Source organism: Giraffa tippelskirchi, chromosome 14, assembly GCF_054371585.1.
Source record: "Giraffa tippelskirchi isolate mGirTip1 chromosome 14, T2T-mGirTip1v1.2.pri, whole genome shotgun sequence".
In the NCBI taxonomy this organism is placed as follows: domain Eukaryota; kingdom Metazoa; phylum Chordata; class Mammalia; order Artiodactyla; family Giraffidae; genus Giraffa; species Giraffa tippelskirchi.
In genome coordinates, this window is record NC_137288.1 from 19,914,544 (window position 1) to 20,058,156 (window position 143,613).

The 143,613-nt window shown below is 38.3% G+C and overlaps 1 long non-coding RNA gene across 1 annotated transcript; it reads right to left on the bottom strand.

Moving 5' to 3' along the window:
• Positions 1–36,554: 36,554 nt before the first annotated feature.
• Positions 36,555–108,562, bottom strand: LOC145534454 (uncharacterized). The gene is made up of 3 exons (XR_014074638.1): positions 108,323–108,562; positions 71,003–71,075; positions 36,555–36,656 (listed from the first exon to the last, which is right to left on the bottom strand). It is a non-coding gene; the product is annotated as an uncharacterized LOC145534454 (long non-coding RNA).
• Between the last annotated feature and the right edge of the window lie 35,051 nt (positions 108,563–143,613).

Sequence of the window (143,613 nt, forward strand, 5' to 3'; positions counted from 1 at the left end):
ATACATGATCTCAACTGTGAGTCATTTACAATTTATTTCTGTATGCCATATCATAGAGCTAATCACTTCTAGGAACTTAGTGCCAGGAATGAAAAAGGCATAATGGAGCTTTATCCACAGCTATTTAGGAATCAAGGATTATGTCTCCATGAGGGATGTTTTCAGAAAGGGAAATATGGCTCCCTTTTCACTACTCTTTCCTTATTTCAAGTTTAATGCATGTTTATCTTAAAATTATGACTTATAAAAGAAAACTAAATGAATAAAATTAAGATATTATCTATTCTAACATTCTGCCAGAAATTTTACCCTCTTAATGCATAATCCTTCTTACTATCTCATGTCCTTTGCCTCAAAAAGATTCATATGAACTTTGGAATTCATATGCATGGGATGTATGAAAAATTATCTTCTGCAACTTGGCAATTTAATGGGCCATAAATAGCAAAACCATCTTGAAGAATAGAGATGAAAGATTTCTAATTACTATTAAGGAATGCGGTGGCTTCCCAGGCTTCCCAGGTGGCTCAGTGGTAAAGCATCCTCCTGCCAGTGCAGGAGATGTGGGTTCAATCCCTGGATCAGGAAGATCCTCTGGAAAAGTAAAAGGCAACCCACTCCAGTATTCTTGCCTGGAGAATCCCATGGACAGAGGAACCTGCAGGGGCTACAGTTCACAGGGTCACAAAAGAGTCAGACACAACTTAGCAACTAGACAACAACAACAGAGTGACAATAATTAAGACCATGAACTAATGGCATTTAGAAAGACAAATGGACCAGTTGATAATCCAGAGATACACCTGTGCATACATACATGGTTACCTGATTTACAAAAGCTGGTGCTATGTAACTCAGGGGGAAGAAATACATCCTATTCAATAAATGATGCTGAAGCTATTGTATATGCATATTAGATATCTCAAAGCCCACACTAATTTGAGGGAGATCATAATCATAAATGTGCAAGTGCAAATTACAACGCTCTTATAAGAAGACATGAACTGATATCTCCATGAATTTGGGTAGACAATAGTCTGTTAAACAGGACACAAAAATAAGTAACAGAAAAAGTTTATACATTTAAGTTCATTAAAATTTACAATTAAAAAATTTAGAGAAAAACCTTATCAAGTAAAAGATACTTACAGGTAACTGAGAAGGAAATTTGCATACTGGGGCATCATTTTGTACACAAGGCGTTCCCAAGGGGTGGTCTGCTGATCCCTTGGGGTTCTCGAGACACTTTCAGGATGTCTGTGAGACTGAAACTATTTTCAGAACAATTTTGAGGATATTTACCCTTTTCACTGTGTTGACACTTAACACTGATATTGCAAAAGCCATGGCGAGTGAATCATTGGAACATTAGCCTGAACAAGTGAGTGGTGACGAACGGTACTTCTGTCATTTTATTTCTCCACAGCAACACTCACAGGGGAAGGAAAAAGGCCAATTTTTACATAAGAACACACTTAGTGAGGCAGTGTGTGCTGCGTGAACAAATCTTGACCCCGGTGTCTTTATAGCACACGAAATGGGCAGTATCCCAAAGCAAACCTGCTTCATAAGGCAGTTCCACCATTGCCTTTGGAAGAGCATCTACGTGGTTCTTTGAGTTTTAAGCAGCCACTTGTTTGCTGGACACCATTTTCATTTGAAGGAATGACTGTCAGACAGACTATGTTTTTCTTCAGTCTTGAGTACTTGGCAGACATTTTCTCAAAAATGAACCAAGAGAGCTTGCTACTTCTTCAAGAAGCATTTGTTACAAATGATAAAATCCCAACTTTCACAAGTAAATTAAAATTATGGAAAATTTATATGTTTCACTGTGTGGTGGACAGCCCTCCAGGACATGAAATATTTTCCATCCTAGGACCGAATTACCCATCACAACTGCTGCATACAACGGTGGCAACCATGCTCTCAATGTTGAATTTACTGTTCACGCACACTGATTAGTGATGTGTGAATTTCCTTTCTTCCTTTAATTCAGTGACTAAAGTATGATCGCAGTAATTATTCTTTCAGGCTAATTATTATAACTGGTCTTTTCAAATACCCTGTTTCAAAGGGGTCTTTGGAAGTGTATATTTCTGTATATAATTTGTTGTTGTTCAGTCACTAAGTTATGTCTGACTCTTTGCAACCCCATGGACTGCAGGACACCAGGCTCCCTTGTCCTTCACTACCCCCTAGAGATTGCTCAAATTCATGTCCATTGAGTCAGTGATGTTATCCTACCATCTCATCCTCTGTTGTCCCCTTCTCCTTCTGCCCTCAATCTTCCCCAACATCAGGGTCTTTTCCAGTGAGTCGGCTCTTCACATCATGTGGCCAAAATAGTGGAGCTGCAGCTTCAGCATCAGTCCTTCCAATGAATATTCAGCTTTAGAATTGACTAGTGTGATCTCTTTGTAGTCCAAGGAACTCTCTATATAATAGAACAAGTTTAAAGTAAGCAGATGAGCAAGCTTGGGAAAGAAAATATTAAGGTTAAAAAAATAGGATAAAACCATTTGTAAGTTTAGCATCCAAATGGCCTATAGAAATTTACACTTAGTTTCTTAGAAGCCAGTGAAGGCATTAAACAATCCAGCTGCCTAATTCATTGCAAGAGCTGAACTATCATAAGAGAAGATTGGCCAGGAGAAGCACACCTATTTCTGTCACTGAAATCCAAAAGAAAATATTCCCATGAGTTCACATCAAGAGGAATCTTAATGATCTGTAAATAACATCATAAATAATAACTTTTACCCTTACTTGAAAAAAAGTAATGTGTGCCTTAGAATTTTTTTTTTTCTTAGAATCTTCCTCTTTGTGAACTGACAGAAAAATGCCAGAGCATGGCTTGGCAGGTGTCAAAATAATATGATCCTCTTGTAAAATTCTCCAGACAAAATATCTTGATATAATGTATCCTATTATGATATGTACAGGTGGCTCAGTGGTAAAGCATTTGCTTGCTAATGCAAGAGGCACAGGCGATGTGGGTTTGATCCCTGGGTCAGGAAGATTCCCTGGAGTAAGAAATGGTAACCCACTCCAGTATTCTCGCCTGAAAAATCCCTCGGACAGAGGAGTTTGGCGGGCTACAGTCCAGGGGGTCTCAAAGAGTCAGACACAATTGAGTGATTGTATGCGTTCACACACACACACACTCATATTATCCTATTGGTTCTGTTTTGCCGGAGAACTTTGATTAATAACCTCCCCACTGGAATCCATTTATTTCCATAAAAATCCACTTCATTCTGGGGAAGGCTGCAGCTACTTTTCAGGCTAATTGCAATGCTGTAATTATCATGCCTGACAAATCTATGATGTGCAGTTAATTTAAAATTTTACTTGCTGTTCTTCATACAATTCAGAATGGCTTGTGTAATTCTTGTTTCTATATATATTCATGTTTTTGTTTTGCATTGTGTGCTAGCTCTGTCGTATCCAACTCTATGTGACCCCACAACTGTACCCCGCCAGGCTCCTCTGTCCACGGTATTTCCCAGGCAAGAATACTGGAATGGGTTGCCATTTACTCCTCCAAGGGATCTTCCCAACACGGGGATCGAACCCACGTCTCCTGCAGTGACAGGTGGATTCTTTACCACTGAACCGCCAGGGAAGCCCTCACACATCCCAGAAAATACAGTTTTCCAGTGTTATTATTTTTCATTATCTCTCCCACCCCTATAGAAGTATAGACACTGCACCCAGAATGTATTTCCTCCTCAGAGTTGTAAGCTTGGAGCTCAAACTGCAGAGTGCCTGGCATAGTAGACGCTCAGGTGTGTGCAGATTAACTGAATACAATCTAAATACAAACAGATCTATGACAGGTACCATCCATTTGTGGTTAGCAACAAAGGTTGTCTCCTAAAAATGGAGAGTTTAAGATGTAGCTTTCCCGGCAGTAAGAGCATTATTTTGCAATTTTGTAGAGAAATACAGTTTATACTTTAAGCTATTCCTTCAGATGTGATACTTAAACTCATTCACTGTAGGTGAAACAATCATAACACTTGAGATAGAAGTCTGAATGATTAATATTCAGTTTTCTTGAATTTTGAATATATGTGGAGATTATCTAGACATAGGTAAAATGTGTGATTTAGAAATGAGTAGCTAGTTTCTTCACCTCATCATTTACGAAGAGCATATGAATATAAAACATCCTACAGGGCAATGCCTTACACCAATTAATATAATTTCCTAACAGATGGTAGAAAAAAATGGTGCTTCTGTTAACATTTTGAAATACCACAAACATAAATACTCAAGTAAAATTTTATTCCAACAATAGTAGGAAAGGGTTTGATTGTATTTTATTAAACAAATTCATTAAAATTGAATTTAATAAATTTTAATGAATTCCAACTGTAAAAGAACACAATACGAAGGTAGAAATTGCTCTTATCTATTCTTCACATGCCCAGGATCCAGGTCTTGGCTTCTGGCTGGCCTCTGTAAAGAGTGAAGTGTACCTAATTTCAAATCCTTAGTGCTGCTATTGATTCTGCAGACACAGAGAACGGACTGTGGACACAGAGGGGGAAGGGGTGGGTGGAATGAACTGAGAGAATAGCATTAACGTGTATACACTACCACGTGTAAAATAGCCAACTAGTGGAGACCTGTTGCATAACCCAGGGAGTTCAGCCTGCTGCTCTGTGACGGCCTAGGGGGATGGGACGGTGGGGGCGTGGGAGGCTCAAGAGGAAGGGGGTACATGTACACTTAACGGCTGATTCACACTGCTATACAGCAGAAATCAACATGACATTATAAAACAATAATCCTCCAATTAAAAATACATTTTAAAGATCCTTTAGTGCTTTTATATTTATACATGCATATGTACACATATTTTTATATCATCTTTTATGAGTGGGATTAAATATGCTGTTGTGTTTTCTTTTAGCAATTAGAGAGTTTCCATGTATGTATATATTCATTAATATATTTTAACCTATTCATTTTATAGCCACTTTGTATTTTTAACATGATATGTGTGCTTAGTCGCTCAGTTTTGTCTGACTCTTTGTAACTGCATAGACTGTAGCCCGCCAGGCTCCTCTGTCCATGGAATTCTCCAGGCAAGAATACTGGAGTGGGTTGCCATGCCCTCCTTCAAGGGATAGTCCCAACCTAGGGATCGAACCCAGGTCTCCCACATTGTGGGAGGATTCTTTACCATCTGAGCCACCAGAGAAGCCCATAGCATGATATACTACAATATATTTAGCCTTTGCTCAATGACAAATATTCAGTTTTCAGATTATTACTTAACATAATACTTTAAAGAATATCTTAAACAAAAATGTTTTTGTTGTTCAGTTGCTAAGTTGTGCCCGACTCTTTGTGACCCCATGGACTGCAGCATGCCAGGCTTCCTTGTCCCTCACTATCTCCCAACAGTTTGCTCAAACTCATGTCTATTGAGTCAGTGATGCCATCCAACCATCTCATCCTCTGTCGACCCCTTTCCCTCCTGCCCTCAGTCTTTCCCAGCATCAGGGTGAAAAGTGAAAGTGAAAGTGAAAGTGAAGTTGCTCAGTCCTGTCCGACTCTTTAGGACCCCATGGACTGTAGCCTACCAGGCTCCTCAGTCCATGGGATTTTCCAGGCAAGAATACTGGAGTGGGCTGCCATTTCCTTCTCCAGGGGATCTTCCTGACCCAGGGATTGAACCCTGGTCTCCCACATTGTAGGCAGACGCTTTACTGTCTGAGCTACCAGGGAAGCCCTCAGGGTACATCTGTACAAATAAAGTGGATTCACTGATGGTTCTGCCAAGACATGTAGCTTTCACTGCACAAAAAATCCAATTAGCTAACAGTGACTTGTGAGCTTTGAGAGATTTGGATAATTCTTTCTCTGCTATTGTAAATATGGAAGGAAGACAGGCAAAACTACAGAAGATTCAATGTCTCTCTTGAGAATATTTAAATTCTCTAGTGCTCTGCTGTCACCAGTGAGATAAGATTTAGTTATGATTCGTCATTCAAGCAATTTAATTTATTACATTGGTGATATCATAGCAAAAGCCAAAGGATTTGTGAGAACTGCTCTAGGGCGTATTACTAGGTGGGGTCGGTTTATTTGTTCAGATAATATATAGGGTCAGCCTAATCAGTTAAATTCTTGGACGTAACTTGAGTTAAAGAGCCAAGACACATTCCACAGACAGCACAGGATAAATGTTTGTCTTTGCTAAATCCTACCAATAAGAAAGATGTGCAATGCCTTATGAGATTATCTGGTTTTGAAGGACACATGTGCCTCACTTGGGTTTTTTGTTAGCTATTATAGATAAAGTGACCAAAAATAAATATGAATTTAAATGAAAGCCAATATAGAAAAATTCTTGCTGAAGGCTATAGCTCAAGAGGTACTATTAAGAATATATAGTTTCCATAAAAACAAATAATGTGAAGCATTTTTTTTCTACACTCATTCACCATTTACATATCTTCTTTGATGAAAGGTTGTTTCATATCCTTGGCTCATTCATTGACTGGGTTCTTCTTTCATATTATTGGCTTTTGAGATTTTTTTATGCATCTGGATTCAAGTCTTTTATCAGATATGTGGTTTTCAAAGATTTTTCTTGCGATAGAAGGCTTCTATTTCTAAACTCTTACCAGTAGTTTTTTTTTTTAAACAAAGTTTTGCATTTGGGGCAGCCCTATTTATCAATTTGCTTTTTTAGGTTCTTGATTTCCTGATTTTAGTTTTATATATAAAAATGCATCACCAAACCCAAGGTCCCACAGATTTTCTTCTTATTACCAGAAGTTTTATAGTTTTATGTTTTATATTCTGGTTTATAATCCATTTAAATTTAGATTTTGTGGCAGCAGGTCTGAGGTATGTGCCTATTTTATTTTTATTTTTGCAAACGGATGTATAATTTTTCTAGTATCATTTGTTGAAGGGATTGTCCTTTCTGTAATAAGTTACCTTTGAGCACATGTCAGTATTAGTTGAAAATGCTTTAGAGGTCTATTTCTGGGATTTATATTCTTTTCCATTTATGTACATGCAACTATCCTCAACACTTTTCTGCCCTTTTATATAGTATGTCTTGAAATTATGCATTGTGAGCATGCCAAATTTGTTCTTTTTCACTATTATTTTGGTTTTTCTTGTTCATTTGCCTTTAGAGTATATTTTAAAATCAGCTCATTAATGTTTACAAAAAGAAACTTTTTGAGATTTTTTTCTTTTCCCTTGGGAGAGTGATAAGTCCATAGATTAAGTGGTTAGAGTAAATTTCCTAACAAATATCGGGTCTTCCTTTCCATAGACATGGCCTAGCTCTCCTGTTATGTAGGTAGTTGTTTATTTCTTCTGTCAGTAAGAGAAAAGCAGTTTGCTGCCAATATGCTGCAATCACCTGATCATTGTGCTGTGGGTGATCTACTCTGCTTTCTCTATCTGAAGTTTAGTAAGGCTGGGCTAAGGGTTTTTATTTATTTGGGCTGGTGAGTGAGATAGTGGTGATGATAGAGATATTTCATTCCCCCTGTTAGTCATAAAAAACCTGTTACTGAGAATTCAGCAAGTCTCCTGAAGACAGAGATTCTTACTAAATTATACTTGCAGCACTTTTCTTATCTGTCAGTGCCTCCCTTTTCCCACTTTCTCCTTCCCATTCTTGTTTTCTCAGCTATATAACATCCTGCTGAAAATGACTGGAAAATAGAGCATCTGAAAGTTTATGGAGGAAAAATTCTCAAATGTGTCTGAGAAGCATCAGAAGGGTCCGTGTGACTTCTCAGAATGACTAATGACCCTTACAACATAAATATAGCCCACTCCTCCCCCTTTTCATAAGTATACTGCAAGATTCTGATAAACAAATCCTTCCATGCTTGTCTGCGAACTACCTGCTATAATTTAAATTTGAGAAAGTCCACTCCTCTTCTAACCTGAGTTAAATCTACTTAGGTAGTGCGAGCAAGAGTGGACAGTGCACATTTCAGCATTGATCATTCTGGGATATTTCCAATGATAGGATGAAATAAGTGTTCACAAAAGAGCTGCTTCTGCATTTCACAAGTATAACATAATTTAGCTGATAACGTGCTGCAGGGCTTACAGTGTCTGATGAAACAATTATCTGCTCATTTCAATCACTTATGATTACCCAGCAAATCTAAGACAATTAGAGTGATTTTTTGACTCTCTAAAAATACAGGTATAGATGTGTACATTCATACTTACACATGCATGCATGAATGCACATATATGTAACATCATTTATAAATTGTACTGTGTGCATGCATGTGTACCATTAAACTTGTTATGTAATAAATCTGTTTAAAAATCATATGCTGGCAGTATCTTTGCCTCGTTTTCTTTTTAATTCTTTTTCTTAGAGATCACTTAATCTAAATCATCTTAGAGGAAGCCTAAACACAGTACCAAAAATCTAGAAAATGGTTCTTTAAGAAAATACAAGAGCAGGCTTTTGCATGGACTATTGATTGGATATCAATTCAAAGCATTCAATAAGTATTTAGTAACGTAAGAATATATGTTATATATGGTGACCTACATTGGATGCATGAAAGACATTGCTTAAAATGTGTAAGCCAATGTCTCAGATTTTAGGTCTAATGTGTAACATAAGTGAGTAAAAATAACAGAGTCCTAAAATGCTTAGCCAATATATTCATATGAGCTCAGACAAGAACGACATGATACCTTTTGTTGTTGTTCAGTTGCTAAGTTGTGTGAGACTCTTTACAACCCCACGGACCGTAGCCCGCCAGGCTCCTCTGTCCATGGGGTTCTCCTGGCAAGAATACTGGAATGGATTGCCATTTCCTTTTCAAGATACCTTTTGGGGGATAGTTAAGAAAGGGGCCAGGAAGGAAGGGTTGCACAAATGAATTTTCGGTATGCTTTGACACTAATTCTTATTATTAAGTTATTACTATAATGATGATGAACAAGACCAGCAAGGGCACGGGAATTTGTCATGAGAGGGGAGATCAGCCTTGGCAGGAGGCTAGAGGCAAGGAAAGCAACTCTGGCCATTTGGACTATTGGTAACACATGCATAAGTCATGTAGGGGGAAGTGGAAGAGAAAGCTAGAATCTAGAAAACACAATATTTTGTGGATTTAATTAAGCACTGTAGGCTGCTATAGACTTTCATTTTAGGTGTTTCCCTGGTGTCTCAGATGGTAAAGAATTCTTTCCTAGAGAATCCCATGGACAGAGGAGCCTGGTAGGCTACAGTCCATAGGGTCAAAAAGAGTCAGACACGACTGAGCACGCATGCACCTCACAGAGAGTATAGGGCATCCAAGAGGAAGAATGTGAAGGTTGAAGATGTGAACTCTGCTTTAATGATTTATTATCCTAGTTTTTCAACAATCAAGTTCATATCTATAATTTATTCAACATTTGTGGTTAAGCTGCTTTTAATGCTAAATTATACATTTCTCAAGGTTTCGCATTTCAGCAGATAATATGAAACTAAAATATAACAGCTCTTGTCCTGAGGAGAATCTCATTTGCTATCATAGAAAGGCTATCTAATCAGCCCAGAAATGCTTGTATTTGTGGTCAGTTTTGAAATAGAAATCAATGAATTTGGCACAGTTAATCCCTCTTTTACTTTCTTTTTCATTTGTCAGCATTAGAAAAAATTACTGCTGGTTACTACAACCTTCAGAATTGGTATCTTGATCAAATCTATCCTAGCAACGTAACCTTGAGAGTTATTAGTCATTGGTATTTCTGCAAGAATGTGTCTACTGGGAAATGTTATAAGCAGGATTTAAAAGATTATGTTCAAGAGAAGCAGAATTACTGCCAGTTTAAATTAGGAAAGATTATGAGAAATAAAGAAAGAAAGTAAAGACTGTATAAATGGTTTGTTGCCGGCATCTTGGTCACTTAATTTTAATTTTGTATGAAAAGTGCCATTTTGTAAGACATTTAAAGAACAAGCTTCAGGATTAACTTCAGTTTTCACAAAGAAAATTAATAAAGGCCTGCGGTAGCATACACAATATTAGAATCACACTAAGATGTTCTGCAAAGTTTCAGAAGTCATATTTGAAGGTTGGAAGAAATTAAATACAAAATGCCTAAGAATTATTCAGTCTTGAATACCTCCATTAAAGAGATTTCAGTGTAATTACAAAATCTTGACTAAAATGCTTTCATTATGTGGGCATATAATTTGAAGCTCTAAGTTAAATTCACTTTATTTGTGCTAAAATCTCTCAGCTCTCATGAGTGTAGCAAATTAAGATACTTGTCCTGGGCTTTATAGCATAACAGATTTGATTCCTGTAGAGCCTGTTAACAGGGCAGTGACTCCAGGAGACAGCTGGTAGGAGAAATGAAGGTAGCTGCACCATTTGGTGCCAAACAAATCCACGTGGCTTATAAATTCATCACAGTCAGCTTAGAAAGTAACAGTGTAAGACAGCTACCCTCTTGATTTGAAAAATGAGGCAGAACATAGTTATACATGCACAAAACATTGTATGTCCTTTCATTCATTCTTTCAAAAAGTATTTATTGAACGCTAAAATTCCAAGTTAGTACTAATGTCAAAAGCCAAAAAGAGGACATTAATAACATTGAGGGGAAGGTGAGCAAAAGAGTAATAAAATTCAAAGTGAGTGATGGGCAGCTTTTTTTCTTTTTTAATGGGTTGTTTGAGTACGGTTATAAACAAAGAAAGCTAAACTGAATGAAAAGAACATACATTTCATTTGGGAATAATTGTATACACAACATCTTGGAAGAAGAAATTATCCAGTTTTGTATAAAATCAGTGTTTGTTTTGAGTGAAGATTTTGCATTTATAAAAACACTTTCCATGTTATTCAAATGGGGTTATACTCTTAACCACCTTAGTGATTATTCACAGTGGAATTTGTTTTCTTGGCAAAAAAGGAAAAAGTTACTTAAGGGTTTATAAATTTACGCTTTTCCTCATAAGTTTTCTATTAAAAAAAAATGTTCATGCTAACATTGCAATTGTTTTAGGAAAACTTGTTAGTTGCTAATGATCCTCCATAAATAGTCTGTGAGAGCCTATTGAATAGATCATCACTTGGAGTGGGGGATTCCTAATGGAAATGAAAAGGTAGAGTATTTTGAAAGAAAGAAATTGAGGATTAAAAAAAAAAAGAATTACTAGCCAAAGGAAAGCAGATAATTATGTTGCATTTCTGCACAGAGCTGATTAATTCTTGATTTCTTTTTTTTTTTTTTTTTGAATATTGCTCAGTCATGTCCGACTCTTTGAGACCCCATGGACTATACAGTTCATGGAATTCTCCAGCCCAGAATACTGGAGTGGGTAACTTTTCTCTTCTGCAGGGGATCTTCCCAACCCAGGAATCAAATTGGGGTCTCCTGCATTGCTGGTGGATTCTTTATCAACTGAGCTATCAGGGATGCATTAAGTAAACCTATTTTCCAGTCAGGAATGAGACGCTGAAGTAGAGCATGAGCTTGTGGACAAGGTGAGAAGGAGAGGGTGGGATGAACTGAGAGAGTGGCATTGACAAACACGACCATGTGTTTAATAGACAGCTAGCGGGAAGCCACTGTATCACACAGGGGGCTCAGCTCAGTGCTCTGTGATGACCTAGAGGGGTGGGATTCGGAGGGTGGGAGGGAGGCCCAAGACGGAGGGGATATATGTGTAGATACAGCTGACTCACGGGGTTGTACAGCAGAAAGTAACAACACTGTAAAGCAATTATATTTCCATAATAATGAAATTTTAAAAGTCAATGTCCCAATCTACTCAATTCCCATGCTGTCAGTTCGTCTGACTCTTTGGCATCCCATGGACTGCAGCACTTCAGGCTTCCCTGTCCATCACGATTTCCTGGAGCTTACTCAAACTCACGTCCATCGAGTCAGTGACGCCATCCAACCATCTCATTCTCTGTCGTCCCCTTCTCCTCCCAACTTCAATCTTTCCCAGCATCAGGGTCTTTTCCAATGAGTCAATTCTTACCATGAGGTGGACAAAGTATTGGAGTTTCAGCTTTCATTCACCTTCCAATGAATATTCAGGGCTGATTTCCTTTAGGATGGACTGGTTGGCTCTTCTTTAAGTCCAAGAGACTCTCATGAGTCTTCTCCAACACTATAGTTCAAAAGCATCAAGTCTTGGGCACTCAGCTTTCTTTATAGTCCAGCTCTCACATCCATACATGACTACTGGAAAAACCATAGCTTTAACTAGACAGACCTTTGTCAGCAAAGTAATGTCTCTGCTTTTTAAGATGCTGTCTGGGTTGGTCATAGCTTTTCTTCCAAGGAGCAAGTGTCTTTTAATTTCATGGCTGCAGTCACCATCTGCAGTGATTTTCAAGCCCAAGAAAATAAAGTGTGACACTGTTTCCATTGTTTCCCCATCTATTTGCCATGAAGTGATGGGACAAGATGCCATGATCTTAGTTTTCTGAATGTTGAGTTTTAAGCCAACTTTTTCACGCTCCTCTTTCACTTCATCGAGAGGCTCTTTAGTTCTTCATGTTCTGCCATAAGGGTGGTGCCATCTGCATATCTGAGGTTACTGATATTTCTTCCAGCAATCTTGATTCCAGCTTGTGCTTCATCCAGCCTGGCATTTCACATGATGTGCTCTGCATATAAGTTAAATAAGTAGGATGACAATATACAGCCTTGACGTACTCCTTTCCTGATTTGGAACCAGTCTGTTGTTCCATATCCAGTTCTAACTGTTGCTTCTTGACCTGCATACAGATTTCTCAGGAGGCATGTCAGGTGGTCTGGTATTTCCATTCTTGAAGAATTTTCCACAGTTTATTGTGACCCACACAGTCAAAGTGTTTGGTGTAGTAAATAAAGCAGGAGTAGATGTTTTTCTAGAACTCTCTTGCTTTTTCGATGATCCAGTGAATGTTGGCAATTTGATCTCTGGTTCATCTGCCTTTTCTAAATCCAGCTCGAACACCTGGAACCTCATGGTTCACATACTGTTGAAGCCTGGCTTGGAGAATTTTGAGCATTATTTTGCTAGTGTGTGAGAAGAGTGCATTTGTGTGGTAGTGTGAACATTCTTTGGCATTGCCTTTCTTTTGGATTGGAATGAAAAGTGACATTTGCCAGTCCTGTGACCATTGTTGAGTTTTCCAGATTTGCTGGCATATTGAGTGCAGCACTTTCACAGCATCATCTTTGAGGATTTGAAATAGCTCAACTGGAATTCCATCACCTCCACTAGCTTTGTTCATAGTGATGCTTCCTAAGGCCCACTTGACTTCACATTCCAGGATGTCCAGGATGTCCCATGCTGTAAATGTAGACAAATGACCAGCTCTATGATATCATTATTAACAGCTCTTATTTTAAATAGCTTAGTTATTTATGATATGATTTATAATGTAAGTGAAATGATTAAATATAAAAGCAAACTAATCTCAGATTAGTATCTTATTCCAAAAATATGAAATGCTATAAAATTAATGATATTCAACTATAATGAAAATTTCAAACAAAGAAAAATTGTTTAACCTCTTTCAAATTTTCTATGGAGTCCACTCTGGTGAAAGAACATCTATTTTTGTAATAGGTTCATACACAGACATATACACATATTCACATAAAAATATCAATACAGAATATGGATGCATTGATTTATATCCTACTTAATAGATGCTTAGTCTGAAGAACATTCCTATAACAGAAGTATTCAGACTTTAGTGCTAACATAGAATTTAATAGGAATTAATTTTAGCTTTGCTGCAAAGATAGAACTCAATTATATATGTGTGTGTGTGTATATATATAACTCAGTATTGCGAGGGCACTCATTTTATGATTTTGTAAGGAAGGTCACATTTTTCTGTTTGGTTTTCTAGGCTATCTTTTGTCTTGCTACTTCTGTTCCATTTAAGCATGAGGCTCATCTAAGGTATGACCCCTTTAGAAATAAAAATTATCTGCACTGGGCCTGCCCAAGCCTGTCGTTTTTCTCTTTTCTCTCCTTAGAAGCGAGAACTGTCTTCTGTTTCTTAAAATTCAAGAAAAAAACAGAATCTTTCCCACAAGAAATGTCCTAGATGGTCCTGCTTCCCCAGTGAAAACCAAACCAATCTGGGCCATTATTTCTTGTGCTCTAAAACTAAATTGAGAAGGGCAGCCTGACCTTAAGGTTTACAGTTTGGAAAACTGAAGCACTGGAAAAGAAAGGACACTGCTCCCACCAGCGTGAGCCCCTCCATGAGAGTCCAGCTTCCTTGGGCTTTTGTTACCAACTTTCCGTGTCCATTTCTGAACCTTCCGTGTTTTGTTTTATCTTAGGAACCAACCAGAAGAGATGGCAGACAAGTCACTTGCAGGAGTAGTGGCCTCCAAAAAAAGGATTTCCTCCTGGTGAGTGAGTCTTAGAAATGATTGAGATGGTGAAGATGATGGGCTGAGGGGGAAATTAAGGCAGAAGGAGAGGAGGAGAGGGAGAGAGAGAGAAGACTAGGGAAGGAGGGTGAAGAAAGGAAGGAAGGGGAGGGGGAGGGAGAAGGGTAGAGGGAAGAAGGGAAGGAGGTGGTGGTGGTTTCTTTGCTAAGTGCTGTCCGACTCTTGCAACCCCATGGACTGTAGCCCGCCAGGCTCCTCTGTCCATGGGATTCTCCAGGCAAGACTCCTGGAGTGAGTTGCCATTCCCTTCTTCAAGGGATCTTCCAGACCCAGGGATTGAACCCAGGTCTCCTGCATTGCAGGCAGATTCTTTACGGACTGAACCAGGAGGAAAGTCCCACAGCTTTTTTTTTTTTTTTTTTTTTTGATCCTCTTGCCGCTACAGTCAATGTATCATAAATACCCTTATATATGGGTTCTAATTTCGGTCAAAATAAACTCCTGTATCTAACAACATTTCAAGACCAAAAGATCTGTGCATTTGAAATGTCAATATACACAGTGAGGTTCTTTTCTGAAAGTGTAGCATTTTATTCTCCTAACAACAAGCATCAATCTAGTTTTCTTCCTAACACAGGGTAGACCCTGAAACAGAGTGGGACTAAACTCCCTGGGTTCAAATGTCAGCTCCTCTGCTTACTCGATGGTACTTCGGTTAAGTTTTCTAAGCTCTGGGTCTAAACTATCTCACGTGTGACCTGGGGACGCTAATAGTATCTCATCCTCAGAATTTTATGAGGATTAATGCAGTAATATTGATGAAGGGCCTACGTTGTGCCTGCATCGTCTGAGAGTTCTCTGTTTGTTAAAGAAATTGTAAAACTGTAAATGTGAAATTTTGCCGTCTAATTACTTTTCAAATATGTGTGCTCCTGTGCTCAGTCGATTCACCCGTGCCCAACTCTTTGCGATCCCATGGATGGTAGCTCAAGGCTCCTCTGTCCATGGGGTTCTCCAGGCAAGGTTGCCATTTCCTCCTCCAGGGGAGCTTCCCGACCCAGGGATCGAACCCCCATCTCCTGCACTGCAGGTGATTCTTTACCGCTGAGCTACTGGGCAAGCCTATGTTTCCTTAACACCTAGTAGATTGAGCCATTTCCTATTTTGATAGAACATCTGTATTTTTTTCTTATTCTTCTTATTCTGTTCTTACCTCAGTTTACAGGAAGCAGCTGTTTTGGCTCCTATTCACATCAGATCGTATTTCTTTCTTAATCTTTTGACAGTTGTATGCTACCTTTACATTCAGGTTTTATCAATTGTGGCTTATACTTTTTAAGCGCTGTTAGTTCTTTGTTCCACATTTTATCTGCATAGTTCATGAACAAATATCTGTGGTAAATTTAATAAAAACAGAATGATCTAAGTGTAACAATTTGACCCTTATCTTCAAATAATCAGAGGACTGTCTTCATTCTTTCTGATTAATTGCAAAGTCAGGATCTTAACCTGTTGTGTTCACTGAAGTATCCCCAGTGCATAGAAGAATGCCTGGCCACGTAGTCATCTTAAATGAATGTTTGCTGAATGCATCTTCGGATTGTTCTCTTTTTTTCCAAAGTCATTTTCAATGTAATAGTAAAAAAAAAATCAACAAAGCAGAAACAAGTTCTAAACCAAATCATGCTTTGAGGCTGATTGGCTCAGATTATTTTTCTGATTATTCACATTATGTGTGCAAATCTACCAGTCTTTGAGGTCTGAATGCAGGCACTGGACTTAGTCCAGCCTTGGCATAAAAATCCTTCCAACCCCTGTGGGCACCATAGTCTCAGCTGCTGCCTTTGTTTGTTTCTCCATTTCTGTTTATTTTAATTACCTTGGCCTCTTCTTCTGTATTTTGCTAGGAGAGGAGCATAAAAAAGACAATGCAAAGGACATTATGCAATGAAATGAGGGCAAAGATTACTTGGATTCAAGAAGATTGCTGAACAAAGAACATCAACCAAAAAGCTGAATTTGTATTCTGACACAAATAGGTTAAAACGCTTTAAAAAATTTAAATTGCTTATGCTTTTTATGAAATGTTTATCTTTTAAAGTTGGGAAGCAATAGATATTGTCAGACCAAAAATATGGAGAAAAATTTGTAGAGGACAATATGCTTTGTTTTTTTTAATTAGTTAATTTCTTTAACTTTATCTAAGTAATATATGCCTGAGTAAAAGTATAGAATTTATGATCAAAATGTTAGTCGCTCAGTTGTGTCCTATTCTTTGCGACCCCACGGACTGTAGCCCACCAGGCTCCTCTGTCCATGTGATTTCCCAGGCAAGAATATTGGAGTGGGTTGTCATTTCCTTCTCCAGGGGATCTTCCTGACCCAGGGATTGAACTCGCATCTCTTATGCCTCCTAAGTAGGTAGGCAGATTCTTTACCACCGAGACACAATCTCCTAATTACTTTCACATATATTTTATTATTGTATGCATTTCTACTCTAAGCTGCTTGTTGGAAATTAACTGGATTTACAACTATACCTTCTGCTTTAAATAAATTATGAAATTATTGAATGATCCCCAAACTAGACACATTCAAATACTCTAAAATTAATTTTTCAGGGTGATAGATATTATTTCTAACAGAGTTCAGTTCCTTAAGATGTCCTAGGAAGTCAAAGTACTTGTATTACAATGATAAACAATTTTCTGCTTTATATCATTAAGCATTCATTAATAAATCATATGTCTGACATGAAGTTTTCCTCTCTGGTAAATCATTTATTTACTCAATTTGCAATAGTGTCTGTAGACTCTGCATCCTTTAACATTTGTGTTTCTTTTGGCTGGTTTTCAGATTGGATTGTTTCCTTCAGAACAGCTCTAGGGGAGAAAACAGTCTTTCTCTTGATCGCAGACAGCTTCAAGGGAGGTAGAAAATAAGGCTTCTTTTACCTGACTTTTCAAAATTCTGTCCTTAAAAGTATAAATATTGGAAATTCTTGCATTATATTTTGGCCACCTCTGAACTGTGATGACTTACATGTTTAAATATTTGGCCAGCCTTGTCAATTTCATGCATGATCCTATTATGGTTAGTTCTTATACTGGGTGAATGAATATTGAGTAAGACACTTGGGTCTTACTCGGAGGACTTTGTTTTAAAACTGAAAGGTGGAAATGGAAACCACTTTGTAACCACTCATTACATATTCTCTATTGAAATGATTTCCAATGTTCATAACACAGTCAATAATCAAACTTAAACACATACAGCCTTACAGACCTCTATTTATGATTATTATATGCAGATTAATTAAAAATAATTATCTATTCAATTATCTAATAACTAAAGTATGAAATAAATGCCTCCACATAGTTTCTGGAAATTTAAAGATAATTAACAAAACCACCATTCTTAAGAATGTTGTGAAAGCAAGAAATAGAATTTAACATTTTATAATGCAAAGTGGCTATTAGAGTAAACGATTATAGACATTCTATTTGTCCATCAACTCAATATTGCTTATCTTATCAAAATAATAATGATATTATCGATATCTTTTTAAGCATGAATGCTCTTTATATTTTTAATTATAATTTTAAGCTGTCATTTCTTAATCTATGTACTGCAGTGATTCTATTCACCGCAGTAGAGGTGAAATATTATTAATACAATTTAACATTAAGACATGTCCAATGCCATTTCTCTAACTGTACAGTATGTCCCTGTTTTTCTGAACTTTTAAAATTCCTTGAGTGAGAATTTCCCTCTCCTGATTTTCAACAGGCAGTTCTTTTCTCCAGGAACACACATTCCTTTTACATTAGGAAGTTTTTACCCTTCTCTGGTCCTTCAGTTACTCTTGTTAGCTTCACCTGCTACTGTTGTCTTTTTTGACACATTTCAGTTACGTTTGATGCCTCTGCTGTAAAATTTTATATCATCCTATATGTCTGTGTTGAGGCTGGCAGGCTACAGTCCATAGGGGCACAGAGTCGGACACAACTGAGCGACTAAGCACAGCACAGCACATACTACTGGGTTATGGTACTTATCATTCTGAACTGTAACACCTTGTTGACTTTCTTCCCATCCCCACTGTAAACTCTGTGATGATGGGGGTCACTATCTGGTCGATCACTGAGGTGTTTATGTCTTATAATGATGCTGGGAATGTAGCAAGCCTTGTATCAGTAATGAAATCGGATACATGGTTAAGCAGGTAAACTACACGATAATATTGTGAGTGCTCACTATGAGCAAATTAGTGCTGAGTAATTTATATGCTTTGGTCTTATTTAATCTTCTGAAAGTCTCATTACCATGGTGCTGGAGAAGACCCTTGAGGGAAGTCTCGTGTGCTGCAGTCCAAGAGTCAGACATGACTTAGCAACTGAACAAGAGCAACAAGGGAATTTAACTATAATCCTTTAACAGGTCCGGCAACTTTCTCAAAGGTCAAGGGGCACAGTTCAGTTCAGTCACTAGGTCGTGTCTGACTCTTTGCAACCCCATGGACTGCAGCACACCAGGCCTCCCCGTCCATCACCAACTCCCGAAGCTCACTCAAACTCATGTCCATCGAGTCGGTGATGCCATCCAACCATCTCATCCTCTGTCGTCCCCTTCTCCTCCCATCTTCAATCTTTCCCAGGATCAGGGTCTTTTTCAATGAGATGGTTCTTCACATCAGGTGGACAAAGTATTGGAGTTTCAGCCTCAGCATCAATCCTTCCAATGAATATTCAGGACTGATCTCCTTTAGGATGGACTGGTTGGATCTCCTTGCAGTCCAAGGGACTCTCAAGAGTCTTCAACACCACAGTTCAAAAGCATCAATTCTTTGGCGCTCAGATTTCTTTATATGGCACCCCACTCCAGTACTCTTGTCTGGAAAATCCCATGGATGGAGGAGCCTGGTAGGCTGCAGTCCATGGGGTCGCTGAGTCGGACACGACTTCACTTTCACCTTTCACTTTCATGCATTGGAGAAGGAAATGGCAACCCACTCCAGTGTTCTTGCCTGGAGAATCCCAGGGATGGTGGAGCCTGGTGAGCTGCCACCTATGGGGTCGCACAGAGTCAGACACGACTGAGGTGACTTAGCAGCAGCTTTCTTTATAGTCCAACTGTCACATCCATACACGACTACTGGAAAAACCATAGCTTTGACTAGGTGGACCTTTGTTGGCAAAGTAATGTCTCTGCTTTTTAAGATACTGTCTAGGTTGGTCATAGCTTTTCCTCCAAGGAGCAAGCGTCTTTTAATTTCATGGCTGCAGTTACCATCTATAGTGATTTTGAAACCACCCAGAATAGTCTCTCTCTATTTCCATTGTTTCCCCATCTATTTCCCATGAAGTGATGGGACCAGATGCCATGATCTTAGTTTTCTGAATGTCGAATTTTAAACCAAATTTTTCACTCTCCTCTTTCACTTTCATCAAGAGGTTCTTTAGTTCTTCACTTTTGTCATATGGGTGGTGTCATCTGCATATCTGAGGTTATTGATATTTCTCCTGGCAATCTTGATTCCAGCTTGTGCTTCATCCAGCCAGGCATTTCACATGATGTACTCTGCATATAAGTTAAATAAGCCTTGAGGTACTCCTTTCCCGATTTGGAACCAGTCTGTTGTTCCATGTCCAGTTCTAACTATTGCTTCTTGACCTGCATACAGATTTCTCAGGAGGCAGGTCAGGTGGTCTAGTATTCCCATCTCTTGAAGAATTTCCCACAGTTTGTTGTAATCCACACAGTGACGTCACAGTCACACGGCACAGCCAGAATCAAAACTCTGTAGTCTGTCTGACATTAAATCAACACATTTGTATGCAATGATTATGCTAATTTATGATACTTAGGAGAATATTTAGTACTAGGTTCTAGCTTTCATTTGACCTTTGTGGTTATCTAGTGTCAATAATTAATTATGTCCTTTTATGAGTTTCCATAATGTTTTGGGGGCTTCCTGGGTGGCACTGATAGTAAAGAACCTGTCTGTCAATGCAGGAATGTAAGAGACACAGGTTCCATCCCTTACAGTTCCTTGTCAGGCAAGTGTCATAACAACAGTTATATAACGTGATTCCTCTAAAATCTCTTTGGTGTCTGGTTTCTACTCCTGTGCTCTCCTGAAATGCCAACCAATGCTGCAAATGCCAGTTGCAGTTCCAAGTACCACCTGCCACATCTTTTGATGAAAGGGTCGATTTTACTATGCATTTGGACTGAAAAATGGAAATCTTCAGAAGTCATTTTGAATGAAAGTTTCCAGTTCTGCATAAATAACATGATTCCCTGGGGAAGGAAGTTGGATTTTGTGATCACTGGGCATGTTTTTCTCTAACTTGCTGCTGCTGCTAAGTCGCATCAGTCGTGTCCGACTCTGTACAACCCCATAGATGGCAGCTTACCAGGCTCCGTCGTCCCTGGGATTCTCTAGGCAAGAACACTGGAGTGGGTTGCCATTTTCTTCTCCATGAGCTATAACTTAGCTCATCATAATATTAACATTTCTTAAAAAGCAGAGATATCATTTTGCCAACAAAGGTCCATATAGTCAAAGCTAGGGTATTTCCAGTAGTCATGTACAGGTATGAGAGTTGGACCAAAAGACGGCTGAGGACCAAGGAATTGATGCTTCTGAATTAAGGTGCTGAAGAAGACTCTTGAAAGTCTTTTGGACCACAAGGAGATCCAACCAGTCAATCCTAAAGGAAATCAACCCTGAATATTCATTGGAAAGGAATGATGCTGAAGATGAAACGCCAAAACTTTGACTGTCTGATGCGAAGAGTCAACTCATTTGAAAAGTCCCTGGTGTTGGGAACAATTGAGGGCAGGAGGAGAAGGGTGCAACAGAGGATGAGATGGTTGGATGGCATCACCAAGTCAGTGGACATGAGTTTGAGCAAACTCCAGGAGATAGTGAAGGACAGGTAAGCCTGGCATGCTGCAGTCCATGGGGTGGCAAAGAGTCAGACACGACTGAACGATTGAACAACAAAATAAAAATGAATAAAACCGGTCTCACATTATATTATGCCTTCAATGATGCAGATCAATTTCAACTCTCCTTGTAGCATTTATAGAAGTAAACATTACAATCATGCCCTTAAGGATCTGTGTAAATCACTCATGAAAATCTTTTATTTCTAAACTATAATCAATTGTTCCTGATTCACAGATAAGTTATCAGCTTCAGGTTCCAGCTATTTCATTGGATGTCTGCTCATTCAGTAGCTTGTTCTCATCGTATGTGTCTAGGTCATTGTCTATTTGAACATATTTGACTGTTAGGTGTTTCGAGCACATGTGAAGTTTGATCTTGTGAGTTTGGACAAATAACTCCCCATTGACTCCCCTTAACTCTCCCAGAAGCAGAGAAAGCAGCAATTTTCTTTAACAGTTTACTAGAGCCAGAGAAATTATGTCCATTTTTTACCCTTAGTTTTTAAAAATCTGCGCAAAGATTCCTTCCCTTTTTTCTCCCTCTTTCCTAACTTTTCTTACTTCTGTTTCTTCTCTTTATTGTTATTGAGGAAATTACATTGATATTCAGCAGTTAGATCACTTGCACACTGATGCCACACTCTGAAATTTTCATTTATTTCAAAGAAGCATCTCTAATAAACACATATTCATAGACGGAGGGTGTGAATCATTCAAAGGAAAAAAATGACATAACTAAGAGGTTCACAAATATTCACTGGATTCTCTGCAAAATAATATATTTTCTTTTAAATTACAAACCTTATTACACATACTAATTTTTGATTAAAAAGTCTGCCTATTTTTTTAGGTTTGAAAACAAAACATTAATACCCCCCTGATTTTTAATTAATAACATCCCATCACTGTAATAGAAAATGAGCTTATCCATGAACCCAGGGACCTGTGGTACCTCCGTGTCCCAGCAATACAGTTTATCTCCCCTTTGCTGGATGGAACATGTACAATAGAGTCATGATCGTCTGAGCACAATTCAACCAGTAAATTGCTTACGAATGGCAGACAGCAGCAGAAGCTAACTTTCTTTTCTTTTCTGTCCCTGTGCTGTGACGGCCTTGGAGTAACCACACAGCTCAACGTAAATGTGGTGTCCTAAACCAGGGTGATTTTACTTAGAATGACCAAGTTTTTTTTCAGACCCATGGTTATGTGGGCAAAGCCTAAGCTATAGAACTATTCAAGTAAAAATCTTACTGATTTAGAAAAAAATCACTATAATTGTGAGGAAAATTACACCACATGTTGATAAAACCTGGAATGTAGAAGTAGTCATTCTAAATCCCATAAAACATACTACTGCAAGGTAAGTGGAAAAATTGCATTTCTCCTCTGCTCTTAACTTCTATATTCAGATTTTCCTTCTGCTAGAAGAAAAAAAAAAGCAGGAAAAGGATTTAACTAAAATTTCTCAAAACTTGTATTTACTCATGGAGCCTGCAATGTTTCCAGAGGGAATAATGGAAAATTTCTTCACTAAAACCCAGCTTTATACATTCAGCCACATTCCCTGGGAACAAAGAATGCTACATCTAATCAAATTACACCCAAATCCCTCTTCTGTCTCTACCCAAGATAATGTCAAAACTATACTAATATGTCAAGACTAGATTAGGTCAGAAAAATGCAAATTTGAAATGTGAGGTTGAAACTGTGTCAGTCTCTCTTGAATTTCTTCCAGTTAGGTGTTGTATCATTTTAATTTTATTTTTAATTGTGTGTATTCTTTCAGCCATTCTTCTAAGGCATTTTTCAAGCCTTTCAGCAAATTAGCATCAATTTGGGGGCTTTAGGGTCTTCCCATGGGGTGCTAGTGGTAAAAAACCCACCAGCCAATGCAGGAGATGCGAGTTCAATCCCTGGGTTGGGAAGATGGAACCCACTCCAGTATTCTTGCCTGGAGAATTCCATGGACAGAGGAGCCTCTCAGGCTACAGTCTATGGGGTCTCAAAGAGCTGCACGTGACTGAAGCAACTTGGCACAATGAGGGCTGTAACAGAAACACCGATTCCTCAGCCTGACATCCAAAGACTGATTTAACTGAGGGGAGATAGGTTCAAAGCTCCTGAGGAGATGCTAATGCCTAGTCAAGGCCAAGAACCATTAAGTACCTTTGTCTTTGCCCATTATTGTCCATGGTTTGCAGTGAAGTCACTGATGGATTCTTACTGGAAACCCTTCACTGGAGAGATGCCTGACACCTCCCTGGGCATGGCCTCCCCTTCTGTCTTCTTTCCTTCTTTCTCTCCTCATTCCTCCCATGCTTCCTTCCTTTCTACCCTCTTCCTTTTCTTTTTTCTTTCTTAAATGTTATTGACAAAATTAAGTAATCTTCAGCAGGTGAGTCACTTTATACCAATTCCTCTCTCTGCAATTTTAATTTCATTTAAGAAGTATCTATAATAGATCCTTGTCATTCACAGAGATAGGGTGTGAATCATTCAAGGAAAAGAAAAAAAAGGTCACAAGTAAGAAGTTTAGAAAATATTTCCTTGAGATGTTTCAGCTTTATTTCTAATTTATTTTAGAAATGGCAGGCTCCACTTTCCACTTCCTCTCTTGTCACACAGTTGTGTGGTTTATATACTAACATTAGATTTTCCATCTCTATTCTCCAGCTTCTCTGGAATATTAGGAGGAAAATCACATAGCTATTAGTTTATGTGAAATATGGAGTTACAAGACAGTTAAGCTTCCTACAGAAGTTGTTTTTCTAAAGAAATGTCTTCTCTTCCTGAATTTCTTTATTTAACTTTTTAATTATGAAATATTTCATATATTCAAAAGAATATTTAAAATATGTATTGATGTTTATTTTTAAAATACTTTAAAATAAATGTGTAGCTAACAGTTAGATTAATCAACAAAACATGGTCGATGATTTTATTTTATTGACATTTCTTCCATTAGTAGTGAGGCTGAGCATGAAGTTCTATAATCTCTGGCCCTTTGTACATCTTTTTTTGGGAAATACCTGATGAAGAAATACTTTTGGCCCCAGGTTCTAGTTGATATCCAAAGTTGCCTTCAACTCCTGAACTAAATATTCCCACATCATTTCTTTAAAATTTGAGCTTATGATTAAATCACAAATGTGTGACCTTGAAAGAGGTATTCATCATGAGCATTTTAGCTCAAGTAGGATTTTCAGAATGGTTAACATTCTAACAGTAAGGTGGGACACATATCAATTTATTGAGATGGAAGTATACATTTTGTGTATATCATAATTTTACTCAAGATTCGACTTTGTCCCATGATTCAAACTAAGAATTACATCGATTGCAAGTGAAATTAGCCAACTTCTTGGTATCTGTGTATGTTTTGGGAGCATGCTGCTAATATTTTTAAAGCTTTGTGCTTTCAAGACATTCATCATTCGCCCATACCCCTATGTGTCAGACACTAAGGTAGACATGAGAAGGGAGAGAAAAAGACTTCAACATCCTCTAGACAAAGCTTAAAACCCTAGAGAAATTCAGATGGAAAACAAATTTAAAAGAGTAAAGAGGGCAAGTACTTTCTGTATAAAACCTGAAAAATAATCTATATCTAAATATAGTGATTCTTGTTATCCACTATCCTATTCTATGAAGTCACCTTAAACACTGAATTAGTGAATATTGAACCATTGTTCCTCAAGGAGAAAGAATTAGGTTTCCTTCAGCCTCCGGTCACAATATTTTTTTTTACAACCAATCAATACAATACATAACCTTGCTTTATGCGTGCTTCTGTTTAAAGATACCTCATTTAGTACTTATTGTTGATTCATGAACACTGAATTCTCGGACAACAGAATGGTAACTCATGCCCAGAGGGAGCTTAACTAATCCAAATCCAAGTGTTTTCTCTCTAAGGTTCATCATATTTTTCTTGTGTTATGAATCCTACACAACACTTCATCAGGACATTCATGGGCCACTTAAAATCATGAAATCTCCAACAGAAACCACAAAAGACATGAAGGACACCAAGAAAAGGACATGTACAGTATGAGCTGAAACGCGAAGTGGGAAAGATCATGTGGGACTACTCAAATCTTTTACCCCTCTGCACATGTCTGCAAATGATCTGAAAAGTGGCACACACGTTGTTTGAGGTTAAAATGCATTTTGTCGACAGGCAGGTTGGTAAATAATCACTGAATCCATGAATAATGACTATAACTGTATTTTCATAGGTTTGAAGCACAAATGTGTCTTGATATAAAAGTTTAACTGACCACAAGCTGCTTCCTAACTATTGGCCTGCATAGGTGTGCTAAAAATCTACAAGTAGCAAAAATAATATCACCAGAGCAGTGAAACTGGATATATTTTACTGGGCGTAAAAGAACAGTTTATGAATCGAGAGCTCTAGAACCCAACCTGCTATGAAGTTCAGAGGCAGAATGTCATGAAAGTGAAAGTTGCTCGGTTGTGTCTGACTCTTTGCTACCCCATGGACTATACAGTCCATGGAATTCTCCAGGCCAGAATACTGACTGGAGTGGGTAGCCTTTCCCTTCTCCAGGGCATCTCCCCAACCCAGGGACTGAACCCAGGTTTCCCACATTTCAGGCAGATTCTTTATCAGCTGAGACACAAGGGAAGCCCACAAGGGAAGAATGTCACAAGATGAATTATAAAGTGAAAATGAGGAGGCTGTTTAGTATCTACCATGATTGGTTATTCCAATGCGGGCTTCCAGCTGGAAGGGGGTTGGTTAAAAGTGGTGATTTTATTCCATTTTATGAAGATGACTTACATTTCTTTTCTGATGATCAGAGGCATTTAAGAAATAATGTTAAGTTCATGAATCAAGCTAGATTGAGTTTTGCTTACATAGCTTGAATGGTTTTGTCTGCTCAGGGAGTTCTCAAGTATGGTCTCCATTTTGTATTTTACTTTAAGAGGGACTTCCCTTGTGGCTCAACTGGTAAAGAATCTGCCTGCAATGCGGGAGACCTGGGTTTGATCCCTGGGTTGGGAAGATCCCCTGGAGAAGGGAAAGGCTACCCACTCCAGTATTCTAGCCTGGAGAATTCCATGGACTATGCAGTCCATGGGGTCGCAAAGAGTCGGACACGGCTGAGTGGCTTTCACTTTCACTTTGAGAGGGGAGACAATGTGAAAAAATCATATAACCAATGTGACAACAATTGATAGAAGAATGTTATAACAGATAGCATTCTCCTATTGTTTTGTGGGGTGGAATTATCACTATCAGCCTTGAATTTCAGAGTCTGTTAGTCAAATGTCCAGATTCAGATGCATTTTCTGTGTGTTTTCTTTGGCTTTCCAAATATTCTTCAAGGAACTAATTGACTTTAATTTTTTATCTTTTGTTAATTTAATCATTCATACTATTATCCTACTGTTGAATTGCAATCACAGAATTCCCACTTTAAAATAACACTATTGAATCCACAGCTTTTCATATGCATTTCTACCTTCTTCTTGACAGAGTGGTCATGGCACAGAATTGACTTCCAATACATTGAAAATTTGAGAAATAGATAAACACTTTGATCATCAAACAGTCTAAACTTAAGTCTATATTTTTCCATCATCACTTGAGAGCTGAGTCAAACCGAAACAGAATCAGGAAGTGATCATTTCTAGGGACCGTGGCATTATTATTCAATCTGAAGTTTTTAAAGCTTTCAAAGACTTGTGCTCAAATGACAAAAAATAAAAACATACCACTCAATTATGGGTACCATTTTTTTCTTTTCGTCAGTATAAGAAGTGAGTTGAGATCAAGCAGAAAAGTTAATTTCAAAATATGTATATGTATTTTATTTTTGTTTTATTTGGAGATATGTGTGTACTTAGATGTTATTACAGACCATATAAATTTTACATTCTGTTCTGTGGAAGAAAATTTACTGACTAGCACAGGATATGTGTTTGTTTTTAATTGCTTAATTATTTTCCCCCATCTTTCAGGTCATCAATTCATAAACAAAGACTACAATACTCACTGTGTGATGCTGGCAGTTTTTCCTAGTAGTCTACAACTGAACCAATTTGTTATCTTCCACAATTATTTCTTATTAGCTATGACTACAGATTATATGCAAGCACAGCAGTATTTAATATTATACATTATTTCAGAGATGGTGTTCAATAATTCAAAAAATAGTATTTGCTAATTATCAAGCTATCAGGGAACATGACATACATTGAGGAATTTAAAATCTTGCAAGCCCAGTTGTAAGATCAGCTGGCAGGCATTCTGCCACAGAAATGAAAACTGAGATATTGCAACCTGACTATGAAATAGTGGGGTTGGCTCTAGGGAGCAAAGAGTTTTTGTTTGTACAGGAAAATTGCTTGGTAGTGACAGAGATTCATTAAACCTTTCATGAAATTTTGTATGATTTCCCAAGAGATGTCTCTGGGGGTCAGAGAAGAATGGAGAACACAAACATAGCCCTTCTATTCTGGCTGGAAGGGAACAAAATTAACACAGGGGGATTTGAGCAGTGTCCATTCCACTCATGAAAACAAGTGCTTGTATTAGGAATTGTTTGTCGGTGAGACCCTTTCATTTCCACCCACTTTTATTGCCCGGTTTCACTGTGTCACTCTGACATAGAAACTGATTGCGTCAATCATAACATTAACATGGTCTTTGGGTTCTTCTCATAACACCAACATGTGTCTGATTAATGGAGGAAATCAACAGTGCTGCGAGCACCTTCCTCAATGCCAGGCACCAGGTAATAGTCAAATGATATTTGGTAAAATTTGAATAACTTTTAATGTACGCTTTTTGTAAGCATAGGGCTTCCCTCATGGCTGAGAGGTAAAGAATCTGCTTGCCAATGCAAGAGATGTATGTTTGGTCCCTGGATAGGGAAGATCCCCTGGAAAAGGAAATGGCAACCGACTCCAGTATTCTTGCCTGAGAAATAACATGGACAGGGGAGCCTGGCGGGCTACTGTCCATGGGGTTGCAAAAGAGTTGGACATGACTGAGTGACTGAGCAACAACGATGAGTTAATGCAGATCGTAATTTAATAGTTGTTTGAAGGAGAGAAGTGTAATATACAAAAACTATTAGCAAGGAGACTCATGTCTAGTGGTGAAAAGATAACATAATAGAGCTTCCATGGGAAGGGAATTTGAAGAGACTCAGTACAATTAAAATATAAATTCTTTCACTCGGAAATGCCATTTCGAAGAATCTATTTTTTGAATGTTTGTTGAGGCATTCTTTAAAATATTAAAGATTAGGAGTGGTATAAATATCTAAATGTCTCATAAAAACGACTTAAGTGAATTATGATGCTTTGATAAAATGCCACGCAGCTGCTAAAAATTCTCAGCTTCATGCATATTCTCTCATAGAATTTCTAAAATATACTGATAATTAAACAAGTGAGACACAGAATTATGTACAGTTTGCTATCAGTGTCGGTGTTAGTCACTCAGTTGTTTGCTATAATTTGTGAAAAATAACAGAAGTGTGTGTGTCCATGTATTTATACATATTCATACAAGTACATTTAGATTTGTGTACAAAGTCAATACTCAAGATATCCAAGGTCCTTGGAAAGATAACTGAATGTCAAATGTCTGTGGAAGGAGGTGAGAAGGCGATTTCCTATCTAATTTTGTGCCACTAGAATGTACTATTTTATCAAAATAATTAAAATTTATTTTTAAATTATTGCAAGAGCAAAAAAATACAAATTAAACAATGAAGTAAAGATTTTTCATGTACTTTTGTTGTATCAATTTTGTTGTTAAATGTATAGACATCACTTCAGTGTTCACAACTTTTTCTATTTGAAATTTTCAGAAACTATCAGGACTTTGTACCATTAATTTGGAAAACTCAAATTCAGGAAGTTCATTGTTGAAAATAACAGAGATAACTCAGCGGGTGAGATGTCCCTATAAATAAATTTAAACACAACAAGCAATTAACTGAACATTTTGAATTGTTTAAGTAATGTTTGTCCGAATTTTAGCAGCTCATCATTCACAATCCTTTTAAAGGATCTGTTTGTCTGAGTAAGTCTGTTTAAAATTTTCCCTTAAATTACTATACACAGCCAGTAATTTGTGATTTTTTTTAAAAAAACTGAGTCCCCTGAGTCACACTGTCAAGTACCTCATGGTCACTTCAGTGGGGAGATTTCAAGTAAAATCACTTGGAGTACTGAAAAACCTTACTCTTTGTTCTGGAACAATAAAAAGCATGGTTATTCAGAATAGAATGCAATTTAGATTATTCATGAAATTAATGTCCCATGAAAAAAAGAGAAGGGGAGAAAAAGAAAACAATTCTCTGTAAAAATACTTTCAGCTATTTAATGTAGAAGTAAAGATAGATTAGAAAAATCATCCTAGGACCACCAATACAAAAACTGATTCTGGTGAAAACCATCAACAGATACTAAAAAACAGGAAGAGAGAAGGTTGAAAAAGTTATTCAAGTTGGACCCATTTACCTATAAGGTTTTACTCATTAATAACAAAGGGAAACATTTACCTGTACTTGGGGAGAGCCTGTGATCACCATGGTAACCAAGTGAGCAAACTTGACATGGCCAACATTTTCCAGATGATAGACTTCTTTATGTACTACTTAAAAAGAGCAAACAATCACCCAGTATTGTTGAGGAATCCTTGTTGGTTTGAAACCCATTCCTGAGAGACATAAACACACCCAGAACACTAGAATAAAATTAACAATTTAGAATGACCTTGACTTTCGAAATATATTGTCAGGAAAAACATTGGGTGAATTTTGTAGATTAAGACTCACTAAATGGCCAAACATAAAAACCAAATTCAGCATAAAAACCTTTATTATATCTTAGATCAAGTCACTGTTCAGTTCAGTTCAGTTGCTCAATTGTGACTCTTGCGACCCCATAGACTGCAGCATGCCAGGCTTCACTGTCCTTCATTGACTCCTGGAGCTTGCTCAAACTCATGTGCATCGAGTTGGTGATGTCATCCAACCATCTCATCCTCTGTCGTCCCCTTCTCCTGCCTTAATCTTTCCCAGCATCAGGGTCTTTTCCTGTGATGTTGAAGCTGAAACTCCAATACTTTGTCCACCTGATGTGAAGAATCGACTCATTGGAAAAGACCCTGATGCTGGGAAAGATTGAAGATGGGAGGAGAAGGGGATGACAGAAGATGAGATGGTTGGATGGCATCATCGATGTGATGGACATGAGTTTGAGTAGACTCTGGGAGTTGGTGATGGCCAGGGAAGCCTGGTGTGCTGCAGTCCATGAGGTCACAAAGAGTCAGACACGACCGAGGGACTGAACTGAACTGGGCTGAGCTAACCTTCTGTGCCTTAATCTATATCCCAGGATAGTGATCTCTAGAGACTGTATCATTGAAATTCTTTGCTTTAAAATTTTTAAAGGCTGGTTTACATCATAATATGAGGCACATTTATTTTATCCTTTCTGGACAGCAGAGTCTTGACTGTACTTATAATTGTGTTAGCTAAATTATGAACAGAGTAATGTACTGAGCCCTGGGCTAAGTGTTCTGTGTATGTATGATACATTGTGCTTATGTGCTTAGCTGCTCAGCCATGTCTGACTCTTTGTGACCCCAGGGACTGCAGCCCATCAAGCTCCTCCTCCCATGGGATTCTCCAGGCAAGAATACTGGAAGGGGTTGCCCTGCCCTCCTCCAGGGAATCTTCCCAATCCAGTGATCAAACCCAAGTCTTCTACATCGCAGGCAGATTCTTTGCCTTCTGAACCACCAGGAAAGCTCTAATTCACTAATAATAAGTGTTTATATATGACAAGAGCTAAAGGTGTTCTGTGGACTTTCCTGGTGGCTCACCAGTAAAGAATCTACCTGTCAGTGCAGGAGATGCAGTTTCCTTCCTTGGGTTGGGAAGATCCCCTGGAGAAGGAAATGGCAACCCACTCCAGTATTCTTGCCTGGGAAATCCCATGGACAGGAGAGCCTGATGGGCTCCAGTCGATGGGGTCGCAGAAGAGTGGGACACAACTTAGCGACCAAACAACATCAAAGGTGTCCTGTAGCTACACATTTTCTGGAGACTTTTTAAGCATTTGTTAAAAATGGATTAACTTCCGTGATAAAATATAAAGCATCTGCATTTTGCTTTACGTTAACATGAATGTAAGTAGTGTGCTCAGTCTGAATAAAATTATCTCATTAGTATTGAGATAATTTTAAGAGAAAAATATGTTACGTGTCTTATTAGACATTCTGATGATATCTGTATTTGAAACAATCTACTGCAATAGTGAGTGCTATGCAAATAGGTTTTTAGTAATGATACTCAAATACTCAATACTCAAACACTAGTTCCAACAGTTAACATATTTTAAAGACTTTACTGTAACAAAATAACCCTCACCCTTGAGTTCATTTACTTCAGGAAGGAAAACCATTTAAACCACTAATTAACAAAAAGGTTAACACACAATGAGTAAATCATCTTCTGACATAGAAACATATTCTCAGTCCATCTGTTGTATTAAAACGTTTTGGGCCTTCAAACATTGTTCCAAAAGTATCTTTTTAATCTAAGTGAAAATTTTTGTTAATTTCTAGAATGTGTTGCCAGAAGGTTACATCTGGATATCAAATAACTCTAAATTCCTAACAGCTGACATTTGTGAAGCTAATCATGCTTGGGAAAAATAAAATCACTAGATGTCTTATTTTGAAGCCTAGCAAAAGCAAACTTAGCCTGTTGCCATCTAGAACAGATTACTTTGACTACCTTCTGCTCTGTATGACAAACTTATTTTGGTAATGATCATAAAATGTTTTCACGAATTTCAAAGAGCTACAGGTGTTGCTTCAATTATCTCCACTTTTGCCCTATTAATTAATTCAATTCCACTAGATCGATATTTTCCATGTTGACAAGGGCCTCTCACTTGAAATTCTTATTGAATTCAGAATAATAAGAAGCTAGTGGCTGCTTTCACTGAGATCACTGCAAGTTTCTCCAAATTCCTGCAGGATAAGAAGCATGCCTTTCTATTCAACAGTTTCTATCTGCCTAGACTTTTGAACTTTGATTCTTTGGGTTCTTGGAGCTATTACACTGCTTTACATACTTAAATGGCAACTAACTCCTTGATTCTTGAGGCAGCATTGCTTTTCTATTTAGACTTGAGTTCTGCCCTTGAATCCTAACCGGATGACTGGTCTCAAATTCTCTTGGCCTTTATTCCTTGATCCACTTGTCAGTTCTGTTGTTTGACCTCCTTATGGTTGCCCATGAAGCCAGAGGGATTGAAGGGGACGTGCATATTTGATGAAGAAGAACTCATGCCTTGACGGTCATATTTTATTAAATTCTGGTTATCTGAGATACTGCAATGCTGAAATAACAACCAAAATATTTACATTTGGATAGGAATGGGTTACTTTATCAAGGAATAGAAGGACAGGTTACCAGTCTTTGGGCTTTCCTAGTGGCTCAGTGGTAAAGAATCTGCCTGTAATACCAGAGACACAGGTCTGATCCCTGGGTCAGGAAGGTCCCCTGAAGAAGAAAATGGCAACCCACTCCAGTACTCTTGCCTGGGAAATCCCAAGGACAGAGGAGCCTGGTGGGCAGCAGTCCAAGAGTCAGACGTGACTTAGTGACAAAAACAACAGACAAATACTAACAGCAAAACATTGGCAAAAGTTATACATTTGACATCTAATAGGTTGTTCCGTTAATGTTTATGTTTTGAGTCATTCATTTGTTTTAAAGACAGCGACTCAAAATTAAACTAGAAAAATAAATGTCAAGTTTGAAAATATTCAAAGATTGTACATAATTTGTACAAAGTAGAAATCATTACACCTCACACTTCACACTCTTTAAAATTTTAAACTCAAATGAAAAAATGTGGTAATACAGATTTGAACTCTTAAAGACAACAAGCCCTGTTCTTATCTGGACTTGGTATCAATTCTTACCACATCACACCTATGATACACTAAGGGACATAGGCACTTATGATGCTGTATCTTTGGAAACAAGGAGAAAGATTTTAAATTAGTGATATTTATTTCAAGATGAGAACTGGTTGATATTCCGCAGTGAGGTTTCTCCCAATTGCCTCCTATAATACATGTAAAAAAAAAAAATGAAAGGAAGGAAATACATTATAATATCAAAAATTACATTAATAATAAGACATAGAATTTATAAAGACTTCATCCCGATTTTTTTAGATGCTGGAGAAGACTATGAGAGTCCCTTGTACAGCAAGGAGATCAAACCAGACAATCCTAAAGGAAATCAACCCTGAATATTCATCAGAAGGACTGATGCTGAAGCTGAAGCTCTAGTACTTTGACCACGTGATGCAAAGAGCCCACTCGTTGGAAAGACCTTGATGCTGGGAAAGACTGAGGGCAAGAGGAGAAGGGATGACAGAGGATGAGATGGTTGGATGGCATCACTGACTCAATGAACATGAGTTTGAGCAAACTCTGGGAGATAGTGAAGGACAGGGAAGCCTGGCATGCTGCAGTCCATGGGTTTGCAAAGAGTTGGACATGACTTAGTGACTGAACAACAGCATCCTAATTTTAAAGTAAGTGGAATGGAATGAGAAATTTAGAGTAAGATAACTTTAATATTCTTGATTTATTTAAAAGGAGAGTAAAGAGGAAAGGATATATATATCCATATATATATATATATATATATATACATATATACATGGAGAGGATATGTATATATATAATTATGACAGATTTGTGTTATATGGCAGAAACCAACACAATATTGTGAAATGATTTTCCTCCAATTAAAAAATAAATTTATAAAAGGAGAGTAGAAATAATGAATCATTTTAGCCCTCAATAATTTAAGCATGCATAGCAAAATTTCAAGATTAAGTCCATTAAGAATCAAGGTAGAATTTATAAGTTACAAGCATTGTTGGGAAACATAAAAAAGTATATAAAACATTATGAGGGAAAAATGAGAAATTGATGAACTAATGAAAATAAAGATATCAATGACAAAAATACATAGAGGTATCATTGTATCAAAATACAGAGAGCTATCATCTCCGTAAGGAGAGATTGACAAATTCACCATTATTGTAGATAATTTTTTAAATTGGCAAAAAGTACTTAAGGTTAAAGGATATTTAAACAACATGCAACTTGATTGTATATTGCCTAGTTAGAGGATGTAAATTTTTCCCAAGCATGAAATGACAGAAATTGTATACCCAATAGGCCACAAATCTTAAGCTGTTTTTTAAAATAAGCATCACACAAGAAGTTAGCTTCTTTGATTAGAGTGCAATTGGCCAGAAATCAATAACTGAAAGATAAAGTTACACTTGAACTCCAAAAGAAAACCAAACTTCAGACTGTCTCACAAGATAAGTAAGAAATAACAATGAAATTACAGGGTGTTATAAACTCTGCCCAAACCCAACTAGATACCAGACTGGAAAGAATTTTCCAGCCTAGATCCTGAGTCCTTGCAAATTTTCTTCCTTAATTTCCTCAATATGAGACACTATTTGGATTCTGTCAAGTAGTGTTCTCTCTTACTGCAACAAATCTAATAAGCTCAGCTTTTCTTGATTAACATGTTTTTGAAGGCTTCTGGGGAGTCAGCATTTGACAGAAGGCATTTCCTCTGGAATTACATTAAGGCATCTTAATAGATGAGCATTAGCTAAGACCTGGATTTCTGTGTTTTCGCTGAATTGGGCTGAATAAGTGCCACAGCTAACATTTACCTGCTTACTTACAAGACAAGGAGCTCAAACCTTTCTTCCACAAGATAGCACTGAAAGGTAACAGAAATGTTACCAATCAAAACTTCAGTGATGTAGTTCAAGAAGATACTGTGGAAATTTAGAGTTTTAGGTGTATATGTTAAATAAATAATCACTCAAGTTTAAAAATTATTATGCAAACATCTAAATGAAGAAGTCAGGGAAAGACGCAAAAGATACAGAATATGCTCATAAGAAATGAAGTAAATGACAAAAAAGAAATGCATTAGAAATTAAGATATAATAGAGATGCTCAAGAGTTGACCCTTTGCAAGAAAAAATGTCTTAGAAGTAGACAGTTTTACTTTTTACAAGGAAACATTAGTTGCTAACTCATGTCTGACTCTTTGCAACCCCATGGATTTTAGTCCGTCAGGCTCCTCTGTCCATGGGATTCTCCAGGCTAGAATACTGGAGTGGTTCAGTTCAGTTCGGTTCATTCGCTCAGTCGTGTCTGACTCTTTGCGACCCCATGAATCACAGCACGGCAGGCCTCCCTGTCCACCACCAACTCCCAGACTTTACCCAAACCCATGTCCATCGAGTCGGTGATGCCATCCAACCATCTTATCCTCTCTCGTCCCCTTCTCATCCTGCCCCCAATCTTTCCCAGCCTCAGGGTCTTTTCCAATGAGTCAACTCTTTGCATGAGGTGGCCAAAGTATTGGAGTTTCAGCTTCAACATCAGTCCTTCCAATGAACACCCAGGACTGATCTCCTTGAGGATGGACTGGTTGGATCTCCTTGCAGTTCAAGGGACTCTCAAGAGTCTTCTCCAACACCACAGTTCAAAAGCCTGAATTCTTCGGCGCTCAGCTTTCTTCATCGTCCAACTCTCACATCCATACATGACCAGTGGAAAAACCATAGCCTTGACTAGATGGACTTTTGTTGGCAAAGTAATGTCTCTGCTTTTAAATATGCTATATAGGTTGGTCATAACCTTCCTTCCAAGGAGTAAGCGTCTTTTAATTTCATGGCTGCAATCACCCTTTGCAACCCCATGGATTTTAGTCCGTCAGGCTCCTCTGTCTGTGGGATTCTCCAGGCTAGAATATTGGAGTGGTTAGCCATTCCCTTCTCCAGGGGATTTTCCTGACCCAGGAATTGAACCCTGCTCTCCCGCAGTGCAGGCAGATTCTTTACTGTCTGAGCCACCTGGGGGCTGAAGCCAGTGAGCCTGGTGTGACACTTTTAGATAAGTTTAATCGTCCTTAAATGGCAGCCTTTCTAAGACATTTTTAAAATGCAAAATTGAATTTCTCTTCTTAAAGAATGGGGTCAGTCTTTACTGGGCAAAATAAGAGAGGGCAGAAAGAATAATTTTCTTCTTTTTCCATTTTTTTTTTCTCTTTTTGAACTGAAAGGAAACACAAAATTCGTATTGGCAAAGCTTCTTCTTTTTTTTTTTTTGGCAAAGCTTCTATGATGCCTTGTTTATCACTAGATCTTTTCCTGGTTTCATTAGCTCTTTTTCCTGATTCCAACTGCTAATTCTGTTAACAGAAAGAATGAAAAGAAATTGATTATTTGATTCAAAGATAGTTCATTTCAGGTTTAATTTTATCACCCACAGGCATGCATGTGGGAGGGGCATATTTATCTGTCTAATGATATCTATTTGTCATCATAACCATCTATTTTTGTTATTTAAATCTAAGGATGTACACATTACGGAAATAAATAACAAAAGAAGCTCTTCAATACCAGCTGCTCAGAGTTAACAATGAAACAAGATGTTTTCAACCTCAACTTCTCTTATTGGTAATCTACATTTGCTATCATAGCATTTTAGTCTCTTGAACAAACTCAGCTTTATTCTTCTCTGTGCTTTCCATTGTTACAGGGACTAAAACTGAAGTCTTGAGATTGATACTGCCTGAATTTTCTATTCATCTGAACATTTTCTATAGCACCCAAATTTTATTCTCAGATTATGCAAACTAGAATTTTCATTTAAATATTCGTGACTTGCTCCCCTAGTATCTAAATAGCCTTCAATTCACATATCAAATGTGGCAATATTCAGTGTCCTTTCATTGTGAAATAATACTCCACCTGGGCAAAAGAGCAAGAAAGAAAAGGTTTGGTCTTATACAACCACCCTGAAATTACTTCTGCTCTTTAAAAACTATGTGGATACACTTAAGAACGTCTTTGTAGCAAAATGCAGTCTTTGATTTTGATATGCATTTCTTAGATTATGAATGGTTTTCAGTATTTTCCCTATATTTTCTGGTGATTTCCATTTTTTTTCTATCTTCCGTGAAATAATTGCTTGTATCCTTTACAAAATTTTTTACTTTGTATATTTTCTTTTATCTTTTTGTGAACTTTTTTGTAAAGTAAGGATATAAACCCTTTGTCTTACTTGTTTTTAAAACCTCTCTCAGTGTCTTGTTTCATTTTGTTTTAGCTATTTTAACTTTCTTTATATAAGATTTAATTGATATGGAGACAATTTTATCTTTTTATGGATTTCATGTCTTCTTAGGAAAGTCATGGGCACTTCAGAACTAGAAATAAATTTATCTAAGTTACTTCTTGTATGTTGAAGATTTCCTTTTGTTTAATTTTAGCCATTTGATGTGAACATTATTTTGCTGTGAATCTTTATACTTATTTGTGAACAAGGAGCTTCTTCTTTTTTTTTCTGTAGCTAGACACACTGGTTATGGTATACCTTTCTTCTACACTGATCTCAAACTATCAAATTGGTCACACATGTCTGTGACAGACTTTATGTTTCAATGGTAACAAAACCAATATAATCCCATTCTGTAATATCTTCTTTCTACATGGCAGTGACTGTCCTCCATTGAGAGATGGGTCTGTGTTCCCTTCCCTCCAAACTGGGAACACCTGTGTATCCAACGTGGCTGGTAAAATATGGCAGGAGTGATGCTGGGTGACTTCTGAGGCTCAGTCGCAATATACAATATATACAATATATAGCTTCTTCCTGGGCTAATGTACCTTGGAAGTCATGAACTCCAAGCCAACCATCCTACACCCATCAGTAGAGAAGGTAAGTGGTGAGATCACAGGCAAAGAGAGAGAAATATGTGAGGGCACTCAGGTGTTCCAGCCCCCAGCAGTGTGAGTCTTCCCAGTCCGAGGCCAGGCACTGAGTAGGGACATGTTTAGGTGGCTCCAGCCACCAGGCTAGTCACATCCCCAGGACACCAGAAGGAGCAGAGAGAAGGCAGCTGCCCCTCGGAGCCCTGCCCCAGTTGCAAATTTGTTACTGGAACTTTGGAGGTGGAGTGTATTACAGCGATAAATAAATGGAATAATTCCCACATAGCTCTCATTTCATCTATGCTGCTATGATCCACTTTTTTTTTAAATTTTTTTTAAATTTTATTATTTGTTTTTATTTTATTTTATTTTATTTTTACTTTACAATATTGTATTGGTTTTGCCATACATTGACATGAATCTGCCATGGGTGTACATGTGTTCTCCATCCTGAACCCCCCTCCCACCTCCCTCCCCATCCACTATTTTTTATCCCTCCACACTTATCAGCTTTTAAAAGTCATTGACTGTTGTCTGATCCTGTCCAACTCTTTTGTGACTCCACTGACTGTAGCCCCAGCCAGCTCCTCTGTCCATGGGACTTCCCAGGTAAGAATACTGGAGTGGGTTACCATTTCCTTCTCCAGGGATTTTCCCCACCCAGGGATTGAACCTGCATTGCAGGCGAACTCTTTACTGCTGAGCCAACAGGGAAGCCCTTTTTAAAGTTACCCTACCTTTTAAAAATAAAACATGGTAGAAAAAAAAGTTTCTCTGTTACTGAAAACTTCTTGAACTTTTTCTGTCTATCCTCATTTGTTCTTTCTTCCAGAAAAGCGAATTAATTTGATACCCTCAAGAAAAAGAAAAATGAACAACAACAACAAAACAAACAAACCCTGTTTAGTTAAATTGTTATCCTATTAAATGTTAAGCACAATTAGGAGATAATTGTTAGTTTCATTTCATCAGCTCCAAGAGCAAGCTATGCTTTAAAATTTATTTACATCTTTATTTTGATTCAAACAAAAGGTTTTAAAATTTTATTTGTGTAAGTTGTTTTGATATAGACTATTTCCTGGTGATGAGTGCTCAGTAAATTTAGCTAATGTGGTAGTTTTGTGGGTTTTTTATTTTTTCATTTTGTAAGACAATCTTGATTTTCTTTACTGTTGTAAGTGGGATTTGTAATTTAATTATATTTTAAATGGCTGTTTCATGTTTAGTATTGATTTTTGCATATTAATTTTATTACTAATTACCTCATTACATTTACTTTCCATTTTCAAGATTTTACATGATGCTCTCTAAGGTTTTCAGTTTTTCAGTGAAGACATATAAGCCAATAAGCTGCTCTGACTCTGAGGGAGAAGGTGAGGGTGGGACGTTCTGGGAGAATAGCATTGAAACATGTATATTATCATATGTGAAACAGAACACCATTCCATGTTCGATGCATGTGACAAGGGCTCAGGGCCGGGGCAATGGGATGATCCAGAAGGATGGGATGGGGAGGGAGGTGGGTGGGGGGTCCAGGAAGGGGAACACATGTAAACCCATGGCTGATTCATGTCAATGTATGGCAAAAACTATTACAATATTGTAAAGTAATTAGCCCCCAACTAAAATAAATAAATTTATTTAAAATATATATATATATATATATATAATTATCCACACTTTCCTGATGGTCTAGTAGTTAAAACTCCATTCTTCCAATGCAAGAGACCCAGGTTTGATCCCTGGTTGGGTAACTAAGATCCCATATGCTGTGTGGTGCGCCCCCAATTTTTTTTTTAAGTATCTGTTCCTATCCCACAGTAATATTTTTATTCTCATGACTATCTTAACCTCTCGGCAGTAACGCAGGGCAGGAAGATTATTCATGCAGCAGGACTCGCTAGAACCACAAGGATCTCAACCTTCACAATAACAGTGAGATGGAGTGATGCTTTTGGTGGCCCTGAAATTTCCAGGGAGGGGCAGGAGGAGCCTGCCAAGATTCAGGATGCCCAGGACACAGGTGTGGCGCACTCCTGGACGAACCCATCAGCTGCCCACAGCGCTCTTCTTGGTCCGTTGAAACAGCCGCTCACAAAATGTGCCAAGCCTCCCGCCAGGTGAAGTTAGAAGGTGCGGACCTTCCGTAGCACCAGCAAACTGCTCCGTCTCCTCGCTTGTGCGGCTTCTCACGCTGTTGTTGTTTGTTGTTTTTTCTTTTTTTTTTTTTTGCGACTTTCTGGACTGTAGCCCGTCAGCTTCCTCTGTCCATGGGATTTCCCAGGCAAGAATACTGGAGCGGGTTGCCATTTCCTTCTGCAGAGGATCTTCCCCACCCAGGGATCGAACCCTGCTCTCTCGCACTGCAGGCAGATTCTGAGCCACCAGGGGCCTGAAGTCAGAGAGCCTGACGTGACACTTTTAGATAAGTTTAATCACCCTTCAGTGACAGCCTTTCTGAGACATTTTTAAAATGCAAAATTGAATTTCTCTTTTTAAAGAATGGGGTCAGTCTTTACTGGGAGAAATAAGAGAGGGCAGAAAGGTTTCTTCTTTTTACATTTTTTTCTCTTTTTGTACTGAAAGCAAACACAAAATTCATATTGGCAAAGCTTCTATGGTGCCTTGTTTATCACTAGTTCTTTTCCTGGTTTAATTAGATCTTTTTCCTGATTCCAAGTGCTAATTCTGTTAACAGAAAGAATGAAAAGAAATTGATTATTTGATCCAAAGATAGTTCATTTCAGGTTTAATTTTATCACCCACAGACATGTGTGTGTGAGAGGCATATCTATCTAATGATTTCTATCTATCTGTCATCAGGAAAGTCAGGAGTTAAGAAGGTCTTCGTTTGAATGAAATTCTGCTGTTTACTCTTTGATTTTCAGAATGCTGCATTAACAATTCGAGCCTCTGATTCCTCATCTAGTAAATGGAATAATAATATTTACTATAGGGAGAAAGGACATTTTGACTCATTTTACTAATAGATGCTTCTATTACCCGATCCTGGTTGTCTTCCAATAGAACATAATTTAAAATTCTTACTTGATTATTTAGCGCTGAAGATAATGTTTTGGAATAATTACTGGTGGCTGATGTCATTCTGTCCTAAAAACCCAAATTCATCTTCCTTCTTTCTTCCTAGTTTCAGGGGCAGTCAGACCCAGGCAGAGTCAACAAGCTTGGGGAATCCAAATACGTTAGCCCTTAACTATTACAGGTTCTCTGTAGCTGGATGGATGTGTAGACTCCAGGTTCCACTTGGAATTTCTCTTTCTCTGTATCTTTCTCTCTCTCACAATTACTCTTTCACTGAATACATGGGGTCAGGCTCCCTGTTACTAATGGGGAGATGTATGTTTACAAAAATGTTTTACTTAAGCACAGTGATTGCTTGCTGTAATGGGAAGATTTAAGTCAACATTATCAATATTCAGAGGTATTTGTCATTTCATAGAGTATCTGTGTAAATTCTGACACTCTCAGAAACCAGCTTAGCTCATATTTAATTCTATCAAATCACCAATATTTTTGTCTGCTTCATACAGACAATCTAGAGCAGAGATTTGAAAGTGCCCAAAATTAGATTTGGCTGCAATTTAGAAATGCTGTCACCCATGAAAAGTCATATCCTAATTATTACATTTATATTGTCTTTTTTTTTTCCTGATTATGTCTAGTGGAAGTTGTTTTATTTCATTCTAATGTTGCTTTTGTATTTTGACAGTCTCAATCCTTTTTCTGTAAGAAAGAATTGGACTTGATTTTTAACTGTTAAGATGAGACTTAGATATGCACAAAAACTTTCTTTTAATTGTCATCTGATATTATTCAAATATTTCCATGGCACAAGTCTATGTAAGTTACTCAGTTTTGAAAAATTCATGATGAGTTTCGAGTAAATCTCAAACTATATTCATATAAGATTCAAAACATAAAATGACATAGAGTTGAATGTTTAATGCCTTCCATATTTATTCCCCATACCATAGCTTGCAGGCATTTCCATATCCCATACTCTGTGACTAGTAGCATAGATATAGGTAAAGCAATTGAAGAGTTAAGAGCAATCCCCTCAAGATGTCTTTATTGTGCCGTGTGCCACTGATTGTGAATGCAGACCTCAAAAACACAGGTGTTGGGCTGTCAGCAGTTATGCATTTTTGATTGATTACTACATTACCATGCTATTGTATAAGAAATATCTCCAGACAGGCAATTGCCTTGTGAGATTGATCTAGACTCAGAGGTGAATATAGCTTTTAAAAGGATGGCCTGGCTGTAATTCTTTACATGCTGGAATTGTCATCCTCACAATTTCTTCAAGGATTATTGGCTACTCCATAGTCGGTGGTTTCTGTCCTGAAAAGTATATTGATGTCCAGTTATAGCTCCCTCCCAAGTTAAAATAGAGTGGCTGCATCCTTGAAAATTGCACATTGATCACCTAATTTTCCTCCACCCCTAAAGCGTTTTGTGCTTGTGCTTCATCTGGAGTGCTGTTTTCCTTCATCAGAAGCATGGGCTTCAGCTTGGATGTTTCCTGAAGATAACTGATGGATCGGGCAAAACTTCCATGTCTAACTTGTCAGGGTTCAGTCCCCCTGACTGCACAGACTTGCTTCCTGCTTGTTCAATCATACTTGTATCACTTACAACTTGACTGACCATGAATATGCACTGAGGCCACGCCTGCTGCCTCACTGATTCCTCCCTGCCATATTCTGAGTTCTCTACTCTTAAATGCTCCCTCTCAATGTTATACCTCCCTTCATCCCTTCTTTAGAGTTTCCCTGGTGACTCAGATGTTAAAGAATCTGCCTTAAATGCAGAAGACCCAGAGTTTACCCTTGGATTGGGAAGATCCCCCGGAGAAGACAAGGCTGCCCACTCCAGTATTCTTGTCTGGAGAACCCCATGGACAGAGGAGCCTGGCAGGCTACAGTCCATGACAGAACTGAGTGACTAATATCCCTTCTTAAATGATGGTCCCTTTGCAGGTGTTTTGGAAATCCACATTGTGAGATAAATGTCTTACCTTTTCTCAAAGTCTAAACTACTAGAGAAAATCACCTCTGACATGTAATTCTTAGCAGGACAGAAATCCAGGTGGTTCTTACTCAAATTTCCTATCTCTTATCAGCTTTCTTAGGAGTCTCTTTCTTCCAACCTCACATTCTCCACATTGTGCAAACATTCACTCCACAATGCAAACATACCTCATTAAAGTGAGGTACATTCTACTTTAAAAAGAATTTTTTTTGAACGTGGACCATTTTTAAAGTCTTCATTCAATTTGTGACAATGTTGTTCCTGTTTTATGTTTTGGCTTATTGGCCCCAAGGTATGTGTGATCTTAGCTCCCTGACCAGGGATGGAAACCACACTCCCTGCCTTGGAAGGAGGAGGCTTAACCACTGACCACCAGGGGAGTTCCCGAGCTGCTCTCCATTTAATGCTTCAGTTCCTTTCAGATCAGTCGCTCAGTCGTGTCCGACTCTTTGTGACCCCATGAATCGCAGCATGCCAGGCCTCTCTGTCCATCACCAACTCCCGGAGTCTACCCAAACCCATGTCCATCGAGTCAGTGATGCCATCCAACCATCTCATCCTCTGTCGTCCCTTTCTCCTCCTGCCCCTAATCCTTCCCAGCATCAGGGTCTTTTCCAATGAGTCAACTCTTCGCATGAGGTAGCCAAAGTATTGGAGTTTCAGCTTCAACATCAGACCTTCCAATGAACATCCAGGACTGATCTCCTTTAGGATGGACTGGTTGGATCTCCTTGCAGTCCAAGGGACTCTCAAGAGTCTTCTCCAATACCACAGTTCAAAAGCATCAATTCTTAGGTGCTCAGCTTTCTTCACCGTCCAACTCTCATATCCATACATGACCACTGGAAAAACCATAGCCTTGACTAGATGGACTTTTGTTGGCAAAGTAATGTCTCTGCTTTTAAATATGCTATCTAGGTTGGCCATAACCTTCCTTCCAAGGAGTAAGCGTCTTTTAATTTCATGGTTGCAATCACCATCTGCAGTGATTTTGGAGCCCCCCAAAATAAAATCAGCCACTGTTTCCACTGTTTTGCCATCTATTTCCCATGAAGTGATGGGACCAGATGCCATGATCTTAGTTTTCTGAATGTTGAGCTTTAAGCCAACTTTTTCACTCTCCTCTTTCACTTTCATCAAGAAGCTTTTTAGTTCCTCTTCACTTTCTGCCATAAGGGTGGTGTCATCTGCATATCTGAGGTTATTGAGATTTCTCCTGGCAATCTTGATTCCAGCTTGTGTTTCTTCCAGCCCAGCGTTTCTCATGATGTACTCTGTATATAAGTTAAATAAGCAGGGTGACAATATGCAGCCTTGACATACCCCTTTTCCTATTTGGAACCAGTCTGTTGTTCCATGTCCAGTTCTAACTGTTGCTTCCTGACCTGCATACAGGTTTCTCAAGAGACAGGTCAGATGGTCTGGTATTCCCATCTCTTTCAGAATTTTCCACAGTTTATTGTGATCCACACAGTCAAAGGCTTTGGCATAGTCAATAAAACAGAAATAGATGTTTTTCTGGAACTCTCTTGCTTTTTCAATGATCCGGTGGATATTGGCAATTTGATCTCTGGTTCCTCTGCCTTTTCTAAAGCCAGCTTGAACATCTGGAAGTTCACAGTTCACATATTGCTGAAGCCTGGCTTGGAGAATTTTGAGCATTACTTTACTAGTGTGTGAGATGAGTGCAATTGTGCGGTAGTTTGAGCATTCTTTGGCATTGCCTTTCTTTGGGACTAGAATGAAAACTGACATTTTCCAGTCCTGTGGCCACTGCTGAGTTTTCCAGATTTGCTGGCATATTGAGTGCAGCACTTTCACAGCATCATCCTTGAAGATTTGAAATAGCTCAACTGGAATTCCATCACCTCCACTAGCTTTGTTTGTAGTGATGCTTTCTAAGGCCCACTTGACTTCACATTCCAGGATATCTGGCTCTAGGTGAGTGATCACACCATCGTGATTATCTGGGTCGTGAAGATCTTTTTTGTACAGTTCTTCTGTGTATTCTTGCCACCTTTTCTTAATATCTTCTGCTTCTGTTAGGTCCATACCATTTCTGTCCTTTATCGAGCCTATCTTTGCATGAAATGTTCCTTTGGTATCTCTAATTTTCTTGAAGAGATCTCTAGTCTATCCCAATCTGTTGTTTTCCTCTATTTCTTTGCACTGATCGCTGAGGAAGGCTTTCTTATCTCTCCTTGCTATTCTTTAGAACTCTGCATTCAGATAGGAATATCTTTCCTTTTCTCCTTTGCTTTTCGCTTCTCTTCTCTTCCCAGCTATCTGTAAGGCCTCCTCAGACAGCCATTTCGCTTTTTTGCATTTCTTTTGCATGGAGATTGTCTTGATCCCTGTCTCCTGTACAATGTCACGAACCTCTGTCCATAGTTCATCGGGCACTCTGTCTATCAGATCTAACATATATAATTTTCAATTAATTTCTTTTCATATTTTCCACATTATGTTTAATTCCATAAATTCCAAATTTGCCTATACTTTTGACACTCAAACTAGGATTATTTCAGCCATAGGTACATGATACTATGATAGGTTTGGTTACATTGTGATTAATAAAATCTCAGCCTTTATACGGAGAAGGCAATGGCACCCCACTCCAGTACTCTTGCCTGGAAAATCCTATGGACAGAGGAGCCTGCTAGGCTGCCGTCCATGGGGGTCGCGAAGAGTCAGATACAACTGAGCGACTTCACTTTCACTTTTCACTTTCATGCATTGGAGAAGGAAATGGCTACCCACTCCAGTGTTCTTTCCAGGAGAATCCCAGTGAATGGGGCACCTGGTGGGCTGGCGTCTATGGGGTCGCACCGAGTCAGACACGACTGAAGCAACTTAGCAGCAACAGCAGCAGCCTTTATAATGAGAACTTATTTCTTGCTCAAGCTTGAAATCCATAAACATCATTCTTTCCTCTTTTATGTATAATCCTCCTTGATAAGATTTATACAATATATTCTAGGTGTAAAGTAATGTGTTTAAAAGCGTGTGCATATGTGTGTATATAATCTATAGATTCTAAGAGTTGGGGAATTAATAGGGAATCTTAGTTTGCTTTCTTTCTGAATCTAGAACATATTTTTGAACAAATTATCTCAACCCATCCTTTTTGAAACATTGTTAAGAAAGGTTTTGATTTCTTAGTGAAAAAGCTTTAATGTAAATAAGTTCAGTTATTTATATTGACCATGGTCAATGAGGCTGAGAAAAGTAAAGAAAATAAACATAGATGCCTTGTAAGCATATAGATTTTGCTGTAGAGCATATTTACCAATGGCTAAGTGAAGTGTTTTAACTTTGTATCCTTAACGCTTTGGTTGTTGCATTGAATATTTATATTTTGACAGTTTTATGTCCTCGGAGAGAATGTTGCACTGTTTCTTTCTTTAGATCAGTTATAATTATCTCTTAAATGTACCCATCAGGAAAAGTCAAGTTTTCCTGATTTTCATGATTAAATTGAGTCCTCATATTCTGAGCTTCCCTGGTGGCTTAGATGGTTAAGAGTCTGCCTTCAGCGTGGGAGACCTGGGTTTGATCCCCAAGTCAGGAAGATCCTTGGAGAAGGAAATGGCAACCCACTCCAGTATTCTTGCCTGGAAAAATCCCATGAACAGAGGAGCCTGGTGAGCTACAGTCCATGGGGCCACAGACAGTCGTACATGACTGAGGGACTTCACTTCACTTAAATGTACCCATCAGGACAAATCAAGTTTTCCTAAGTTTCATGATTAGATTAAATCCTAATATCTTAAACATAGTTGTAGTTTTCATGAACACATATCATGATTTTATTCATCTACTTTACTTTACATGATTTTGTTCCATCTACCAAACTATAAAATATGTAAGGGTAAAAGACATATGAATACTTGACTGTCAGTGTACTTGTATTAGTGAAGCCTCAACACAGTAGCCTCTTGACCAACATTTCTCATTAAATGGATCAATGCGACATATTTTTGAAGGCGTTATTTTGTAGATATCAATCTTGTAAAGGGCAGATAGTATGATTGAAGTGTATTTAACCTCTAAGGCAGAGAACATTTCCAATAATCTGTGAAGAATTAAAATAAATGATTTCCCATTTAAGCTTTTCAAATTGTGCCCTTCTTGTGAGATTAATTTTGACTCCTTTGTACATTAATAAAAAGACTAGCACACGTATTTACATAGAGCCGTGCGATAAAAGCCAAGACCTTTCAATTGCAAATGATGGCCAGTCTTGCTCAAACAGGATAGACTGACTCATGAAACCAAGCAATACAAAGATAAGGTTGACTTAATAAGACCTGAACAAGGAGATGCAATGTACAATGTTATGAAAATTTAGTATCTATCTGTCACTTATCTATCTATCTGTCTACCTACCATCTATTATCTATCTATCTATACTCTGGGCTTCCCAGGTAGGACTAGTGCTAATGAATCTGCCTGCCAATGCAGGCGACACAAGCGAATTGGGTTGGATCCCTGGATCAGGAAGATCTCCTGGTGTAGGAAACAGCAGCCCACTCTGGTATTCTTGCCTAGAAAACCCCATGGAGAGAGGAGCCTGGTGGTCTACAGTCCATGGGTGGGTCACAAAGAGTTGGACATGTCCGAGCACACATACACACACACATCTGTCATCTGTTATCTATCCTCTGTCATCTATGTATCATCCATCACCTATCTATCCATCTACGTATCTCTCTCCTGTCTTTTCTCTCTCAGCTACTCGCCCACTCTCCCACGCTCCCTTCCTCCCCCTCCTCCCCTCTCCTTCCTCCCCCTCCTCCCCTCTCCTTCCTCCCCCTCCTCCCCTCTCCTTCCTCCCCCTCCTCCCCTCTCCTACCTCCCCCTCCTCCCCTCTCCTTCCTCCCCCTCCTCCCCTCGTCCTTCCTCCCCCTCCTTCCCTCTCCTTCCTCCCCCTCCTCCTTCCTTCTCTCACTCTCATAAGAACTGCATTTTATTCTCAGACAGGTTCCTTCAGAGTGATGGAAAATCGGCCACTGGCTGTTCCCATCTTACCGCCTTCTCATTTAGCAATAGAGAATCAAGAAAGCATCTCTTTCTAAACAGCAGTTGCAAAATTCCCTTATAAAATTCTCTTTGATCTATAAGGTATCACTTGCCAACTGCTGATCCAATCACTGAAGTGATTGAGCTCAGCCTTGGGACTTGGGGAGTAAGAACAGACCCATCTAAACAAGGATTCAGAATAGGAGAGAAGGGGCTTCCAAAATGGTTTTGAAGGGAGCAAAAGGATGCTGCTGTGGCATGGGTGGTGAAGAGGGGTTTCATTTCTGGCTCTGAGTGATTTCATTCCTGATCCTGAAGTGTGACATAACAGCGTCTTGTCTTTTACACACTTAGTGGGGAAAAATACCCTATTGAATGACTCATTTTACTTGTGCCTGTCTTTTGAGATGTTTTTATTTTAAAATATCTTTGTTCCTCTTTCAGCCACAGATTCACATATATCTGCTGCTTAAAATCCTCTGAATTCAAAGGTCAAGGTTTGGAGAGGAGTTTTCCGTGAGGCGCACTGTTGATGTAGGGCCTTTATCTCTGCTTCTCTGTGTACCTTCACCTGCATTGCTTACTTTGTGTATGTCCTTTTCTTACCTAGAATTGATATCAACTTAACCTACTGATTGGCTCTAGCATCCAAATATCATACTCCTCCTCCCCTTCTTATAAAAATAGAGCATAAATTGGAACAAATTTTAATGTACCTATAACTATTGCTCTTCGTTAACTATTGATTTACTTTTATTAATTGATTTGTATATGTGTGCTCAGTCGCTCAGTTGTGTCTGGCTCTTTGCAGCCCCATGGACTGCAGCCTACCAGGCTCCTCTGTTCATGGAGTTTTCCAAGCAAGAATACTGGAGTGTGGTGCCATTTCCCTCTCCAGGGGACCTTCCCCACCCAGGGATTGAACCCTCCTCTCTTGTGTCTCCTGCACTGGCAAGTGAATTCTTTACCACTAGTACCACCTGGGAAGCTCCAATTAATTTGTATCTGTATTACAATATCAAACATGTGAAAACAGGTGTTATGAGGGATATAAGGAAATACAGTCATCTTTGCCTTTTTAGGAACGTGCGATTTAGTTGAGGGGATAGTCATGGCACGGTTGTCGATGAACAGTGCTTCCAGTCTGAACCGGAGGGAGATACATTTACAGGGGTTTAGATCATTGTGCGAGGATGTTTGCTGGGGTGGCCACTCAAGGTAGGACTTCTAAGTGTGGATCGCAGTTTAGAAGTTATTGGAAAGCAGGAGAAAAAGTGTTATGATTTTGCACCTTTCTCATCCAAATGGAAAATTTGTTGCCACAGAAAGATTTATCTTCATGTGAGACAGTGGTGCGGTTGACTTGATGTTTTGCTGGATGATTGTTTTGTGGTTTGTTTGCTCCTTTTTGCAGGTCACCAAGTGGAGCTCATGTCCAGGGCTGGGGTCCAATAACACATACGTATTTAAGTAAATTAATTACTGCCTGTATTTTAGAGCTATGTAGACACTGATAAGCTACATTTGTTTTTATAATTTATTCAACTCTATTAACAATACTGTTTAGGTTATAACTGTTAATAAATATAATGATGATGTTAAGAATAATGGATAATAATTTAATATGATGGTCATTGTTTTTACCCTTTTACTTATATTAATTTACTTAATTATTTCAAACTGCTATTACCTTTACTTTAAAGCTAAGAAAACTGGTAACATTTTCACCAGATTATTATTCTAATGTTATGCCATCCTTCAAGTTTTCATTTTTGTTGTGTAACTTTGATCATTAAACATACTTCCACACCTACTTTATTTTTCTATACTTTAGCTCTAGCATAGAAGCTGCTCCACTTTAAAAATGCAATAAAATAAAATGAAATAAATCTTTCTTTTAACCTTGGTTTTGAAAGATTGTCTTTCATTTCCTAACTGACTTGGGCAAACTGTGAGTTGTTAACTTTTTGTTTTAACTTTCATTTGGTTTCATTTTCATTTTCACTTAGTCATTTCACAAGAGGAGTAGAATCACATTTCAATGAGATTTTATTATGGCTATTTCCACAGTTAAGTGGGATTGTATAAACTAATATGTGCCATATAAACTTGAAGAAACAATACATTTGGTATTTATAAGTTTCTTAAAGATCTTGTTGTAGAATTTATCAGGTAAAATTCAGTTGTTTTGTAAAATTCAATTTACAGTAAAAAATGCTTTGTGTATTCTAACCAAATGCATTAGCTTACTGTCATCCATTAGTGTTTTTAATTTCATAATTTTCAAATGAAATAACCTGTCTTTGTATCAATTTCATTGAAAAGAGACAAATCAATAAAATCATATTAAAGTATTTATTGCTATAAAGAATGCATATTTTTGTTCTGTATGGAGGGACTTCTTAGTATCTTAGGCTCCTGTTAATTAATCATACTTTGTCTCTTTGAAAACAGCACAAGGAAATTATACAATCTGTGTGTTCATTAGATGAATTACATTTGTAAATGTGTTTGTATAAATGACTCATTTTCCTGAAAGTGATATAAATGATTGTAATTACCCCACTGGCATTATCATTTATGTGGCATGATTTTTACAAGTTATGTTTTCTCACTGACTAACATGTATCATTATTTCATGCTATGACATGGCACTTAAAAGTAACCTACTGTATTTTTTAATGAGGATTAGATAAAATTATACATGTTTGGTGCATGCCTCTACTCTCTATGCTTAGACATTGGTTTTACAATCTTCAGTAGTACCTGTAGTAATTACATTGTATATTTTCATTTACTTGTTTGATAGGGATTGTAATTGGACTATGAATAATTTTTACAAGGTCATATATTTTCAGGTAATGAAAGAAAATCATGACTTCTTTATATGTGTTTGATTTGTAAATGAACCAATAATACCACATGAATCTTGAATCCAGGGTTTTCTTTGGAAATTTACTATGGAAATATTCGTTAAACCTCATACCATTTAGGATGTTAGAACTGGTGAGATCATAGCTTAAATCAAAATAATGTCTTATTATCCATGAAATAATTTGTTTTGTATATATTTGTTAGATAATTTATAATGTTATTTTCCTACAAATGCTTTTTAAAGATATTTCTAACACACTATCTCATAAATTTTATGCAACTTTGTCCATTAATGCCAAGAAATAAAATCTTTAACTACATTACCTCTGGAAAAGATATTATAGGATAGTCTTTGAAGACAAATTCAAGGAGCGTGACTACCAATTAAGGAAAAATATGAAAATAAAGGAATAACTGTCATAAATGCTTTTGCATCAGCTATTCTTATAACCTGGGGTATTTCCAGCTCCATTGACAACATGGACAAAATTTGAGAAGTAGGTTGATGTGATACTCAGTTTGTCCTGGAACAAGTATATACACAGTCTCCCACCCCTTCCCCACCAACACACCCATACTTAACTTCCCATCTCTCCATCAACACCCAAGCCTCTATGTTTTTTTCAGCTTCACTAGGCAAGTTTCTTCTGGAGAAGGAAATGACAACCCACTCCAGTATTCTTACCTGGGACATCCCACGGACAGAGGAGCCTGGTGGGCTACAGTCCATGGGGTCAGAAAAAGTCAGACACGACTGAGTGGCTCACATTTTCACCGTCACTTTCTTTATTCTAAGACCCAGACCTCCCTTTCCCGAGAGTGTTTACTTTAGATAACTTTTAAATTTTCTCTGCCTCTTTGAGATATAAATCTATTAAAGAAAATCTTTTGGCAGTTTCAAGACCCAGGGAATGCCTGTCACAGTGACCTGGGATCCACTCCAGGAGGTGTAATCCTCAGGAAGGAAGACCCCACCTCCATCTCAGTCTCCGTGGGATGGGGCATGTCTGCTCTAACAGGCATCACTTGCTAACTTATAAACCTATCTTCTGTGATGGAGTGACGGGAAAGTTTGCTTTGCCTTTGGGCAGGAAACACAGATGGCCTAAGAGTCCCACCTTCCAATCCTAGCTCTTAAAAATTCTCCAGCCCTTTCCTTTTTCAGTAAATTTGAGCTCAGACTGAGTTCTCTCTTCTCTATTGCAGTAACCACGAATAAGGTCTTCCTTGCTTCTTTAAATCTACTCTGTGCAATGTTTGCTTTGACGATATTCATGCATCTCCTCTTTGCCTCTTTTTCCCTTTCTGTCTCTGTAGCCAACTACACTTCCGTTTATATTGACATCTATCTTTGGGCATACTGAATAGCAGTACTGAAAATGTGTGCCTTCTGTTAAGATATTTGGTCAACTGGGTAATCTAAACAGGTAGAAAGTAGCCTATAATTTACATGCTCAAAGGAGATCTGCCTGTTTCCTCATTAGTGCTTTTGTATAGTCTTTAAAATTTTTTTTTATTCTGTATTGCGGTATATCTGATTAATAATGTTGTGATAGTTTCAAGTGAACAGTGAAGGGACTTAGCCATACTTACACATATATCCATTCTCCCCCAAACCTCCCTCCCATCCAGGCTGCACATAACATTGAGCAGAGTTCCTGATGCTCTACAGCAGGTCCTTGGGAGTCATTCATTTTCAATATAGCAGTGTGCACATGTCCATCCAAAACTCCCTAGCTATCCCTTCTCCAAATTCTTCCCTCCTGGCAACGATAAGTTAGTTCTCTAAGTCTGTGAGTCTGTTTCTCTTTTGTAAATAGGTTTATTTCTATCATTTCTTTTCAGTAGATTCCTTTTCTCAAAGGAAACTTTTGATCATCTGATGAACTAGTGTGAACACTCTTATGCTTGGGGAAAGAGCCCATTTCTCACACACAGAGATGTGTACATATGTTTATCTGTAGCCTTGAAATTAGTTAAAGTGTTAGAAAACATATGCTCGTAAAAGAGCAATTAGCTGGACAATTTCTGCTTCTTGCTTTCTAGTTTTGTTCTCTGGCCGTATAAACAAAAGTTGTACACTTTGGTTAAAGTTGGTAAAAAAAAAAAATAATAATTACCCAGTTGACCAAATATCTTAACAGAAGGCACACATTTTCAGTACTGCTATTCAGTATGCCCAAAGATAGATGTCAATATAAACGGAAGTGTAGTTGGCTACAGAGACAGAAAGGGAAAAAGAGGCAAAGAGGAGATGCATGAATATCGTCAAAGCAAACATTGCACAGAGTAGATTTAAAGAAGCAGACTCTAATATTGTGAAAACAATATTAGATACAGCAGTTACATGCTATGAATATGTATACATGAAGATCAATATTGTTGGTAAAAAAATTGTTACTGTTTATTAAAGTAGTAAATTCAGTGACCCTCACTCACATTTAACATGCAAAGGTCTAAAAACCACCCAAGTATAATATAAAAAATCTACTAGATGACACTTTGACTTTGAACTTTAGCTCAAAATATTAACTCTAATTTAACTATAGTCAAAGCTATGTTTTTTCCAGTAGTCATGGACAGATGTGAGAGTTGGACCGTAAAGAAGGCCGAGAGTCAAAGAATTGATGCTTTCAAAGTGTGGTACTGGAGAAGACTCTTGAGAGTCCCTTGGACTGCAAGGAGATCAAACCAGTCAATTCTAAAGGAAATCAACCCTGAATATTCATTGGAAGGAGTGATGCTGAAGCTGAAACTCCAATACTTTGACCACCTGATGCAAAGTGCCGACTCATTGGAAAAGACTCTGATGCTGGGAAAGACTGAGGGCAGGAGGAGAAGGGGACGACAGAGGATGAGATGGCTGGATGGCATCACCGACTCAATGGACATGAGTTTGAGCAAGCTCCGGGAGATGGTGAAGGACAGGGAAGACTAGCATGCTACAGTCCATGGGGTCACAAAGAGTCGAACACGACTGAGCAACTGAACAACAGCAAGGTCTAAGCACACATGTGTGAAGTATATTAAAACATTGGAGGCTAAGAGGGTCTCATCAAGATACCCTTCAGGACACCATTCTTTTCCTTGCTAGCACGTAATAAATTCTGCCCATTTCCAGCAGTAACCCAACCTGCAAGATCCACTTCAAAACCACCCAGACCGAGTCCCCAAGTCACATGAATTCTTTCTCCAAATTTACTTGTATTGAAAAAATGCTAAGGCTGTCAAGGTACTATTCTCTCATATTGCAATAACTCTAAAAACTAGATTCAACTGCTCAGCAATTTTACCCAATCTCGTAAATTCAGTAGTTAGCACCATCCATAATAATTCAAACAATTTAAATTATACAGAGGATAATTTTTATGGAAGCTACTAAATAAAAATTTCCAGAAGATAATAGTAGTTTGAAATCCAAGCTTTGTTTGATTTTAACCTTAATAATATCTTCATGACATTTTTAGTATACCATATATTAAACTAGTTTAAAGAGCTATTTCTCACTGAGAAAATATTTCATATGAAAAAAATAAAAGTTACCTTTCCTGCTTGAAAATATCCTTTAAAAAATATAATGTGACTTCTCTCTTATTGACAGATTAGCTGTGAATGTAAGAGTTTTTACTTTTTCTTCTTGAAAAGACTGAACCAAAAGCTAGGTCATTCAGCAGTGCATCTGCCATGTGTCAGGAGTGTGACAGAATGAGAACACTTATAGCCCAAATTAAAATGTCTTTTGGTATCTCCCAAGTGATTCTAAAATGGAAAAAATAAAAGCCAAGGTCAGAAAAATGTCACCATTTGAACAAGCTGTCAAGTAGCCTCCAAGGAAATATGTTCAGATGACTTCTATATACATAGAGTAAGTTAGTTAAGTGAGAGAATACAATTCAAATGTGCCTTCATTAAGCCTATCAGGGATTGAAAGAAAGACATCTTTCTCTATTTCCTCTGGGAAGAAAGGGCTTGCTTTTGTTTCTCCCTTTAATTCTCTCTGCATGCTCACTCACTCAGTAGTGTTCAACTCTTTGTGACCCCATGGACCAAGGCCCATCCTCTACAATGGGATTTTTCAGGCAAGAATATTGGAGTGGGTTGCCATTTCCTCTTTCAGGGGATCTTCCCCACTCAGGGATCGAACCCATGTCTCCACATCTCTTGCATTGGAAAGTGGATTCTTTACTACTGAGCCACCTGGGAAGTCCTTAATTCTGTCTACTCCTCCAAAATTCGGGGGTGGGGATCAAGAAATTGCCTCTGTATTATGGTGTCAAAAAGGGTTCCCTTTGGCATGGGGTGTCAGGGGAAGAAGGTCACTAACAAATAAACTTGCTAGGTCTTTGCATCAGGAACTGCGAGACTGTTAGAAACTGCTTACATACACCGACTCCCTCACCGGCAGACTCTAGTACCCGCCTGTCCACCTCTATGTCAGTTTCACATATCTGCTCATGTTTTGGTGTTAACAGGTGTATTAATATAAACTATTGATTCCCCAAATTGTCAAGGATTGTAATCACAAAGTTTTACTATTTGTCTTAAATATGGAATTCCATAATCTTATAGTTGATTGTTTAAACATTTATAAGAAAATGAAAAAAAATAAGGTTTCTACTGTTATGAAGAAAATGAGTGGTATAAATGAATCATTTACTGGTAAGAGATGCAGGAGTAGGAAATTGTTCTTGCTGCTCAGCTCACTGGGATGGAAACTGAAAAGAAAGTGAAGCTCTGTTGGCAGAACAGAGTCAAAGAGATGCGGACACATCATGGGCCATTACTCTATGACATGCATGTGTGTGTGTGTGTGTGTGTGTGTGTGTGTGTGTGTGTATTCAGTCTTTCAGTCATGTCCAACTCTTTGTGACCTCATGGACTGTAGCCCACCAGGATCCTCTTGTCCGTGGAATTTTTCAGGCAAGGATACTGGAGTGGGATGCCATTTTCCCCTCCCAGTACGTCTTCCTGACCCAGAGATCAAACTTGCATCTCTCATGTCTCCTGCATTGACAAGCAGAGTCTTTACCACTATCATCACCTGGGAAGCCCACTCTATAACACAGGTCCCCTAAACTCTTTTCCTACATACAGCTAAAACCTCATGTCTGGGCTACACTGGCTTGGTGCCTCAACAATAGTGCCTTAATTGAGCTGCCGTGGACAGCTGTGTCCTTGTCTCTTATCAAAGATTATTTTAAGGAATAGCCACATGGAGAAAATTGTCTTATCTTCAGCAAAATTGCAGATGGACACTACCCAGAAGAGTAGTTAGTGTCTCTTAAGATTTTATGCCATACTTTTTTTTAACATTGAATACCATATATCTACTTAGTATGCTGCATATGTATGTATACATATACACATATGTATACTCATATGTATGTATCACACACAGTCCTGCTGTCATGTTTCTTTTTTGAATGAAATCTACCCAAAATCATGTTTCAGTTTTATCTTCTTGGGAAAGCAAAATTAAACTGATTTTGTTGTCCTCTTTGGTTCCTAAGACTGTTTTCTCCTTCATTCCCATCATTTTATGTATTTCTATTTTATGACTTTTATTTGTTCAGTTCCGTATGTCTCTTTTAAACATATGTAAAGTTTTGGAAGTTTTCAGGGAATCAATAAATGTTCAGAGAATTGTTTTGAATCTATAATAGTAATGTATACACATCACAGATTTACTTATAGATGAGGCAACTGAACATCAGAGATGTTAATGAACTCGGTCATTTCCACAATTGGCTGATAGTACAGGGAGGTTTGACTGAGCAGACTCAGAGGTGCTCATTTTGTGCCGCGCTTATTATTCTTAGAGAGTTCAAGCACCTTGCTTTCAGTTCCCTCCGCACAGCCTCTCTCAGCGCCTGAAAGTCAATTTCCTTTAGTTATGCTCATGTGGGTCTTGGAGGCTTTCTCTGTCTTAAATGTCACCTTCAGTCTTTGTAGGCAGGTATGGTGCAAGAAACTAGCTTTCAAAGAGGGGACTCCAGGAGGACAGAGGTATTGAGAGATATGTGAATACAAAATGTAAATCCACTTAAAAAAGACTATTTCTAGTTGTCATCATTTAGTGTGGTTCAAACCACAAAACAGGTCAATAAATTCTGGACATTATTTTTGATGTCTATGATATTAATGCCATCATAAGACTTACTTTTAAATAACTCTTCATAAAAAGAAAATAGAAAAAGTCTAGGTGGAAGCAATCAATCTAGAAGAAGCATCAATTGGAAAGGAAAAAAATTGTTAAGGACTAAAAGACTAATGATGGTGAAATGATTCTGAGACAACTGGCAGTGATGAGTCTCATCTCATACTGAAATATTCAATTTTGTTATGCAGTTTTTCGGGGAATTTAGAGGCTTCCCAGGTGGCTCAGTGGTAAAGAATATGCCTGTAATGCAGGAGACGCAGGTTCCATCCCTGGGTGAGAAAGATCCCCTGGAGGAGGAAATAACAATCCAGTCCAGTATTCTTTCCTGGGAAATCCCATGGACAGAAGGACCTGGTGGACTATAGTCCATGGGGTCGCAAAAGTCTGACATGACTTAGCGACTAAACAACAACAAAAGAGATTTCACCGTAGTTTGATCTGGTCTACACAAAATAGAATAGATTAAACATACACCCTTCTGGCACTTCCCAGGTGGTCCAGTGGTTAAAACTCCATGCTCGCACTGTGGGGGTGCGGGTTCAATCCCTGGTCAGAGAGTACCATCTCGCGTGCCAGGTGGTGCAGCCAAAACAAACGAAAGACAAGAAGGGGGCACAGGCCTTTTTAATTTAGCATTTCTTGAAGTTTTGTGTTACTTGCAACATTAGAAAAAGAGACAATGAATTTTAGGGTTCATGGTAAAGGGTAGTAGAGCCAACTTCCTGGGAAATGGAAGATAGCTGGCTGTGTTACATTCAGTTCAGTTCAGTTGCTCAGTCGTGTCCGACTCTTTGCGACCCCATGAATTGCAGCACGCCAGGCCTCTCTGTCCATCACCAACTCCCAGAGTCTACCCAAACCCATGTTCATCGAGTCGGTGATGCCATCCAACCATCTCATCCTCTGTCGTCCCCTTCTCCTCCTGCCCCCAATCCTACCCAGCGTTAGGGTCTTTTCCAATGAGTCAACTCTTTGCATGAGGTGGCCAAAGTATTGGAGTTTCAGCTTCAACATCAGTCCTTCCAATGAACACCCAGGATTGACCTCCTTTAGGATGGATTGATTGGATCTCCTTGAGGCTCCCATGGTAAAGGCAGTCAACAAGTCATGACAATATTTTTTAAATGTGTAAAATTTGAGAAGGAATAAAAATAAGGGCAGTAAACACAATGAAGACATAATATGATAAGTATGAAATGAGACGGTGTTCAGACCATTCCAGAAGAAAGGAAAATATGTCACCAGATTTGGTCTACTGCTTCAACAAGGAAAGAGTGTATTTTCAGCCTGATGCACAGAAAACACTACTAGATTTGGAATTATGCATGGAGGAGATATAATGTTGTAAAATTCAAGTGAATTAACTTTGGGGAGAAATAAGCAAGGCTATTGAAAAAAGCCCAAATTCAATTGATATAACTTTTAATTTAGAAGAGAAAATCTGGAGAATAAAAAACATACATGTATTCAGACTCATTGAAAAAGACCCTCATGCTGGAAATACTGAAGGCAGGAGGAGAAGGGCACAACAGAGGATGACATGGTTGGATGGCATCACCAACTCAATGGACATGAGTTTGAGCAAACTCTGGGAGATAGTGAAGGTCAGGGAAGCCTGGCATGCTACAGTCCAAGCAGAGAGTCAGACAAAAGTTGGTCTCAAAGAGTCGGACACAGCTGAGTGAGTGAACAACAGCACTATAGAGATCTACCTATCTATCATCTCCTCACACAGATGAAACTATGTATTTAAGAAAATCTGTTATGTTTTGTGCTCCCATCTTACTAAAGCACAGTAATTTGGAGAAACAGGTTGAAGAAAAAGGGAAACCATGCTGCATTTCAACTGGAAAGTGCAGTTGGAATATGCAAGTCCTCTAAAGGAATGTGTGTGCTAGGTAGCTACTGCTGCATAACAAATAGCCCAAAGCTTAGTTTCTGAAAACAACACCCAATTGTTACCTCAGGTTATGGCTTGGCTGGTTGCATTTCTCAGGCTCTCACAGGGATGCAGTCACTAACACCATCATTTCCCCTGTTCTGCTTTCCTGCTTAGCACTTTTCAGTGTCTAAGTCTTGTGTTGTTTCCTCATACATTTTCATTGTCTTCCCTACCAGTGGAATATACACTCTGTGACGCCTTGTCTGTTTTGCTCACTGCTGTAGTACCCAGTATAATATAGCTTTTGGTATATAGACTTTGGCATTTTACTTGGCAGGGGTGTTTTATTCCTGTGAGTCACAGAGGGCGTGTGGTCCTGGTGTGGGAGGAATTTTCCACACCAAATGATGCTGGTGATCACTCGTCAGGTGGGACCACAGGACCAGCTCTGCAGCACAACAGCCTCAACCACGTGGCACTTCCTTAAAGGTTAAAAACATGAAGGGGGAAGGATGCGGCAGCCTTCTATTAACCAAAGTGCTCCATGTTAAAATAAGCACTGGGCATTCCCAGCGGATATTTTAAGTGACTGTAACCAACTATTATGTGCAACTGTGTTCAGTTAAACCAGTTCTACTTCGCTTAAGATTTGAAGAGAATGAGTAGCTTCAGCAGCATTGCTTATCCTTTTTAAAAAACTTTTTAGCATACTTCAGAAATCATCATACAAAGTAGGACAGTTGGAAAGATGCCTTTGTTTTTATCTCATAATTGTTAATATTTCTGTTTGTCACAAAAACTGAAGATCATAGTATTTACAGGTTATGTGAGCATGGATATGCCTATAGAATAATTTTGACCCATTTTAAGTGATATTATTATTATCTTTTAAATTTTTAATTGGAGTATAGTTGATTAACAATGTGGTATTAGTTTCAGGGGTATAGAAAACTGAATCAGTTATATATATATATATATATATATACATATATATATATATATATATACATACACATCCACTCTATTTTAAGATCCTTTTCCCATATAGGTCATCACAGCGTATTGGGTATCTCCCTGTGCTTTAGAGTACATCCTTATTAGTGATCTATTTTATATAAAAATGTAGTAGTGTGTATATATCAACTCCAAACTCCGAATTTATCCCTCCCTCCTCCCTTATTCCCTGGTGACCGTAAGTTTGTTTTCTACATTTGTGACTTTATTTCTGTTTTGTAAATAAATTCATTTGTACCCCTTTTTTAAGATTCTATAAATAAGTGATATCATATGATATTTGTCTTTCTCTGCCTGACTTATTCACTCAGTATGACTACCTATATCTTTATATTTTTGTTCTGTGATCCTTTAAATTAATCTGGAATGCTTTTTAATGACATGATGAGTGACTTTAATCTTACATTTTGCCTATGAACAGATAATTGCATAAATGCCATTATTTACAGTGTTCCCTGTTGATTTGAAGAAGACCCTGATGCTGGGAAAGATTGAAGGCAAAAGTAAAAGGGGGCAGCAGAGGATGAGATGGTTACAGAGCTTTACCCACTCATGGGCATAAATCTGAGCAAACTCTGGTACAGGGCAGTCTGGTGTGCTACAGTCCATGGGGGTCAAAGAGTTGAACACGACTTAGTGACTGAACAAAAAGTTTGCCAAAGTGTTGACCCCACAAAATCCAGCTAAGACCTCCTTCTCGCTTGGCTTCATTTTAGGGTAAATGTTGGGAGGCTTATGCATGCACTTACCTGGATTCCTTTGCCGATAGAGGTAGTCATGGGATTTAGTTCTTAAACTTATTTTGAAGAAAAAGAGAAAAGATTTTTTTCTAAGGCAAGAGCATAGCCCTTATAGAGGTGGGAATTTACCTAAAGAAGATGTCTGACTAAGTATTTACCTTTGAGAATTTGAGAAGGTGAAGCCCTTCTGGGGTTTGGGTTAGATTTTTGCTTGATGACATAATTTACTGTTACATAATGTGAGGTTACCTATGTGCACCCAAATTTTAAGGTATCATTCTACAAGGAGGAGATGAGAGACAAATCAAGATGTGGCAAGTATGTGTCTTGGAGACGATCGCAGTAAAAAGAATGTCACATGGCCAAGCAACTTCAGAAAATCTGATATATAGCATTCAACTTTGTTTTACATAAACTTTATTTTTTAGGAGAATTTTAGATTTTCCACAGAAATATTTAGTGGAAAGTGCAGAGATTTCCCATATATTCCCTCTCCTCAGTCTTCCCCATTATCAGCATCCCCCCTCCCACCAGAGTTGCATACTTGTTATGATTGCTGAATCTATGCCAACACATCATTATTACTCAGAGTTCATGGTTTTCATCAAATTTCAGTCTTGGTCTTACAGATTCTATGGGTTTGGGCAAATGTATAACATGTATCCACCATATTAGAAACATCAAGAATAGTTTCATTGTTCCTAAATTACTTTGTCATATACCTATTCATATTTTCTCCCTCCAGCTCCTGGAAAACACTTATTTTTATTTACTTTTTTATTTTATATTTTATAATTTTGCCTTTTCCAGAACTTCATCTAGTTAGAATCATACAGAATGTAGCCTTTTCAGATTGTCTTCTTTTACTTAGTAATAAGTATTTAAAGCTCCTCCGTATCTTTTCATGGCTGGATAACTTATTTCTTCTTAGCCCTGAAAAATATTCCATTGTCTGACTGTACCACCATTTATTTATCCATTTACCTACTGAAGGGCGTCTTGATGGTTTCCATGTTTTGACTGTCATGAATAAAGCTGCTATAAACATCCATGTGCAGTTTTTTGGACATAAATTTTTAGCTCCTTTGGGTGAATACCAAGGAGCATGATTATTTGGATCATATAGTAAAAGTATGCTTAGTTTTGTAAAGAAACTGCCAAACTGCCTTCCAAAGTAGCTTCCAAAATGGTACTATTTTGCATACCCACCAGCAACAAAGCTTTCTGTTTTAACTTTCTTTTCTCTACTGGCTTGTACTGTAAAATACCCCTATTAATTTAGCCATCAGTAAACATCTGTTCCTTATAATCTGTTAGTTTTGGTTTTGTGGAATACAGGAAGGGAGGCAGTGATTAGCATGATTCATAGTGGTACAAAGAGAAAATGACATCCATGGCAGACAAAAAACGAAGAAGGTGGTGGTTCCCTGAAAGAAAGAAATAAGAGTTAATGGGTTCCCAGGGAAACATAAACCCCTTGGGAACAGGCAGAGCTATTGTATGTAAGAATGATCCTTGAATTCCTGTATTATGCTGGATGTGAACTCAAATAATCTTGGTTGAATTTTAAAGTAAAATTTAAAGACGTGTAGATGCTCCCACATTTCTTATATTTTTCAGGTACCTCTCCAATGTGGGACACATGCGCAATGAGATTTGAATAATCAGTGAAAGCTTTTCTACATAACTTATCTTTGTATGTTTTCTTTTGTTGTGAATTTCTCATGTATCTTCAAAAGAACGTGGGCCAAGACTTTCTCACACACCGTATTTATATCATGTTTCTCTCTTGTTACACATATAGCAAGTTTGAAAACTCATTGAGAACTTTCCCCAGAGCTCCTGCTTTTGTAAACCTTCTCCCTAGTATGTGTTCTTACAGGTACTCTAAGTCTGTAGGAACAGCTAGTTTTCCCACTTTCCACACTTTCATAAGGCTTCTCTCCACTGGGAGTTTCCACAGGTTTGGCAATGGATGAGGGACTTTTACAGTGTGACCTCTGGCATGTGCCCTAAGGCTGATGAACAACCGTATTCCGCAATTTATAAGGTCGTCTCCATTTATTCCCATTTATAAGGTCATCTCCATCTTGGATTCTTAAGATTTGATTGTGTTAGACATTTAGTCATGTCTGACTCTTTGTGACTCCACGGACTGTAGCACCTCAGGCTCTTCCATCCATGGAATCCTCCAGGCAAGAATACCGGAGTGGGTAGCCATTCCCTTCCCAGGGAATCTTCCTGACCCAGGGATTGAACCCAGGTCTCCTGCATTGCAGGCAGATTCCTTACCATCTGAGCCACCAGGGAAGCCCAGGTTCTCAAAGAAGTCCTCAAATATGAGTGATTCTTGTAGGCTTGTCCACATTCCTTATACCAATAGAAATTGTGTCCAGGTGGGATCTGCTACAATCCCACCTTCATCTCTACGGGATGAAGGATCCATGAGAGCATTTTTCACAACATTCATATGGTTTTATCCCTGTAGGACTTTCTTTCAGCATAATAAGGTTTAAAATCTGAATGAAAGTTGCCCTGCATTGATGACCTTTACTTTCATAGAGGCCACCCATCAGATGACTTCTCAGATGCCTCTTTGTTCATGTGATGAACTTCAGTGCCATAGTATTCCAAGTTCCTCTTCAGTGGAGGACTAGGAATTATTCTTTGTGATTTTTTCCCTATTTTCTCTTCATTGGAATTTTTTGTCTATGAATATGGTGCTGAGCAATCAGTTCATTGGTTATAAGTTGAGTCTCACAAGGTTTTGGTGCCAGGTTCCTGGAATTTTCAAAAATTACATCCCAGCAGAGATGACTTTGATTAGGATCCAGCACAGCCCACTCCCGGGGGATGTTCACAGCCACATCCTGAAGGACCACAGCATCCACAAACAAGGCAGATGGAGAAACTCCTGGACCATCTGCGAGCAGTGCTAAGATTCAGCACCAGGGATGCAAGAACGTGGGCTGAGAGAAAAGATATCCACAATAAAGTCTCCCAAGAGGAAACTCATCCCAAAGACATGCTTCTGGGATATTGATCCCTGAGGAAGAGGCGACTTCTGGTTCATATACTTAGAAGTCTCTGTTCAAATCAGCAATACCATCCAAGAAGCAATTTAAAGAGAGCTAAAGGGGGTAGAAGCAGGACTGTCTCGGGAAATTTGCACTTGGTTGAAAAGAGCTTGGACTACAAAAGCAGGCAGGAAAGGTGACATGTTTGATTTTTTTTTTTTCCCCTACTGATCCCTGATGTTTTCTTAGATTGTTCATTCAACTCTTATTCTTGTTACAGGTGAAACCAGGATAATAAGTTACATGAAAATAGAATGTTAGACCAGAGAACCTGAAAGAACCTTAAACAAGCAATTTGAACATATACTAGCTTCCACCATTTAAAGGGCAGTTGGGAAATCTCTTAATATGGGTAAATGTCTGAATCTGAGCCTGTGTCTCCCAGACCAGAGTAAGTGCTGATGCAGACAGAAATTGACACTTGGTCGAACAACATCTCAACAGGACGACACATTTCAGAGCTTTTGTCATCACTTCTGATTGCTGAGCTCCACAGTGACGGCCTGGAGAAAAACCATTTCTGACGATGCCGTGTTCTCTTAAATTTCTGGAAAGAACTTTCTTTAGACAGGCTTTTCTGTGACTATTTCCACTTAACTTGTGGTCTAGTAAAAAATAGAAGTTAGAAACTCCTGCTCTGGGATCACTGTCATCTTCTGTGGCCTTGAAGAGTTTCTTTGTTTCTCTGTGAAATAATCATCTCTTCGCTTTGCACCTGCTGCTGTGTTTCTCAACACCAATCTTAATATACAGTGGAAGAGAAATACGTAAATAAACCCTACATTTTGGGATACTAGTTTCAGACAGTAAGTCAGGAAGCAGTTAAGGAATATTAAAAATATTTTGAGGACTTCCCTGGTGGTCCAGTGGCAAAGACTCCAACCTCCTGATGCTGGGGCCCCGAGTTCAATCCCCGGTCAGGGAACTAGATCCGGAGTGCCTCAACTAAGACCCTGAGCAGCCAAAATAAATAAATAGGTCTTTAAAAATATTTTGAAATTCTCTTCTTAGGTTAATTTCTTCCTTAACATTTATTTTTATCTTTTTTGGCTGTGCTGGGTCTTCACTGCTCACGGGTTTTTCTCTCGTTGGAGCGAGTGGGTGCCATCCTGTAGTTGAGGTGCACACACTTCTCACTGTGGTTGCTCCTGTGGTTGCCAAGCACGAGCTCTGAGCACACGCCCAACAGTTGTAGCACACGGGCTTAGTTGCTCTGCCACATATGGGATCTTCCTGGCTGCTGCTGCTGGTAAGTCGCTTCAGTCCTGTCTGACTCTGTGCGACCCCATAGACGGCAGCCCACCAGGCGCCCCCGTCCCTGGGATTCTCCAGGCAAGAACACTGGAGTGGGTTGCCATTTCCTTTTCCAATGCATGAAAGTGAAAAGTGAAAGTGAAGTCGCTGAGTTGTGTCTGACTCTAGCTACCCCATGGACTGCAGCCTACCAGGCTCCTCCGTCCATGGGATTTTCCAGGCAAGAGTACTGGAGGGAGTGGAGTGCCATTAAACAGGGATCAAACTCATGTCTCCTGCATTGGCACTAATTTTCAGAATTTATGGTTATCTATAGCTATACATTTATATATATATACCTTGATCTATTTAGTCTATGAAGTTGACAGGAAGTCTCCAATTATTTTTGGAGAAATGAGAAAACCTAAAGAATAAACACTTTTTAAAGAATAATGTATAAGCACAGAAACTATATTCTTGGTTATTGTTTTCACCTGTTGTACAGATTTTGAGCTATAATGTATATTAGAAGTCCTTAGAAAAAATACTTTGTCATTCATTCAAACTTTTTCTATCCAGGATCAGAAAGGAAGTAGATTAAAACAGAAGTCAGAAGAATATACTAAAAAGTGTTTTTTACCTTGCTCCGTTTTATTTCAGTTCCCTAAATATACCAACTTTAGGGAGAATGGGTAAAATGACCCAAGATCACTGGATAATCAAATTAATCTACTGTTCTACCAAGAATATTGGAAGAGAACTCTGGATACAAAATCTGCAGTGTACTGTACTGCTGAAGATAAAATTAACTTCCATATAGATGTTTTTGAGTACTTCAAATTTTATAAAGCATGGTATTGAGATTAGGAGTTTTGTTACATGAATCCAAAATAAATTATATAGATTTAAGTGAAATAAAGCAATCGGTATAGAAAAATCAACAAGACTTCTAAAAGAAGTGAAGAAATTTATGTTCCAATTTACATTGAATTTTTACAATTTTGTTTTTATTGTTGCCTAAAACATAGCTGGGTTTTCTGGGAGTGGTGGTTTTGTGTTTATATGCATATCTGTTCCCTAAGAATAGAAAAATAGACACATTTTCTTTACAAAATTGAAAAATGGCAATGATATTTGTACGATTAATGTTGAACATAATGTTATACCTAAAATGATTTCAGAAAAGTTTTGTAACACTTGAATAATTTTTATTGTGTAGCTTATTGTTAAATGTCATGTGTAAGAAATTTCTAAGTACTCAGTCTTACTTCAAACAATTTAAAAGTGAATCACCTAAGCACAAAATTAATAATATCTTTGGAATATTAACAAAAGCATTTAAAAATAATAACATAGAGAGAATAATTGAAAACAAAATGCTCTAAGGGTCTAGCATGGTTAAAAATGATTAAGTAAGAATTTATATCAGATGTTTAATTCAGAAACGAATTTGTGGTAAATCAAGAATATAATAGTGCTGGTTTAAAGTAGGATGCAAAATGTAGGTTAATTTAATGAATTACAGAAAAAACTATGCATAAGTGTACATATTTATATACAAAGAACAAAAACAAATTAATAAATTATTAATAATAAAATTAACATATAAATATGCAAACAAAGACTATTTAAAGTGTTCTGTACAGCACCAGAGATGTTCAAAGCAACACAATTTGGGAAGCAATGCAATTTCTATAGCTATTGAGTAACATTTTCATATCAGATAACTACATTAAAATGAATTTTATATTTTGCCACACTAATCAATGTAACAGATATCACAAAACCCTTAGGCAAATTAAACATAAAAAAGGCTCCAAAGAGCAAAGAAAAGCAAAATGATAATTAGGAAAATCAATCTAGCAGAAATCCAGAAGTAGAGATAATGGAATATAAAATTGGTTGATCAAGCATTGGTTGATCAGCTTTGAAGTGTATTTGATTCTTGCTAACTCTTTTTTTTTTAATCCTAGATCCTTCTCTCATTGAAACAGTACCAAAGGATGAGTTTCTAGACTTAATGTACCAGGGAAGGAATGATGGGAACAAAGTTAAAAAGCCAATTTGCTAATTTAAGGTTTTAATACATGTTATCAAATTTATGGAACAAACAGGACTTTGATTTTAAATAATCATGTAGTTTTAACTTTGATGGATTTAATGCAGAATGTTTTTGCAACAAAAAAATTGATAACAAAAACACTTGATCACATAGAATGATTTTCTTTTCTCTACCAAAGACAATAATGTTTTTCCAAGGGAGGAAGGAGAAGAGAAATGCTCCATTTACTTCTTTTGTCCCCCCTTTAGAACAGGAATGTCTGTAGTGTTTCTCCTCTGGTTGTTCCACAGCTGGATTTGGGGAGCAGGTAATTTGTCTTTTTAGTCTCACCATCCCAGAGTTGGAGAGGAAGTAACTTCCAGAAGCTGCGGTGAATGGATTATACACAGGAGTCTCATCTACACCTGCACCTGATTTAGGTTTGGATTTTGAGTTGATGAGATTTACATAAAATTTTGCACTTCCTATTAATGAAATGGGCCTTCCCTTGTGACTCAGCTGGTAAAGAAACTGCCAGGAATGCTGGAGACCTGGGTTTGATCGCTGGGTTGGGAAGGTCTCCTGGAGAAGGGAAAGGCTACCCACTCCAGTATTCTGGCCTGGAGAATTCCGTGGACTGTAGAGTCCATGGGGTCACAAAGAGTCAGACACGACTGAGCAACTTTCACTTTCACTCTACATAGAGGTTAAATAAACAGGGAGTCAATGTACAGCCTTTATGTAGTCCTTTTCCAATTTTGAACCAATCCATTGTTCTCTGTCCAGTTATAACTGTTGCTTATTGACCTGAATACAGGTTTCTCAGGAGGCAGGTAAGGTGGTCTGGTATATCCACCTCTTCAAGAATTTTCCACTGTTTGTTGTGGTCCACATAAAGGCCTTAGAGTGGTCAATGAAGGCTTCAGTCTAGATTTTCATTTCCAATTGCTGAGTCTATCTCATAGAATTTGGATTTCTCAGTGCAATAGAAAAAACATTTTTTTTATGGATGGTGTTAACTATCTCACTTCATGTTTTGGGGCACCTCTATATGTTTCATTCCTCAATTACATTATAGCTTCTCTCTTTCTTTTTCTTTCTCTCTGACCCGTGCTTTCTAAAAGATTCTATTTAGCCTCTACATTTGTGAACAGCTGGAAACAGAATGGAATTCAGTTCACTTTATGGAGTGCTTTGAACTGTCTCTCTTTGGCTGGATTTGTAAAACATAATAGAGGGTGTCATGGAGGGAACTTATTGTGGAAATCCAGAACTCATTTGCATCCATATTGTATTTTTGTGTCAAGGATTTAAGAAGGTCAAACACTCTCACTGAGTTCATAGAACAGATAGAGGTCATTCTTCCCTGCAGACAGAAACCCTTGATGATATTTATTCATGAACCAGGACAATCTCAACAGTAAAATAATTCATTGCCCAAAATATCTTTGCTGGAAAATTCAAATAGCCAGCTGGTGGTGGTGCAGCCTCATATCCTTTCAAAATATGCTGTAGTCAACAGATTACAAGTCAGTGAAAGAAAGAGGAGTTGATATTCAGTGTAAATGTAATACAATCATAACCATATATCTCCTGTAGGCAGAGAGGATACGAGGGCACAAGAAAGTAGTATTTTCCTTAGTACAGGTCATAATATTTTGTGCTGAAAACAAATACACTTGACTTTGACTCTTACTCGATAACTGTGTAAGAAAGTTCAGGACATCTGGTCTCATTAAAAAGGTAATTGCTAGAATGTATACAAAGATATGACAAAGACCTTTCTATATCATAAACTTCAATAGTTTAACTCTCAATTGCTATTTAACATTAAATGCAAATCTATCAAGTCTCTCCCCCTATTTTACCGTTAATAATTAGGATTAAATGTTACTTCCAACTGAAGAACTCCAAATAACCGCTACCTAGCTCCTGACGTGTGCTCAGTCACTCAGTCTTGTCCCACTCTTTGTAGACCCATGGACTGTAGCCCACCAGGCTCCTCTGCCCGTGGAATTTCCTAGGCAAGAATTGAGTGGGCTGCCATGCCCTCCTCCAGGGGATCTTTCTGACACAAGGATCCAACCCACGTCTCTTATGTCTCCTGCATTGGTAGGTGAATTCTTTACCACTAGTGCCACCTGGGAAGACCCAGCTCCTGATGCAATGTTGACTAATTATAAGGGGCTTCCTAATGCCATTTTTGCTGCTCATGTGGAACAGAATTGGATCTTAGGAATATTCTGGCCTTAACATTGAGATGTATGATGTTAATGGTTGTAGTATCTGATAAATACAATTATCCACAACAGGCTGCTTTCTTTCTTTAAAATTTTTGACAGAGGGGGCAGAGAGCTTTATGTGTTTGAGAAATATGGTAAATGAGAATCATCATTTTAGCTGGATGACTGGTTGCACAAAACTTGAACTAAAGAAGTGAACATATAGGGACTTGACTAGTGGCCCAGTGGTTAGGACTCCCAAGTTCTCACTGCCAAGGGCTCAGGTTGACTATCTAGGTGGGGAACAAAGATCCTACAAGCTTCATTGTTAATTGTTGTTTAGTCAGTAAATTATGCCCGACTCATGGACTAAAGCACACCAGGCTCTTCTGCCCACAGAATTTCTCAAGGAAGAATACTGGAGTGGGTTGCCATTTCCTTCTCCAGGGAATCTTCCCAACCCAGGGATCAAACCCACATCTCCTGCACTGGCAGGGGGATTCTTTAACACTGAGCCACCAGGGAAGCCAACAACCACAAGCCATAGCTGGAAAAAGAGAAGAAACAGTCATGTTAAAGACCAATGTATCATTGTAGAGCAAATGCATTTTGTTCTACAATTTGCATAAGTTAAAACACTCTGTTTGTCAAGGTACAATAATATTCAGGTTGAGAATATTTGTGTCTTTGCTCCATCATGCTTCAGGGCCTTTGTCTATGTTTTTCTCTTTTTAGAATGTGCTCCCTCCCTCCTTAGCCCAACCTCCTGTCACTCATTTCTGCATCTGTTAGCTTTGCCTCAAGCTTCAGCCATCAACTCAAAGGTAAATTTCTTTGGGAGGCCTTACTTTTTCTGCCCATACTGACTTATGTCCTCTGTTTTCATTTGAATCTTTCTTATTTTCATTAACTGTAAATGAAACTTATTATTATTGATATAATTAGCTGATTGGTGTCAGGCTCCTATTTTAAGTCGTGTTGTCTGTAAAGGCAGGTACTATGTTTGTTTTTTATTATTAGAATATATTCATAGCCAGGCAAGATTATTGGAGCAGGTTGCCATTTCCTCTTCCAGGGAAAGGGAATCTTCCATACCCAGGAACTGAACCCAAGTCTCCTGCATCTCCTGCATTGTCAGGCAGATTCTTTATCACAAGGATTCTTTACCTGGGGATCCCCTTGATCTATATCTCCTAAAGTCTCCTTAAATCTCATCAGCTTGATAGTCTTTCATTCACCTGCCCACTCAGTTTTCCACCTGGAGATTACAAATACTCCAAACTTTCCTTTTTCCCAACTCCTCTCAATACTTGCTCAACCAAAATGTTCTTTAAAAGACATATCATTTTATGATGCTTCACTGAAACATTTTGATGCTTTCATATCCTAAAATAAATTCCAACATCTTTTGCGCATTTCTCAAGTCCCATGTGAGTTGGCTGTATCTGTCTCTCCTTGTCAAGAACCCTTATCTTTTATACTGAAGAGTAAGCATAGCTACCTTTTGCTCCAATGGGAGACACTGCCTCTGTCTTCAAGGGCCTTTGCTGTACAAGCATCTCTGAAAAGACAATCTGGAAAAGAAGGTATCCTGTAAGCACAGACATGCAGAAACATGAGATTCCACTAAACAACTGAATCTCTTCACATCAAGCAATTCTCATTTTAGACCAACTCTTATCATATAAAACATTTTTTACTTTTTCAGTTTTGCTGCTGCTGCTGCTAAGTCGCTTCAGTCGTGTCCGACTCTGTGCGACCCCATAGACGGCAGCCCACCAGGCTCCGCCATCCCTGGGATTCTCCAGGCAAGAATACTGGAGTGGGTTGCCATTTCCTTCTCCAGTGCATGAAAGTGAAAAATGAAAGTGAAGAAGCTCAGTCGTGTCCGACTCTTAGCGACCCCACGGACTGCAGCCTACCAGGCTCCTCCGTCCATGGGATTTTCCAGGCAAGAGTACTGGAGTGGGGTGCCATTGCCTTCTCCATTTTCAGTTTTACCATGCTTCTTTTTGGTTCTCACATTTCAATTTCTTCTGATTGGTACACCCTTGCCTGGTTGACCCCTGTGTCTTCTTGGATCTTGAATTGTTGAATCAGGGTCAAGGGCTCTTTTATTTTCTAATTGTAGCAACATTTCTGAAATATAATAACTTCTTAATGTTTCTTTTATTAAGTAAGTGGATAAAGCCCACCTTGAGACCCATTATTAAGGGAAACATACAGCAGCTAGATGAAAATTGGTGAAACCACATCTAAGGGACCTCCTTGCATCTCCAGGATTTCGTGGATGGTGATATATAATTGCTACCCATCACATATTTTCTGAAGCATGATAGAACCGTTTGGAGAAAGAGCAGAGGAAGTCTTAAAGGAAGGGACTGTGGAAAAGAGAATGTAAAGAAACGTTAAATGCACTGACACTAATAAAAAGAAACATAAAGATACTTTTCAGGCAAATAAATTTAAGAGAATTCAGTACCACCAAACCAGCTTTACAATAAATATTAAATGGACTTCTATAGTCAAGAAATACAACAGAAGAAAAAAGATCTACAAAATCAACCCCAAACAATTAGAAAATGGCAATAAGAACGTATATATCAATAATTACTTTAAATGTAAATGGATTAAATGTTCCAACCAAAAGACACAGACTGGCTGAATGGATACAAAAACAAGACCCGTATATAGGCTGTCTACAAGAAACCCACTTCAGACTTCAAGACACATATAGACTGAAAGTGAGAGGATGGAAAAATATATTCCATGCAAATGAGAAGCAAAAGAAAGTTGGAGTAGTAATCCTCATATCAGACAAAATAGACCTTAAAATAAAGAAGATTACAAGAGATAAGGAAGGACACTACATAATGATCAAGGGATCAATCCAAGAAGAAGACATAGCAATTGTAAATATCTATGCACCCAACATAGGAGCATCTCAATACATAAGACAAACACCAACAGACATAACAGGAGAAATTGACAGTAACACAATAATAATAGGAGACCTTAACACCCTACTCACATCAATGGACAGATCATCAAAACAGAAAATTAATAAGGGAACACAAGTCTTAAATGATTCATTAGATGAGATGGATCTCATTGATATCTTCAGGACATTCCATCCAAATGCAGAAGAATAAACCTTCTTTTCAAGTGCACATGGAACATTCTCCATGATAGACCACATCTTGGATAACAAATCAAGCCTCAGTAAACTTAACAAAATTGAATCATATCAAGCATCTTCTCTGACCACAACGCTATGAGACTAGATTATCAATTACAAGAAAAAACCTGTAAGAAACACAAACACATGGAGATTAAACAGCACAACAGGTTTCTAAATAACCAACAGGTTATTTCTAAATAACCAACAGGTTTCTGAAGAAAAGGGGGAGGCAAAAGATTTCTAGAAACAAATGACAATGAAAACATGACAACTCAAAACCTATGGGATGCAGCAAAAGCAGTTCTAAGAGGGAAGTTTACTGCAATACAATCCTACCTCAAGAAACAAGAAAAACGTCGAATAGAAAACCTAACTTTACACCTAAAGGAGCTGGAAAAAGAAGAACAAAAAACTCTCAAAATTAGTAGAAGGAAAGAAATCATAAAGATCCAAACAGAAATAAATGAAAAAGAAATGAAAGAAACAATAGTAAAGAAAAATAAAACTAAAAGCTGGTTCTTTGAGAAGATAAACAAAATTGACATCAAGAAAAAAAAAAAGAGAAGAATCAAATCAGCCAAATTAGAAATGAAAAAGGAGGGGTTACAACAGACAATGCAGAAATACAAAGGAGTATAAGAGACTATTATGAACAACAAAATTATAACCAGGAAGAAATGGACAGATTCTTAGAAAAGTTCAATCTTCCAAGACTGAACCAGAAAGAAATAGAAATTATGAACAATCCAGTTACAAGCACTGAAATGGAAGCTGTGATAAAAAATTTCCCAAAAAACAAAAGCTCAAGACCAAATGGCTTCACAGGAGAATTCTAGAAAACATTTAGAGAAGAGCTAATGCCTACCCTTCTAAAACTCTCAAAAAATTGCAGAAGGAACACTTCCAAATACATTCTGTGAAGCCACCATCACCCAGATACCAAAACCAGACAAAGACAACACAAAAAAAGAAAACTACAGGCCAATATCACTGATGAACATAGATGCAAAAAATCCTCAACAAAATTTTAGCAAACAGAATTCAGCAACACATCAAAAAGCTCATACACCATGATCAAGTTGGTTTATTCCAGGGATGCAAGGATTCTTCAATATATGGAAATCAATCAATGTGCTACACCATATTAAAAAATTGAAAGATAAAAACCATATGATCATCTCAATAGATGCAGAAAAAGCCTTTGACAAAATTTAGCACCTATTTATGATTCAATTCAGTTCAGTTCAGTCACTCAGTCATGTCTGACTCTTTGTGACCCCATGAACCGCAGCACTCTAGGCCTCCCTGTCCATCACCAAATTCTGGAGTCTACCCAAATCCATGTCCATTGAGTCAGTGATGTCATTCAACCATCTCATCCTCTGTCGTTCCCTTCTCCTCCTGCCCTTAATCTTTCCCAGCATCAGGGTCTTTTTAAATGAGTCAGCTCTTCACATCAGGTAGCCAAAGTATTGGAGTTTAAAAGTCTTCAAAAAATGGCCATAGAAGGAACTTACCTCAACATAGTAAAGTCCATATATGAAAAGCAAACATTATTCTCAATGGTGAAAAACTGAAAGCATTCCCCCTAAGATCAGGAACAAGACAAGGGTGTCCACTTTTGCCACTATTATTCAACATAGTTCTGGAAGTCCTAGCTACAGCAATCAGAGAAGAAAAAGAAATAAAAGGAATCCAGATCCGAAAAGAAGTAAAGCTCTCACTGTTTGCAGATCGCATGATACTGTACATAGAAAACCCTAAAGACAGTATCAGAAAATTACTAGAGCTAATTAGTGAATTTAGCAAAGTTGCAGGATATGAAATAACTTGCATTTCTATATACTAATAATGAAAAATCAGAAAGGGAAATTAATGAATCAATCCCATTCACCATTGCAACAAAAAGAATTAAACATATAGGAATAAATTTACCTAAGGAGATGAAAGAACTGTTCACAGAAAATTATAAGACACTAATGAAAGAAATCAAAGATGACATAAACAGATGGAGGGATATTCAATGTTCCTGGGTAGGAACAATCAATATTGTGAAAATGACTATACTACCAAATGCAATCTACATATTCAATGCAATACCTATCAAATTACCAATGGCATTTTTCACAGAACTAAAACAAAAAATTTCACAACTCATATGGAAACACAAAAGACCCCAAATAGCCAAAGCAGTCTTGAGAAAGAAGAATGGAGCTGGAAGAATCAAGCTTCCTGACTTCAGAATATAGTACAAGGCTGCCGTCAGCAAAACAGTATGGTACTGGCACAAAAACAGAAATATAGACCAATGGAACAAGATAGAAAGCCCAGAAATAAACCTACACACCTATGGGCACGTTATTTTTGACAAAGGAGGCAAGAATATACAATGGGGCAAAGAACCTCTTCAATAAGTGGTGCTGGGAAAACTGGACAGCTGCATGTAAAAGAATGAAATTGGAACACTTCCTAACACCATACACAAAGATAAACTCAAAATGGATTAAAGACCTAAATGTAAGACCAGAAACTATAAAACTCTGAGAGGAAAACATAGGCAGAACACTTGATGACATAAATCAAAGCAAGATCCTCTATGACCCACCTCCTAGAGTAATGGAAATAAAAACAAAAGTAAGCAAGTGGGACCTGATTAAACATAAAAGCTTTTGCACAGCAAAGGAAACTATAAGCAAGGTGAAAAGAAAACCCTCAGAATGGGAGAAAATAACAGCAAATGAAACAACTGACAAAGGATTAATTTCCAAAACATACAAGCAGCTCATACAACTCAATACTAGCAAAACAAACAACTCAATCAAAAAGTGAGAAAAAGACCTAAACAGACATTTCTCCAAAGAAGACATACAGATGGCTAAGAAACACGTGAAAACATCGCTCATTATTAGAGAAATGCAAATCAAAACTACAATGAGATACCACCTCACACCAGTGAGAATGGCCCTCATCAAAAAGTCTACAAACAATAAATGCTGGAAAGGGTGTGGAGAAAAGGGTACACTCTTGCACTGTTTGTGGGAATGTAAACTGATACAGCCATTATCGAAGACAGTGTGGAGATTCCTTAAAAACCTAGGAATAAAACCACCATATGACCCAGCAGTTACACCCCTAGGTGTGTACCCTGAGGAAACCAAAATTGAAAGAGACACATGTATCCCATTGTTCATTGCAGCACTATTTACAATAGCTAGAATATGGAAGCAACCTAGATGTCCACTGACAGATGAATGGATAAAGAAGTTGTGGTATATATACACAATGGAATATTACTCAGCCATAAAAAGGAACACATTTGAGTCTGTTCTAATGAGATCGATGAAGTAGAGCCTATTATACAGAGTGAAGTGAATCAAAAAGAGAAAGATAAATATTGTGTTCTAACACATACATATGGAATCTAGAAAAATGGTACTATAGAATTTATTTACAGGGTAACAATGGAGAAACAGACATAGAGAACAGACTTACGACATGGGGAGAGGGGAGGAGAGGGTGAGATGTATGGAAAGAGTAACATGGAAACTTACATTACCACATGTAACATAGATGGCCAATGGGAATTTGCTGTATGGCTCAGGAAACTCAAATAGGGCCTCGGTATCAACCTAGAGGGGTTGGGATGGGGAGGGAGATGGGAGGGAGGTTTAAAAGGCAGCGGATATATATATACCTATGGCTGATTCATGTTGAGGTTTGACAGAAAACAGCAAAATTCTGTAAAGCAATTATCCTTCAATAAAAAATAAATAAATTTAAAAAAAAGAAAGATAAAGATACTCTGTTTGAATGTTAGATTAGCCAAGTGTGGGGAGGCGGCAAGGCATTTGAAGGAGAGGAGATGGACCTGGAGAGAATTGTGATGCAAAGAGAAAATGGACTCAGTAATGCACTCCTGAGGGGGCTTGTGTCACCAGGATGACGGTTGTTGGCAACATGCAGGGTTGGGAGTCAAAGGTCTGTGTCGGGATTCCAGGGGCTTGTTGCAGGTTGTGAGAAAACTGTCCAAGTGGACACTGAAAAGGGTGAGTAGAAGTGGGGCAAAAAAGAATAGCTTGACCAATTCTGTTAAATGAGAGACAGTGGCCTTGAAATACACAAATCTTTTGTCTATGCTTCAGTTTTCTAAATAAATTGCCCTGCCTTTCACCCAGGTGTGTGTGATTCAACCGACACAATGCCTTCATTGGGCACCATTTTTTTTTATGTTGAATTTAATTTACACTGGTTTAGAGACACAAATAGAATGTTTAATATTCATGTGTGTAGGTTCACTATTCACACTTTCAGTCAGCTATTTGCCATATTCTCTAATTTCAGAAATATGAAGAGATTAATTTGAGATGAAGCATATTATTGCATCAAAATTTCCATATTTATTTTATTTTGAATATGATTAGGAAAGAACATAGATCTTCCTGCTCCCAGATAAATTCCAAATAAAATGCTGAAAATCAAGTTAGGCTAGACATGAAATGTTTATTTTGGCATTTCATTAATTCTAGATTCCTTTGACCATTGAGTTAATCTGCTCTAATATATTCTTGTCTGGATATAACTAAGTTTCATTGCTGAACACATAGGCTCCTAAGTGCAGTTTGTAATTTAGTTTCTGTAATTTACTATAGTTCTAATAATACTAAATGTAGCAATTGGGGAAAAGGATGTCAGAATAAAGCTGATATTGCTGCTGTATATTTCAGAGCCATTAGAATTATATCAAGTAAATTATATCAATTATATCAGGTATTTATGATAAAATTTCATTGGTCATCATTAAAAATCAGACAAATAAACAAAAATTAAAATTCACATTTCTAAATGATTTCAGTAAATCTTAGACTTGTGGCAGTTGCTTGCTTCTTCTGCCATTCAGTCATCTAAGACAAGCAGTCCTGCTTCCACTTTGGATCATTTCCTGGGAATTGATGTTTTTTTCCCCAACTATGTTACATGCATAGTTATACTTTTTTTAACTTTTTGTATCCATAGATATACTTTATATCCATAGATATACTTTTAATGACTGTTTATCACTACCCAGTATTATACATGAAGTTTTTATCTTTATTTTTTAAAACTTTCGTTTAAAAATTTTTTGCAGGTACTGGTTCTTTATATAAATATTGTGGATTATTCATCCTTGAATCTCATAGGAAGTTTGATTATTTTTGTGTGTAGCCTCCTCAGCATCATTCACTGCTATCTTTGCATTACTTTTTCTCGTCAGTCCTCATTTAATGGATTTAGTGCCAAAAAGTTATGGAGTTTTATCAACTTTTTATATCTTATATTTCAGTTATCAAGAGATATAAGAAATTAACTCCTATATGAGCAAAGTGTTCACGAAGGGCCTTGGACACCATGTTGAGGAGTTTGCATTAAGATCAGGCACTTTTGAAAAATCTTAATCAAAGGACTCAAATTGTCTGTTCTGCTTGTTAGAGAGAATACTTGAAAAGCAATGTGGGAAAAGAATTGGTTTTAAAGCAGGAAGCATCATTATGGGAAATCATTGAGTCATTTCAAGATGAAACCCTGCTTCCAATTTAGTCCTTTCCCCTTTTCTTGTCTCTCCATATTGCTGGCCCTTCGATCTCAAGGATTCTGTTGAAAGAAACACCTTTTTCCAAAGAGAGAAGATTTGTAAGAAATTTTGTTGATTTGCAGTTGAGGCAATTGAAGCCCTCTACACAGGACAGTTGAGAGACAGTATATAGAATTGATCTTACACTCAATAAAGTCAATACCACATTTGTTTAAGTACGTCAGAGCCAAAATCTGCCTTGAGTGTTCTATTGAACCTTTAATTTGCACGTGAACATATGCCTGCTTCACAGAAGACTGTCATACAGACTGAAGAGAGGGTCAGAATCAATACACTCTCCACTTTTAGTTGTCTTTAACATTAAGATAGAGATTATAATGCTGCCTTGGAGATATTGACTTGATCACAAGCATGAGACTGAATATTTACACCTATAAAAGATTGCAAACTATTCTCTTAAGAACTTTCCATGAAATAATCATTATTACAAAACACACATACACACTCCCTTAAATTATTCTTAATTGCTGCTCTTTGCAAAGAACAATTAGCTTGTCAGATATTACCACTACTTCCACCTCCACTATCCACACAGGACAAGTGAAGTACAAAAATCATCTCTATCTTTAGCAACTTGTGATGTGTTTAATGAGATAGAATTAATGCCCATAAAATATTTTTAATTAATACAATATAGAGTATAATCAAATGCTAAACTCTTTGTGAATTGTATCTATGCAAAGAAGTTTTTTGAGGAAAGAGATCTTTATAAACTAAAATAATCAAGAAGAAATTCATTAGGAAGGTGGGAAACTTCTGGGTCTTCCATTTGGAGAAAGTTTGCAAATATTGTCACTTAACAAATAGTTAACACGTGCTCTAAACATATTATATCCATCCCATAATTGTTGGTGCTCAGTCGTTCAATGGTGTCTGACTCTCTGAGATCCCATGGACCATAGCCCACTAGGCTCCTCTGTCCGTGAGATTCTCGCAGCAAGAACACTGGAGTGAGCTGCCATTTCCTTCTCCAGGGGAGCTTCCTGACAGAGGGATCCAACCCATGTTTCCTGCACTGGCAGGGGGATTCTTTACCACCGAGCCATGGGGAAGTCCCATAATTGGTTCCTTATAAATATTATGTGAAGCTTTCTTGTCCCCATTTACCAAGAGAAGGAAGTCTCCATGGCTGGTAAGATCACAGCTTGTATCTGCACCTGGGGTTCTTACCCTTGTATTACTGGAATTTCAACAAAGAAAAGCATAAACTGAAGGGCACTGATGCTGAGTGCATTAGCTCATTGCCAAGAGATCCTGTGTTCTGGAAATAGTGATCGCTGAACTGAACCACCCATATTGTCTCAATATGAAACTTAAAAGCAACCCTTTGGTGATGGCAAATTTCAATCCTAAAATGGAATAATCATTAATCCAAAACCATGGATTACTAACACTTTCACAAAAACTTTAACACTTGCACTTACATTTTCAGCAGGACATAGATCCATGGTTTTTAATAATCATTAACCCAACTGATAATTTAGAAAGCAAAATGAAACTGGTTAACTTCCTAGTGTACTAAATATAAATAATATCTAAACACTTAAAAATTTTGGATCTACAAGATACTACTTTCCTAAAATCATACAGTTATTGTTCTCTTACTAGAATAACATATATGTAGCAAATTATTCTTCATTTCCGTATTTACTGTGACAGAGTATATAAGTATAATTATCACCATATCATATATTTTATGCATAAAATATTACTAAACATAATCTTTGTGGCATGAGGATTTTTTTAACTTTTGTTGTGACAAGGTGATATAACAGGAAGGAAATGGCAACCCACTCCAGTATTCTTGTCTGGAGAATCCCGTGGACAGAGGAGCCTGGTGGGCTGCTGTCCATGGGGTCGCACAGAGTTGGACACAACTGAAGCGACTTAGCATGCATGCATGCATGCATTTCGTTTCATGAGATATTACGAGAATTTGCTGAACAAAAAGTATCTCTATTATGTAAAAGAAAACACAACTTCAGGGAAAGAAAGTGCATCCAGGCAATACTTCTTTTCATAATTATAATTACTTTAGTTTGTTTCCAAATCAGGAGAATTTTTGATGTGTATATTACTTTCAAATTATGCTTTGAGTCAGTTCGCAATCATTGAACAACTTGGAGAAAGATATTTGCAATGTCTAAAATTATTTATGAACAAATATCTTATGTAAGAGAACCCCAGAAAATGCTAAACTAAAAAGACAAAACCTCATTGGGGAAATTGTCAAAAGAAGATGTAAACAGGCAGTTTATATAAGGGAACCCCCAGAAGAATAGCAAGCATATGCCCACATGCTCAAACTCATTAGTATTTAGAAAAATGCAAATTAAAAGAGCAATATGATATTGCTTTGTAATATTACACTGATTAATACATCACACACTGGGAAAAGTGAGATGCACAAAACTGCACAGAGGTAAGAAAGTTCCTGTTACAGCCTGCTCAAGAGCAATTTGATACCACACAGTTAGATTAAGTTCAAGTCGCATGCCATATGACCAGCAATCCTGCTCCAGGGTGTAAACCCCCTCGGGAAGCCCTAACATATTCTGTAGCAGGGCATCCCTGGTGGCTCAGATGATAAAGAATCTGCTTGCAGTGCAGGAGACCTGGTTACGATCCCTGAGTCAGGAAGATCCCTTTGAGTAGGAAATGGCAGCCCACTCCAGTATTCTTGCCTGGAGAATTCTATGGACAGAGGAACCTGGTGGGGTACAGTCCATGGAGTCACAAAGAGTCGGGCATGAATGAGTGACTAACACTTTCATCAGGAGATAGAGAAGACAATCTTTCTGGTGTTGTTTGTAGTGCAGGAAGCCTGGCTGGGGAGTGACTAGCAAACGTGGAAGGTGCCTGTTACTGGGGACTCAACAATCCTCCGAAAGGATGCTCTAGCTGTGCACTTTAGTTCCACGAGTGGATTTGCCAAAAATAACGTGCCGCAGGAAAATAATTACGAAACACAATTTTGTACATATAATGGTCTGGAGGAAATTAAAATATCCTCAAACATGTGCATTTATAAGAATACATATGAGGGCTTCCCAGGCAGCTCAGTGGTAAAGAATCCACCTGCCAATGCAGGAGACGTGGGTTTGATCTCATGGTCTGGGAGAGCCCACGTGCCGTGGAACAACCAGGCATGTGTGCCACAGCTACTGAGCCTGTGCTCTAGAGCCCAGGGGGCCTAAAGGAGCCAGGGGGGCCTAAACAAGAGAAGCCGCAGCTAGAGAGGAGCTCCCGCTCCAAACAGCGAGAGAAAAACCCGCACAGCAGCGAAGACCCAGCACAGCAAAAAAATAAATAAATAAATGAAATTATAAAAAAGAAAACATATGAAGAATGTATGCTAGTAAATTCATTAGGATGGCTGCACCTGGGGAGCAAGGCAGTCATTATTAAAGATTAGAAAGGGATTTTCTCTTTTTTTAAAGGCTGGTAATTGGTTCAGTTAACATTGTCTTCTGTAAAAGACAAATCCTGGAAATCTCAGTGCTTTAACACATGAAAGCTACATTTTTGATTCACATTGCAGTTCAACGAGCATTTTTATAGGCAGGCAGCCCACCAGGTGGTTTGGGCATTTCACCCACCTACAGTCAGTGACTCATGAAGTCACTCACCACCATTTCCATCGTAGTAGGGGACAAGAGGAAGGGTGGAGGTTTTCATGGGCCACTTATAGGAGGCACGCCCTCCCCGCCTTAGATGCCGGTTTCTCTCACATTGTGCATAATGCAAGAAAAGCTAGTGAGGGCCAATCAAATTGTGAGTCAACAAGAAGATAAAGGTCCATATAGTCAAAGCTATGATTTTTCCAGTAGTTATGTATGGATGTGAGAGTTTGACTTTAAAGAAGCCTGAGTGCCAAAGAACTGATGCTTTTGAACTGTGGTGTTGGAGAAGACTCTTGAGAGTCCCTTGGACTGCAAGGAGATCCAACCAGTCCAACCTAAAGGAGATCAGTTCTGACTGTTCATTGGAAGGACTGATGCCGAATTTGAAGTTGCAATACTCTGGCCAGCTGATGCGAAGAATTGACTCACTGGAAAAGACCCTGATGCTGGGAAAGATTGAAGGAAGGAGGACAAGGGGATGATAGAGGATGAGATGGTTGGATGGTATCACCAACTCAATGGACATCAGTTTGAGCAAACTCTGGGGGTTGGTGATGGACAGGGAGGCCTGGAGTGCTGAAGTCCATGGGGTAACAAGGAGTTGGACACAACTGAGCAACTGAACTGAACTAAAGAAGAGAAATGAGTTGCATGAGCAGTCAGCCAGTTCTGCCTGGCAAGCTTTCTGCACATGGAAGATGATAATATGCCCTGAATTGAGACATTTGTTTAATGCAACAGTCAGCCCTGGGGTGCATTTATCCCTAACTAAATACTCAGTAACACTGTTTTATACCAAGCAAAACCATGAATGATGAAGTAAAATTATGAATACAGTGGTCCAAGCATTGCTGTGAAAGCATGATGATTAGTTCAAATAAAGGTAATCAGTGGAGAAATATGGCTTGAAAATGGGTAAAGACTTGAATAATCAGGAGTTATTCTAAATAAACATTAATACATAAAATTTCTATCACAAAATTTAAATTATGTGCTAGAATAATTGAATCATTATTAAATAGACATAATTGTACCTTGGAATGTCACGCTTATCATGACATGTTTTCTTAGAATTACAATTTGGAAAAATAGCAATGAAAAAACAGATACACTAGAGAAATCCTAAATGTTCATTGGAAGGACTGATGCTGAAGCTGAAACTCCAATACTTTGGCCACCTGATGCAAAGAGCTGACTCATTGGAAAAGACTCTGATGCTGGAAAAGATTGAAGGCAGGAGGAGAAGGAGACGACAGAGAATGAGATGGTTGGATGGCATCACCGATGGACATGAGTTTGAGTAAACTCTGGGAGTTGGTGATGGACAGGGAGGCCTGGTAAGCTGCAGTCCATGGGACACAGCTGGGTGACTGTACTGAACTGAACTGAGAGAAAGCCACTAATTTGACTGAGGCCTTATGTTTGATAATTATGTGATAATGAAATCTGAATACCCAAACCTCAATTTCATAAAAGTGAGCTGTGGATTTATTTTTCCAAAAGCTTTTGTAACATATTTATGGGCCAATTCAGAGTTTATGAAAATGGATGGATAGTTTTAAAGGGCCATGATCAGAAGGCGTTACACAATTTAAAGTTGACCAAACGAAGGGCAAAGAACGACTATTTTTAATTTTTCTGCACAATATGATGTATTTACGGCACATAAGAAAACATTTTAAAAGTGAGATCATGTTTCTATAATTCACCGAATCTCACCGTAAAAGCATGTATGATTGCACATGTATTGTATTTTTCACTTTTTGTTTGGAATAGCATTCGTTTCAAATCTTAGATGGAAGGATCTTTCAGCTTGGTTAAGACGTTATCTGTATTTTTTTTTCTCCTGATTATGATTCATGACAGAAGTTACATGATTGATGCTGAGTGAAAATGACAAGGACACATCCAAGGGTTTTCCACATCCTTCATAAATAGTAACTGATCAAACTCCAAAGAATAACGTCACACACAATTGGGTAAGCATCCCTTAATAGGTAAATATGGACTTTAAAAACAATGCTGATGTAGCATTCAGTTGTGTGTGTATGTGTGTGTTAGTCACTTACTTGTGTCTGAATTTCTGCAGCCCCATGGACTGTATCCTGCCAGGCTCCTCCATCCATAGGATTCTCCAGGCAAGAACACTGGGGTGGGTTGCCATTCCCTTATCCAGGGGGTCTTCCCAACCCAGAGACTGAACCCAGCTCTCCCACAAGGTGGGCAGATTCTTTATCATCTGAGCCACCAGGGAAGCCCAGCTTTCAATTAGTTATAAACTATTAATCAGCACATTGATTCCTTCCATGTATTTACATTTGAAGATGATAATTAAAACAGATTCACAACTAACCAGGCCTAAAGAAAATTCAGCTGAAATATACCCAAATAACAGTCCAAACAGAGAGATTAAGCCTTTTTCCATTCTAACCTTCCCCTGCATTGACAGTCATAATCTGTCCCTTTGTGACCATTTGACAGATTTCAGTCAAATATGTCCTGATGCCTCATGTGATATAATAGGGTATGTCTTTATTCCAGAGACTGTGTTTGTTGTTCATTGCCTCTTAATTGTTAATATAATTTTATATGAATTTTGGTAATATGCATACTCATATTTTTTTCTGTGTCTTCATGATGACTGAATTGTGTCATACTGTTGGTTTATGTTTTTGCATTTTTGCATGCATGTATGCTAAGTTGCTTCAGTTTTGTCTGACTCTTTGGGATTCTATGGACTGTAACCTGCCAGACTCCCGGTGCATGAGATGCTCCAGGCAAGAATACTAGTGGGTTGCCGTTTCCTCCTCCAGGGTATCTTCCTGACCCAGGGATCGAACCCCCATCTCTTATGTCTCCTACATTGGCAGGCGGTTCTTTACCACTAGTGCCACCTTGGAAGCCCTTTTGTGTTTTTACTCATCTCCAATTCTGCCTCTTCTTTCTTGCATTAGTTGCCCCAGGAGAAGATTAAGAGGCTTTCTAATCTGGGTCCAGATTGCCTTGGCAGAGCGTGGAGTACCCAAGGCTCAGCTCCTGAGTCTGTTTCTGCTGCAGACTAGGTGGCTTCCCTCCCTGCTCAGCTCACCTGCTTTGACTGTTTCTTTCAAGGTTCACAATTTCAACACAGAAACTTCCAACAACAAGTCATATAAATATTTTTTCTGTTGAATTCTCATTCATATATTTATTCATAATCATAACAACTCTCACATGGCTGATATGTATAAAGCTTTCTTGCAAACCGGGGAGATTCTTAAAATTAACAAATTTAATTACTTGAAAATTAGGATGATTGCTTCAGTTCAGTCTCTCAGTCATGTCCGACTCTTTGCGATCCCATGAACTGCAGCACGCCAGGCCTCCCTGTCCATCACCAACTCCCGGAGCTTGCTCAAACTCATGTCCATTGAGTCGATGATGCCATCCAACCATCTCATCTTCTGTCATCCCCTTCTCCTCCTGCTCTCAATCTTTCCCAGCATCAGGGTCTTTTCAAATGAGTCAGCTCTTCACATCAGGTGGCCAAAATATTGGAGTTTCAGCTTCAACATCAGTCCTTCCAATGAACACCCAGGACTGATCTCCTTTAGGATGGACTGGTTGGATCTCCTTGCAGTCCAAGGGACTCTCAAGAGTCTTCTCCAACACCACAGTTCAAAAGCATCAATTCTTCGGGACTCAGATTTCTTCACTGTCCAACTCTCACATCCATACATGACCAGTGGAAAAACCATAGCCTTGACCAGACAGACCTTTGTTGGCAAAGTAATGGCTCTGCTTTTTAATATGCTGTCTAGGTTGGTCATAAATTTCCTTCCAAGGAGTAAGAGTCTTTAAATTTCATGGCTGCAATCACCATCTGCAGTGATTTTGGAGCCCAGAAAAACAAAGTCAGCCACTATTTCCACTGTTTGCCCATCTATCGGCCATGAAATGATGGGACCGGATGCCATGATCTTAGTTTTCTGAATGTTGAGCTTTAAGCCAACTTTTTGACTCTCCTCTTTCACTTTCATCAAGAAGCTTTTTAGTTCTTCTTCACTTTCTGCCATAGGGTGGTGTCATCTGCATATCTGAGGTTATTGATATTTCTCCTGGCAATCTTGATGCCAGCTTGTGCTTCCTCCAGCCCAGCGTTTCTCATAATGTACTCTACATATAAGTTAAATAAACAGGGTGACAATATACAGCCTTGATGTACTCCTTTTCTTGCTTATATTTTCAGGAAAAAATACACGTGAATTGCCTATTTTACAGAATGAATGATAATTTTTCTGAGATTCTTGGGTTCATAAGGTGGTGTTGGCCACATATGATATATTTTTTCCTGCAGGTATTCCCTGTAAGTGAGTTGAGTGATACACAGAACAGAAGGTATATTTTAATACATGTGTGTGTGCTAAGTTACTTCAATCATGTCCAACTCTGTGGAACACTGTGGACTGTAACCTGCCAGGCTTCTCTGCCCATGGGATTTTTCAAGCTAGAATACTAGAATGGGTTGCCATGCCCTCCTCTAGGACATTTTAATACAATTTAATTTAAATGCAATGTAATTGTTAATCTTAATGTATATGAATTTTTTATGTTTTACTAAATAATAGTTTGAATATATATATTTGTGCCCACATATGCATATATTATATATATATGTATATTTGAACCCAATGTATATATCTATATATATATAGAGAGAGATGAGTTCAAATAAATAAACAAATATTATATATATATATATATATATATACATACATATATATATGAAGGGTTCAAAATAAATAGACTTAATGGTATTTATTTTCAGATAACATGGACAGTATGTTCAGCAGCTCAATCTTGTCTGATTCTTTGTGGCTCCATGGACTGTAGCCTGCCAGGTTCCCCTGCCCATGGAATCTTCTAGGCAGGAATCCTAGAATGGGTTGCCATTTCCTTCTCCAAAAGATCTTCCCCACACAGGGATCAAACCTATACCTCTTGTGTCTCCTGCATTGATAGGTGTATTCTTTACCACTAGTACCACCTGAGAAGTAGAAATGTGCTTACATGAGTATTGAAAAGAGGTTCATGTGTGTATAGGATGAACATTCTATCTGTGACATCCAGTTCATGAATGAGACAGCCTGTGCAAATATTCTGATTTTGCAGTTGTATTTGCTCATTTCAACAGCTTAGATCTATCCTTAAAAAGCAAGCTTACATCATCATTCCCTTTGCAAGAGAATGATGTATTTGTTGACTGTGAACCAGAGCCATAAAAATTGCTTAATGATGGTGAATTGTATTATTATGGCAATCTGAACAGTTTTTTTCCAGCATACTGAAAGTAATTTTATTATGAGTAAGAAATACTTAAAAGACTTGATAAAAATCTTCATATGTAGTTTCCTGAGCAGGCTGGTCAGTGCAGTAGTACAATAAATTACTTCCTCATCCTTTTTCAGACATTACCAAATCCCTCTACATACTCCAAAGAATGTACTCAACAGAATTTAGACATCACTTCATATGACTTCTGTAAATGGAAAAATGGAATTAAATGCTCTTACATCACTTCATTCAGGAATTAATTCTCAACATTGAAATCTTTTAGAAAGGTAGTTTTTCTCTTTCTGCAACTTGCTTATGCAAATTGAATCCTAGTGCTGATTAACATTGAAATAAAAAGAATCATCTTCATATAGGATGCTTACTCGAAAAGAAAGTAACATTGAGCAATTTTTCCTTTATAGTTTCTTCTTTTGTCTTTATCTACACCTGCCTTTGATGTGGATGTGAAGCTAGAAATATTGGAAATGCCTTGCAGTGTCAACACGATGTTGGAATCCCCATGCTAAGGATGGCAAAGCAGAATGATAGAAGGAGGCTGAGACAGTAATGGCATTGAACAGGAGACAGTTTATCATCCCTGAAAGAAGTCTCTATATATACCTTTTATGTTGTAAAATCAGTGTCTATTTTAGCTTAATTGGTCAAGTTTCTGTTACATGCATCTAAATGCACTGATAATTGGTAGAAATTTCTGATGAAAATTCAGGACTGTTTACATTCAAATCGTGAATATTGGGCTAGATTCATTACTTCTTGAGAATATTTCAATAATAATGCTTCGTGCCACCAAGTAGAACAAGCTAGCTATTTACAAGAATACCAAGACTCCTTTACTAGGAATGAAAAAAATATGAGATTGTAAAAACTCAACAATGTGCTGAAAGAAAATTAAACTATAGAACTATCTCTCCTGCTGCTGCTGCTGCTAAGTCGCTTCAGTCGTGTCCGACTCTGTGCGACCCCATAGACGGCAGCCCACCAGGCTCCTTCGTCCCTGGGATTCTCCAGGCAAGAATAATGGAGTGGGTTGCCATTTCCTTCTCCAGTGCATGAAAATGAAAAGTGAAAGTGAAGTCGCTCAGTCGTGTCTGACTCTTCGCGACCCCGTGGGCTGTAGCCTACCAGGCTCCTCCATCCATGGGGTTTCCCAGGCAAGAGTACTGGAGTGGGGTGCCATTGCCTTCTCCATCAGAAGATTAAATATTTTTAGTAAAACAAAAACTGGTGGAGTTTATTATCGAAAGATCATAAGAAAGAAATATAACAGAATGACTTCAGATGAAAGAAGAAAACCTAGATGAAGGACTAACATGCAATAAGGAATAATGAGCAAAGGGGGGGGGAAGGAGATGGATCTCATATATAATACATATAATTTAAAATTGCACAGTGGCTAAGAGCAAGCCTTTGAAGCCTGGTTGCTAGGACTTGAATTCTAGCTCACAACTTGCAGGGTGATATTAAGCAAATTACTCTCTTTTATTCTATTTTACCAATTGTTTAATGGGAAAAATAATAGAAGTTATCTTAGACTCATTGTGAGGATTAAATAAATTATACACCTAAGGTAGAGAACAATTTTGAGCTGTACTAAGCTCTTCATGGTTAGGTATTATTACTGCTGGTGATGTTATGCAGGAAAACCACTGTTTGGGATTGTATGCGTGTTAGTTGCTCAGTCCTATCCAACTCTCTGTGACACCATAGACTGTAGCCCACCAGGCTCCTCTTCATGGAATTTTCCAGGCAGGAATGCTGGAGTGGGTTGCCATTCCCTGGTCCAGGGGATCTTCCCAACCCTGGGATCAAACCCAGGTCTCTACATTACAGGTAGATTCTTTACCATCTGAGCCACCAGGGACGTCCTGTTTGGGTTTAGGTCAGACAATAAATCAGATTCCACATTGCACTTTTTCCCAAAAATGAATTTGCTAAGTTAGCCTATAGTAGCTCAGATTCTGGTTACCAGCCAGATTCCATGTTTGGAAACAAAATCAACGGACCTCGATTTGGTAGATTCCAGTCTAGATCCGAGGATTCTCAGGTGACTCAATGGTAAAAGTATCCACCTACCAATGCAAGAGAAGAAGGAGACATGGGTTTGATCCCCAGGTGGCGAAGATCCCCTGGAGGAGGAAATGGCAACCACCTCCAGGATTTCTGCCTGAAAAACCCCATGGAGAGAGAAGCCTGGCGGGCCACAGTCCATGGGGTCAAAAAGAGTCGGACACAATTGAGTATGAGCATGAGAACCTCAGAAAAAAGATGCTAATTTGAATGATCACTTTGCCATTTATCCCAAGCTTGTTTTAAATTTTCTTATGTTAGCCAGATGTGTTTTACTCAGTGGAATTTGACTAATTTGCCTTATCAATGTACACTTGAAACTAAAAATATTTACTGGTGCCACTGTGTTCAACCTTCTCTCACCGTGACAAACACCAGGTGGGTGTAGATTTGTTCCCTGAGCACAGCTGTGTTTTCCAGCAGAACATCTCTGCTCTGCTGATCTTGCTAATGACATAAACAAACCCATCTTCTCATGAGAAGGAGGTGGAACTTATAAAGGTAGGTGTGTAGCTTGCTCAATCATTTCACATAGAAATCTAGTGTGCATTTTTCAGAAGTGTACTTTCTAGAGAGGAGCAGACTGTGTGGACTCTGAACAGTTTAAGGAAATCATAAAGCTCTTAAAGGATCTCAGAATAGTGAAGTTCAGCCGTTCCTGAAATTGAAATCTGAGGTTTGACTGAAGGTGTTAATTTAAAAATAACAGGGAATTCTGTGTAACCTTTACAGACAGAAACCATTTATAAATCCCTAGTCACCTCAAGGGCTTAGTTCAGTACAGTTCAGTCGCTCAGTCATGTCTGACTCTTTGCGACTCCAGGAATTGCAGCACGCCAGGCCTCCCTGTCCATCACCAACTGCCGGAGTTTACCCAAACCCATGTCCATCGAGTCAGTGATGCCATCCAACCATCTCATCCTCTGTCGTCCCCTTCTCCTCCTGCCCCCAATCTTTCCCAGCATTAGGGTCTTTTCCAATGAGTCAACTCTTCCCATGAGGTGGCCAAAGTATTGGAGTTTCAGCTTCAACATCAGTCTTTCCAATGAACACCCAGGACTGATCTCCTTTAGGATGGACTGTTTGGATCTCCTTGCAGTCCAAGGGCCTCTCAAGAGTCTTCTCCAACACCACAGTTCAAAAGCATCAATTCTGCAGCTCTCAGCTTTCTTCACCGTCCAACTCTCACATTCATACATGACCACTGGAAAAACCATAGCCTTGACTAGACGGACCTTTGTTGGCAAAGTAATGTCTCTGCTTTTAAATATGCTATCTAGGTTGGCCATAATCTTCCTTCCAAGGAGTAAGCATCTTTTAATTTCATGGCTGCAGTCACCATCAGCAGTGATTTTGGAGCCCAGAAAAATAAAGTCTGACACTGTTTCCACTGTTTCCCCTTCTATTTCCCATGGAGTGATGGGACCAGATGCCATGATCTTAGTTTTCTGAACGTTGAGCTTTAAGCCAATTTTTCACTCTCCTCCTTCACTTTCATCAAGAGGCTCTTTAGTTCTTCTTCACTTTCTGCCATAAGGGTGGTGTCATCTGCATATCTGAGGTTATTGATATTTCTCCCAGCAATCTTGATTCCAGCTTGTGTTTCTTCCAGCCCAGGGTTTCTCATAATGTACTCTGCATATAAATTAAATAAGCAGGGTGACAATATGCAGCCTTGACATACTCCTTTCCCGATTTGGAACCAGTCTGTTGTTCCATGTCCAGTTCTAACTGTTGCTTCCTGACCTGCATACAGGTTTCTCAAGAGACAGGTCAGGTGGTCTGGTATTCCCATCTATTTCAGAATTTTCCACAGTTTATTGTGATCCACACAGTCAAAGGCTTTGGCATAGTCAATAAAGCAGAAACAGATGTTTTTCTGGAACTCTCCCACTTTCTCGATGATCCAGCGGATGTTGGCAATTTGATCTCTAGTTCCTCTGCCTTTTCTAAAACCAGCTTGAACATCTGGAAGTTCACGGTTCATGTATTGCTGAAGCCTGGCTTGGAGAATTTTGAGCATTACTTTACTAGCGTGTGAGATGAGTGCAATTGTGCAGTAGTTTGAGCATTCTTCGGCATTACCTTTCTTTGGGATTGGGATGAAAACTAACCTTTTCCTGTCCTGTGGCAAGGGCTTAATAGAGGATCAATATGTCTAGCTAATTCCATGTTTAGAATCTGATCATATAACATGGCTTTCTATCTACATTTTCTTCTTAAGTTTTTGCCTTCACTTTATGTACCCTACTAATTAGTACCTCTCATCTCTGTGAGTGTAACTGTGATATTGTATGTAATCTAAAAATAGAAAGTAAATATTAAGTTAAAATAAATAAATCCTGTAACTTACTATCTCTGCTTTTCCCCCATGTGTTTTAATGACTTCTCTATAACAGAAATACTGGGCATTATGTACGTGAATTTCAGTTCAGTTCAGTTCAGTTCAGTCGCTCAGTCGTGTCCGACTCTTTGTGACCCCATGTATTGCAGCACGCCAGGCCTCTCTGTCCATCACCAACTCCCGGAGTCCACCCAAACCCATGTCCATCGAGTCGGTGATGCCATCCAACCATCTCATCCTCTGTCGTCCCCTTCTCCTCCTGCCCCCAATCTTTCCCAGTATTAGGGTCTTTTCCAACGAGTCAACCCTTCGCATGAGGTGGCCAAAGTACTGGAGTTTCAACTTCAACATCAGACCTTCCAATGAACACCCAGGATTGATCTCTTTTAGGATGGATTGATTGGATCTCCTTGCAGTCCAAGGGACTCTCAAGAGTCTTTTCCAACACCACAGTTCAAAAGCATCAATTCTGTGGCGCTCAGCTTTCTTCACCGTCCAACTCTCACATCCATACATGACCACTGGAAAAACCATAGCCTTGACTAGATGGACTTTTGTTGGCAAAGTAATGTCTCTGCTTTTAAATATGCTATCTAGGTTGGCCATAACCATACTTTTAACCTCTAACTAACCTTATGAATAGGGTAATATTGACATTTTGGTATTATTAAACATACAAAATCATTAATTTAAATATATCCTGGTTCTTCATTTATTATTTTTAGCTCTCATGTTCTATTCCTCTTACTATGACTGCACTGAGCAATCCAGTCTACTTGTTTTCTCAATCCTTGGAATGCTTGTTCCTAACTTAATCCTTCTGGTTATATTGCATTTTTGTTTGTAGTCAGCAGAAATTTACTGTCTTTTATATTTAAATCACTGATATGTTATATTTAAGTTCTGGAGATTGTAAATTTAAGTAGGTAGGCATTAAACACCTATTGAATCATCAGGCACACAGATTGATTAATAGACAAGTTAGACGCTGTAGGGTGCTAGTATTGTGGCTGAGAGAAGCTGCACAAAGCAGAATGTTTTGAAGAAGAATGGCTGAGCTCTGGTTCTGGATTAACTCAGATCCCAGGCTTATTAATATGAGCTTTATTCTGTAGTGTTATCTCTGCAAGTGTTGAGCAGAGAGTCTCATTATTATCAGAAAAGTTCTACCAATAGGCATTATGGCAGCTGGGTGTAGAAAGAAATAGTATAGGTAAAAAAATATGTATAATGCATAAGAATTAGAAGAGAGACATTAGAATAGTAGAATCACTGTTCTTTTTTTAATGAATGATATTTAATAATTGTTTGAATATAAGAGATAAAAAAACATAAAATTATTCCAAGTTTTTGAGCTGGCATAATCTTAGTATTGTGATGCATTTATATAAATAAGAAAAAAGCAAGAACAAATAGAGTTGGTAAGTTGGGTTAGTGTTGTACTTGAGATTCTAAATGGATATTTAGGTAGAGATTATGATAAACATTCATTTAGAAATTTAAGATCAGTGTTAAGAAAGCCAATCTCAGAATGATCAGTTTTGGGATGGTCACAAATTATAACATTTGTCCAATATTGCATACGTTACCTCTAGCTCTGAACTTGATCTTCCATGGTCTTTATTAATAATGATTTTTTCAATGATTAGAAAGCTGAAGGTGTGTGGGTAATTTAGCCAAGGCTACCAATTAGTTAATATAGAGCCCATGCATTTTCAACTTCACAAGAGTTTGTGTTATGGTAGTATAGTTAAATTTATGGATAAAGGATAATCGCAAAAATAAGAGTAGAGAAGGAATAAAAATGGGAGAGCAGGTGAAAGGTACAAAAAGAGAATCAGTGGAAAATCTGTCCTGTGCTTAAGCAGTAAACTAGATGAGCACAAAGTCAATGAAAAAAACGGAGGAGAAAGTTGAAGGAGATACAGCAGAAAAATGAGGTATGATTTTGCTGTCATCCACTGCAACTCAGTCTGAATGAGTTGCTAATATTTAAGCATTATCATTATTTTCATCCCAGTATCCACAAAGATGGAAACATGCTCCTTCTTTGGATTTGTGGAAAAACATTCTCTGGTGGCTCCATGGTAAAGAATCCACCTGCCATTGCAGGAGACACAGGTTCAATCCCTGCATCGGGAAATCCCCTGGAAAAGGAAATGGCAACTCACACCAGTAGGAAGGCTACAGCCTATGGGGTTGAAAAAGGGTTGGGCACAACATAGTGACTAAACAACAGCAATGAAAATCTATTCCCTATAAATGCCATGAGAAAATATAATCTTTAATGAAGATTTCAGAGAAGAGATAGACTAATAGAAGGACTGGTGGATATTTACTTAAGATTTTACTACTGATACAGCATTACCGTGAGGAGTTTATTATTCACCAACATCTAATGCCATGATGCCATGTGCTGTGCTTAGTCGTTCAGTCATGTCCGACTCTTTGGGACCCCATGAACTGTAGCCCACCAGGCTCCCCTGTCCATGGGGATTCCCCAGGCAAGAATACTGGAGTGGGTTCCATGCCCTCCTCCAGGAGATCCTCCCAACCCAGGGATTGAATCCAGGTCCTCCACATTGCAGGCAGATTCTTTACCATCTGAGCCACCAGGGAAGCCCAATGATGAGGTGCATATATTTTACAAATAAGAAAACTGAGGTCCAGGAAGTTTGTGACCTTCCCAAGACAAAAAAAAAAAAATTAAAAAGCCACGTAAAAATAAATAAATCTCATTAGCAGATCTTTTCTCTTAAAAAATCATCATCATCTTTCCACGGAATTGTTTGCTCTGCCTTTTTCTTTCAATTTTTGTTGCATTGGAGTTTTCTACCAACATATACTTTGGCCACCTGATGTGAAGAGCAAACTCATTGGAAATGACTCTGATGCTGGGAAAGATTGAGGGCAGGAGAAGAAGGGAGCAACAGAGGATGAGATGGCTGGATGGCATCACCAACTCAATGGATGAGTTTGAGTAAACTCCGGGAGTTGGTGAAGGACAGGGGAGCTGGCATGCTGCAGTTCCTGATGTCGCAGAGAGTCAGACATGACTTAGCGACTGAACAACAACAACAACCAACATTTAAACAAGCTGATTTAAATTCATAAACTCAGATTTACATGGCCCTAGAATTATTTTAAATTGTTCTGTAAATTTTAGTCTATCTTGTAGATGATCTGCAAAGTATTTGACAATGGTTCTCAGCTCAGGATGGGATCAGAGCTTACAAACCAAAATTAAGCATCTTGTCATATTCTTTTTTTTTTTTTTTATAAATTTATTTATTTTAGTTGGAGGCTAATTACTTTACAATATTGTAATAGTTTTTGCCATACATTGACATGAATCAGCCATGGGTTTACATGTGTTCCCCTTCCTGGACCCCCCACCCACCTCCCTCCCCATCCCATCCTTCTGGATCATCCCATTGCCCCGGCCCTGAGCCCTTGTCGCATGCATCGAACATGGAATGGTGTTCTGTTTCACATATGATAATATACATGTTTCAATGCTATTCTCCCAGAACGTCCCACCCTCACCTTCTCCCTCAGAGTCCATAAAATTGTTCCATGCATCTGTGTCTCTTATTCTGTCTCGCATATAGGGTTATCGTTACCATCTTTCAAATTCCATATATATGCATTAGTATACTGTATTGTTGTTTTTCTTTCTGGCTTACTTCACTCTGTATAATGGGCTCCAGTTTCATCCATCTCAGTAGAACCGATTCAAATGTATTTTTTTTTAATGGCTGAGTAATATTCCATTGTGTATATGTACCACAGCTTCCTTATCCATTCGTCTGCTGATGGACATCTAGGTTGCTTCCATGTCCTGGCTATTGTAAACAGTGCTGCGATGAACATTGGGGTACACGCATCTCTTTCCATTCTGGTTTCCTCGGTGTATATGCCCAGCAGTCATATTCTTAAGAGGCTTTCTTTTTATAAGAGAGTGTAGATTTCAGAGGATTTTGGCTTTGCAGTGGTCACTGCCTATTGGAGAATTTACTTTCTATTTTAAGAACTCTCTCAAGTGAACTATTTTATTCATAATGAAAATTAAGAAAGTGACAGATTGTCATCTTAGTTGGAGTTATAGCAAAGGGCAAGTGTCTAAGACAGAAACATCATGAACTTCGGGTTAGGCTGAGAAAAACTCCCGAGTCTGGCAGTGGTCAGTGGAAAGTTTGGTTTCGCACCTGTGTCTTGGGCTCTTGGGCCTTCCCAGGTGGCACTAGTGGTAAAGAACTCAGTGCCAGAGCAAGAGACGCAAGAGACTGGGTTTGATCCCTGGGCTGGATAGATCCCCTGGAAGAGGAATGGCAACCCACCCCAGTATTCTAGTGTTGGAGAATTCCATGGACAGAGGAGCTTGTCCGGCTACAGTCCATGAGGTTGCAAAGAATCAGACATGACTGAAGTGACTTAGCACTGCATGCACGCTTGGGTCTGCAGTCTTATGTCTGTGATTCCTAGCAGAAGTTTAGAAAAGAAATACCTCCCTGAGCCAGATTCTCATGAACAAAATACAACCACACTAATAAACCTTGCATAAAGTGCTGATGATTGGCTTGAAGTACAACTTGTGAAAATACACTAGCCCGAGGAGAAACCTCATGAACTCCTCAGTTCCCAAGGCAAAATCAAGGAGCAGATTTATCAAGTCATGTTCGCATCTCTATTTCTTAAGAAAATCCTTTTATAGCTGTCCAAAATCAAACCAAGGATAAGTACAAACAAATAGCAGACAGGCTTCTACTGAGAATAAAGGCTTTCCAAGCTGATCTGATAATCAGAGGATTGCTAAAAGGGCTTTTATTTTCTAGGAGACAAACTAAACATAGCATTTGAGAGGTGGATGCACAGATGCAATGTCTGACTCTTCTCATCACCCTGGAGACCTCTAACCTAAACTCTGGGGACCTCAGGGGAACATTCTATTTACAAGCTTCAGATCTTGGATGACGGCCATAAAGGGGTGTTGAGTAGACACTGGTGAAACCACCAGATTGCTAAACTCGGGAAAATGTCACTAAGAAATCTGTTAAAAAATCAGAGCTGAGTGTATTAGAACTTACTGTTTTTAACAAGAACACCACCTTGACAATTTTAGCAGTGTTGCAGGTGGGAAGAAAGAGGGTTTTAAGGCATTTCTATCAGACAACGGACTAATTAAGATTTAGTGAATTCATGACACATAGTTTAGGATTGGTGGAACTGCCAAGCCGGTCTTGATGAAAGAATTGCTTGGCCAAGTTAGTGGGTCATATAGGCTTTGAAGAATGGATTGGCAGGAATGTTCTGAGGCAAACAGTAATTTATTGGTTTCCAGTCTTATCTTTTCCCAGTTAAAGTTTTCTTGTAGCAAACAACAAAGTTATGTTGTCACTGGTGATCTGGCTCTTATCAAGTCACACACAACCTCAACTGTCAACATGAAAACAGAATCTTTCCCTTGTCCAAGTGTTGTAGTTTTAATATTCTGAATCTTCCAACCTCATTCTTCTTTATGCTTCCATCCTCTTTTTGACCACCTACGTTCCTGTCTCTCTTGTTTATTCATTGATTTCACCACTTTGCATAGCAGCACTTTATAAAGTCTTTTCAATTCTTCACCCTCCTGCCTGTACTTTCTCTTTATTTGCTTAATCCTTTATCTGTCAGGTCACAGCATTCTAAATCCAGGATCTTGTCAAGCTGTTCCGTTCATTGAATATATGCCACATTTTTTTGTTTTTTAAAGAAGGGTTTTACAATTTTATTTAGTTATTTTCACTGCACTGGGTCTTCATTGCTGCTTGGGTTTTCTCTAGTTGTGAGCGGGGCCTACTCTGCAGCTGCAGGCACTGCAGTCGTGGTGGCTTCGCCTGTTGCAGACCACGGGCTCTAGGACGCATGGGTTTCAATACTGGTGGCTCCCTGGCCCAAGAACACAAGCTCAATTGTTGTGGCACAGGGGCTTAGTTGCTTCACGGCATGTGGGATCTTCCCAGACCAAGGATTGTACCCTGTCTCCTGCCTTGTCAGGCAGATTCTTTACCACTGAGTCACCAGGGAAACCCTCAAGTTTTCTTTTTTTAATGATTGGCAAACTCACAGAGTATAAATAGCAACACAATTTCAAGCTATATATAATTTAAGAAATAGTCATCTAAAATATTAGATCAATAACATGTTAAGTGTTAAGATATGAATGTTCATGGGTCAAATTATCAATACACAGAATTAAATTATAACTTTAAAAATCAAGTTATAGAATGGAAATTTTACATATCATGACTCAATATATATCAGATAAAATAGAGGAAATACAAGTTTATCAAAAAAGGTTTTGAATTATTAACATACTATAGACTACATTAACCAATCAATAATAGCAAGAGAAAACAAATTGTACAGCTTCAAGTTCTCATGAAATATTTTTAAAATTGATGGTGTTTTAACCTCTAAGTTTACTTCTAAATTTTCACTAAATATATTGTGTTATTAGTATTTTCTGATACAATGTAATATAATTAAACAATATTAAATGTATAAAATGATTTAGATAGCTTTGATTAAAATTATGGTTTAGAGAAAAAATAAAAAGCATTAAAATTATATAGAGAAACAAGGACACAATTGTAGTAGTTAAATAAATGCTACAAATTCTTTAGGCTTTCCTGGTAGCTCAGATGGTAAAGAATCTACCTTCAATGCAGGAGACCAGGGTTCAGTCCCTGGATCAGGAAGATCCCCTGGAGAAGGAAATGGCTACCCACTCCGGTATTCTTGCCTGGAGAATCCCATGGACAGAGGAGCCTGGTGGGCTATAGTCCGTGGGGTCACAAAGAGTCACAACTGAGTGACTAACACTTTTACTTCCTTTTCAAAGTATCTATGGGAGGTACAGAATTAGGATTCATCCCAATTTTGTCTGGTTCTACAAGTGATAGAGAGCTGCTATCTGCATTATCTAAACAATTTTCTTGTGCCTGTCTCACTTAGCAATAAAGAATATCATAGTTTTTGTTATCGACTCTGTGGTGGCCATGAATTGAACTGGTTGTTTTAAATAATTAACATAATGTAAACACTATAAAAATGCATTGAATTGGATTGTGAGAACATGCATTAAAATGTTAATAGCATTGGCTTCAACATGAAATTCATGCTCTTGAATAATCTACAGCTTTGCAAATGCAAAAGACCATTCCACCCCATCAATTGTTTCAGAGATCATTGCCTCCCCTTCTGATGGACTTGACTGATAGTGTTCTTTGATGCTGTACATCAAGGTAAATAATTTCAATGTTTCCCAGTGTCATGAGAGAGTTACTGTTTAAGTCTGAGCTATTGTGTTAACTCTTTCAATTGGTAGCTTTAGCTGGAAATTTAAATTGGATTCCCAAAAGTAGTTAAAGAAACTAACATACACCTCTTCTAATAGAAGTCAGAGAATTGAGGAATAAACACAGTTCATGTGTTGAAATGTTTCTAAAAGTGTTCAAAGAAATAACAACTATTTTGGGGATGATATATGTAGAAAGTGATTTTCCTATCTCATCTATTGTCATGAAAGAGTTAATGAACCTCCAAAACAGTAAATAATCTACTGCATTTTTGGTAGGATTAGGCATGTTAGTGTGATATAAATTAAAACTGTTGTTTCTATTTTCTATAGTCAAGCAAATATATTACATGCCACTGTGAATAGGAAAGACACTTTGGCACTTGCCTAAACAGTGATTCCTTTCTTAAAGAAAAATGATAAATGTTTCTTCTTTAGAATGAGGATAGGAAATTACTTGACTAGAAACCATTCATTCTAGTATTATTAATTATGTAGAGAATTTCATGATTTAATGAAATTTGGATAGCCTTTCAGGAAGCAATGTGATTTAGTAATACACTGACAGTTAGCAAAGAATGTATCATGTAATTTTATCTATATTTCTAGCCATCTACCTCTGAAACATTGGAATCATGAAGAATGGAAATATATATCAATCATTTTGAACACTAAAAATGTCTCCTTTAAAGAATAGGAAACATTCTGTCAAAAAGAGAAATCTTACAATAAAATTGATTTTTACAGCAAGTCCAAAATACATAAAAGTGTTCTGTGTATGAGAAATAATTTTCCTCAAAGGAGGAAAATTAATTAGAGAATGATTAGAGGTTAATAGCTGTTCCCTGAGACTAGATCTTTTGCATTTTGAACTTCCCATAGCACCTTGCGCTTTATTTTTTGGCATATATCAATTTATTCCTTGTATGACAGTTATTTATTCTTATGCCATGCTTCTTAAAAGAATATCTGGATTGAATAGCATTTTACACCTACTTAATGACATTTTAACCTCAGCTGAAATTCTTAACTGATTTACTTAAAATCTTGGGCCTCGGTTTTTCATTTGAGAAACAGGGCAAGCTAAACCATGTAGAGCTTTTCTTGTTATAAAGATAATCTCGGTAATGCACACGAGGCACCCAGTGAAAATTATTTTACCAGAGTGAAAGCTATTCTACCTTTCATTATATTTGATATCAATAAAATCTATCAATATGGCTGCAGTCACCATCTGCAGTGATTTTGGAGCCCAAAAAACTAAAGTCTGTCACTGTTTCCACTGTTTCCCCATCTATTTGCCATGAAGTGATGGGACCAGATGCCATGATCTTAGTTTTCTGAATGTTGAGTTTTAAGCCAACTTTTTCACTCTCCTTTTTCACTTTCATCAAGAGGCTCTTTAAGTTCTTCTTCACTTTCTGCCATAAAGGTGGTGTCATCTGCATTTCTGAGGTTATTGATATTTCTCCCAGCAATCTTGATTCCAGCTTGTTCTTCACCCAGCCCAGCGTTTCTCAAGATGTACTCTGCATATAAATTAAATAAGCAGGGTGACAATATACAGCCTTGACATACTCCTTTTCCTGTTTGGAGCTAGTCTGTTGTTCCATGTCCACTTCTAAATGTTGCTTCCTGACCTGCATACAGGTTTCTCAAGAGGCAGGTCAAGTGGTCTGGTATGCCCAGCTCTTTCAGAATTTTCCACAGTTTGTTGTGATCCACACAGTCAAAGGCTTTGGCATAGTCAATAAAGCAGAAATAGATGTTTTTCTGGAACTCTCTTGCTTTTTTGATGATCCAACAGACGTTGGCAATTTGATCTCTGGTTCCTCTACCTTTTCTAAATCCAGCTTGAACATCTGGAATTTCACAGTTCATGTACTGTTGAAGCCTGGCTTGGAGAATTTTGAGCATTACTTTGCTAGTGTGTGAGATGAGTGCAATTGTGCGGTAGTTTGAGCATTCTTTGGCATTGCCTTTCTTTGGGATTGGAATGAAAACTGACCTTTTCCAGTCTCGTGGCCACTGCGGAGTTTTCCAAATTTACTAGCATATTGAGTGCAGCACTTACACAGCATCATCCTTTAATATAGCCTTTATCTTTAAGAAATTATAATAATGTATTATTAGGCTTATCTGTAAGCAATAGAAAACAAAAATCAAACAGAAGGGTATAAAGGTATAAGGTAGAAGCTTATGTTTACTTACAAAAAATTTCAGTTACATGATCTTGTGCTAATGTAGCACGCCATGGTATTAAAAACTCAGCCTCTGTATCCTCTTTAATTTCTATACAAATCTCCATTTTCAGTATCTATTCATGGCAAAAGATGGCTGCTCGAGATCTAGCAGTTACATCTGCATATTAACCAACAGAAAGTTAGAGGAGTGCAGAAACATACACATACCTTTATATGTGGCATTATCTCATGACTCACAGGACACAACTGCTGAAATTCCACTGTCTAGAATTTAGTTGCATGTCCACAGATTACTAAAAGGCAGATTGATAAATATTATCTTCCTCTTACGTACCACATACCCAACTCAAACCAGAATTCTATTACCAAATGGAATAGGAAAATGAATATTGGGGCATTAAGAAGTTATTGTAATATACACATGTATACAAAACAATTGTATTTGCAATCTATATAAAATAATACTTTAATTAAATAAGAGGGGTCACAGGGGGCAAAGATTAGCACACCTATTTTTATAGGAAGAGCTGATGATGTTCCAAATCCTTTGGATTTCCAGGTTCCCTTGATAATGTAATATTAATTTAATGCAAGGTCCAGGAGTTTATACTAGCTGGAATATTTCCATTTAAGTAACAAAAATACAATAATCTCCTAGGCACTCTATGATCTGTACCTCTTCACTTGTAGAACATACCACTGTCTGACCTTATTTTTATCTTTGATTTGCTTATTGCTTTTTTTTAAATTTACTGCCCCTTCCTCTAAGATGTAAACTCCATGAGGGCAGAGAAATTGTCACTAACATTTAATTTTATTTGCCCCACATCTGTAAGACTTCCTGAAAAATAATAGAACCGACATATTTGTCAAATGAATTGTACTTCATTTATATTTACAAGGCTTTATTCCCAGCTAGACTGTGAGTGTTATAATTTCAGAGGCTCTGTTTATTTATCTATTCTCCTGTGAAAAAGTGTAGTCACTCAATTGTGTCTGTATGACCCCATGGACTATTCAGTCCACGGAATTCTTCAGGACAGAATACTGGAGTGAATAGTCTTTCCCTTCTCCAGGAGATCTTCCCAACCCAGGGATCGAATCCAGGTTTCCTTCATTGCAGGCAGATTGTTTACCAGCTGAGCCACAAGGGAAGCCCAAGAACACTGGAGTGGGTAGCCTATCCCTTCTCCAGCGGATCATATTAAATGTTAAATCATTATTCTATTCATGTACTTCCAAATTCCTAGTACTCCTCAACAAAGAAAATTACTTGTAATGTATTTTGGCACTTTTGTCTTTATTATTGGTTTCCTTCTACTAAGATATCATTAGATTTTAAAAAGTTTAACCTGAATTCCTCTAAACTGTCTCAACTATCTGGACTTTGTTTTCCCATCTTACGTTGGATAAGCACAGGTTCTACGCAGGACAGCCTGGGTTCAATGTTATCTTTTCTGTAGCATTAAAGATGTAACGTTAAAGTCAATGTGTACTATAGCATTTGCATCACAGATGCAAGGACCACATCACTTCATGTGGCTCATGCTTGTGCCCAGCCGCTACGCTGTACCCAGCTCTCTGTGACCCTGTGGACTGTAGCCCACCAGGCTCCTCTGTCCATGGAATTCTCCAGGCAAGAATACTGGAGTGGGCTGCCATTTCCTTCTCCAGGGGATCTTCCCAACCCAGGGATCGAACCTGTGTCTTCTGCTTGGCAGGTGGATTCTTTACCACTGTGTCACCTGGGAAGCACCTTTATGTGGCTACAGTCATCTTAATAATCCAACAATATTAATAAGCTACTGATTACCATTAAAATATATAAGTATATTTTACTTTTGGAATAGAGCTAATGCAGCTTTTCTAAGAATGTGCTTATATTATGAGCCAGTGAAAAAGGTAATATTGCAAAATGTTTGTGGTGAAAGGGAAAAACAAAATCAATATAATAAGATTGATTCCCAATAAAAGGACTTTCTTCCCTTTTACTACTTCCACCCTGCCCTCTCTGGCTCAAGACTTTTTGTTTTGTCTTTCTTTTTCAGTGCTGTTTAGATTAGACTCAGATTTCCACGAAAGAGCCTTCCCTGGTGGCTCAGACGGCAGAGTCTGCCTGCAATATGAGAGACCTGAGTTCAATCCCTGGGTCAGGAAGATCCCCTGGAGGAGGGCATGGCAACCCACTCCAGTGTTCTTGCCTGGAGAATCCCATGGAAGGAGGAGCCTGGCAGGTGACAGTCCTCGGGGTCAGAGTCAGACCCGACTGAGCAACTAACACTTTCACAAAAGAAGAGCTGTGTTTTTTTTTAACAAGCAAATATGATTGTATAATTTTTTAGCATTGCTTCATACTTTACTCACAACCAGCTACTTCTTTCTATGAAAATAAACAAATACAGCTTCATTTGCAAAAAGTTCTTTTTCTTCCATCATCCATATTTTCATAATATGGCTGATGTTCCAATTGAAACAATATGATAGTTCTTTCAAGTTTGAATATTTGACTTTTAAATTATTCAAGAAATAGCCAAATCATTAACAGCTACACTATTTTTTAAAATGTTATTAAAATATCTATCTTTTATTTTCATAAATGACTTTTACATGTCTTAAAAATATGACAACCTTTTTGGGAAAGGTGAAGAATTCGGCTTAACTGCAATAGGTATTCTAAAAACTTTATTACAGAAAATAATTGGAAAGTAAATTAAACTAATCTTGTAGAGCTTGAACTTCATCCTAGAAGATTTTCTTACAAAAGACACGGTTGTTTCTGTCTTAGGCCCTCTTATTTTACATTTTCAGGATATTCACATCTCTTAAATTTTTAAAATTAACTTGGAATATCTAGTTCCATAAAAATTTAACTTCAGATAAACTGGTTAGTTCTTACTAAATATTACCTTTTATGTATATAACAAGCACTCTGAATGAGATTCTCTAAATAAGAGACAATACAATATGTAATTTAAGATGTGCACATTACAAGTCCTGGTGTACCATATGGATTTACAGTTTCTTCCCTGTAGAACACTATAACCTGCTCTGTATTTTCCACCTGCCCTTTAATTGGGCATGCCGCCAAGTAGTTTCTTATGGTTATGCGTCTATTTTTCTTTTTAAGTGAAAGAAGTTTGATTTACAATGTTGTGTTAGTTTCAGATATAAAGCAGTGATTCAGTTATACGTATATTATATATATACATATATATGTGTGTACATATATATTCTTTTTTAGATTATTTTCCATTATAAGTTATTATAAGATATTGAGTATAGTTTCTTGTGCTATAGGCCCTTGTTCTTTATCTATTGATATATAATAGTCTGTATCTGTTAACCCAAAACTCATAATTCATCCCTCTTCCTCTATGTGTCTTTCTTTTAATAAAACTCCCATGTCAACACTGTTCCACTGGGTCTTATACTTTCTTGCTATACACATGTTAATATTAAGTGACTGATATGTGATCCTAAAGGAAATCAGTCCTGAATATTCATTGGAAGGACTGATGCTTAAGCTGAAACTCCAGTACTTTGGCAACCTGATGTGAAGAACTGACTCCTTGGAAAAGACCCAGATGCTGGGAAAGATTGAAGGCAGGAGGAGAAGGGGACAACAGAGGATGAGATGGTTGGATGGCATCACCAACACGATGGGCATGAGTTTGAGCATGCTCTGGGAGTTGGTGATGGACAGGGAGGCCTGGCGTGCCGTGATTCATGGGGTTGCAAAGAGTCAGACATGACTGACCAACTGAACTGAACTGATGTGATACTATTAATGTGTCTATTTAAAATTCAGGCTTTGGTTGGATTATATGTCTGTCATCCATATCCTAAATTTTTAACATGGCCTTCCTCAGTCACAAACTTCAAATTTTCCAGCCTGCCTCAAATGCTTCCAACCACAGATAACATATCCATAATTATAGTTTTGTCTTTAATTGTACCACCCTTATGAAATTACATGTAAATAAATATTTAAACTAGGGCTTCCTAGCTGGCTCAGTGGTAAAGACTCCGCCTGCCAATGCAGGAGATGCAGTTTCAATCCCAGGGTCAGGAAGATCTGAAGAAAGAAATGCAAACTAGTACAGCCACTATGGAGAACAGTGTGGAGATTCCTCAAAAAACTGGAAATACAACTGCCATATGACCCAGCAATCCCAATGCTGGGCATATACACTGAGGAAACCAGAATTGAAAGAGACACGTGTACCCCAATGTTCATCGCAGCACTGTTTATAATAGCCAGGACATGGAAGCAGCCTAGATGCCCATCAACAGACGAATGGATAAGGAAGCTGTGGTACATATACACAATGGAATATTATTCAGCCATTAAAAAGAATACATTCGAATCAGTTCTAATGAGGTGGATGAAACTGGAGCCTATTATACAGAGTGAAGTAAGCCAGAAAGAAAAACACCAATACAGTATACTAACACATATATATGGCATTTAGTCAATCGATAAAGATAACCCTGTATGCGAGACATCAAAAGAGACACAGATAAATAGAACTGTATTATGGACTCTATGGGAGAGGACGAGGGTGGGATGATATGGGAGAATGGCATTGAAGCATGTAAATTATCATATGTGAAATGAATTGCCAGTCCAGGTTTGATGCATGATGCAGGATGCTTGGGGCTGGTGCACTGGGATGACCCAGAGGGATGGGATGGGGAGGGAGGTGGAAAGGGGGTTCTGGAAGGGGAACACATGTACACCCATGGTGGATTCATGTCAGTGTATGGCAAAACAAATACAATATTGTAAAGTTAAAAAATAGATAAATAAACTAATTAAAAAAAAAAAAAGAAATGGCAACCCCCTCCAGTATTCTTGCCCAGAGAATCGCATGGGCAGAGGAGCCTGGCGGGCTACAGTCCATGGGACTGAAGAGAGTTGTAGATGACTGAATGACTAAATAACAACAGCTAATGATGTTAACCATCTTTCCATGGGTGCTTTTTCCCCTTTCATACATCTCCTTGGGCGAAGAGTTTGTGTGAATTTTGTGGTCCCTTTTTAATATTTGTCTGTTTCTGTTTAGTTTTGACAGTTTTTTTTTATACATTCTAGATACAAGTCCATTGTCAGATATATGACTTTCAAATATTTTCTCTTGGCCTGTAGCAGGTCTTCCAATTGCTTAACAGCATCTCTCAGATTAAAAAAAGAAACAAACAATGAAGTGTTTAAATTTTAGATCTAATTTATCATTTTCTTTTTATGGATTGTGCTTCCTGTGTCTCGTCTCAGCACTCTTTGCCAAACGCCAGGACACGAAAAGCTGTGATGTCTTTTAAAATATTATATTTATGCATTTTACATTCAGATATATTCTCTATTTAGAGACAATTTTTGTATAATGGTGTGAGTTTTAGGTCAAGGTCTTTTTAAAGATTTTTTGCATATGAATATACAGTTGTTTCAATGCCATTTATTGGAGGACTATATTCTTTCTCCATTTAAAAATATTGCATAGGTCTGCCTTGGTAAAAATTGATCTGTCCCGTTTGTCCTGACTTATTCTGGACTAATGTTCTTTTCTATATGTTGTTTCCTTTACCAATAATGCTGTCTTGATTATTGAAGCTTAAAAAGCAGTTGTATTGTGGTATAATTGACATATTAAAAAACTGAACATATGAACTGTCTATATAATTTGATGAACTTAAAGATATGCATATACCCAGTAAACCATCACCACAATAATTGTTGAAACTCTCTTGAAGAATTTTCCTCTTGCACCTGTGTGTGTATGTGTGTGTGTGTGTTGGTTGGTTTTGCTAAGAACACTTGGGTCCTAACTTTTTAGCAAATTTCCAAAAATACAACTCAATATTAACTTTAGCCTCGAGGTTGTACAGCAGATCTCTAGAACGTATTCATCTTTTAGAATTAAAAGTCTACCTATTGAACAGCCCCTGCATTTTTCCCTCCCCCAACCCCATCAGCAACCATTCTCTCTTTCTATTAGTTTGACTAATTTGTGTGTATGCATGCTAAGTCTCTTCAGTCATGTCTGACTCTTTGCGACCCCATGGACTGTAACCCACCAGGCTCCTCTGTCCATGGGATTCTCCAGGCAAGAATACTGGAGTGGGTTGCCATGCCCTCCTCCAAGGGATCTTCCCGACATGAGTATCAAACCTGCACCTCTTATGCCTTCTGCATTAGCAGGTGGGTTATTTACCACTAGCACCACCTAGGAAGCCCTTCACTACTTTAGATACCTGTTATAAGTGAAATCATACAGTGCTTGTCCTTCTGTGACTGGCTTACTTCATTTAGCATAATGTCCCCCAGATTCATCATGTTGTCGAATGCGGTGGTGTCTCCCTTTTTAAGGCTGAGTAATATTCCACTACGTATTTATACCATTTTTTTCTTTATTCATTCTTCTATCCACATTCCCTTTGTTTCTATAACTTGGCTGCTGTGAATAATGCTGCAAAAAACACAGGTGAACAGCTGTCTCTATGAGACTCTGATAACAAACTATACATCATGATAAGCAATTAATATCTAAAATATATAAGGAAGTCCCACAATTCAATTACATATCTATGCTTTATATTACTGAGCTTCCCTGGTAGATCCGATGGTAAAGAAACTGCCTGCACTGTGGGAGACCTAGGTTCAATCCCTGGGTTGAGAAGATCCCCTGGAGGAGGGCATGGAACCCACTCCACTATTCTTGCCTGGAGAAACCCCATGGACAGAGGAGCCTGGCGGGCTACAGTCTATGGGGTCATATAGAGTTGGACATGACTGAGTGACTAAGCACAGCACAGCACATGCTTTATATTATATATTATAAACATATTAGACATATATAATGTATATTACAAATATAGATATATATTACAAATGGGCAAAATACTTGGACAGACATTTCTCCAAAGAAGACATACAGGTCCAAAACTTGTAAAAATCGCTCAACATCACTAATCATCAGGAAAATGTAAATTCAAACCACAATGATATATGACCTCGCATTTTCCGGCATCATTATATCAGTAGGATAAAAGAGAACAAATGTGGATACGATGCGGAGGAAAGGGATCCCTCATGCACTTACGTTGGTGGGAATGAAAATTGGTGTAGCCACGATTGAAAATTAGTATGGAGGTTCCTCAAACGATTAAAAATAGAACTACCATCTGATCCAGCAATTTCACTTCTGAGTACACCTTAGTCTTTCATTATGGAGAAGGTTTCGTATGAGTACGGAACACAAACCCCTTGTCTCACACTGAACTGAGAGAAAGTGAAAGAAGCCCTCTGATCTGCGGTTTCCATTGCTGCCTGACTTCCGTGCGTCTTTGCTCCAGAAGTCTGTTAGGAGCCTCGGTAGCTGGCAGCCTGGCTTCCCGCCTGTCTTAGCTACCGTTTCTTAGCAACGCCTAGATTTGCTTAATTACTTCACATGTGCTTCTGTGAGCGCCTTAAGTATTTTCGACACTTGATCCCACTTACGCTTGCCCCACTCTAGGCCTGCAAAGCATCTTCGACCTGCGCACTTAAGAGGCTTCTGACTGCTGGCACAAAGGTGTTTTCCTTTGAACACGTGTGTCTTTAAGGCCTCCCGTCTGTGGGTGTCACATATTTCATTTCAGCCCTGGGAGTGGAGGCAGAATGATGCTGTTGCGGAAATGCCCGGGGCCCACCACATGGAGCTCCAGGACAGATAGTCTTAAAACAGGAAATTCTGTTTCTAGAGGAACCAACTTAATGTCACGAAGCCTCACTGGCCTTCTGTAAAATATTCTATACATTATAGTTCTATCATGCAAACAAAGCAAAACACGTAATATGATGGACTTAGCACAACACTGTCATATATTTATCATTCAGTAATAACTATTGTTGGGCTTCCCTTTGTACTGGTTGGTTTACAATGTTGTGTTAGTTTCTACTGCACAGCAAAGTGGGTCAGCTCTAAGTATACGTATAGCCCTCTTGTTTGGATTTCCTTCCCGTCTAAGTCACCACAGGCCACTGAGCAGGGTCCCCTGTACTATGCAGTAGTTTCTCATGTGTTATCTGTTTTATACATGAATGTGTGAAAGTTGTTCAGTCATGTCCAAGTCATGGACTGTAGCTCCCCAGGCTCTTCTGTCCATGGAATTCGCCAGACAATTATACTGGAGTGAGTTGACATTCTCTTCTCCATGAGATAGGAATCAAACCTGGGTCTCCTGCTTTGCAGGCAGATTCTTTATCATGTGAGCCACTAGGGAAGCCATAGTGGTGTATGTATGTCATTTCAAGTCTCCCAGTTCATCCCACTCTCCTTTTCTCCTTTGGCATCCACGTTTGTTCTCTACATCTGTGTCTCTGTTTATATTTTGCAAATAGGTTCATCTTGATTACTGTAGCGTTATGGGTTTTTGAAAGAGCATAGTGAAAGTTCCCCAACTTTGTTCTTTTTGGTGAGATTGTTTTGTCTCTGCTGGATCTCTCACGTTCTTATATGAATTTAAAGATCAGTTTGTCAATGTCTGCAAGAAATGCCATTTGAAATTGTGATAGTGGTTTAATTGAATACATAGATTAATTGGGTGAGTGTGGTCATCTTCACCCAGTCAACATCCTGTTTTGCAATTTCTATTATCTCTTAAAACAAATATAGAGCCCTCAATCAATGCCACAGAAATAGTCGATATTCAAACACAGTCCTGTGTCTTTACTTATACAAGGGAAAAAAATCCTGTCTCATCATACCAGGAAAAATAACAGCAGATTCTTCAGAAACAAACCCTGAATCAAATGTCAAAACACAAAATGGTCCTTAAATAAAATGTTCAATTGCTCAGGCCAAATTACCACCAAACAAGTCAACAGTGACTTCACAGGGTTTCCCTCTCCAATAGAAAAATGGTCCTGTGTTTGATTTTCATTAGTTCAGTTAAAGAATGCTTCAAATGAGTTTTCTCAATAAAAGAAACTTTTTTCCAAAAACAAAATTGGATCATGTACTTCTGGCAAGTTATGCGGGCTATAGTTGATATCTTTCAAGTTTCTACACTCCAGGACACAAATTTTTGGTTTTATTTTCAAATATGCAAATATAATAAATGCCTAAAAATATGTCTAAAGCATTTTGCAACATAAGTACTGCATGCCATATAGAACAAATATTGAATATATTTGAGGAACCTTCTAATTATTGCTTCTTTCTCTTCTAAACCTCTGTGGGTAGAAGGTATATTCTTTTTTACTACCCTGAGTCTTTTCTATAAAGAAAAACATTAAGGACATTAAAAACTAAAAGAAAACAATGGAGGTACATTTGCTTACTTTTGTTCATTTTTTTCCCCTCAATAATGCCCCAAGGCAGAAAAATCCACTATTTGCACCAATGTTGCTTGAGGGGAAAACTTTGCTTAGGACTTGCTTAGAAATAATTTTGAGTATGTTCCAATATAAAAACAGCTGCTTGCTTGAATGTCCAAAGTGGTTTTTTTTTTTTTCTGTTAAGCAAGGCAGCATAGTCTTGAGCCTAGAAAATTATCATAGCAGATGTCAAAATCTTCAGTAATTTCCCCATGAAGCATCTAATATAGATCAACATGGTTTCCTGGTGAACCTGCCAGGATGCATCAGGAACAAAGTGTACCCCACAGCTACCTAAACCAATTAACATGCTGCATGGAATTATTTGATAGAAACCAATTACATTTTGTTAAGTTTCAGCCAAAGATAATAATTTTAGTTTTAGAAAAATTCACATGAAGCCATTTTTTTTTTTTGAGACCATAATTAAATAGCACACCTAATTGTCTATTGAGGACATGTTTTGCTGGTGATAATGAAACCAAATTATCAGTGTTTAGACCTATCAGGGGATTCTTCTGAATATTCAAGTGTTATTCAGAGGCAGTTTTAAAAAATTCATTAAGAAAAAATGCTTGTTTCATAGCAACACTGAATAGATATGTGGTGAATGACTGACTAACAATGAATAAATGCACATCCATAGATTCAAATATATATATATATATATATATACAAAGTCATTACATCACCTGTCTCTGTCCACAAGGTCAGATACCAATCAATGGAGGATTTGTGGTCCTCAACATTTGTATCATCCCTGTTAACATGCTGCTACTCTTGTGAGACTTCTATGATGGTTTCCATTTAAGACATAATTTTTAAAAGAAGGAAAGAATTTTTCCATGTATTTTGAGAAGTGGTGATTAGAGAGCTGGGGCTCTGGGGTTAGGCAAACATAGCTGAAACTTTTATTTGTTTGTTTGTTTATTTTTGGCTGTGCTGGGTCTTAACTGCTGCTTGCGAGCTTTCTCTAGTTGTGGAGAGTAGGGGCTTTCTTTGTTGCAGTGTGCTGGCTCCTTATTGCAGTGGCTTCTCTTGTTGCAGAGCATGGATGGACTACAGGGTGCATGGACTCAGCAGTTGTGGCATGAGGGCTTAATTGCTTCTCAGACCAGGGATTGAACCCATGTCCCCTGCATTGGCAGGCGGACTTTTAACCACTGGAGCACCAGGGAAGTCCTATAGTTGAATCTTGATTCTACCATAAAAGAGCTGTTTGTCCTTGGCCAAGTTAATCAACCTGTCTGAGCCTACAGTTATCAACTTTAAATTGAGATTAGTGTTAATACTCAACCTCAAAGCTGTCATCAGAACTATTAATAAATGAGATCATGCCTACAAATCACTTAGCATTGGATCTTGCACAATCAAATATTCAGTAGAGTTTAGTCATTAATTTTATTACACGTCTTATTGTTTCTTGTAGTGCCTTATTTTGGTAAATGTTTTGTCATCATGACAAATGTATTTTTGTTACAGAGGATAAATTTAAGTTTTGTTGGTTAGGAACACTGGTCTAACATACTGTAAACACTGAATAATTTTTTGAGATATGATATGCTAAAGCTGTATTTTTCTTTCCTCTTGCTTCAAACCATTGTCAAATTATTGTAAATTTAATTTGTTCCTGGCTATTTATCCATCTGGCATTTTATTTCTCTCTCTTGCATTGTGTTGAATGAATGGTCATATTAAGCTAGGCTCTTAGGAATTATGCATGCAAATGTCTGACTTGCATTAGCAAAATGAATGATTTTGATTCCATATTGCTTTGATAATATAACAAAACAAAAACCCTAACATTATTATGAATAACTACTTTGGGAAAAACAAATGCAATGTTTTATCAGAATTGAAATGATAAGTAAAAATGTTTTAATGGTTATTATACTATCATAAAGCCAACCAAATGTAAATGTTTTAATAATAGAAGCTATAATTAAGGCTATGTATTTCAGCCCTTTAATTATATCTGATGGAGTAGCAAACCTGAGAGCATGTCTGCCTGTATACAAAGCCCATGTGCTTCGCTTTTATTCCCAAGTCTTTGCAGAATTATGCATTTTGTTAAATCATTAAATTAAAAGATAGAATCAAACATCAGTCATCCAAATGCTAAGATCTGAATGTTTTTGTCCACTCCACATTCACATGTTGAAGTCATAACCCTGCAGGGAGAAGGTGTTAGGAGGTGAGGTCTTTGGGAGGTGATTAGGTCATGGGGTGGGGCCCTTTCAATAGGATTAGTGCCCTTAGAAGAGCCTCTCACCATGTGTGGACAAGACCAGAAAGAGGGCCCTCATCCAATCATGCTGGCATCCTGATCTCAGACTCCAGCCTCCAAAGCTGTGAGGAAAAAATGTTTTTTGTTGATCAGTGCTCCAGTCTATGGTACTTTGTTCCAGAAGCCCCAACAATTTAAGGTACCAAATGTCAGAGATTTGACATGTTATGGATAGTTATATTGTCTCTCACCATTGTAAGATTTTATATCTTGCAAATAGTCTTTTCAATTCTTATTTATGTCTCACATCAATTCTTTTAGATGTACTGGAATAATCATCCTATCACTCTTTAGTAGTAAATTAAAGAGAAGGCTCTGAATTAATAGAAATTACAGGGCTTCCATGGTGGTTCAGTGGTAAAGATTTTCCTGGCAACGTGGGAGACATGGGTTCCAACCCTGATCCAGGAAGATTCCCTCATGCCACAGAGCAACTAGGCTCATGTGTCACAATCATTGAACCTGTACTCTATGGCCAAGGAGCCACAACTGCTGAACACTACTACTGAAATTTGCACACCCTAGAGCCCATGCTCCATAAGAAGAGAAGCCACTGCAATGAGAAGCTGTGCACCACAAAAGAGAGTAACACCCACTCGCCACGACTAGAGAAAAGTCACAGGGCAGTGAAGACCCACCACAGAAAAAAATAAGCAAACAGATACTAAATAAATAAATAAACTACAGGCCTACCTGATTTGTGAGTTCATCTGCTTATATCACACTGCCTCTCTGATTAAGAAGAATTTAAAACTGCATATATTTGTTGAAAAACCTTTTTATTGAAATGTGTATAAAATACCTAACCCATTCTTGCAAGGTACAGTCACATAATTAACCTATGGTTAATGATGTAGGCATCATTGTTATTAGAACACTGGAGCAGTGCAATGACCATAAAGGAAATCTGAGTTGTGATTACTTACCAATACTTAAAGGAATAATAATCACTACACAGTTGATAACATCAGAACTTAACAGATTGATCCATCCTCTCATTACAGAGGCTTAATTTCTAGTTTTATACAAATTACCAAATCTCTCTCTTCAGGCCTAATGGTTCCCCTAAAGTCCACAAATATATATAGTTCCGTTCAGTCGCTCAGTCATGTCCGACTTTTTGTGACCCCATGAACCGCAGCACGCCAGGCCTCCCTGTCCATCACCAACTCCTGGAGTTTACCCAAACTCATGTCCACTGAGTCAGTGATGCCATCCAACATTTCATCCTCTGTCATCCCCTTCTCCTCCTGCCCTCAATCTTTCCCAGCATCAGGGTCTTTTCAAATGAGTCAGCTCTTCGCATCAGGTGGACAAAGTATTGGAGTTTCAGCTTTAACATCAGTCCTTCCAATGAACACAGGACAGATCTCCTTTAGGATGGACTGGTTGGATCTCCTTGCAGTCCAAGGGACTCTCAAGAGTCTTCTCCAACACCACAGTTCAAGGGCATCAATTCTTTGGCGCTCACATCCATACATGACTACTGGAAAAACCATAGCCTTGACTATTCACTCTCCTCTTTCACTTTCATCAAGAGGCTCTTTAGTTCTTGTTTGCTTTTGCCGTAAGGGTGGTGTCATCTGCATAACTGAGGTTATTGATATTTCTCCTGGCAATCTTGATTCCAGCTTGTGCTTCATCCAGCCCAGCATTTCTCATGATGTACTCTGCATATAAGTTAAATAAGCAGGGTGACAATATACAACCTTGATGTACAAATAAAATTTCTGTGTATTGCACAGGGACCCTATCTCAAATTTCCAAACTGAAATAATTTTTATATTCTATTGTCCAGAGCCTGATTTAGTTTTGCAGTGCCTAAACTAATGTCAGCTTCCCTGGTGGCTCAGTGATAAAGTCTCCAATTCAAGAGACACAGGTTTGATTCCTGGTCCTGGAAGATCTCCTGGAGAAGAAAATGGCAACCCATTCCATTATTCTTGCCTGGAGAATGTCATGGACAGAGGAACCTAGTGGGCTCCAGTCCATGGGGTTGCAGAGAGTCAGAAACAATTGAGTGACTAACACTTTCACTCTCAATAAATGATAGGGAAGTTTCTAGGTCATCTCAGCCAACTTGGGATCCCCTTGGTCACATCAGGGGCTTACAGTCCTCTGGGTTTGAGCAGAAGGTCCGGGCAGTGGGGATGAGATCAGAGGAGAGGGGTCCAGTGACTACTAGATGAAGACAAGTGGTCACTGGGTGTCAGCTGCTTGATCTGATCATGTGGACACCTGTAAGCTATGGATATTGGGATTCAACTTGCCCAATCAATGTGCTGGCCCTTCCTTTCTAGTTCCCCCACAAAAGGATTTTATCTTAAGTACATTTGCATCCTTCTTGGGTTATCAGAAAATATGTGACAGCTTGCCTATGACAATTTATATCTAAGAGACTCAGGTCCTTCTGCCTCCTGTGCAGGTTCATGCACAGGTGAGTTTATTATAGCTCCCCTGTGTGCTGGAGAATGCAATAATAAGTGAGCCATCTCATGGCTGGCAACCATGTATCTGGCAACAGATATATCACCTGTGTCTGTATCTCCTGATCCAGGACCTTGACCCTTGATCCTTAAGATCTCTTGGAGATCTGCACCTACAGCCTTCCTTTTGGGATTTGTTAGAGGGCAGGCATGGCAGAGAAAGCACCAGGCACTTCTCAGCCATCCATCAAAGTCTAGGTCAATAGAAGGCACGCTTTCTTTAAAAGGCCTGCTGTTAAGTATTTTCAGCTTCACAGACCAGAGAGTGCCTGTCACCACCAAGGAAGTCATGGGCAACATGTAAAGGAATAAAGTTTTCCAGTAAAGCTTTATTTACAAAAATAACCTGCAGGCTAGGTTGGGCCCTCAAGCAGTCATTTGCTAGTTTATGGGTCCCTAGAAGGCTCTACTTCACCCTTCATCCTGCTCTGAGACAAAGCAGGTTTGGGTGTGTTCTCCCAAACCTGGGCTTCCTCGGTGGCTCAGTGGTAAAGAATCTGCCTGCTGTTGCAGGAGACGCAGTAGATGTGTGTTCGATACCTGCATTGGTAAGATCCCCTGGAGGCAGAAACGGCAACCCACTCCAGTATTCCTTCTTGGGAAATGCCATGGACAGAGGAGCTTGGTGGGTTACAGTCCACAGGGTTGAAAAAGTTGGACACGGCTGAGTGACTGAGCAAGCATGCACCTGCACCCCTCCCAAACTTTATATCTGAGTCTTAACTTTTGAAATCAAAAAAAAAACAAAAAAAACAGCAACTGAGATCATGGGTCTGGTGTCCTTCCTTGCCCTATCATCACAGGCTTCCCTGAGGCCTGAGTGTGTGTGTCTGATCACAGAGCAGAAGGGCAAACATGACAGGCCTGAGTAGGAGAAAAGCCCGTGGGATTGTCTATCAAAGGTTCCCCGATGTACTACTTTCACCTGCATGCTCTTTTCCTCTCACTTTTTCTTTTTTTTGGAAATTTCTTTATGTGATGGATTCAGCTTTGCATTTCGGACTCTGTATTTCTGGCCCCTCTCCAGACCCATAAGGGAAACATTTGGAGTCAATCTCATCCTCTGATGCAGTGCTGAATAAGAAAGTGTTCCCAGTCTAAGTCAGAGCCAACTACATAATTGAATCTCATCCAGATTGTATCAAATATCTTGATAGAGAATAATAGTGACAAGTTTGTTTATGGAGTGTTTCTCAGGGTTGTTTTATAAACTGCTTCTGTGGGTGTGTCTCACTAATCCTAAAAATATCCCCTTACTAGGTTCCAACTTTTTTTGTTGTTGTCAATATATTATTTTAAGAAATAAAAATGCTTGTGCCATCATCATATCATCACTATTTATTCCATCTGTGGAATAAATATCAAGTCCATGTTCATGGAGAGTATATACTATCAATTTTAGTAGCAATCACAGATGATATACGTGTAATATCCTCAATTATACTTGTCTGAAATCATGCCTGAATCACATGAGTTTGAGCAAACTCCAGGAGAGAGTGAAGGACAGGGAAGTCTGGTGCACTGCAGCCCAGGGATCACAAAGAGTGGGACACAACTTAGTGACTAAGCAACAACAACATTCGTTTGCTATATGATAATTTACCAAAGACTCAAAACATATCGATGACTTATCTCCCTGAGGTTTTGAGCCAAGAAATAGAGCAAAGGAAGTTTTCCATTTTCTCTTTATTTCCCCAGAGTACTTACTCATTTTCTCCTGAGGAACTAACAGTAAAGGAAATTGTCTGAATCAGCACTAACACTCTGAACTATTTGATATTTGGAACTTCTTTACTTACTTTTGATTTTCCCAATACTTAGTAGCCAAGCAGCCAGTCTAATCACATGGACCACAGCCTTGTCTAACTCAATGAAACTATGAGCTGTGCCATGTAGGGCCACCCAAGATGGACGGGTCATGGTGGAGAGGTCTGACAGAATGTGGTCCACTGGAGAAGGGAATGGCAAACCACTTCAGTATTCTTGCCTTGAGAACCCCATGAACAGTATGAGAAGGCAAAAAAATAGGACACTAAAAGATAAACTCCCCAGGTCGGTAGGTGCCAAATATGTTACTGGAGATCAGTGGAGAAATAGCTCCAGAAAGAATGAAGAGACGGAGCCAAAGCAAAAACAACACCCACTTGTGGATGTGACTGGTGATGGAAGCAACGTCCGATGCTGTAAAGAGCAATATTACATAGGAACCTGGAACGTTAGGTCCATGAATCAAAGCAAATTGGTAGTGGTCAAACAGAAGATGGCAAGAGTGAATGTTGACGTTTTAGGAATCACTGAACTAAAATGGACTGGAATGGGTGAATTTAACTCAGATGACCATTATATCTACTACTGTGGGCAAGAATCCCTTCGAAGAAATGGAGTAGCCATCATAGTCAACAAAAAAGTCCAAAATGCAGTACTTGGACGCAATCTCAAAAATGACAGAATGATCTCTGTTCGTTTCCAAGGCAAACCATTCAATATCACGGTAATCCAAATCTATGCCCCGACCAGTAATGCTGAAGAAGCTGAAGTTGAACGGTTATATGAAGACCTACAAGACCTTTTAGAACTAACACCCCAAAATGATGTCCTTTTCAGTATAGGGGACTGGAATACAAAAGTAGGAAGTCAAGAAACACCTGGAGTAACAGGCAAATTTAGCCTTGGAGTATAGAATGAAGCAGGGCAAAGTCTGACAGACTTTTGCCAAGAGAACGCACTGGTCATAGCAAACATCCTCTTCCAACAACACAAAGCAAAACTCTACACCTGGACATCACCAGATGGTTGACACCGAAATCAGATTGATTATATTCTTTGCAGCCAAAGATGGAGAAACTCTATACAGTCAGCAAAAACAAGACCGGGAGCTAACTGTGGCTCAGATCATGAACTCCTTATTGCTAATACAGACTGAAATTGAAGAAAGTAGGAAAAACCACTAGACCATTCAGGTTATGACCTAAATCAAATCCATTAAGAGTATACAATGGAAGTGAGAAATAGATTTAAGGGACTAGATCTGATAGATAGATTGCCTGATAAACTATGGATGGAGGTACGTGACATTGTGCAAGAGACAGGGATCAAGACCATCCCCAAAAAAGAAATGCAAAAAAGCAAAATGGCTGTCTGAGGAGGCCTTACAAATAGCTGTAAAAAGAAGAGAAGCAAAAAACAAAGGAGAAAAGGAAAGATATTCCCATCTGAATGCAGAGTTACAAAGAATAGCAAGGAGAGATAAGAAAGCCTTTTTCAGCGATCAGTGCATAGAAATAGAGGAAAACAACAGATTGGGAAAGATCTGTTGATAGATATCTCTTCAAGAAAATTAGAGATACCAAGGGAACATTTCATGCAAAGATGGGCACCATAAATGACAGAAATGGTATGGACCTAACAGAGCAGAAGATATTAAGAACAGGTGGCAAGAATACACAGAAAAACTGTACAGAAAAGATCTTCAGGATCTAGGTAATCATGATGGTGTGATCACTCACCTAGAGCCAGACATCCTGGAATGTGAAGTCAAATAGGCCTTAGGAAGCATCATGATGAACAAAGCTAGTGGAGGTGATGGAATTCCAGTTGAGCTATTTCAAATCCTAAAAGATGATGCTGTGAAAGTGCTGCACTCAATATGCCAGCAAATTTGGAAAACTCAGCAGTGGCCTCAGGACTGGAAAGGTCAGATTTCATTCCAATCCCAAAGAAAGGCAATGCCAAAGAATGCTCAAGCTACCGCACAATTGCACTCATCTCACACACTAGCAAAGTAATGCTCAAAATTCTCCAAGCCAGGCTTCAACAGTACATGAAACGTGAAATTCTAGATGTTCAAACTGGTTTTAAAAAAGGCAGAGGAACCAGAGATCAAATTGACAACATCTGTTGGATCATCAAAAAAGCAAGAGAGTTCCAGAAAAACATCTATTTCTGCTTTATTGACTATGCCAAAGCCTTTGACTGTGTGGATCACAATAAACTGTGGAAAATTCTGAAAGAGATGAGATTACCAGACCATCTGACCTGCCTTTTGAGAAATCTGTATGCAGGTCAGGAAGCAACAGTTAGAAGTGGACATGGAACAACAGACTAGTTCCAAATAGGGAAAGGAGTACGTTAAGGCTGTATACTGTCACCCTGCTTATTTAATTTATATATAGAGTACATCATGAGAAATGCTGGGCTAGATGAATCACAAGCTGGAATCAAGATTGCCAGGAGAAATATCAGTAACCTCAGATATGCAGATGACTCCACCCTTATGGCAGAAAGTGAAGAAGAACTAAAGAGCCTCTTGATGGAAGTGAAAGAGGAGAGTGAAAAAGTTGGCTTAAAGCTCAACATTCAGAAAAGTAAGATCATGGCAGCTGGTTCCATCACTTCATGTCAAATAGATGGTGAAACAATGGAACCAGTGGCAGACTTTATTTTCTTGGCTCCAAAATCACTGCAGATGGTGACTGCAACCAATTAAAAGAGATTTTAATTTTGATTAAAATTAAGTTAAATTAATTTTAATTTCCTTGGAAGGAAAGTTATAACCAACCTAGACAGCATATTAAAAAGTAGAGACATTACTTTGCCAACAAAGGTCCATCTAGTCAAGGCCATGGTTTTTCCAGTAGACATGTATGGATGTATGATTTGGATTATAAAGAAAGCTGAGCACTGAATACTTGATGCCCTTGAACTGTGGTGTTGGAGAAGACTTTTAGAGTCCCTTGTACTGCAAGGAGATTCAACCAGTCCATCCTAAAGGAAATCAGTCCTGAATACTCCTGAAAGTACTGATGTTGAAGCTGAAACTCCAGTACTTTGGCCATCTGATGTGAACAGCTGATTTGTTTGAAAAGACCCTGTTTCTGGGAACTATTGACAGCGGGAGGAGAAGGGGATGACAGAGGATGAGATGGTTGGATGGCATCACCGACTCAATGGACATGAGTTTGAGCAAGCTCCGGGAGTTGGTGATGGACAGGAAGGCCTGGTGTGCTACAGTCCATGGGGTTGCAAAGGGTCGGACACGCCTGAGCGACTGAACTGAACTGAACTGAATACTTAAAAGAGTTCTTCGAACATAGTAAATGAATGGTAATATTGTTGAAAGTAACAGATACATAAATAAATTAGTCATATGTCACATCAAGTAAGGTAATTTTTAAAAAATAGGATATGTCAAGTTGAAATTTTGGAAGTTTTGACATTACGAGTAAAGACAGGTTTTAGATTCGTTTTTGCTTTTTGCATAAAGTATACTAACAAGGGTTTTCAGTTTCAGTTTATTCTGAGGGAAGTGAGAACATGAGGGCCTTTATGAAACAAACTCGAAACTTTCATTTCTTCATGCTGCATTTGGCGACAAAATTACCAACTTAATTTCATTAGGATTTTCTAGATCAACTTATTTATCATAGAACTAATTCTGTGCACTTACATTTGATCACAACACATAACACTTCCAAACTGAAATATGTACTGTTGGCATAAACAGGTTGGAAGCAGATACAATGGCTGTTGCGTGCATGCTAAGTTGCTTTAGTTGTGTTCAACTCTTTGTGACCCTGTGGACTATAGCCCACCAAGCTCCTCTGTTCTTGGGATCTCCAGGCAAGAGTACTAGAGTGGGTTGCCATGCCCACCTCCAAGGGATCTTCTCGACCCAGAGATCGAAGCCACATGTCTTATGTCTCTTGCATTGACAGGCGGATTCTTTACCACTGAGCCACCTGGGAAGCTCCACAATGGCTGTTAGGGAGCCAACACTTCATCTTTTAGGAGAACAGATGTGCAGAGTTCTAGAAATGATTCTGGGAGTCTTGAGAGATCCAGATGTTTGCATGGAAGACCTCAGTGTTCTCAAATGTCTGCTAAAATATAGGCTCTGTGTGGTTTACTGTTAATAAGAGAGCTTGATGAAAATCTTGTGATCAAAATAAATAATGAATCAAGTTTTGATTTAATGAATAAAAGCTGGTATGATAACTGTATATTTAGGGCCAGAAATTTTAAAAATATACAAGATATGAAGTTTTAAACCTTCTCATTCAAAATCTTGGCCGTAAACCACGTGTATTTATAGCCACACTTCAGGGGGTTCTCTGGTGGCTCAGATGGTGAAGAATCTACCTGTAATGCAAGAGACCTGTGTTCAATCCTGGGTCATGAGGATTCCCTCGAGAAGGGTGTGGCAACCCACTCCAGGATTCTTGCCTGGAGAATTCCACGGACAGAGGAACCTGACAGGCTATAGTCCATGGGGTCGCAGAGAGTTGGACACGACTGAGCACACACAAAGAGAACAATCTATTCTGAAAAGTAATTCAATGGTAATTCAAGATTAATTTATCAATTCCCATTCTATTGATTTTAGGAGATGGAAAGGAAAATATATATTGGATTCAGACATTTTACATAAAAACAAAATGTGTACTTAGTGTGGCATTACAACAAATCAGGCTTTGGATTCAGGACCACAAAATCTATTTTCTTTCCCATCAGTCTCTGAAGTAGATAGAATTTAGCATTTCTGGTTGCAGTGCAACTAGAAGAGAATTCTTTTGCATTCTAATAATATCAAGAATGTAGTTTATCAACTTGAAGAAACTGCCCTGAACTTCCTCCAAATGAAAGAAATATTAATATGTTAAAGAAGTTTGGCTGTTGTTTTACTATCTCTAGTACTCTGCTCTTTGAAATCTCAATAATCATTCTTAGTTCACCCTTCTGCTTGAAGGATTATTATTGGTGACCATGGAAAATGCACAAGGGACTTTGTTATTTAACATCATTTTCTCAGATGCTGTTTTTATCCTCTCAATATTCACCCAAAATGAGAAGAGATGCCACAAGGTTGAGTCTCTTTTTCCTTCTAGATTTTAATTTAAGTTTACTTACTTGGCAGATTAACTTTATAAGACTTGATTCGAATAAAATAATGTCAAATTTGATTAAAATTTGTATTGCAATTGTGCTATAGCAGCCAAACCAGCACACACGATGAAAACGTGATAAAACTATTACTACTCTGTTGTAGAATGGTTCACATCCCTTTAGCTATCACTTCCTTGTCAATCTACCCTGCTGAGAATTTTTGGCGATGACTTATTCTAGGTCATTGATAGCTTGGTTGTCATTTGATTGAAATGCTTTGATCTCCTCAATTTGCTTACCTTGTTTTGACCCCATGTTAGAGAAATTTCAAAAGCTGAAAAAGATTGCTCTGGATTTCACAGTTGAAGAGGTACTATTTTTTCCCTCCACTTTAACAAATAACATAAACTTTCAGGTTACATTACATATATTATTATAAACATAGTATAACTATTTTACAAACTTATGAAACAACAACCTAAAAAAAAGATGGGGAGAAAGGTGCTGACCGAAGTAAGTCTGGAAAGGAGTGGAGTCTGTAAGAAAAAAGACAAAGGAACTGTACATATATTCTTGCTGAAAAAATATTGTATCCTATGAGGGTATGGGTTACCAAATCTGATACTGTTATGTGTGTATATTTCAGTTAAGCAATTAATTAAATGGGTGGTGGTTGGTGGGAACTGGCTTCCTTGTGGTTGGAGTGGGGATTTATAAGTTAGCCTGTGGACTAGAAGGGTCCATGTGGTGATGCATTATCATTGGAGACATCACTATGAACTCAAAGTTGGCTTAATATAGATACAAGTGGTAACATATTAAATTATTTATAGATAAGTGTGTATACAGGTTCTGTTATGCTCACATAGACTGCCTTCTTCTGTCAGCTGAGAGGCTTAGAAACAGTAACTTCACAGTAGCAACATGCACTCCTAATGTTTGGATCTTAGTTTACTTGATTTTCAATAAAGGGAAGCCAAACTCTTGGGAGAAATGACTAATTTTAGGGAAAATTAAAAATTAAAAAAAATTAATTAAAAAAAAGATATACTGGATCTTTTGCAGAACCAGAAGGAAAGAAAATCTCAGCAAATCTCCATTGATAGGGGTGTCACAGATGCTGAAAAATTACCCAATGACCAAGATCAGAACAATTTGAGCAACACAGTAAATAATGCAGAGTTACAATCTGTACCCAAAGTATAACATAAGTATCCATGAGATCATGCTGATTATAGATAAATGTTTGTATGATTTAACAAAAGGAGGAGAAGAGATGCATCTTTGTTGTAGAAGAATTCCGAGTATTATGTGTAGATATTTCTTCTTCAAGGAGTAAGAACGTGTGAAGGGCAACTTTACAGTGCAGAAAAGCAGTGGGCAATCACAGTCAACATCACCAGTGACAAGCCTCTGACAAGCCCCTGATGATAAGTACCTGAGATGTGATGAGCAGGAAATGGTCCTGTGGTCTTCCTCCTAAAGCCATGACACTAGTCTAACCAATGGAAAAAACATCAGAAAAGCTCCAAATGTGGAATATTCTTCCACAGAATACTGTCTAGTACTTCTCAAGACTGCTTAGGACATTAAAAACCAGGTCAATCTGAGAAACTGTCATAGTCAAGAGGAGAAATAATGACTGCGTGTAATAAGGAGACCTGAATGGGCTCCTGGAACAGGAAAAGAACGTTAGAGAAAAACTCTGAAAAACTTAATGTATTACACACTTTTGTTTAAAATAATGTGTCAGTATTGAATCAACAATTGTGACCAGAGACCAAACTAATTGAGGTCTTACTATAAGGAAACTCAATGTGAGTTACATGGAAAGTATATCCCAATTTCCTGTACATTAAAGACTTGAAAAAGTGAAATCTGCTTTTAAAAGTAAAACATGAAATACCATGACATTCTGAAACCAGAACAGAATCTGAGGAAATAATATATTTGAAGCAACTGCTAACTTTCTGGCACACTACATAGGTACATAGGTAATTCAGTTCAGTACAGTCACTCAGTCCTGTCCAAATCTTTGTGACCCCATGGACTGCAGCACCCCAGGCTTCCCTGTCCGTCATCAACTCCCAGAGCTTGCTCAAACTCATGTCCATTGAGTCGGTGATGCCATCCAACCATCTCATCCTCTGTCATCCCCTTCTCCTCCTGCCCTCAATCTTTCCCAGCATCAGGGTCTTTTCAAATGAGTCAGTTCTTTGCATTAGGTGGCCAAAGTATTGGTGTTTCAGCTTCAACATCAGTCCTTCCAATGAATATTCAGGACTGATTTCCTTTAGGATGGACTGGCTGAATCTCCTTGCAGTCCAAGGGACTCTCAAGAGTCTTCTCCAACACCACAGTTCAAATGCATTAATTATTCAGTGCTCAGCTTTCTTTATAGTCCAACTCTCACATCTATACATGACTACTGGAAAAACCATAGCTTTCACTAGATGGGCCTTTGTCAGCAGAGTAATGTCTCTGCTTTTTAATATGTTGTCTAGGTTGGTCATAGCTTTTCTTCCAAAATGCAAGCATCTTTCAATTTCATGGCTGCAGTCACCATCTGCAGTGATTTTGGAGTCCAAAAAAATAAAGTCTTACCACTATTTCCACTGTTTCCCATCTATTTGCCATAAAGTGATGGGACCAGATGCCATGATCTTAGTTTTCTGAATGTTGAGCTTTAAGCCAACTTTTTCACTCTCCTCTTTCACTTTCATCAAGAGGCTCTTTAATTCCTCTTTGCTTTCTGTCATAAGGGTGGTGTCATCTGCATATCTAAGGTTATTGATATTTCTCCCAGCAATCTTGATTCCAGCTTGTGCTTCACCCAGCCCAGCATTTTACATGATGTACTCTGCATATAAGTTAAATAAGCAGGGTGACAATATACTGCCTTTAAGTACTCCATTTCCAGTTTGGAACTAGTCTGTTGTTCCATGTCCAATTCTAACTATTGCTTCCTGACCTGCATACAGATTTCTCAGGACACAGGTAAGGTGGTCTCATATTCCCATCTCTTAAAGATTTTCCAAATTTTGTTGTGATCTACAGTCAAAGGTTTGCATGTAATCAATGAAGCAGAAGTAGATGTCTTTCTGGAAATCTCTTGCTTTTTCAGTGATCCAACGGATGTTGGCAATTTGATCTGCCAACATCCTCTGCCTTTTCTAAATCCAGCTTGAAATCCACAGTTCACGTACTGTTGAAGCTTGGCTTGGAGAATTTTGAGCATTACTTTGCTGGTGTGTGAGATGAGTACAATCATGCAGTAGATTGGACACTCTTTGGCCTTGCCCTTCTTTCAGATTGGAATGAAAACTGAACTTTTCCAGTCCTGTGGCCACTGCTGAGTTTTCCAAATTTGCTGGCATATTGAGTGCAGCACTTTCACAGCATCATCTTTTAGGATTTGAAATAGCTCAACTGGAATTCCATCACCTGCACTAGCTTTGGTCGTAATGATGGTTTCGAAAGCTCACTTGACTTCACATTCCAGGGTATCTGGCTCTAGGTAAGCGATCACACCACTGTGGTTATCTGGGTCATGAAGATCCTTTTTGCATAGTTTTTCTGTGTATTCTTGCCACCTCTTTTTAATATCTTCTGCTTCTGTTACGTCCATACCATGTCTGTCCTTTACTGAGCCCATCTTTGCGTGAAAGTTTCCCTTGGTATCTCTAATTTTCTTGAAGACATCTCTAGTCTTTCCCATTCTATTGTTTTCTTCTATTTCTTTGCACTGATCACTGAAGAAGGCTTTCTTATCTCTCCTTACTATTCTTTGGAACTCTGCCTTCAAATAAATGGGTATTCTTTCTCTTCCTCCTTTGCCTTTTGCTTCTCTTCTTTTCACAGCTATTTGTAAGGCCTCCTCAGACAACTGTTTTGTCTTTTTGCATTTCTTTTTCTTGAGGATGGTTTTGATCACTGCCTACTGTGTAATGTCATGAACCTCCATCCATAGTTATTCAGGCACTCTGTCTATCAAATCTATTGCTTTGAATCTATTTGTCATTTCCACTTTATAATAGTAAGGGATTTGATTTAGGTCTTACCTGAATGGGCTGCTGGTTTTCCTTACTTTCTTCAATTTCAATCTCAACTTGGCAGTAAGGAGTTCATGATCTGAGCCACAGTCTGCTCCTGGTCTTGTTTTTGCTGACTGTGTAGAGCTTCTCCATCTTTGGCTGCAAAGAATATAATCAATCTGATTTCAGTGTTGACCATCTGGTGATGTCCATGTGTAGAGTCTTCTCTTGTGTTGTTGGAAGAGGGTGTTTGCTATGACCAGTGCGTTCTCTTAGCAGAACTCAATTAGCCTTTGCCCTGCTTCATTCTGTACTCCAAGGTCAAATTTGCCTGTTACTCCAGGTGTTTCTTGACTTCCTACTTTTGCATTCCAGTCCCCTATGGTGAAGAGAATATCTTCTTTGAGTGTTAGTGCTAGAAGGTCTTGTAGATCTTCATAGAACCTGTCTAATTAATACTATTATCTATTACTTAGGTAGTATCATTGAATATAAGAGGCAGAAATTCCAGTTCTCATTAACCCTGAATTTTAAGCAGGGGTAGAAAGCAAATAAAACATTTAGATTATACAAGGTATTTGAAGGTGATAACTATTATAGAGGAAAATAAAGAATGAGACCATAGAAGCTGTGTTGGGGAACGGCTGGGGTTAAGTTTCTGAATAACTAACTAAAGCAGCTATATTCTTTTGATTCTGTGACTTTTCCTATTAGTAGTTTTATTTTCTTTGTGAACTGTCTAGCTGAAACAACAACTTCTGATGTATGCACTAGGTCATGATATAAACTTGTCATATCAATAAAATAATTATACATTTTATAATAAAATAATAATTTAGAATGAACTGATTTTTTAGTAAAACATATCTTTACAACTGTTGAAAATTAGTATTTGAAATCTATGATGTTTAACTAAATTTTCTTATCAAATTCATCAAAAAAGTTGAACCAATACTAAGGCTCAGCATCCATGGTTTCCAAGCATAAGTCAAAGCATTTTTTAAAAAATAGATATTGGAACTTCCCTCATGGTCCAGTGGTTAAGACTGTGTGTTTCCGCTGCAGGGGTCCCAGGTTTAATCCCTGGTTGAGGAATGGAAATCCAAAATGCTGTGGATCATGGCCTGAAAAGAAAAAAAAAAAGTGTCTCCACCTTTCAGCTCAAATCTCACCACATCAGAAAGAACTCTGCTCATCATCTTAGTTGTTGTATTGCCCTGTATAACATTCAACAGGCTTCTCCGATGGTTCAATAGTAAAAAATCCACCTGCCAATGTAGGAGACGTGGGAGACACAGGTTCAGTCTCTGGGTCCAGAAGATTCCCTGGAGGAAGGCATGGCAACCCACGCCAGAGGAAACTGGCAGGCTGCAATCCATGGGGTTGCAAGAGTGGACACAACTGAGCACCTAAAATGTGTTTTATTAAGGCAGGAAGGCATGTAGAAAATGCTATCAAGTAGATTTTAGTCTGCTGAGGCATCACCCTTAATTCAATAGAATAAAGCAAAAATTTTGCCTTATGATTTCACTTTTCTCCCAAATTCATAGTGTTATTATGCCAAGTCTTTGCCTAGAGTCTATATAATGAGTTTGCTGTGACAATTCTTTTCAACCGAGACTGTAATGCATTTACTGGCTGCACCATGAAATTTATTTTACTTTCACAGCACTTTTTCCATATTGCAGTGCACATTTATTTATGGAACCTACTGGGTCTTGTGATTTATGAATATGATTCTGACCGATGACTATATTGTATTTATATTTGAAAGTGAGTTAGCAGGTAGAATAATTATAATGTTAGCATAATTGCATCTTAGGTCCGTTTAATAAAATTCCACTTTGGAAATCGCTGTTTGAGCTTCACCTCAAAGTGTCTGTCTCAGTGAGGAGACATTAACAATTCACAGCAAACATTTACTTCATTAATTTGGTGTCACTCCTAGAAGGCTTTCCAAACCTGCCAAGTTTTTCCATGTTACAAAGTTTTACTCCAGAATTTGTCACTGATGGGCCACCTGACTCCCCAGACAGTGCTGGACGCTGTGCAAGGAGCAAGGAGAAAACTTCCGGATTGCACCCAGTGAGGGGTTCTCCATGTGGCTCATTGCTGTGATGTCACTTTAGCAGCTTGCACTTCCTCTGCAACAGAGAAGGGAGCAAAGACCCTCGTAGGGGTGACACTCCAGGAGGTCTAGAGCAGAGTGTTTCTAACAGAACCACAAAATAATGCCTCTATGACTTCCTACTTTTGGACTTATTTGAGGAGAAAGATTTCTTGATGATGTTCATTGTTCAGATACTAAGTCATGTTGGACTCTGCAACCCCATGGACTGCAGCATGGCCAGACTCACCTGTCCTTCACTGTCTCCTGGAATTTGCTCAGATTCATGTCCATTGAGTAGAGGATGTCATCCAACCATCTCATTCTCGGTCACCCTCTTTCTCCTCTTGCCCTCAATCTTTCCCAGCATCGGGGTCCTTTTCAGTGAGTCGGCTCCTTGCATCTGGTGGTTAAAATATTAAACCTTCTCAATGTCATTTATTTCTTTATGACACAATTTGAAAGTTTTTGCATTAGCAGAAAAAGAGCAATTTTAATGTTAAACTGTTAAACCGATAAATGTTAACCTCTTGAATGTTACACTAAAAATATGAAACATTATCTGATTAAAGGTGAACAGGATGAAGAATCATGTCATTATGAACAAAAAAATGAATACTACATACATTTCAAAGAATTGGACATGACTTAATGACTGGAGAGCAACAATTGCAGATAGAGTTCCCAAAATTAAAGCCAAAGCAAACAAAACCTGGGTGAATATGCTCTATTTTTCATGAGATAATGAGGTAAAACAAGGTTAGTAGAAGAGAATCAAGAAGTTAGTATTTGAAAATGATGAACAAATGTTGGCTTCCAAAATTAGAGGCCAGCATAAGAACATCTCTTTTGAATTAGCTTGGTAATATTTGATGAAGAAAAAAATCCTATATTTAAAACACTTTCGTTTCATTCTTAAACTAGAAATTTAATTATTAGTATAACTTATCAGCTTATTGTGTTTCTTTTCTTTCCTCCTAATGCTTCCAGCAATGTTATTAGGAAGGAAACACTGGATTAAAATGAAGCTGATCTCATGTTTTCTCTAGGGGAGAAAATGATTTTAATTACCATCAGAATTCCAAAGCCCAGTAGACAGCAGAAATAGTTTTTACCGGCTCAGTAGAACATTTCTATTTTTTTTAAAGTTCCTTTAAATGTTAAAATTTAAAGTGCAATAAACGGCGAATGCAAAATAAATTAGAAGGAATGCATTTGTTGGTGCTTTGCTATTTCTTTTCTGTGGTAAAAGGGAAAAGAAGCTTAAACCAGAAGTATGACCAAGCCCTAATTTCCATTTCCGAATATGCATATGCTTGATTTTAGAGAATTCATTTCAAAGAAAATAAAGCAGACTGTCATGAAACTGCCACTATCATGGTTAGTCTGAATTTTCAATGTCTCTAGGATGTCTTCTTCTAGGAAGTATATGCTCTGCCACTAGATGGTGATAAAAAGTTATAACAACCTTATTGTCCCTGTTAAGACAAAAACCCTAAATAAAATTGTCTAGCCAAAGAAGTTATTATTTTTTTAAAGTACTTAATTTACATTAACCTCTGTAAGTATTAACTCACCATGAAAGTGCAGTCAAAATGTATTTTTACTATGAGTTTATTTGTGACTTAAAATTCATTTTCTTATAGAAATAATGTTGTAGTAAATTAGTTTACATGTCAACAAAATTATTTCCATAATATAGCTGAAATACCATACTGACATACTGATGTGTGTGTGTGTGTGTGTGTGTGTGTGTGTGTGTGTGTGTGTGTGGTGTCTGACTCTTTGCAACCCATGGATTATAGCCCACCAGGCTCTTCTGTCTATGGAACTTTCCAGGCAAGAATTCTGGAGTGGGTTGCCATTTCCTTCTCCAGGGGATCCTCCCAACCCAGGGACCAAACACATGTCTCCTTTGTCTCCCACATTGGCAGGTGGGTTCTTTACCACTGAGCCACCTGGGAAACCCCAGGGTACTGATACTTAGACTTATATAATACCAGGAAAGACAATCCTTCTGAGTAAACCAGCTGTGATTATGAAGGAACTTAGATCAAATTGCAATCAGGACAGTTTTGCCCCAAAGACAGATTCTGGTCAAACCCAACTCTGGACAGGCTCTCTGCATCAGTGTCTCCTAAGCATCCATGTGCTCCAGAAACTCTTTTATAACATCCTCCACTCTTTTCACACCCAACTGAGATCAGAAAACATCAGGAGATGAAAAAGAGTGATACACAAAAATATAACTAAATAAAAGTTTAAAATATTAGAATTACAAATATTCAAAATTTTAAACACTTGTCAGATTTTGAAAATGTTTTTCAGACAAAAGTTTAATATCTTTAACCTATAAACAGTTCCCATAAGTAAACAGGAAAAAAGTAAGGCAGTGAAAGGAAAACTATATAAAGTTCATGAAAAGCCAATTCTCTAAATTCATAAACCATAACTGAAGTTAGAAACTCACTAGTAACCAGAAACATGGGGAAATTAAAAATTCCCATGTTTTATGCATCATATAGAATATCGGCAAAAATGTAGGGAAAAGCTTTATTCAAAATTTATGTTTGGACTAAATATTACAGAAAGTCTTTTGGAAAAGCACGCTGGCTGTATTTATAAAAATTTGCTCAGCAATTACAAATCTGTGAACAGAATCTTACAAAAACATTAACTTACAAGCACACAGAGATGCTCATAGGATGTCTGTGCCATTTAGGCAACATAAGTAGCAAAAATACCCATCAGTAGAGCAATAGTTTCATAAATTGTGGTTAAGAAACTTTAATGAAATTCAATAGAATGGAGCTGATTGGCATGCAAGACCAAAGAAAGATTCTGAAATATATTAGGTGAAGAATGAAGATTTCAGAGATATATTAACTATACTAGCTTATTTATGCAAATAAAAAACAACTTTTCTAAGTCATATTTTTGAACTTTCCCTTTCTAAGTGTAAATGCCTGGAATGAGATCTGTAGAGATATACACTGTGCCCAGAAGGAGGAGTGGAGTAGCATGTGACCTGAAAGGGGTTTACATTATTCACTGTAAAGACTTTTTCTTTTTTCCTTTTTTTTTTAACACTCATTTTTTAAGTAACAAGGAGTTACCTTTATCTTGCTACAGGGTATTTCTAACAGATAAACATGCAACAAAGAAGTAATTTGTCTAAGACTGAATAGTAACATTATTTATTTTTTCATAGCTTTAGAATTGAACAGTCCACATTATTAAACTTCCTCAGAGATTATGCAGTAACAGGTGACAAAAAGCCTGGCCAGCAAGGGTGACTAACTTGTCACCTTGATGCCCGATAAGTGTCCATTTACAGAACTAACTTATTATAATGACATTTTTCTAAAACATAAATAAAAAATGTAAATTATCTATAAATCTAACACATCTGCCCTGTTTCAAATTTCACTGGGGTATAATTAAGTTACATTAATATATGTGTATCACTGAACACTTCTATTTTTTGAAGGCTTTCTTCTGCACATTGTTTCAGAATATCTGGTAGATCTTACCTTTTTTTCTTTTTCTTTTTTTAGTTAGGCATTTTCACAGCCATAACAAGCATGACTCATTACAAGCTTTCTTTTTCTATCTTATTCTTTGACTGATATGCTCTTAAGTGCACTTTAAATTATCTTTTTAGTTTCTTTTACCATGGTGTATAAAATCACACTGGAAAGCAACTCATAGAGTAATAAAATTAAAAATGTGACTGATTTAATTTTCAGATAAACCTTGAATAGCTATGAATTAACTTATTATTAATTCTTTATTTCCCAAGTAACATCTAACACCTACTACCAATTTCCTAGCCACATGGATACTAGATCTGCTTAAATAATTGGCACTATCGAGTCATTGCTATTTAGATTTTATCTCAGTAAGGATCTGCTTAAGTAGACAAATAGCAGAAGAATCCTCAAAGCCAGCTTCCACCTCCTCCCAGTCTCTTCCTGTGATCATTCCAAAATTGTAAGTCTGTGAATACTTAGCTTCAATTTAGGCATTTTGGATTTGTGCATCCCAGAAAAATTTCTTTTATAGAAGAAAGTCAATTAGGATGACATTTAATTATTCAGATACTGTGTCTTGTACTAAAAGATGCTAATTTCAGTGAAATCCAATGAGTGCTGGGACAAAACTCAGTATCTTTGTGGGTGTTCCACTATATTCAAAATATTTGCATAAAAAGGTTAGAGCCAGTTAAAATAAAATAAATTCCTCTCAAACAGGAGCAACGTAAGTCAGCTTAGAGCACCAAAGAATGACATCTTACACATAAATGTCAAGAACTTATTGTGATTACTGATATAAATATTTAATAAAATACCAATTTAAGGAGAATTACTATTGATTTACTATTTCCATCTGAATGCAGAGTTCCAAAGAATAGCAAGGAGAGATAAGAAAGCCTTCCTCAGCAATCAATGAAAAGAAATAGAGGAAAACAACAGATTGGGAAAGACTAGAGATCTCTTCAAGAAAATTAGAGATACCAAGGGAACATTTCATGCAAAGATGGGCACAATAAAGGACAGAAATGGTATGGACCTAACAGAAGCAGAAGATATTAGGAAGAGATGGCAAGAATACACAGAAGAACTGTACAAAAAAGATTTTCATGACGCAGATAATTACGATGGTGTGATCACTCACCTAGAGCCAGACATCCTGGAATGTGAAGTCAAGTGGATCTTAGAAAGCATCACTACGAACAAAGCTAGTGGAGGTGATGGAATTCCAGTTGAGCTATTTCAAATCCTGAAAGATGATGCTGTGAAAGTGCTGCACTCAATATGCCAGCAAATATGGAGGCCTCAGCAGTGGCCACAGGACTGGAAAAGGTCAATTTTCATTCCAATCTCAAAGAAAGGCAATGCCAAAGAATGCTCAAACTACCACACAATTGCACTCATCTCACACGCTAGTAAAGTAATGCTCAAAATTCTCCAAGCCAGGCTTCAGCAATATGTGAACCGTGAACTTCCAGATGTTCAAGCTGGTTTTACAAAAGGCAGAGCTAGTGATGGACAGGGAGATCTGGCATGGGGTTGCAAAGAGTTGGACTGAACTGAACTGAACTATTGATTTAATGGTTCATAGTATAATAATATGATTATAATTAATTAATGAATAATTAATAGAGAATGAATACAAAAATGCAGGTCTTATATATCAAAAACTATTAAGTATTTGAAATGCTTTTCCTTTTTTTAGTGTTTTTTTCTACTCTATTTTATATTGGAGTGTAGTTTATTAACAGTGCTGTGTTAGATTCAGATGTACAGCAAAGTGACTCAGATATACACATGTGAAATTTACTCAGTCGTTTCCAACTCTTTGTGACCTCATGGACTATACAGTCCATGGAATTCTCCAGGCCAGAATACTGGAGTGGGTAGCCGTTTCCTTCTCCAGGGGATCATCCCAACCCAGGGATCAAACCCAGGTCTCCCACATTGCAGGCTGATTCTTTACCAGCTGAGCCACAAGGGAAGTCCAACAATACTGGAGTGGGTAGCCTATCCCTTCTCCAGCAGAGCTTCCCGACCCAGGAATTGAACCAGGGTCTTCTGCATTGCAGGCAGAGTCTTTACCAACTGAGCTATCAGGGAAGCTCTACATACATGTATCTATTCTTTTTAAAATTCTTTTCCTGTTTAGGTTGCTATATAATAATGAGCAGATTTCCCTGTGCTATACAGTATGCCCTGAAATGCCTTTCCTTTTGTATTTCTTTTAAGACTGGTTTTTGTTTTTTTTTTTGATGTGGGCCATTTTTAAAGTCTACTGAATTTTTACAATATCGCTGTTTTATGATTTGTTTTTTTGGCAACGTGGCACAAGGGATCTTAGCTTCCTAACCAGGGATTGAACCTGAGCCCTGCGCATTGGAAGGCAACGTCTTAACCACTGGAGTGCCATGAAAGTCCTGTTTCTCCTTTTTTCTTTAAAAAAATCAGGCAAATATAAGATGTATCAGTGAGAAAAACTGCAGAACCTTCCTAGAAATAGTGGCTAACTTTTTGCCCTCCATTTGGAATTACAAAATCAACTATTAAGATGAATTGATTTGTGAATGATTTGATTGCTTAAAACATTAAACCTAATTTACTTGACTTAATTTATCAATCATAGCTTGGCTTGGGATAGACAGAGCCTTGGTTCTAAATATTAAGAAAAAACGTGATTACCTAAATTATAGTTATCAGTACTTATGTATCATTTGGTACTGAGGAGAATTGCTGTGATTCATTGTGAACTTTTCCTTGAAAGTAAATGTATTATTCTCTATTGTAAGAGTAAGAAGATACCAGTATCTTCCCCTCAGTAATTTGTCATAAAAATATAACTGCTAAATGTGTGAGCCAGAATGGTGTCAGGACATGATAGGGTTTGTTGCTAAATTATACACAGAAGAAAAAAAAGTACAAATTCAAAATGATCTTTTTAAAAAATCTAGAGGGCTATACACATCTTTTTTCTGAGAAAAAAAGATGCAAAATAGGACAGAAAGACTGAAAAGGGATTTACATTACTTACTGTGAAGACTTTAATATTGAAAAAGAAAAAGTTTCTTTTTCCTTATTTTTAACATTTGTTTTTAAGTAACAAGAAGTTATGTTTATCTGGTTATAGGATATTTCTAACAGATTCAGATGCAACAAAGAGGTAATTTCTCCAAAACTGAAAAACAACATTCCTTTTTTCCATCACTTTAGAATTGAAAAGTCGACATTTTATAGAACATTGTAAAACTTTACAGACTGTTAATGAGCTTTCAAAGTACAGTACATATTTTATGGTTAAGTCCAAGATGGTAAATATGTTTCTATGGTATTCAAAGTACAAAGAAATAGGCATTTTGTGATTCTATAGAGGATTACTCTTCAAAATTAAAATTTTCAAGCTTCTGATGCTTAGAATATAACATCAGATTTATAAAGATTCCAATTTAAGGTTTATCCTGTTAGAGATATTCTGGTTCTGAGGATCTTTATGTCGGTCTCCCTGACTCTTCTTTAATCGAGAGTTCTCCAAGGTGGTGGTGTGGTTTAGTTGCTAAATCATGTCCGACTACTGCGACCACATGGACTGCAGCCCACCAGGTTCTTCTGTTCACATTCCAGCAGGAATGCTGAAGTAGGTTGCCATTTCCTCTTCCAGGGGATTTTCCCAACCCAGGGATGGGATCTGTTGTCTCCTGCATTGGCAGGTAGACTCTTTACCACTGAGCTGCCACATAACCTCAGGGTTCTCCATGGACCCTAATTCATTCTTCAGCCTCTTCCTGAAGCCATTTCAACTGACTTCCCTGCTCTCTAGACACTGTGCTTCACCTCTTTGCCAATAACAAGAAACTCATAAAATTATTCATTTGCTGTATACCTGAAACTCATACAAGATTGTAAGTTAACTATATTCCAGTAAAATTTTTAAATCCAGTAAAATTCCAGTAACATTTTAAATTTTACCAGTACAATGCCAGTAAAATTTCCAGTAAAAGATGTTTAGAAATCTAAAAAAAAACCTTCTTAGGTTTCACCAAAAAGCTTCCACTGCTTTGGTCTTGAAGGCCATCATGGTCTGTGGACAAATGCGTAGTAGCTGACAGCACAGACCAACTTATTTCCACCACTCCATTTGTCCTTTCCTTCTCTCTCCCTCTCTCTCTCTCTCTCTCTCTCTGGCTATTCTGATTTATGTTTGTTTACTTATTTGCCTGGAAGATATTGTTAAGTTCCAGTAAAACATAAACTCTGGTGTAGACTTGTTCTAATGGAGATGAGATTATAACTCATTAACAGTGTCTGAAAATTTTCGTCCAATCAATTAAAGCCCGGAAGGATTGGCACATTGACTTCACGTTGCCAGTAAGAGATGAGTACAGTGTGGGATGAGGTCTTTCTGCTGCATATATTTGAGTAAGTCAAGAGCAAAATTACATGGCTAAGGGCAGTGGACGGAACACTTGGGAGTGAGCTCCTTTGTCCTTTACAAAGCTCAGGCTGAAGTGTGTGTGTGTGTGTGTGCCTGTGTGTGTGTGTGCGTGTGTAGGAAGAGAGACAGAGGGAGAGAAGGAAGCAGAACATAATAGAGCCATAAATTGCCAAGAATGTAATAACGGAGTGAGAAGCCCTGTATGCGTTTCAAGGTGTCCCTAAGGACAGGAGGGTGAGGCCACCCCGCCCGCACAGGGCAGCCGTCCTGTCCAGGCAGGCTCAGTCATCAGACACAAAATGCAGGCGTCTGGAGCCCCCTTCAGATTGTGACATAAAGCAAGTGTGGGGTCCGCTCAGGGCGACTCGCAGCTTTTCTCAGCCCCCTTGGGCTCTCGGTCTCCTGACCGTAAGGCTCACTCCGAGGGCCACATGCTGGAGGAGGGCTCCCCACGCCCTCAGCTGGTCCAAGAGGCAGCTTTACTACAGTCAGGTGAGGAATGCAAGAAAGGCCTTTATCAGGACGCTCTTTAAACCAAAGCCTTCTCTTCTGTAACCGCTAGATCCCAGGTCATTTTGTAGAGTAAGTGTCCATTATTTGTAAAATAATGGCAACTCGTGAATACTGCGAAACAGCTTAAAACATTATTTAACATGTGTTGGTTCACTTCTAAGGCTTATATATGTTCATGTCCTTCAAATTAATAAAGCAAATCACATTATATTTTATCTCTTGAGAAATCTGGGGTAAAAGGAACTGACACTTCAATTAATTGATTTTTCTCAAAATTTCTGTTCACTTTTTGCCTCATTTGTTATGTGCCAGCCTCACCAGTTGTGCTCACAGGTGGCTTCACGGTTATTTGAATTCATTAAGAACAATCAGTTGCAAGCTCAGCTGGTAAAGAATCCACCTGCAGGGCAGGAGACCCCGGTTCGATCCCTGGGTTGGGAAGATCCCCTGGAAAAGGGGAACGCTCCTCACTCCAGTGTTCTGGCCTGGAGAATTCCATGGACTGTATAGCCCATGGGGTCACAAAGAGTCGGACAAGACTTAACGACTTTCTCTTCACATCACAAAGATGATAGCTTTCTATTATCACAAGAAACAGTCTCTCCATACAGTTTTATCTTATGTGTGTATATATTTACATATACATATTATGATTGGTTCACTTCTCTGTCCCTAACAGACAGAATATTCTAATATTTTGTTGATGGAAATGCAAATAATTTAAGAAATAGCAAATATTAATAGGAGCTCTAATAACAAGCAGAATTTCAATACAACCTTCTTACCATGCTGGTTAATTTGGTGTGTCCACTTGATCAAGTACCCAGATATTTAATCAAATACCAGAAGATGTGCTGTGGAGGTATTTTCTAGATGGGATTAACATTTAAATCAGTTGACAGTGAGTAAAGCATATTATCCTCATCCAATCCATAATATCCTCACCCAAGTGATGGGTGGGCTTCATCCAATCAGTTGAAGATCTTAGGAGAAAAAGACTGAAATGGAGCAAGACGGAGGACTAGGACATGCCTGACTCTTGTTCTCCCTACAGGCACACCAAGTATACAGCTACATGCAGACAAATCTCCTCTGAGAGAAATTCAGAAACCAGCTGAGAGACAACTGCACATTCAGTGACTGAGAAAGTAGCCCCATTGAAACGGGCAGGGAAATGTGAGACATACTCAGCTACCCAAACCCTCCCCGGGCACTGTACCTCCCAGTTGAGAGGGACTCCCAACTCCCAACCTCTCCCTGAGGAGCGAAGAGGATATGAAACACACATCCAACACTCTGATTTATTTGAGTATCACCAGAGAGACTGGCTCCCACATCCTCCAGCTCTAAAAGCCAATGGGGACTTCCCTGGTGGTCCCGTGGCTAAGACTCGTGCCCAATGCAGGGGACCTGGGTTCAATCCCTGGTCAGGGAACTAGATCCCACATGCCGCAACTAAAAAGATTCTGTGTGCTGCAGCTCAAGACCCCAGGAGCCACAAGTAAGACCCGACACTGACAAATAAATAAATATTTTCAAAAATAAACAGAAATAAAAGCTAATGGCACCACCAGGATTGCATAAAACAGACAGGTAGTTTCTGAGCAGGCAGGAGTGCTCCCCGCTGCCTTCCCCAGGGGCTCAGCACAGATGGACCATGAGAAAATGCTGAGGTCTCCATTTCTCCTGGGAGGAATTTGGCTGCAAACTTTCACTGCTGCCACTGAGGATTGGGATAATTCTAATTCTAACTCACCTGCACCTGGAAGCTGATGGGTATGGGTGAACAGTAGTCTTCCCGAGAGTGATGGGTCAGTGGAAATTTACCCCACCTCCAGAGACCAAGAGGACTTGCCACTTAGAACGAACATGGCAGTTTGGACAAGCACCGAATTTTGAGGGGCACCTATAATCTCTGGTCAGCCTGATGAGTCTGTTAAGACAAAACTAAGCATTGGTTTTCTGGTAGAATAAAGTCATTATTCCCCAATCTGACTCAGTCCCAGTACTGTTCCACTCTTAGCCCTTCCCCCTCACTCTCCATTCACCTGATGACCCCAGGTTCCTTAAAACTGCAAGGACATTTGTTCAGGCTCAGTCACTGAGTTCTGTCTGATGCTTTTGACTCCATTGACTGCAGCTCTCCAGGCTCCTCTGTCCATGGGATTTCCTAGGCAAGAATAAGGAATGGGTTGCCATTTCCTCCTCCAGGGCATCTTTCCCACCCACGGGTTGAACCCGTTTCTTGTGCCTCCTGCGCTGGCAGGCAAATTCCTTACCTCTGTGCCACCTGGGAAGCCTGGGCTTTTGTTCAGTCTCCTTCAACAGTGAGACGACCCTCCCACCCCCCGCCCGCATGTCTGTGCACCATCCCAAGGTGGGAAATGGAGAAGGAGTCAGTGCTTGCTCAGACTTTTCCCTCTTGCTTGTATCATTGCAGAAAGTAATTCAAGGCTTGACTCTTTCATTGTTGGTTTCTTGTTTCAATGGGCTCCTTTGTACTCTGACCTGTAACAGGTCAGCTGTGTCTCCAGCTCACCTGAGCTTCTGATGACGTGCCATCTCAATTAATTTTGATAACAATCTCATAACACATAAGCTGTTTGTCCACACATTCTGATGGTGAATAAGCTGAAGCTCCTAAGGAATATAGACTTGTATACATGATAGTAGCCTCGATGGAAACAAACCCAAGATGAGCTGATGCAGGGGTCATGCACTTGACCCCCACCTTGTATTGAAAGAATGTCCAGTGTGTAAGATTTGGAAATTGTATGGATGTCTCAAAGAATACTTCCCTGGTGGCTCACGGTAAAGAATCTTCTTGCAGTGCAGGAGATACAAGAGACCCCTGTTCGATCCCTGGGTTGGGATGATCCCCTGGAGAAGGAAACGGCAACCCACTCCGGTATTCTTGCCTGGAGAATCCCATGGACAGGGGAGCCTGGTGGGCTGCAGTTCATGGGGTCGCAAAAGAGTCCAACAGGAGTTAGCGACTAAAAATGAACAACTCGAAGAATATAAAGAGATGCCAGAAGGCAAAAGGAAGCATGCTGATTCTGCTCTTTCTTCTTCCATTGTAGGCAACTCTTTGTATTTTTCTGTGTACTTTTTGGTGTGTGCTTTATAACACACATTTTTTTATAACTTGAATGTTTTTTTAAAAAGTACTAACAAGTGCCCAGATATGAATCTATTGTTAAAAAATTTTACCTAGGTACTTGATGAATCATTTGCATCTCAAGAGCCAAGTTATTTTTCAGACTATCTACTTTCATTTTGTTGAATTTTGCTCCTATAAAGTCCTAATAGAATTCATATTATTTGCAAATGGAGCCTTGAGGATCTATAACACGTCTATTTTATTGTTTCTCTTTATTTTCAGTTATTTTTCCAAAAATTGCTGTGCTGATCTTTGTATTACTAATCTAGTTTTCTTTAGAGGTTATTGGTTTTTCACTCTCTACGGATTTTACATTTTGATAATTGTGTTTTTCATTTGAAAGCTCCCTTTATGAATATTACTTTGTTTCTCTCATATGAATATATTTTTTCCCATGACTTTTCCCCTCAATTTTTTTTTTTATTTTGGTAATGTATACTATACTTTGGCAACTTGATGGAAAGAACCGACTCATTGGAAAAGATCCTGATGCTGGGAAAAATTGAGGGCAGGAGGAGAATGGGGCAACAGAGGATGAGATGATTGGATGGCATCACCAATGGACTCAATGGACATAGGTTTAAACAAACTCCAGGAGATGGTGAAGGACCGAGAAGCCTGGTATGCCATAGTCCGTGGAGTTGCAATGAGTTGGACAGGACTGAGCAACTGAATTGAACTGAATTGAATACAAAAATGTACCATTTTAACCATTTTTAAAAGTACAGGTCAGTGGTTTGAAATATATTTGGAATGTAGTGCAAACATCACCATCACCCATCTCCATAACCCTTTTCATCTTATGAAACTAAAACCTTATACTCATTAAATAGTAACTCTTGGGAAATCCCTGGGGGTCCGATGGTTAAGGACTACCTTCCAATGCAGGGAACACGGGTTCAATACCTGGTCAAGGAACTAAGATCCCACATGCAACATGCAACTAAGCCCGCATGCCACAATTAGAGAAGCCCTCTCGTCACAACTACTGAGCCCATGTACTCTCTAGTCCATGCTACACAACCAGAGAAAAGCCCGGAGCCATAACGAAGACACAGAGTTGCAAAAAAAACCCAGTAACTCCCTAGCAAGATCACCCAGTGAAAGCTCATATATTATTATTTCACATATTCATGTATCCATACTGTATTTTGAAATAATTACAACAGAAAATACTTTATTTCATTTAAATGACATTTAAAATACCATGTATATCTTCTGTACCTGTAAAAACAGACTTCTATTATATAAATGCATTTATAAACAATGTAGCAATTAAAATCCTTTCAAGTTTGCTTACATGGAAATCTCTGAATCATTAAAAAGTTATTTTATTTACATTAAATCCCCAAACAAAATGTTTGTTACAAAAACAGTATTCACTAAGAAAAATAAAGCCATATTTATTATCTAAATATTGTATCTCAAAAGTAAAAACACTTGAAATTAGAATAACATTTATAATTGGCACTCTTCAAATGTTTACGGATATTTCCTTCAAAATACTAATGAAAAATATTAATCTCAATAATAACTAGACAAATGCATGTTATTCTCTTTTTGTTTGGGTAGGTTTATTTTTTTTTTAATTTGTAGCAGCTTCTTATAGGAAAATAAATCCCTGTGAATGGATTATATCTAAAGCAAAGCTGATTTAAAGGATATATTTTATTAGAAGGCAAAGTTCAAAAATTATGTTGTCATAGAAAATCTATTCTGGCCCTCTTTAAAATAACTCTAGAATTTAGCACTCTATCTTGTACGTAGACATTTGTTGTTTATAATATTTGGCTTCTATTGAATATTATTACTGTATTGGTCATGGTTCAGTTAGGAAATATTTGATGCATTGAACAGAATTTAAACAAAAATAATTGTATAAATAGATTATTTACAGAGGTGTGGGTTGGAGTGAGAAAACCGTCATGGAATGAATAGTGACGTCTTAGGAAACTAGCGAAAGTGGGAAGTTCCTCCCACCCCAGAGGAGCTGGTAGTGGCTCCTTCTCTATGAAGAGCTTCAGCTAACATCAGCCAAAGGGCACAGTACGGACCTCTGAACATTCACTCTTCCGTAAAAGCAATGGAAAAAGCTGGCAAATATCACCAATGTCAACTATTTCAGAACCCTGGAAGTTAACTGAAGGCTTGCAGCAACCCAGACAAGAAGTATTTAAGAAAAAAAGTCTGCATATCAGGAAGAACAGTGAGGTTTGTGGCGTTTTAACAAGCCTCTGTCCTAACTCCACGCCCACCCTTCTCAGTGAGAGCCTTAAGAAGCTAAGAGCCTTCCTTCCATCAACCTGGGACCAGCGAGTGTGGCATAGAGCAGAGTTCTTTTGAAGCTTAATTTCCAAAGAAATGTCATTATTTGACGGATAAATGTGTTCCTCCATCCGAGAAGATGCTGTGAGGAAACGATGTTTACTAATGACATAGTCATATTTGGAACATTTTTGGAGCAGTAAGTACAAATTTTGGGTTTTGTTCTAGGGAATTTAGGGGAGAAAACAGCAAGAAAGGGATTTTATAATTGTATTCCAAAATCATAGATTACTAGTTCTATAGCTTTACTCATAAACAAGAAAAGGATGATGAGAAATAGAAATGTAGTATTTTGACTATTTTATGTTGCTGCTTTTTTAAAGTCTTTGTAAAAAAACTTTTTACATTTGTCTTCTGTTTGCCAATACGTAAATAACTTCTCACCCTAATATGATATGGTATGATAATTATGGTATGATAATTTGTTTTGATTAGAACTGCAACTCACTAATATCTTTCAAAGAGAACAGTGCGTTCTTACATGTTTATTGTCTCCGTTAAAGACATAGCTTAAAACACAGAGCCTGCAAAGTTGCGATGTTGGTTCTGTTGTGAAACCCCTCTGGCGGGGCGTTTGTGACCAAGCCTCAGCGCACGTGTGCTGTCGCTAAGTCTCGTCCGACTCGTTGTGACCCCATGGACTATAGGCTGCCAGGCTCCTCTGTCCATGGGATTTTTCGGGCAGGAACACTGGAGAGGGTTGCCACTTCCTCCTCCAGGGGATCTTTCTGATCCAGGGATAGAATTCACGTCTCCTACATCGGCAGGTGAATTCTTTACCACTGTGCCACCTGGGAAGTCTCAGTAGGCACCTTAATCACAGTGGTGAGCTCTGGACAAGAATATAAAATATGATTTGGTGATTGGCATGAGTAAATAAAATCTTGAAACACAGCAATGATCAAAACCTGTGGAAACTTATATTTAGCATTTTAAATGTTTTGTCATCTTAGTTTAGCTTTACATAGATTCCAGGGTCCATTAAGATACTGGTCCAGGGAATCTTGGAGGATTTTACCTCATAAGCCAAAATAGCTTCTTTAGTATATGCCTTATGGCAAATGGCTCTTTGTCTGGGGAAAAGGCTGGTTTGAAAATCATTCACAAGGAATTATTAACTGTGCGTTGTTCCATTAACCAGAGGAAAAAAATATTTAAGTTACAAAAGCAAAGGGAGCAAAACCATGAGTGGCTCTGCAAAAATCTTTATAGTATGCTTTATGCCAAGAAAACTGTATGCATGCTAATTCATATCTTCATTATGTGTGTGAGTG